Below are 129,436 nucleotides of genomic sequence, written 5' to 3'. Positions count from 1 at the left end.
AAAAAAAAAAAAAAGCAAATGCTTTCATAGATTGAATACTTCCTTCTTAGATAAAACAGGAGTCATCTCTAGATACTTTTTTCTACCTTGTTTTGTTTTTACGAACTGTATGTTCCCAGGATTGCTTCTTACAGTCCTCATTTGTTTTTATAGCTGTGTAGTACTCCACTGTGGGACTCGAGCACAGGGTTTGTGACTTGAATGTTCGACACATTTAATCAAAATAAAAATTTAAGGCATTATACCATGGAGCATGGTCTGTGGAGGTAAAATTGGGGCACCCTTTGAAATTTGCCCTCAGTTTGTCTCTCCCACCTGTTTAAAAGTCCTGCCCTGTTTGTCCAGTTCCAATACCCTTTTCCCTGGGACACTCTATAGCTTGAGCAAATGTCCTATATTTTTCAAACAATTCTCTCAGGCATCTAAATTAAGCCCTTTTTTTTTTTTGGTCCATCCCCTTAAAACCCCGCTCTCTTTGAGGTGGCAATGCATGCTGAGAAGTTCATTTAAAAATAACTCCTGCAAAAGCTTTACCCACCTAATGAGTCACCTCTCCTGGGTGACATGAGGCCTTGACTTCAGGTGCACATATCAGGACATCACTGGTGGCTTTATTAAGCACCGTGTTTTAGTTGACAGTGCTTCAGTATTGCGTATAAAACAAACAAAGCAACTCACAATTGAAATTATCCTGGGATCTTGCTGGACACAAACATCCCGAAGTAACAAATAAACAGTAATAATGGTAAATCATATGTACATAGGGGTGCTGGGGATGGAGGATGTGGCAGCAGTTTTTCTTGCCTTTTAATATTGCGAGGTGTTTGTTTGTTTGTTTGTTTGTTTGCCTTATGTGGGTGACAGAAATACAAATTTTGCCAATACTCTGCCCAGGAGAACCACCATTTCCTAGGATAGTCCTTGCACTGAAAAACAGATGACCTACTGCAGAATAAAGATGAGAGTTTATTCTAGAGACAGAAGAGAAAAGGGAACCAGAATAAAAAGTATAGGCTCGGGGCACCTGGGTGGCTCAGTGGGTTAAGCCGCTGCCTTTGGCTCGGGTCATGGTCTCAGGGTCCTGGGATCGAGTCCCGCGTCGGGCTCTCTGCTCAGCTGGGAGCCTGCTTCCCTCTCTCTCTCTCTGCCTGCCTCTCTGCCTACTTGTGATCTCTGTCAGATAAATAAATAAAATTTAAAAAAAAGTATAGGCTCAAAGTTAAAATGTGAGAAACCTCAATAATTTTGCACACACACACACACGCACGTGCACATGCACGCACACTACTATAACTTATTTCATCAGAACCAGCCACCATCCCCTGGAAGATGCCACTGAAATCCAGAGAGCTGTAGAATGCAATCTGGAAAGGCCTGGGGTGGAGAGTCTGGAGTAACTCTCCTGAGCTGTCCAGATCTCACACTAGAAGGACAAAAGTTAGCAGAATGGGAACAGAGCAGGGCCAGAGCTGCTTGGCCACTGTGGTTGGGTTCTCTGGCATATGCAGACCTTAAAGAGAAATTAGATTAGTTACTATCTACTAACTTACTTTTCTTCAGGAGAGCCCAGATTATTATCTCAGACGGAACCAGTATGAGGAGATTTAACATATCAACGTCCTGAATTTAAAAATCTAAATTTGAGGGTGGGTATCTGGGTGGTTCAGTCAGTTAAGCATCTGTCTTTCTTTCAGGTCACAATCCCAGAGTTCCGGGATTGAGTCCCACATTGGGCTCCTCGCCCCAGAGGGAGTCAGCTTCTCCCTCTGCCTGCCACTCCCCCTGCTTGTGCTCTTTCTCTCTCTGACAAATAAATAAATAAATAAAATCTTTAAAAATACAAATTTGGGCATGATAATTTGCTTTTGCATTATGCAATTTACTACAACATTTATAAAGTCAAAGAATTTAGACCTAGAAATGTCTCAAAAGTTTTGTGCTTTAGGCCTCTAAGCGTTTATACATTCTGTGCAGTTAGCTTAGAATTCCCTATCTTCATATCTTCTCATCCTAATGAACTCCTGCTCATTCCTTAACACCCAGCTCAGTGATACTTCCTCTCTATACTCCCATAACACTTAGTATATATCTCTTATAACAGTATCGTATTGTATTACAATTATTTGTCTATTTCTTGTTTTCTACTATGAGTTCTTTTGGAAGAGGAGCCTGTTCTTTACACCTTAGTGCCTGGCCAAGGACCTGACATAAAAAACATTGCATATTTATTAAGTGATATTAGAGACTAACTTAGGACCAAGTAACCCTCTAAGTGTAAGAAGCTGAAACCCAAAGTTTCTTTAAATTCAGTAATGCAGTAAGTATCTGCTGAGCAACTACCATGCGCCTAGTTGTCTAAGGCCGAATGTCTTCCGTGTATTTTAAATGTGATTCAAAGTATGCTTAATTTCTCTTTGTCCACAGATCAAAAGGTAAATGCTAGGACCTTATAAGTCCTCAGAGAAAGGTTAAATTATATTCAGAATTGGTATACATCAACATACTATATTCTAAGTGAGCATCACCCAGAAACACTGTCTTCAGCCTTAATTGTGTGTGTCTGTGTGTGTGTGTGTGTGTGTGTGTGTGTGTGAGAGAGCGCAAGTTGAATGCCCAATTTAATTTGGGAAACACTGGGTTAAATTAAATTGTTTCTTCCCTAAACTTTCAACATACGTAATAGTGATTAGTTAAATCTCCAAGAACCGCATCTAATTTGTAGTGCTTCACAAATTCTTGCCCAGGAACCACCCCCCTCTGTTGTTGTGCTTATTAATGTACTCCAGAAGTGGTGTTCTGAGAAGCACCTGGACATGTTTTTGGAAAAGTGTTCACCCATACTTAGTGAGGACTTCAAAGGGAAATAGGAACTAGACTCTAAGGGCTGATGATAAAGCTGTAGGGTAGAGGGAGAAGGTATAGCTGGAAGAGAAGGGAAGGTTTGGAGAAGAGGAAATGTCAAGGAGATGGGAGAGCCATGGTGTCTATCTGTGGGGGCAGGAGAGGAAAGAAATTCAGTGGCACAAAGCAGGTGACCAGGTGATTTCATCAAATTTGTGAAACTCACACCGCAGGGAACTGCTGGACAGAATTCGGATTGGTTTTAACAAGGGGTTGTAGCAACGGGGAGCAAAAGTAGATGGAAGCAGAGCCAGGGAACAGGACTGGCTCCCTAATTTGCAAGGCCCAGGGCAAAATGTGGGGCCCTTGTTTTTATTTTAAGAATTTCACGAGGCGGGACGCCTGGGTGGCTCAGTTGGTTGAGCGGCTGCCTTCGGCTCAGGTCATGATCCCAGCGTCCTGGGATCGAGTCCCACATCAGGATCCTTGCTCCGCGGGGAGCCTGCTTCTCCCTCTGATTCTGCCTTCCACTCTGTCTGCCTGTGCTCGCTCTCTCTCTGACAAATAAATAAATAAAATCTTTAAAAAAAAAAAAAGAATTTCATGAGGGGCACCTGGGTGGCTCAGTGGTATACAGTTCCCTCTTCACTTTCTCTGCCTGCCTCTCTGCCTACTTGTGATCTATCTGAAATAGATAAATAAAAAATCCTAAAAAAAAAAAAAAAGAATTTCAGGAAAGAAATTCTATATATACAATGGAATTTTACTCAGCCATCAAAACGAATGAAATCTTGCCATTTGCAATGGCATGGATGGAACTGGGGGATATGATGCTAAGCGAAATAGGTCAGAGAAAGACAAATACTGTATGATTTTACTCATGTGTAAAATTCAAGAAACAAAGGGAAGGAAAAATAAAGTAAGATGAACATCGAGAGGGAAGCAAACTATAAGAGACACTGAACTCTAGGAAACAAACTGAGGGTTGCTAGAGGGGAGGGAGGGCTATGGGGATGGGGTAACTGGGTGATGGGCATTGAGGAGGGGCATGTGGTGCCATGAGAACTGGGTGTTATATGCACTGATGAATCACTACATTCTACCTCTGAGACTAATAAAATAAAAATTAACAGAAAAAAGAGAATTTCATGACATGACAGCCACAGCAGGGAGTTATAAGAGCAGGGCCTGTCTCAGTATGGAACCTATGCAACTGTACAGGTTGCCCAACCACTAAGCTGACCCTGTCTGAGCGTTATCACTAGTCCTGTGACCCTCATTTGAATCCTATGGCTAATGGGGCCCGGAAAAACCAGGTTACACTTGTGTTCTATAGGAGGTAGGTTTCCTTCTCTCCAGATACTCAATTATCCTAGAAACCCTATCTACCAGCCATACTGGGTAAGCTTAACTTTGCTGCAAGATAAATATGTACACATTAAATTTCAGGAACATATTTAATGCAAAAATCCACGCACATCCAAGATATTCCCATATATAGTTCTCACATGACAAACAATATCCCTTTCTCTCATGCCAAGAATAAAGGCAGCCTTGCAGCTGCATAGCAGAAATGTAGAACCTTTGACTTTGTCCCGGGGTTAAATACCAGGATTTAGTTGGTGCTGAGACAGCACTCAGCACCGTGCTGAGTTCTCTCAAAATGCAAAACAAACTCAGGTGGAAAATCTGGGCAAGCAATGTCATTTGCTATTTTGGGAGGTGGGGGAGAGAAAGAAAGTTGTGGAAAGTGTTATAACAAACAGCACAGAGCAGCACACCAAGAGTGTGAAATAAAACAACACCCGCATGCTCTCCTTGTTGACTGGATGGAAGCCATGAAGTTACGTAGAAACCATCCCCGGAGAGCTGGCGTCCTCTCGTGAGCAGCCACTGGCCTCTCAAACAATGGAATGAAAGCATGACTCACCTCGCCCTGTAAGATTAATCTCCAGCTAACCAGAAATCCTACCTCTGCGGTTATTCAAAATGTCCACTGGGGAAACAGTGAACACAAGGGGGTATGAGACCAGACCCCCTAGAGAGCCATGTCACACTGAGGATTTTGGAGCTGAAGAGCTGCCCTTCATCTCCCCCATCCATCTCCTTCACAGCTGCCTTCTACCTGCCTCTCCCTACTTTCTCTGCAGAGAGCTTTGGTTGGCTAAGAGGACAGGCTTGAGTGGAATAAGCCATGGGATGCAGTTAGTGGGAGAGGAGAACGAGTACCAGAGGACCTGGGAGCCAGGGGTGCCACCTACAGAGAGGATGGATGCTATGGACAAACTGAGTTGTAGGCTCTGACCCAGTCGAGTGGGGCATGACTGGGTATTGGGCAAGTATGACTGTTTATTACCCATAATACAGACGATCCCAGACTTAGGATGGTTCACAAATGACTTTTTTTTTTTTTAAGATTTTATTTATTTATTTGACAGAGAGAGATCACAGTAGACAGAGAGGCAGGCAGAGAGAGAGAGAGAAGGGGAAGCAGGCTCCCCGCTGAGCAGAGAGCTGGATGCGGGACTCCATCCCAGGACCCTGAGATCATGACCTGAGCTGAAGGCAGCGGCTTAACCCACTGAGCCACCCAGGTGCCCCCACAAATGACTTTTTTTAAAGACTTAATTCATTTATTTGAGAGAATGCAGAGGGGAGGGGCAGAGGGAGAGGGAGAGGGAGAAGCAGAGTTCCCGCTGAGCAGGGAGGCAGATGTGAGACTCAACCCCAAAACCCTGAGGACATGACCCGAGGCGAAGGCAGAGGTTTAACGTACTGAGCACCCAGGCTCCCCTCAAGGAACGAATTTTTGTTTTCAATTTTACCGTGGTGCAAAAGTGGTACACAGTCTGTAGAAACTGAATTTTGTAGAAATTCTGAATTTTGAACTTAGATCTTTTCCTGGGCTAATGATGGGCAGTAGGGTCCTCTCTCATGACACTGGGCAGTAGCAGCGAGACGCAGCTCCCAGTAGCAACACAGTCACAAGGGTCAACAACCCATATGCTTACCACCATTCCGTACCCAAACAACCATCCTGTGGTTCACTTTCAGTACATTATTCAATACATTTCACGAGATATTCAATACTTGATTATAAAATGGGCTTTGTGTTGGGTAATTTGCCCAACTGTAGGCCGAGAGGGTTCTGAGAGGTTGTAAGGGCTCTGAACATATTTAAGTTGGACTAAGCTATGATGTTGAGTAGGTTACATGTATTAAATGCATTTAAACTTAGGATATTTTCAGTTTATGATGGGTTTTACTGGGACATAACCCCACCACAAGTTGTGGAAGGTCTGCACATGGAAGGACCTGAAGCCCAAAGAGATCAAGAGAATAGGTGGTCATAGTGCAATCAGCTCTAATCCTTGTCTCTCTACGACTCATGCTCTTGCTGCCATATTGAGTTTATCCAGGGTGTGAAGTTCTTGGCTGAGACTTGAACTAGTAGTGAGAAGGAGGGTGGGGAGGGGTGGAGGAGAGTCAGGGGATCCAAAGTTCACCTTCATTATAGAATTACACAGGAAATTGATGTCCACGCTGGGACTAAACTTTGGTCTGTGGGCTCAAGGGTCCAGAACTCTTTACTCTGCTCACCCTGAGAAGGGAGCGAAGGACCAAAGACAAAAACCATCTGTGAGAAGTTAGAGGACACCCAGACACAAACAGCTCCAGGCTTACCAGTTGTGGCAAACATGACACTACAAAAAAACGAGAGAGGAGAAGAGTTGCAGGGTCGAGGTGCTGGGGGAACAAAGGGTTAGAACTGCCGCTTAGAGGCTTTCAAAGCAAGAGCATCAATCATGACCAAGAAAAACGTATTTTTTAGAGAAGCATTGAACTTTCAGTACACGCTGTGTGTACCAGGAACAAGGGGAGCTACAAAAAGTTCGAGGCAGCAGATCCAAAGACATCCCGACACAGCATCTAAGAGCCACACGCGAGGCAGTGGTTGAATTTAGGCAGGGAAGTGAGCATCCTGGAGGAATGGAAGGAGAGAAGGAAAAACAGAAGAAAGGTGTAGACAGTCAAAGTAACATTTAACGTTATGATTTGGAAATTTGACCTTTTCAATAAGGATGGTTAGAGAAGAGACTCAAATGGCAATACATCTTGTAAGCCATATGCCAAGGCTCAGGATCTGAGTACAAAATGTTACATTTCCTTTATACTTAGAAAAAGCAAAAATGAATACATTCCAATGGGGGAAAAAAATCCTAAGCACTACCAAAAGGTTTGACACGACGTCTCACTCACAGCCATCAATACTCCTTGCTCCGTTATTAATAATTTATTTGTAACTGCAGCAAAACATTTTATGGTTCTACAAAAATTATCATGAAGATGCACAGAGCGCACAGATTTTTAAAAATGTGTCCACGTGGGCCATACGATACATACTCTGTGGACCTCTGTTGCCTTGATTCCTCAGTAACCTATTTCAGAACTCAGTTCACCTTTTCAAAATCTGCAGGGATGTTGTATCATTTCACCATCATTTATTTAGCCAACTTAACTATTGTTGGACATTTGGGTTGTTTTGAAGTTTTTGTTGTTACAACGGGAACCAAATACCTGGCATATTTTCACTTTCTAACATAAGGTAAATGTTTGTAAGTGGAACTGCTGAGTCAAGGGGTATGTGTTTTTCCCCCCATTTTTTAAACTTACGATAAAATAGACATAATACAGAATTTACTGTCTTAAAGACTAAATTTATATAGTTCAGTTCAGTAGTATTAAGTACATTCATATTTTCCAGCAACCATCACCATCATCTGTTTCCAGAACTCTTTCCATCTTGCAAAGCTGAAGCTCTTTACCCATCAAAAGGTGACTCTCGTCCATAACACACTGATGTTTGCCAGAGGGAAGGGGGCGAAATGGGTGAGTGGGGAATGGGAGATACAGATTTCCAATACGAAATGAATAGGATGAAAGCCCACCACAGGGAATATAGTCAAAGTTTTTTTTTTTTTTTAAGATTTTATTTATTTATTTGACAGATCACAAGTAGGCAGAGAGAGGGGGGAAGCAGGCTTCCCGCTGAGCAGAGAGCCCGATGTGGAGCTTGATCCCAGGACCCTGGGATTATGACTGGAGCCAAAGGCAGAGGCTTTAACCCACTGAGCCACCCAGGCACCCCTAGTCAAAGTTTTATGATCACATTGCATGGTGACAGATGGGAGCTACGCTTGTGAGCGCAGCATAAAAGAGAGAGAAGCTGAATCACTATGTTGTACACCTGAAACAAGCATAACATTGGGTGTCAACTCTACTTCAGTAAAAGCAACCAACAAACAAAGCGACAACTCTACACCCCCATGCCTCCAGCCCCTAGCAATCACCATTCTACTTTCGCTCTCTATGATTTTGACTATTCTAGGTACCTCATCTAAATGGAATCATACAGCACTTGTCCTTTTGTGCCTGACTTCTTTCACTTAGCATCCTGTCTCCAGGGTTCATCCATGTTGTCCCATATGTCAGAATTTCCTTCATTTCTAGGACTGAATAATATTCCATTGTATGCACAATGGTTTATATTTTTAACATGTTGACATATATTATGAAATTATCTTTTTAATAGGTAGTACCAACCTACACTCCTACCATAGTAAACAGTCCAGCTGTCTCCCTCCTTTATCAATATTGCTTTTTATCAAACCTCTTCAGTTTTCTAGGTGGAAAATGACATCTTATTACTGCTTTCCTTTGCATGTATGAGTGCAGTTGACTTGATTATCTTTTTACAAGTTTACTGACTATTTTGTTTCCTTTGCATTGTTCTGCCTGTTATTGAAATTTTCACCTACTTTTTTCATTTGGGTTGTCTTTTTCTTAGTGATTTTTTTTTAAAAGATTTTATTTATTTGACAGACAAGATCACAAGTAGGCAGAGAGGCAGGCAGAGAGAGAGGAGGAAGCAGGCTCCCTGCTGAGCAGAGAGCCCAATGCGGGACTCGATCCCAGGACCCTGGGATCATGACCTGAGCCGAAGGCAGAGGCTTTAACCCACTGAGCCACCCAGGCGACCCTCTTAGTGATTTTTATGAGCTCTTTATAAATTAAGGAATTAGTCCTTTTAATATCTTATGCTGCAAATATTTGTTTTCAGTTCATCTTTGAAATTTATATATAGATTTTTTTCTTGCTATTTATTTTTTACTTTCTATTATGGAAAAATCAAACATTAAAAAGCAAAGAGAAGAGTATCCCATGTACTCATTACCAAACTTCACCCTCTAAATTATTTTGAAGCAGATCCCAGACATTATCTCATTTCATCACAAGAATTTCAGTATGTATCTCTAAAGATAAAACCTTTTAAAAAGGCACTATAATACTATTTTCACATATATGTGGCTTTTTAACATAAAAACTGATTTCTGGGGATGCCTGGGTGGCTCAGTTGGTTAAGCAGCTGCCTTCGGCTCAGGTCATGATCCCAGCGTTCTGGGATCGAGTCCCACATCGGGCTCCTTGCCCTCCGCAGGGAGCCTGCTTCTCCCTCTGACTCTGCCTTCCAGTCTGTCTGCCTATGCTCGCTCTCGCTCACTCTCTCTCTGACAAATAAATAAATAAAATCTTTAAAAAAAAAAAACTGATTTCTGTGCAAATGCATCAGTCATTTTCCCTTTGACTTCTGGGTTTTGTGTCACGCTAAGTAATGTCTTTATGAAAAAATTATAAATGAACTCATCTATATTTTCTTCTAGCATTTTTTTAAAACTAAAAAACCATTTAGTAAGTTTAAAAGGATTATCCAGGGTGTGCAGAGTCCTAAGGTCTTGGGAAAAGGCAGAGTAGTGGAATAGAGACAAAAGAGGTTGATCCCTTTTCTACCTTTGTCACCCACAAATGATAACATCTGCTTCTCAAAAACACCCTTCCAGACCCAGTTCCAGGGTCCGAGCTAACAACCGGGGACAGAGTCGCCCTCTGGACTCTCAGCCTCTGGGTTCTTTCCTGTTCTTCTTTTTCTTCTTCTCCAAATAGGAGTTTTATTGAAGTATAATTGACATACTAGTAAGTTTACAGTTTAAACGTGTACAATGCAGTGGTTTTTCGTGTTTCCAAAGTTGTGCAACGGTTGTCACTAATTTTAGAGCTTTTTCTTTACCCCCAAAGAAACCTTGTATATATCAGGCATCATTCCCCATTTCCCTGTCTCCCCAACCCCTGGCAAATCAGCAATCTACTTTCTGTCTCTACGGATTCCTAGGACATTTCCTATAAATAGAATCATATAATATGTGGCCTTTTGTATCTGGCTTCTTTATTGCTAGTACCTTTATAGCTCCATTTTAACATTTTATTACTTTCCTTTGGGAATTTACTTTGATGAAAGTAGTGGGGTTATACAGCTTAACTTTTTCCTCAAATAGTCCCAACACTGTTTAAAAGATAATCCATCTTTCCTCTCATGGACTAGAAATGTCACCATTATCATCTACTAAAATCTCATGTGTATTTCAGTCTATTTCTGGATTTTCTATTTCATTGATCTGTTTAAATTTTTTTCTAGAACCCAACTTTTTAATTCTTGTACATTTAAAATGCATTTAAATAACTACTCTAACCACCCTCTTCCCAATATCTTTCTGTTCAGATTTTTTATTTCTGAAGATAAACCCAATGTTGGTTTTTTTTGTTTTCTTTTGTTTTGTTTTAAGTTTAAAATCGTTTTGGGGCACCTGGATGGCTTGGTGGTTTAAGCCTCTGTGTTCAGCTCAGGTCATGATCTCAGGGTCCTGGGATCCAGCCCCACATTGGGCTCTCTGCTCAGTGGGGAGCCTGCTTCCCCCTCTCTCTCCACCTGCCTCTCTGCCTACTTATGATCTCTCTCTCTCTGTGTTAAATAAATAAATAAAATCTTTAAAAAAATAAAAAATAAAATTGTTTTGATATTTTGATTGAGATCACATTGAGTTTAGAGATTAATTTAGCAAAAATTAATACCCCATCTTAGAGATATCACATTGTCTTTACTCGGGTCCTGCCTATTTCTAGTTAAGTTGATCTTCAGGTAAATTGATGGTAGTATTGCTCTTACAAACGAGATCTTTTCTCCCATTGTATTTGCTAACAATGTATCAATTTTGCATATTAATTGTACAAAAGGGAACTGACTACTTTAATAAATCCTTGTATAATTTCTGTTCCAGTTAGCTCTTGCTGCATAACAAAACCACCCCCAAATTTAGTAGCTTCAAATAACAAGCATGTGTCATTTCTCACATCTCTGTGGGCCAGCTGGTTGGTCTTCTGGTCTAGGCCAGCTGAAGTTATCTCTTTAGTCAATTGACACCTTAGCTAGCATGGCTTGTCCAGGATGGCCTCACTGATATGTATTTAGTAGTTGGTGGTGTGTCAGCTGGGGCTGTGGGGTGACTTAGCCTCATGTCTCTCACCATTCAGCAGGCTGATGTGGGCTCCATTCAAGAGTAGTGGTTTCACCAGAGATAAAAATGTAATGATCTGAAGAGGTACATACACCCCAATGTTTATAGTAGAAATGGCCACTATAGTCAAACTATGGAAAGAGCTGAGATGTCCATAGACAGAAGAATGGATAAAGAAGATGTGGTGTATAGATAGATAGATAGATAGATAGATGCACACACAGTGGAATATTACTCAGCCATCAGAAAGGAAGATTACTTACCCTTTACATTGATATGGACCTGGAGGGTATTATGCTGAGTGAAATAAGTGAATCGGGGAAAGACAATTATCATATGGTTTCACTCATATGTGGAATATAAGAAACAATGCAGAGGATCATAGGGAAGGGAGGAAAAACAGAACAGAAAGAAATCAGAGAGGGAGATGAACCATGAGAGATTCTTAACTATAGGAAACAAACTGAGGGTTGCTGGAAGGGGGAAAGGGGATAGGGCAATTGGATGATGGGCATTAAGGAGGGCATGTGATGTGATGAGCATTGGGTGTTATATGCAACTGGTGAATTACCAAACTCTGCATCTGAAACTAATGATGTACTATATGTTCGCTAACTGAATTTAAATTTTTAAAAAAGAATAGTGGTTTTGAATTCCTAAAAATGGTTTAAAAAGAGGGCAAGTTCCATTGCAATGGACTTGCAATATTTTGCAAGTTTCTGCTTGCATCATGTTTACTAATGTCCCATTATCCTAAGTCAATGGTCCAACTCAGATTCAAAGTGTGGAGAAATACACTCCATCTCTGAGAAGAGCTGCAAAATTGTGTGCCCATTCTTGAAATTTTCCAAAACTTTCTAGGATTTCCTTGGCCTAATCTCTTCAGGTTTCTAGTTATTCTTTTTTTTTCTTTTTTTTTTTCTTTTTTTTTCTTTTTAACTAAACTCCATGCCCAATGTGGGGTTTGAACTCACAACCCTGAGATCAAGGGTCAAATGCTCTACTGACTGAGCCAGCCAGGGGCCCCTCTGGTTATTCTTTGTTACCATTTCAAATAATAAATTTTTCTTACCTTAAGTGGTACTTTCCTCAGGGCTCCTGGGTAGCTCAGTCAGTTAGACTCTTGGTTTCAGCTCAGGTCGTGATCTCAGTATCATGAGATGGAGCCACACATCAGGCTCCACACTGAGCTGGAACCTGCTTAAGATGCTCTCTCTCCCTCCCACTCACTTGCTCTCTCTTTCTTTATTAAAGAAAAAAACAAAGGTACTTTACCTCTTAAATTATTTCCTTGCTTAGTTATACTGGTTAGGATTTTCAGAACCTTATTAAGGTATGATATCTTCTTCCTTACTTTGATGGAAATTAAAGTATGATGCCAGATTTTTATGATGGCAAAAAAAAAAAAAATCTAGCTATTCCTAGGATACTAAGATGTTCTGGTTTTTGTTTTGATTTCAGTTAGTTTGTTTAATCAGGAAAGGATGTTCAATTTTGCTAAGTGGCATTTCATCTTGAGATGATTGTATTTTTTTTCCTTTGATCTATTAATATTGAGACATATTGGGGCACCTGGGTGGCTCAATGGGTTAAAGCCTCTGCCTTTGGCTCAGGTCATGATTCCAAGGTCTTGGGATCAAGCCGCGCATCGGGTGCTCTGCTCAGCAGGGACCCTGCTTCCACCTCTCTCTCTCTCTGCCTACTTGTGATATTTGCCAAATAAATAAACAAAATCTTAAAAAAAAACATCGGGACATATTAAAACAAACCCCTATAATAAACCATACTTGCATTTCTAGCACGACACTTGCTTGAAGTGTATTTTTCATTACAGCTGTTGCAGAAAAATTATGTTTCCGTGGATCTGCCTATTCTGGAAATTTCATAAATGGAATCATACAATTTGTGGCTTTTGTGTATGGTTTCTTTCACTTAGCATAATGTTTTCAAGCTTCCATGTATCAGTGCATCATTCTTTTTCATGGCTGAATAATATCTCCCAGATGGGAATTTTACCCCCTTTATGTATGGTATGGATGTATACTTCTGTGTCTTCTACTGAGTGAGTGAGCATATCATCTTCCTCTTTTATTTTGCCTTTCCAGTGAATTGCATTCTAGATATGCCTGTGTTGAAACATCTTTTCATTCCTGGGATAAATCTTGCATGGGCATAGTTATTATTCTGTTAATGAATTGCAAAATTTGACTTACTAGTACTGTTGACTCTTGAACAACAAGGGAATAAAGGTTGGCAAGCCCTGTGCAGTTGAAAATCTGCATATAATTTTTGACTCCCCAAAATTTTAATTAATTACTAATATAGCTTACTGTTAACTGGAAACCTTGCCAATAACCTAAGCAGTCTATTAACACATTGTGAATGTTGTATGTATTATATATTGTATTCCCTCAATAAAGTAAGGTAGAGAAAAGAAAATTTGATTAAGAAAATCATAAGGAGGGACGCCTGGGTGGCTCAGTTGGTTGGACAACTGCCTTCAGCTCAGGTCATGATCCCGGAGTCCCGGGATCGAGTCCCGCATCGGGCTCCCAGCTCCATGGGGAGTCTGCTTCTCTCTCTGACCTTCTCCTTGTTAATGCTCTCTCTCTCTCAAGTAAATAAATAAAATCTTTAAAAAAAAAAAAAGAAAATCATAAGGAAAATAAAATACATTTACTGTACTGTATGTATATTTATTGAAAACAATTCCTGTATAAGTGGACCCATGCAGCTCAAACCCATGTTGGTCAAGGGTCAACTTACTTTATTAGAACCCTGGAATCTTTTTATAAGTGAGCTTAACTTGTGTTTTTAATTTCTTCTGCTTTTTAAATTTGGTTTTGCTTTTTTTTTTATTTGGTTCTAGCATAGGAATAGTTGTAGCAAATATGAAATATTTGTTCCTTGAAAGTTTGTTAGAATCTAAGCATAGAATCACAGGATCTGGCTCCTCTTAGGAAGTGGATCTTTGGCTACCATCTTCTTCTTCTTTTTTTTTTTTTTAAAGATTTTATCTATTTATTTGACAGAGAGAGATCACAAGTAGATGGAGAGGCAGGCAGAGAGAGAGAGGGGGAAGCAGGCTCCCCGCTGAGCAGAGAGCCCGATGTGGGACTCGATCCCAGGACCCTAAGATCATGACCTGAGCCAAAGGCAACGGCTTAACCCACTGAGCCACCCAGGCGCCCCTGGCTACCATCTTCTAAGGTTATTGGCTTACTTGATTTTTTTATATCTTCTTGGTCCCATCTAATACACAAACAGTAAAATTTACAAAACAATTTGGTGACATTTCACAAAGTAACAACCAGGTCAAGAGTTACAGAATTGTCAACATTCCAGAAGTCCCCAAAGTGATTGCTCCTAATCACTACTTTTCTTTTCAAAGATAATTATGTGATAACTATTTTCTTTATAGTTTTATCTCCTAAGCATGGAACCCTAAATAGTAATTTTGTTCCTGTATTTCACTTTATATAAAATGGAATTTTGCCATATATATTCCTGTGGATCTGGCCTCTTTTATTCAACAATATGTTTTTAAGATTCACACAGGTTATTAGGTGCAGCTCTTGTTCTTCTTTTACTTTGCTTAATAGCATTCTATTGTATGAATATACCACTACTTCTATATTCATTCTTCTGTTGATGGACTTTGAGGCCGTTTCCAGTTTGAGAGGATTACAAATAGAGCTGCTATGATCATTCTTGTACATGTCTTGTAGACAATATGTACATGTATTTTTGTTGGGTATATTTCCTATAAACGATATGGGTATTTATAAGTTACATAAGTTATATATAACTTATGTATATATATTATATATATTAAGTTATAGATAACTTCAATTTTATTAGATACTTTCAAGAATTTTCTGAAGTGTCCTACTAATCTACACTCCTCTAGCAGTGTACGAGTGTATTTCTTGTCCATATTCTTACCAACACTTCATAGGATCGGTCTTCTAATTTTAACCATTCTGGTGGGTATATAATGGTGTCTGGTTATGGTTTTTATTTGCATTACCCTGATTATTAGTGATTAAGTATATTTCCATATGTCTATTATCCACTGGATATCCATTTTTTCCCAAAAAAAGTATCTGTTCCAATGTTTTGCCCACTTTTCTTTTGGGTTGGCTGTCATCTTCTTAATGGTTTGTAGAATTTCTGTATGTATTCGATACTTGAACTATCTATCGGTAGGTGATAGGTGTTGCAAATATCTTCTCCATATTCCATTTCTTTTAATGAATTGAAGTTCTTAATACTAACATTACATTTAAATGTTAAATAAATGTCAAATTTATCCATCTTTTTCTCTATGATTAGTTCTTTTGTGTTCTATTTTAAAAAGTCTTTCCACAGGGGCGCCTGGATGGCTCAGTGGGTTAAAGCCTCTGCCTTCGGCTCAGGTCATGATCCCAGGGTCCTGGGATCGAGCCCCGCATCGGGCTCTCTGCTCAGCAGGGAGTCTGCTTCTCCCTCTCTCTCTCTGCCTGTTGCTCTGCCTACTTGTGATCTCTGTCAAATAAATAAATAAAATCTTAAAAAATAAAACAAAACTTTCCACAGTGCCTGGGTGGCACAGTTGGTTGAATGTCTGACTCTCAATTTTGGCTCAGGTCATGATCTCAGGGTTGTGATATCAAGCCCCATGTAGGGCTCTGCATTGAATGTGGAGCCTGCTTAGGATTCTCTCTCCCTCCCTCTCTCCCCCCCAACCACACCCACCACTCTCACACACTAATGCACTCTCTCTCTAAAAAATAATAATAATAATAATAATACTTAATTAATTTTAAAAATCTTTCCTTTTAATGAGATTTTAAATTTTAAAATACTCAAATTTTATCAATCTTTTTCTTTATGGCTAGTACTTAGTAATCTTTTCCTATCTAAAGTCATGAAGGGGGCGCCTGGGTGGCTCAGTGGGTTAAGCCGCTGCCTTCGGCTCAGGTCATGATCTCAGGGTCCTGGGATCGAGTCCCGCATCAGGCTCTCTGCTCAGCAGGGAGCCTGCTTCCTCCTCTCTCTCTCTCTCTGCCTGCCTCTCTGCCTACTTGTGATCTCTCTCTGTCAAATAAATAAAAATCTTTAAAAAAATAAATAAATAAATAAATAAATAAATAAAGTCATGAAGGTTTTGTTTTATATTGCCCTCTAGAAGCTTTATTTTGCCTTTTACATTTTTAAAAAATATTGTACTTATTTATTTATTTGACAAAGAGAGAGAGAGTACAAGCAGGGGAAACAGTGGAGGGAGACGGAGAAGCAGCCTTCCAGCTGAGCAGAGAGCCTCATGTGGGGTTTGATCTCAGGACCCTGAGGCAGACACTTAACTGACTGAGCCACCCAAGCACCCCTTACCTTTTACATTTTTGTCTATAATACCTCTAGAATGAATTTTTTATGTATGGTGTAAGGTAAGGGTCATGCTTCCCCTCATTATTATCCAATTGTCCCAGCACCATGTATTGAAAAGATTACCTTTCTTGACTGCTTTGTGGTGCCTTTTTATTTTTATTTTTTGCAGTGCCTTTTTTTTCATAAATAAAACACCTATATGCACATGAATCTCTTTCCAGATTTATATTCTATTCCACTGGTCAATATGTCCATCCTTGTGCCAAAATTATTTATAGTCCATGTAAATATCCAATAGAGGAAGTCCTCCCACTTTGTTCTTCTCCACCATTGTGTGGGTTATTCTTGGCCCTTTGCATTTCCATTTTATCAAGCTTCAAAGAAGAAAATCTTGGTTATATTTTGTTGGCTAACAAATTAAAAAAAAAAAAAAAAAGCAACAACCCTCTGCTGGCTCTTCTGAGTAATCATTTGAATGCTATTTCTTGGTTTCACGGATGACTCACCAGCCAACATATATACTGTGCCTGCCTTGGGTAAAGTAATTGACCATGTTCAAAAATATCTCTGCTATCAGCTGAATCACTGACCTTCTCAAGATATTTTACCTTAGGAAATTGCCTTCTTCTGAGAGTAATCCTTACAAGGACCTCTGATTTCCTTCCTCTTGATAAACCCAGGAGTAAATGTACTTTCTTTCCAATCTTCCTAAGATAACAAAAAACTTCAGAACTAGAAATAAAAATGAGTAAAAGGTTACAAATTATTTGTGGTCTAAGACTTCACAGGTGCAAAATGTATCTACAGAGTTCTGATTCCAAGTCTGACCTTTCTCAGTCTGGAGACCTGTTTGCTTCCATTCTCCCTTCTTTCCTCCCTCTCCTCTTTCCCCCCTGTCTGTCCTCTTCTTAGCTCCAGTATCTTCTTCAACCCAAGCATTTTCTCTTTCCTCACACGGCTTTCCTTCCAGCTCTCTAAGTCCGTGTGTCTTTGGTTTCATTCTCTATTGACTGAAACACAGATATTCTCTCTTCTTTTTTTTTTTTTTAAAGATTTTATTTATTTATTTGACAGAGATCACAAGTAGGCAGGGAGGCAGGCAGAGAGAGAGGAAGGGAAGCAGCTTCCCGCTGAGCAGAGAGCCCAATGGGGAACTCGATCCCAGGACTCTGGGATCATGACCTGAGCCGAAGGCAGAGGCTTTAACCCGCTGAGCCACCCAGGCGCCCCAGATATTCTCTCTTCTAAGTATTAAAGTCATGTCTGACTTCTCAAGGTCTTCCTAAGTCATTGAACACAAACTACGGAGCTTTTGTGTATCTTACAGCACATACTTGGGGGGTGGAGTTCCTCAGAAAGCGATATGGCAGCCTTGCTAGGTACTTGACAGTTCTGAATCCCATTTTAGACAGAAAGAAAACTGCCTGGAGTTCAAGGACAGAGCTGGAATTATAGTTCAAAGCTTTTGGGTGGCCTGTTAAGGAAGTAACAAACTCACTCGGTGGCTAATGGTATCACAAATCATGCCACAGTTCAGGTGAACTTGTAAAGGAAGCATTAACCACTGCTTTAACCATGTACTTTTTTATGACATGCTTTTCCTTTTTTAACTAAGATAGGACTACTCTGTAAATCTTGAAAATGTAGAAAAAGTGGGCGCCTGGGTTGCTCTGTTGGTTAAGCGTCTGCCTTTGGCTCAGGTTATGATCCCAGGCTCCTGGGATTGAGTCCTGTATCAGGCTCCCTGCTGAGCAAGGAGCCTGCTTGTCTCTCTGCCTGCCATTCCCCTACTTGTGTTATCTCTCTCTCTGATAAATAAATAAATAAAAATCTTAAAAAAAAAAAAAGGTGGGGGGAGGGGCACTTGGGTGGCTCAGTGGGTTAAAGCCTCTGCCTTCAGTTCAGGTCATGATCCCAGGGTCCTGGGATTAAGCCCCACATCAGGCTCTCTGCTCAGCAGGGAGCCTGCTTCCCTTCCTCTCTCTGCCTGCCTCTCTGCCTACCTGTGGTCTCTGTCAAATAAATAAATAAAATATTTTAAAAAATAACAATGGGACGCCTGGGTGGCTCAGTTGGTTAAACAGCTGCCTTCTGCTCGGGTCACGATCCCAGGACTGGGATTGAGTCCCACATCAGGCTCCTTGCTCCGCAGGGAGCTTGCTTCTCCCTCTGACTCTCTGCCTGCCACTCTTTCTGTCTGCGCTTGCTCTCGCTCTCTCTCTCTCTCTGACAAATAAATAAGTAAAATCTTAAAAAAAAAAAAAAAGCTAATGCACTCTTATAAAAAAATAAAAATAAATAAAAAGAATTAAAAAAAAAAGAAAAAATATAGAAAAGTGTAGAAAATTTAAAACCCAGCTGTAATCTTACCTCTGAAATATTATCATTCTTATTATTCGGCATATGTTTCCAGGCTTTTTTAATGCATGGCTGATATTATACAAAATTTTATTTTCTACTTAAAAATATATCAAAAGCAGGTTTCCAAATCTTTAAATTTTTAATATTAAGTGACTGCAAAATATTCCTTTGAATCATAAGGGCAGTTTCCCTTTTATTAGATTGTAACTTGTTTTCAATTTCATCATAATTGTAAATAACATTGATAGGAAAACCTTATTCATGATTCTGAATTTCAGGTTATTTCAATAGGCAAAATACATATCTGATAAAGGACTTATATCCAGAAAATGTAAAGAACTCATACAAGGGGCGCCTGGGTGGCTCAGTGGTTTGGGCTGCTGCCTTCGGCTCGGGTCATGATCTCAGGGTCCTGGGATCGAGCCCCACATCAGGCTCTCTGCTCCGCAGGAAGCCTGCTTCTCTCTCTCTCTCTCTCTCTCTCTGCCTGCCTCTCTGCCTACTTGTGATCTCTGTCTGTCAAATAAATAAATAAAATCTTTAAAAAAAAGAAAAAGAACTCATACAAAATCAATCATAGGAAAACAAACACCCCAATGTTTAAATGGGCAACAAATGTGGACAGTTCACCAAAGAAGTTATATGTACGGCAAATAAGCACACTCTGAAAATACGTTCAACATTATTCATCTGGGAAATATAAATTAAAAGGACAATGAAATAACACTACACATCCACAAAAATGGCTAAAATTTTAAAAACTGACAGTACAAAGCATTGACAATGATATGAAGCAACTGGAAGTTTCATACATTGCTGTTGGGAATGAAAATGATGCACCCTCTTTGGAAAACCATTTATTCATGTTTTACAAGGTTAAACTATACTTGTTATCCAACCCAACAATTCTTTTCCTAGAAATGGAACTTCCCAAGGGGAGTGAAAATGGAACTTCCCAAGGGGAGTGAAAATAAATGTCCACACAAAGACCCATATGTGAATATTCACTTAATTCATAAGTCCAAAGTGAAAACAGTGCAAATATCCATCAACAGGTGAATGCATAAACAAACAACTGTGATGTTTCTGTACAGTGCAGTATCTCTCAGCAACAAAAATGAATGACCAATACATGCAACAATATAGACAAACCTCAAAAGCAATAGGCTGAGAAAAGAAGCCAGACACAAAAAACTACCTACCATTTAATTCCATTTACATGACATCCTAGAAAAGGCAAACTCTGGTGATAGAAAGAAAACTTTCTGGAGGGATGAAACTATTTTATGTCTTGATTATAGTAGTGGTTACATGACTGCATACATTTGTTTAAAATGCATTAAACTATACACTTAAAATGGGTGAAGTTTTTGTTGTATGTAAATTATATCTCGATGAAGCAGATTTTAAAAATAAGGAATGACTCTGAGTTACTTTTTTTTTTTTTTTTTTTTAATTGGGCAGCTGACCTAAAGTGGAACCTGAGAACAGTTGGGGCAATTCAGAAAGGAGTAGAACTTGAGAGCAGTGAATGGTGTCAGGATAATGACTTCTGGTTTTGGAAGTGTTAATGAGGTTGAGTTAATAAGGGCACAGAGAAAGGAAAAAGACCTATAGAAATGAGAAGGAAAAAAATGTGAATTCAGTAAAAAAGGAAAAAAGAGAACATGAAATTGAGAAAAGGAAAGACTTGATTTTTGTATGTGGGCTTTTTTGTGTTGCTTATTTTTTATCTCAATTTATTTTCATTTCTTTATTCTTTATTCTGTTGGTCTTTCCTTTTCCTGAGGTGTGTGTGTTGGGGGGGGGGGGGGTTGCTACACACCAGGTGTTACCATTCTGTGCTTCCAAAGTCTGTCTCCCTCTAAACTGACCACACACATGCATTACTATATACACATACACACGTGTACACATGCACACATACACACACCCCAACAATACAACCAAATGAGAACAGTAGAAGGAAAAAGTAAACCAAGAAAACAAGAAGGTAAAGAAATTTGGCACCTGCCTAACACGCCTTAATAGGGAGGGTTCACTCTTGGTCCTTCAGATTCTATGGAGAAGAGCAATACAAAAAATGTACCGGGCTATTTAAACCAGCTTTCTAGTTTTTTAAACTCTGAGTAAGAAAATAGCTTTAAAGATCCATTGGGACCCGGGCCAAAGACTTTTCCTTTGGGTTTGTGGTAAATAATTGAAGGTTAATAGTGGCTTTTTTCTTTTAGACTGGGGGAGGCAACAACACCATCATGATCCTAATTGAATCCAACTGGGAAACTAGAAAAATGTAACAAATTTGCAATGGTTAAAACATTCTGAGCCTTTTCATCTGTATCCATAAAAGGCAATGAAGCTATATTTTTATTTCCATCCTATGAATGCAGAAGTTGAAATTCAGAAAAGCCAAGGGATCTACCAACTCCCTCACAAAGAAAACCAAAAGACAGATGTTATGGAGCAGGATCTCCAGTCGCATTTTGCAAAGGTCTTTTTTTTTTTTTTTTTTTGGAGAGAGAGAGAGGTTGCGGAGGGGTGGAGAGAATCTGAAGCAGGTTCCATGCCTAATGCCTAGCACAGAGCATGACGCAGAGTTCTATCTCATGACCCTGAGATCATGACCTGGGTTGAAATCAAAAGTCAGATGCTTAACTGACTGAACTACCCAGGCGCCCCAGGCATTTTGTTTTTAGATGTGTCTGGAAGAGGCAGACAGAAGAGCTCCTTGGGCTATTGAGGCCTGAGTTCTGCATGAATTATCAGGTTATCATGTAGATCTATCCATATTTCTGTAGACCACTACCACCATGCAATACAGTAGCTCAGAGAAAGTGAGGGCAGGACTCAAGGGCCCATTCTCTGAGAGAAGTAAAGAACCGAGTGGCCTGGCTTCTGCCCTGAAAACCGACCAGGATACTTCTCATTCCAATTTTACTCCACTTCATACAACACCGCACAGTTAGTGTGCAGGCTGGGCGGGGAACCCAAATTCTGTCTGACTTTAAAGCCTTGCTCTTAGCCGCCATACTCTGTGGCCACCTATTCTTTTCTAATATATATGAGGTAAAAAGGGGGGGAAAAAAAAGGAGAGGAAGGACAGTAGGAGGACACCCCCTACTTCCATTTCATTTGTTTCCATGAAGAACTTCCCAGTCTGCTTTTTAGGAGGGAAGCACTGCTTGTACTCTCTCCTGCCCCTTGGCTCATTCTCCCCAAGGAAGCAGCCATTTACCTGAAGGAGATTGGGGAAAGGTCACTCTTACAGGCAGTGGTATGCAGATAAATGTTTAGCAACTAGCTTTGGGACAGGAATGGAGCCCCGACTTGTAGGACTTGTAGCTTATCCTCCATTGTTTCCACTCCTTCCCTGAAGGCATCACGGGTATCCCCTCTCCTCCTGAGGCAACTAGCTCTTTAAGGAGTTTAGGACTTAAGAGTTTAGCCTTTCTCACGTGCACAGCCCCCCCCCCAAACATTAAAAGAAAGCTTCAGTGGCTTTTGCTTTCTATCCTACAGCCCAGACTTCATCTAACAAAGGAATACAAGGGCCTGGCTGCTTGCCTTGACTAAAAGAAAGGAATATTTTAATATAGAATGAACAAGACCCCGCTTTAGAGAACTTATATTTTCCACTGCTCTGTCTTCCACTAAAGAATGGAGTATAGGAGGCCTTCAATCCTCATCTTTGTCCCAAATGAGGTCCCAGTGACAGCAGTGCCTGGTGGATGACATCTTTCCAAGTTTTTTTAAACATCTGGGCCTAGATTCTGAGCATGTTTCTGACCTGGGCTGAGGTCAGGCTGGATACGTGAGAACATTGTGATTGGCAGCCCCCCTCAAATCCCATAGACTGGGAACATTCTGCTTCCAGGGGGAAGGGAGGATGCTGTGAGAACCAAAGGCACTCGCCGCAGGACTTCAGATATAAATGAGTTGGTAGACTATGAGCCCCTACTCTTGACCATCAAAGCAGGAGGAAGCATAAGAAGACTGGATGCTAGGGCTGAAGTAAAGGCATGTGACTGAGCCCTCTCCCAACACTCGAGCCTTCTCCAGAGCCAGCCTGCTGTCCATACTGTGTCCACTGCTGGGCCCACTGCCACCCCTGTGGGCACAAGCTTTGTTGAATATTAATATTTTATCTCCTGGGACTCAAGCAGAGTTGAAAGGCTGGCTGGGCTACCACTGAACTTCTATGCTGTCCACTTAGTTCATATGCACGGGAGAGGGTTTACACGGGGCCAGATCCCAGAACTGGGAGGGCAACCATGGCTCAGCCTGGGCCCAACCTATAGCCAGGCGTTCATGTGCAGAGGTGCCCGGATCAGTTGGTAGGAAGCTGGGCCTGCTCCAGGCCTAGGCTCAGAACTAGAGCCCTTGGATTTCCCATGGCTTGTTCGCAGCGCCCCCTGGTGGCCTTTTTTTGGTTAATCTTGCGTCTTTGGATCTCTGGTAATGGGTTCCCTGAAATCTAATTCAGGGCCCCTGGGATAACACAGTAAAATCAAGTAATAGATATGAAGGTGCTTTGGAGAGTCAAAAAAAAAAAAAAAAAAAAAAAAGACCATGTAAATGCAATAAAACCCCCCCGTGTCAAGTAAATAAAATCTTTTAAAAATATGCAGTGAACTACTATTATAAAGCCAAGATTGAGAAAAACAGAACTAAATGACTTCCTTTCTTAAAAGATTTTATTTATTTATTTATTTGTTTGTCAGAGAGAGAGAGAACACAAACGGAGAGTGGCAGGCAGAGGGAGAAGCAGGCTCCCCACCAAGCAAGGAACCCTATATGGGATTCGATTCCAGGACCCTGGGATCATGACCCAAGCTGAAAGCAGCCGCTTAACAGACTGAGCCACCCAGGGATCCCCCTAAATGACTTTTTTATCCTCAAAACTTGTCTCATCCTGCATGCCTTTTCGCTCATATTTTGGATGGAAATGAGTAGTAATGGGCTGAATTCCGTCCCCTCAAAATTCACATGTTGAAGTCCTGACCTCTGTATTTGGAGATAGGGGGTGACTAAGTTAAAATGAGGTCATTAGGGTGGGTCGGAGTTCAATATGACAGGTGTCCTTACAAAAAGAGGTAGTCATGACACAGAAACACAGAGGAAAGACCCTGTGGAGACAGAGAGAAGGCAGCCATCTATGAGCCAAAGAGAAAATCTTCAGATGAAATCCACCCTGTCGACGTCTTGATCTCAGACTTTTAGCCTCCGGGACAATAAAGCATAAATTTCTGTTGTTCAAGCGATGTAGTCTGTGGTGCTTGTTAGAGCAACCCTAGCAAGTGGATACACCAGTACCTGAGCCCAGCTATTGTAACTGAATTTTACTGTGCCTAAAACAAGGCTGCCTAAAGTAATTCATGGTCTAGAAGGAGGAGCTAGGCAAAGACAGATGATTGAATGTTACGAGTATTATTAATACTGGTACCATCTGTGGCCCAGATACTTGACCTCTATTGTCTTTAATTCTCACAGCTATCCTAAAATATTGTATAGATTAGAAGGTAAAGGCACAACAAGGATTAAAACTTTCTCAAGGTCACATAGTCATTATAAAGCCAATCATTGAACCTATGTCTGACTCAGAAATCTGTTTTGTCCCCCATTTGTCCCTCTGCCTCTGCACAGAGGACAACAGGAACATGAAAGGAGTGGGAAGGAGGGATGAGAAGGTGGTTGTAGTAGACATCGGTGCTCTACTCTCTTTTCCTGATAACAGTGCTCTCTTTTATTGAAGAAGGGTTGGCCAACAAAAGGAGTACACCCCACCCCCAGGTTAAGAACCAAATCCTGGCCATTTATACCTTTTTCCCTCCAGCCACAGGTCAATGGCTGGGTACTTGTCTACAGCCAAGGTAATCTTAGATTCTCCCATGATTGTTATAAGCTGAACCAGGGGAAGAAGACTTCATTCTCCCCTGGGGTAAACAAAGTATATGTAAGCCTGGAACTCCCCTGACCACATTTTTCCCTTCACAAGAATGAAATCAACTCATAATAAGAAGCCAAAATTCCTGTGTGTGTGTGTGTGTTTGTGTGTGTGTGTGTGTAGACAGAGACAGAGAGAGAGATAACAGAATCATTTAAGTGCTGGATCCAGCCATTCCTGAGGCTGCCTTCATCCAGTCCTTCCTTATATGAGTTAATACATCCCCTTTTATCTGAAGCTAGTTTGTGTTGGGTTTCTGTTCCTCAAAATCAAGAGTCCTGAGAAATATAATACCAGTCAAAATTTTTTTTCATAGATGAAGTGACACAGGAAAGAAGGGGATGTACCAGAAAGACAAGAGCAGAAGAGTAAGAGAGGCTGAGGCGTGTAGTAGCAGCTACGCTCGGAATTACAAGCAGCTCAGTATGGCTAGAGCTAAGACATGTGGGACTGCTAGAGAAGTGGGCAAGAGCTACATTAGCAAAGGCCTGAGTGCCCTGCTAAGATAATTCGGCCTTTACATGAAGTCAGTGAGGAGCTGCCCAAGAGTTTGAAGGAGTGATGTGACATGATCAAACTTGGGTTTGATCATACTTGCTGAAGCAGGTAACTCAGGAGATGAATCTAGAACACAACAGGAGGCAGTTTCAACAGCAGTAGTGCAATTGCTGTTGAATCCAGGTGAGAGATCCTGGTGGAAATGGTGTCCAAATTCTTGGCTTAGCCATTGGCTGGAGGGGAGGACAGGGACAAGAATAATATTTTGGTCATTTCAAGGTTGAAGTGTTTGTGAGACATTTAAGTGGAATTGTTCCAGTCGGTAAATTAAAGGGGGTGTCTGAGTGGAGATTTTTTTTTTAAGATTTTATTTATTTATTTATTTATTTATTTATTTGAGAGAGGGAGGGAGGGAGGGAAGAAGGGAGGGAAGGAACATGAGCAGGGGGAGAGACAGAGGGACAAGGAGACTCCTCACTGAGCAGGGAGCCAGCTGCAGGCTCTATCCCAGGGCCAAACCATCCAGGCTCCCCCTGAGTGGAAATTTAAGAAAAAATTTTTGAGTCATTAATTCAACCATTACTGCCTGCCTACTACTGGCCAGGCACTGTGCTGAGAATAATACAGTCAAATCTCTGCTCCCCCAGGATTACACTCTGGCAAAGACAGAACAGATAATAAACAAGTAAACAAAGAAACAAGGTGACATTAAGAGTCTCTTATGGTTTATCTCCCTCCCGAGCCCATCTTGTTTCATTTATTCTTTTCCAGCCCCCCAACTCCCCCATGTTGCATCACCACTTCCTCATATCAGGGAGATCATATGATAGTTGTCTTTCTCCGATTGACTTATTTTGCTAAGCATAATACCCTCTAGTTCCATCCACGTCGTTGCAAATGGCAAGATTTCATTTCTTTTGATGGCTGCATAATATTCCATTGTATATATATATATATACCACCTCTTCTTTATCCATTCATCTGTTGATGGACATCTAGGTTCTTTCCATAGTTTGGCTATTGTGGACATTGCTGCTATAAACACTCGGGTGCACGTGCCCCTTCGGATCACTACGTTTGTATCTTTAAGGTAAATACCCAGTAGTGCGATTGCTGGGTCGTAAGGGTGCTGGGGGTGGGAGGGTGGGAGAGGGTGGTGGGGTTATGGACAGTGGGGAGGGTATGTGCTATGGTGAGTGCTGTGAAGTGTGTAAACCTGGCGATTCACAGACCTGTACTCCTGGGGCTAATAATACATTATATGTTTACAAAAATTTTTTATTTATTCATTTGATGGAAAGAGATCACAAGTAGGCTGAGAGGCAGGCAGAGAGAGAGCGGAGGAAGCAGGCTCCCTGCTGAGCAGAGAGCCCGATACGGGGCTCGATCCCAGGACCCTGGGATCACGACCCGAGCCGAAGGCAGAGGCTTTAACCCATTGAGCCACCCAGGCGCCCTACAAAATTTTTTTTAATTAAAAAATAAAAAAGAAACAAGGTAAGTGCTTGATAGACAATAAAGCAGCTCCATAAGGTAGAGGCCTCAGAGTAGCGGGCCACTATTAGTTTGGGTGGCTGGCTGGTATACCCTGCTTGTGCTCTCTTTCCCTTACTCTCTCTCACAGATAAATCAATCAGTCAATCTTTTTTTTTTTTTTTTAAACAAAGTTCCATCCGTTTTATGAAGTTGCCTTCTTTGCCAGTCCATGCCCTTGAAGCTAACCATGACAACTCCAAGGCTGGTGCTTGGGAGACGCCCACCAGCGCTCCTTTGTTCTTACCCAAGCGCCTTTCATCCCACATGCACAAAGTCCATCCTGGCATCCACTCTGGCAGGCCCGGTTCACTGATACAGGCAGTGGCTTTTGATCATTTTCCCTGAATCATACCTAAGGGCAACAAAGGCCTCAGTTTACAGAACATCAGCCAAAATTATTTTCTGAGTCAAGAGGTCTTACTTTGAGTTGAAGAAAACATACCTGATGCCTGGTCCTTCTATTTTCCTGGAATTGCCGGGAGCTGCACCTTCTGTTATATCTGTTTTCTCTTTTATTCCATGCATCTGACTAAAACTTAGTTTTTCTTCAAGAACCTTGAAGCCATGTAGCTTTCCACATACACCAGGCCTGTTACCCAAGCCAATTGGCTTTTCTCCAAATGAAAGTGCAACATAAAATTCTGACTATATAGTATAACTTATTTCCTTTTTTTAGGGCCCTTGGTTTGATGGCATAATTTACATTACACTTCAAGGTGTGATTTTTTTAGATGTACAGTTGTGAGTTTTAATAACTGTGTATACCAGTGTATCTACTACCTCAGAAAATATTTTCAATCCTAGTAAAAAGACAACCTAATTTTTAAACAGGCAAAGGACTTGAACAAACATTTCCCCACAAGAGATTAGACAAATGACCAATAAACTCAACATTGTTACTTTTTAGGAAAATGCAAATCAAAACCATTTGAGATGCTACTCCACATACACACATACCACTAGAATAAAAGAAGTGGAAAATAACAAATGTTGGCTAGGATGTGGAGAAAATGGAACCTTTGCACCCTGCTGTTAGGACAACGAAATGTTGCAGCTGCTGTGGAAAACAATTTGGCAGTTCCTCAAAAAGTTAAACAGAAGGGCCCCTGGGTGGCTCAGTGGGTTAAAGTCTCTGCCTTTGGCTCAGGTCGTGATCCCAGGGTCCTGGGATCGAGCCCTGCATTGGGCTCTCTGCTCTGCAGGGAGTCTGCTTCCACCTCTCTCTCTCTGCCTGCCTCTCTGCTTACTTGTGATCTCTGTCTGTCAAATAAATAAAAATAATAAATAAATAAATAAATAATCTTTAAAAAAGTTAAACAGAGAGTTACAACATGGCCTAGCAATTCCACTCCTAGGTCTATACCCAAAAGAACTGAAAACATCTGTCCATACAAAAACTTGCACGTAAATGTTCACAGGAGCATTCACATCAACCACAAAGTGGAAACAATCCCAATGTCCATAATCTGAGGAATGAATAAATAAAATGTGACATATCTATATAATGGAGTATTACTCAGCCATAAAAAGGAACAAAGTTAAAAAAAAGGGGTGGCGGGACGAAGTATTTATTCATACTACGAAATGGGTGATCCTTGAAAACAATATGCTAAACCAAAAAAGCCAGAAGCAATATGCTAAACCAAAAAAGCCACATATCATAATATCAAATTTATATGAAATGCCTACAATAAGCAAATCTATGGAGACAGAACATGAATAAGTGGTTCAACCAGTGGGAAAAGGAAGAAATGGGGGATGACTGCAAATGGGTAAGGGGTCTCTTTTTTAGGGATGATGAAAATGTTCTGGAATTAGATAGTGGCAGTGGCTACATGACCTTGTGGCTATACTAAAAACCATTTAGAGGTGCCTGGCTGGCTCAGTCGGTTAAGTGTCTGCCTCTTGATTTTGGCTTAGATCATGATCTCAGGGTCATGAGACCAAGCCCTGTGTGGAGCTTGGCTAAGGTTTTCTCTCTCCCTTTCCCTCTGCCCCTCCCCCCACCTCCCTAAAAAGAAAAAGAAAACCCCAAAACCCCATTTAATTGTACACTTTACAAACTTATTTATTTGTCAGAGAGAGCGAGCGAGAGCGAGCACAGGCAGACAGAGTGGAAGGCAGAGTCAGAGGGAGAAGCAGGCTCCCTGCGGAGCAAGGAGCCCGATGTGGGACTCAATCCCAGGACGCTGGGATCATGACCTGAGCCAAAGGCAGCTGCTTAACCAACTTAGCCACCCAGGCATCCCCCCTACAAAGGAGATTTTTATGGCATGTGAATTATATATCATTTTAAAAAGGTTAAATTTGGGGGGCACCTTGGTGACTCAGTCAGTTGAGCATCTGACTCTTGATTTCGGCTCAAGTTGTCGTGCTAGGGTTGTGAAATCAAGCCCTGAGTCATGCTCCACACTCAGCACAGAGTCTGCTTAAGATTCTCGCTTTCTCCTTCTGCCCCTCTCCCCACTCTTGCTCTCTCTCTCTCTCTCTGTCTCTCTAAATAAATAAAATCTCTAAAAATAAATAAATAAAAAGTTAATATTTTTGCACTTCAAAAGACATCATTAAAATGCAAATACAATGTAGATTTGGAGAAAATATTTGCAAATCGTATATCTGATAAAGGGCTAGTATCCAGAACACACAAATAACTCCTACAACATAATAAGACAAATAATCCAATAAAAAGTCAAAAGACTTGAGTAGACATTTCATCAGAGACGAAATCCAAATGGCTAACAAGCATACACAGAAATCTTCAACATCATTAATCACTAAGGAAATGAAAGTTAATAAGACAGAAAACCACAGAGGCACCTGGGTGGCTCAGTGGGTAAAGCCGCTGCTCAGGTCATGATCTCAGGGTCCTGGTATCCGGTCCCGCATCGGGCTCTCTGCTCAGCAGGGAGCCGGCTTCCTCCTCTCTCTCTCTCTGCCTGCTTCTCTGCCTACTTGTGATCTCTCTCTGTCAAATAAATAAATAAATAATCTTAAAAAAAAAAAAAAAAGAAAGAAAGAAAAGACAGAGAACCACAGACTCACGAGAATGCCTATGAGCAAAAAGACTGAAAATAAGTACTGGTGAGACTGTAGAGCAATTGGAACCCTCAGACATTCCTAGAGAATATAAAATGAGAGTTACTTGGGAAAAGTTTGGCAGTTCCTTAAGTTAAATATAAATAAAACCTAGCAATTCCACTTCTATGTATGTATCCAAGAGAAATGAAAATACGTGCCCAAAGAAACACTGGTCACAGATATTCACAGCAGTATTGTTCATAATAGCCTCAAATTGGAAACAACTGTCCATCAAGGGATGAATAAACAGTGTGGTTTATCTATACAATAATATAGATCTTAGCAATAAAAAGGAAGAAATTACTGTTCCATGCAACAAATGCATGAACTTCAAAAATATCATGCTAAGGAAAGAAGACAACGTATTGCATGATTCCATTTATATGAAATTTCTACAAAAGGCAGAACCATAGAGACAGAAAGCAAATCAGTGGTTGCCTGAAGTTGATGGCAAGAGTAGGAACCAATCATATGGACAAGAGGGAACTTTTGAGGTTGCTAGAAGTGTTCTACAAGTGGATTATGATGATGATGGCTTCCCAACAGTATAAGTTTACTTCAAAAACAATGAACTGTTAAAAGAACCACCACCACCCTAACAACAACAAAAACAAGGAAATGGACACAGGAAATCTTTGGGATAAAGGTAATATTTTCTTTCTTGGCTTGGATGGTAGATGGTTATTTGGGTGTGTTCATTTGATGATAATCTATTCCCTTATATATGTATTTGTCAAATGTATGATATATTCTTTTTACTGTATACATGTCATTCTTTAAGAAAGTTTAAAATAAAAAATTAACCATTCAGACAGTCTAAGCGATTTATTGATGAAAGAAAAATCAGGGTGAAGTTCAATGTATTGCCAAGGGCTGCTGGGCCTGATTTGTGCTCTCATAAACCACCAAGACTACCCTTTCTACCCATAAATTAGCAGTAACACATTTTCCACCCATGGTATCTATCTATTCTTCTCTCAAGGATTATCTCACTACATTTTTTGGTTTATATCCATACCTGTTCTGAATCCTGTAAGATCAGAGGTGAGGCAGATGCTTCTTACACAGATTTGTTTTTTTATTTTTTAGATATTACTTGTAGACTGTAGAAGGGGCACCTCTTATGTGCACAGCAAGGTGTATTTTTACACATGTATACACTTGGGTAAGCATTACCTTGATAGAGAATATTTCCAACACTCCAGAAGCTTCTTTGTGCCCCTCAGAAGATCCCAGCAAGTGTAAGCACTGGATAGTCAGACCCACCATGCATAACATCCTGACTCCTGTCCTCACAGATTATTTTGCCTGTTTCTGAACTTCATATATGGGTCTAGATATATGTGTGTCTGATGTCTTTCATTCAACATTATGTCTGTGAGACTCATCTGTGCTGCTGTACTGTACCAGTCATTCCCTCGTCTTCCTCATTGTGGGATTCTTTCACTTTTCTTTTTCTTTTCTCTTTTCTTTTTCTTTTTCACTCCTATTGTGGGATTCTTTACCTTTTTAAAAAAGGTTTTATTTATTTATTCATTGGAGAGTGATAGAGAGCGGAGAAGGCACAGAGGGAGAGGGACAAGCAGACTCCATGCTGAGCATAGAGCCCAACATAGGACTCAATCCACCACTCTGAAATCAAGACCTGAGCCAAAATCAAGAGTCAGACGTTTAACCAACTGAGCCACCTAGGCCCCCTCACAATTTACTTCTGATGGACATTACCCTTTTCTAGTTTTTGGCTTCACAAATAAAAGTGTGCATATATTTTGGTGGATATAAGCACTTACTTCTGTTGTCACCTATTGATATTTTACACTGTTTTATTTATTTTATTTTATTCACTAGGTTTTAATAAAGTAAGGTGTGACATCCAGACCCGAGTAGGTCCAGGCATTTGTACTTACAGTTCCTGATCTCTACCATGCAAGGGAAACACCCAAAGGCTATGAATGCTGGTAATTTTGGAAACAGAAAATAATATCCATTTCATGTCTATAGGAGATCTAAACAAGATGGAGCCTGTGAAGACCCCAGCGCAAACTAAAGCGCTGTCATGTCTTTTCCCAGCTAGTATGCACTAGTTTCACTAGTGAGTGAGTCCGGCCTTCTGCTCAACCTTCATAATTACTAATGGTCTTAGAGAACTAAGGAATTCTCAAAGAACTATACACTATTCACAGATTATATAAAGGATCTATTGCAATTAATAGTTTTTTTCTGCAGAGTGATAAGAGGAGAAAGGAGGAGGGACCAAGAAAATAGGTTTTATCATGACTCTGAGGTATTGGTCAGTCCTAGAGAAAATTGTAAAGTAGGTTAGGTGCCTTTAAAGACACCCCCCACCTCCAACCAGGCTTTTCTTTTCTTTGGAATATCTTCTTCCCTGTGAGGCCCTCCTTCCAAAGCCGAGGTCCTGATATTGCCCTGGACTAGGTACCTCATTAAACCTCCTCATCTTAGGTGATACATAAACTCTGAATCTGCCTACAAACCTACAGCACACACCCTTGGTGCACACACCCTTGGTGCTTGGCTTTCTACCAGGTGACAGGCAATCTGAGAAACTTACATCATCTATGTGATCCCTTCTGTCTAGGATGTTTTAGTAGGCGTCATCTAGGAAGAAAACTGCAATTAAAAGGAGCTGTGTTAATGGTAGAAAATCTGGCTGGGGATAAGCTCTCCTGGGAACCACAGGGCTATGTCTCTAGCTAGCTAGGTCAGGCATGGCTCAGCAGGTTCTGCATTTTATTGAAGATGTATGATTTGGAAAGTCCCTTGGTTATTTGGCTTCTGGAGTCCTTTCTCACCATAGGACTCCTCTGTGGGAGGACAGAGCTCATCAATCACATTCCCCAAATGTCAGGCTTCTGCTGTGTGACCCCAGAAGAACCTTGCTTCTCATCTATGTAATAGAAGCAAGGTCTCTACATTTGCTGGATACAAGTGTGAATTGTGGGCCACAGGTCCTCCCTGATGGTTAGAGTCCCCAAGAAAGGCGATTGTTGGGAGGCAAATTGCAGTATAAATGTCACCCCCATCCTCTGACTGTTGCCATTGCACACTTCCTTCTTCTCTTTCTTACAGTCTCTTAAGAGACTCTTGGGGGATGGAATTCACCAGCCAGAAACTAAACTATATTTAACTTTCTCAATTAGATGCTATTTCAGCTATGTTAAACCAGTACTTGAGATGCTAAGCCAGAACTTGAGAGCCCCGGAAAGGGATCCTAGAATCATTCAAGCTCACATTTGTAGAATTATTACTTTCACTTTCGAGAACCTGCCAAACCTTCATTTAACTATAAAGCTTTAGATCTGCTGCCCTCTTTGCCTGAAATTCCCTCTTTTTCAGCAGGCCTATCCAACACACACACAGACACACACACAGAAAGAGGGAGAGAGAGCAAGAGGGCTGAGTGGCTTCTGCTTGTCCCTCAGGACTCAAATTAGACATTATCCCTTTAGTAAAGTTTTCTGATATCCCAAGTCTGAGCTAGCTTCCCTTTCCCCCACACATGTGTACAGTTTTCTAATCATTGATGGATTTTCCAATCTTAACTAATTGGCAATAAATGACCAATAGATATTAGTGTCCCTGAATGAATAAATGAGTTATTATGGCTACTGTTGTACTTGGATTCTCGTTCAGACTAAGAATGAGCCTCCTCCCCAAATAACCAACCAGCCCAGAGAATACTTTTTGAAAATGTAATGCAATTATATTCACTTCACTTCAGAATTTGCTTCATATACTCAAGGCTTGGCCCTAGAGGATTGGAGAGCGGAAAATAGCAATACTGATTACAATCTCAGCCTTCAAGAAGCTTTCCATCTTTTTGAGGATGTCACTAGTGTTGGCCTCCTCCCTACACCACTTCTGATACTCTCCCCTCCCTCACCCCAGCAGTGCCTGCTGACCATTCTCACATAGACTTCTCCCACTGCCCACATTCAAAGGCTCATGGGTGAAAGAGTACATCATGGAACTTCAGAGGTTCAGCCTGACTGAAATAAAGTGCATTCCTGGCGGGGAGGAGCATAGGTGATGGGAAGAGATGAGGCCAGGAGGCTCAGCAGGGGTCAGGTCCTGAAGGACCTCGCGATCATGCAAAGTCATTTATCCTGATGTCAAGGAGCAGCCGTGGGAGGGTTTTGAGCAGAGAAGTAACTTGCTGAGATTTATGTTTTAAAAAGACTCTTCTTGCTGCAGTGTTAAAAATTAACCAGAGGACGGTGAAGCTGGAGGCAGGAAGTCCACTTGGCAATCAATGACATGCTGTCAATCCTGCTGTACTTACACGAGAATCCCTTAGGGAGCCTGAAAGATAAATATCAAGAAGTGGGACCGAGACACCACTTTTTTTCCTTCCAGCTTCCCAGTCATTCTCATGTGCAGCCAGTGCCCAGAACCATGGCAGTGGAGCTACCAGAAGATGTCCAGCAGGGCTGGAGAATAGAGGACCATGGACCAAGGCAGGAGAAACATGCGGGGAGATAGAGCTAAGGGTCCTGTGCCCTGTGGGTTGTGGCCAACCTGGCCCATTTTCTCAGATTCACCCTCAGTTTGCCCAACTGGTTTTTGAATTTAAATCACTTGTGCAGAGGATTTTAGGGCACTGAAACTATTCTGCATGATGCAACAATAGTGGATATATGTCATTAGCCATTTTTCCAAACCCTTAGAATGTACAACCCTCAGAGGGAACCTGAATGTAAACTATGGACTCTGGGTGATATTGCTGTGTCTGTGCAGGTTCATCAGCTGGGACAAATTCACCACTCTGGTTCGGGAATGGTGATAGTAGGGAGGCTGTGCATGAGTGAGGACAGGAAGGAAATGAGAAATCTCTATGCTTTTCTCTCAATTTTCCTGTGAACCTAAAACTGCTCTAAAACGTCGTCGTCTGTTGGGCACCACGTTAAGCGTCAGACTCAATTTCGGCTCAGGTCATGCACTCAGGTTTGGGCGATGGAGCCCTGCTTCGGGCTCCGCACTCAGCAGGGAGTCTAATTGAGATTCTGTCTCTCCCTCTGCGCCTCCCCCTGCTTGCAGGTGCACTCTCTCTAGGATAAATAAATCAATCTTTTAAGAAAGTGAAATCTATTTTAAAAATATGTAAAATTCACACAAAATATCCAAATTTCTGGTTCTCTAAAAAGTTTGAAGATCTGGGCACACTGGGTCTGCATGACCCCAGGGTAACAAACCAAGGCGTGGCTGCCCACTTTAGTTGGCACGCTACAATGTCCCCGCAGTGCCCGCCACTCTGTCACTTTCCACAACTGCAGGTCAGAGTCAATGCTGTGTCATCTCACTCCCCACTAGTTCACTCATTTAACTGTGTAGGGCCTATCAGGACTGGAGCTGAGAAGTTAAGAGCCAGACTCTATTGGGTGGGTAAACTTGGTAAGGATTTTTTTTTTTAAACCTTGGAGCAGTATGAAGCCCTTGAAAGGTCTTTTACAGAGCAATAACATGATCACATCTACAAGGTTCAATGGTCAGTCTGGATCGTTCAAATTCCAAGTACAGGAACTATTGAATGAAGACAAATCAAGATACCTCAGCTTCCCATGCTCTTTTACAGAAAACTTTATTACATTCTTGTAATCAATTTTCAGTAAGAGTGGATAATTTTCACCAGTGATTTGTCCAAAATAATAAGATCAGATTCTCCTATGTACTTCCAGGGTCATTGTAAATCAAAGTAAAAAAATATATATGATAATGCTTTGTAAACTGCCAGGTGATCCATTAATGTAAAGAATTATCATAACTCATTTATTTATCAAACTCATACCCCTTCCTACTGTGTTTGGTCTTTGCTACATCTGGGGATATAAAAATGAATGGGACAATTCCTTGGGGTCTATAGTCTATTGGAACTAGCAGTGATATAAAGAGGTAATCATATGTATATACCCAAAAGAATTAAAAACAAAGATTCGAATATGTACTTCTGTGACAATGTTCAGAGCAGCATTCTGCACAATAAGCAAAAGGTAGAAACAACTCAAGTATTCATAAATAGATGAATGGATGATCAAAATGTTGTCGGTACATACAAAGGAATCTTATTCGGCCAAGAAAAAGAATGAAGTTCTAATACATAGGTAAACCTTGAAAACACGCTAAGTAAGACACAAAAGAACAAACGGTGTATGGTTTGTACTCGTATGAAGCATCTAGAATAGGCATAGAGATAGAAAGGAGGTGAGAAGTTACCAGGGACTGGAGGTGAGTGTGGGACTGGAGACTTATTGCTTAATGAGCACAGAGTTTCCACTTGGGGTGGTAAAAAAATTTTGGAAATAGTAATGATGGTGGTACAATATTGCATATTTAATGTCACTGAATTGCACACTTAAAGTAGTTAAAATGGCAAGTTTGTGTTATATATATTTTAGTACAATAACAAGGAATGAATAAATAAATGAATAAATAAGTCAGAGTTCAACTGAAGACATCAGAAGAACAACAGGGTAGACTTCAAGAGAGTGTAAGAAAAATAATAAAAATAAAAGTAAGAATGAATGAAATAGAAAACAACCAATAAAGTCAAGAAACCAAAACCTGGTTCAGAGGGAGGGGAAGCTGATAAAATAATAAACATAAGCAAATAAAATAGAAATAATTCTACTGTGATAAGTGCTAAAAAGAGATGCAGTATGAAGAAAGTCCGAATTGCAGGGTGAAGTAGGAGAAGGCTACAGAAAGACGAACACTAACTCATGAAAGGAGAATAGAGGTGTTCCAGGGCATGGAACCCAGCTGCGGTTTGTGTGTGTGTGTGTGTGTGTGTGTGTGTGTGTTTATGTCTGCTGGGCAGACAGACTGGTCACCACTGTATTCCCTTCCTAGCCCAGTATTTCAAACCAGGGTGTTTAATAAAAGTTTGCTAAATAATAAATGTCTCCCTGCTATATTCTACAATGTGTCTTTGGCCTGTCCATGGATTTTAAAGTATAACATTTCCTAAAAGTGTCACATTTAAAGTGTAACATTTCCTAAGCCCTTTATCCATCACTTTTGGATCTATGCAATTCCGTGCTATAATCTTTCATGACAAGGCAATGTGATGCTATTCTCTTCAGAGGCTCCTAATCTTTTCTGTGTTTCATCTGAAGTGAGGCCTTCAACACCTAGACCTGAATAGAAAGCTAAAATTGGCAGTGACTGTTGAAAAGAAAACTGAAATTCAAGTCCCAAGTATCTTAAGGATACATATGATGGTGGGATGTGCCTATCTCCTGCCCCAGTTTTTAGGTACCGGTGTTTGCTTTGGGCATTTGAGGTGCCAGGAGAAAGTAATGTTGCTGCATGGGGGCTGCAGTGTGTGGTTGTGCAGGTTGCCCACTGCACAAGAGCTCCTGGCAGAGGTAGGGAGGAGGACTGAAATACAGCCTACTTTCCACTTACCAAGCCGTACACTCTGGGGCTTTGTCCACCCTTATGAAAGCAGCTTTTTTTTTTTTTTTTTAATTTGGCATAGATGTGTCAGTAAGTATGGGCAAATTGTAGCCCTGTTGTCCTTGGCTGTCATGACTAATGAGGCCCTGGTGGAGAGAAGAAGGGTCAATGCCTGAGAGTCTCCATCTGTCCTTCCAAAAGAACTCCCTCGATGCTCTTAAGCTTCTAAGCATCTTTTCCGAAGATCTTTTCAAGACCTTTGGTGGATGACTAACCCATCACTGGCAGTCCACAGATGGAGAATTTTCTTCTGCCAGGAGACCTTCAGAGTTTTGTAAAAAGGCGAAACTAAGCTCGCTCACCCCATGCAGCTTTTGGCTCTATGACTGTGCCGCCTGTCCTGCCACTAGATGGCAGGCTCCCCCAGATACTGGAAGCCGACTTTCCCGAGGACTTTAAACTGGGGAAGCAGGAAGCCGAATGCAGAGCTGCCTGTGCAGAAAGAACTTTAGTTTAATTCTAGCTTTCTTGATAGGTGATTTGGAAATATATTCTCATCCCATCATGCAATTTCATTAAGTTGAATAACAGTTTTACAGCACTCATTAAGAGCTAGTTCTTCTCTTGTTCATCTGATTCTGTTTTAACCGTCAGATGTTTAAATTCAGGAGACACTGTTCAAGCTACAGAGAGCTCAGCTCCCTGAGAACTAGTACTTCTGGAAAATGCTAGAAGGCCTTATTAATAACATAATCAGAGGCGGGGGGAGCCTGGGTGGCACAGTTGGTTAAGTGTTGACTTTGGCTCAGGTCATAATTTCAGGGTCCTGGGATCTGCGATCTACCCACTGTGAGCAAGTTGGGCTCCAAGCTCAGTGGGGGTCTGCTTGTCTCTCTCCCTCATCCTCTATCGCTCCCCCAGCCCATGCTCTCTCTCTCTCTCATATAAATAAATAAAATCTTAAAAAGAAAAACAAACCATAATGGGGTATTTGTTAAATTCTAACTCCAGGCAACCAATAGCCATTAATGATTTTTGACATTATTCTTTTTAGTTTATATTACACTTGAAGGTGCAATTTTTAAGTGTACATTTCAGTGGGTTGTAATAAATGCACACACCCGTGTAACCACCACCCCAATTAGGACACAGAACCTTTCCATCACAATGGAAAGTTCTCTTGTCTGCCTTCAAGTCAATGTGAATGACCTGAAGAAGGCTCAAGACCTGGAGGAGTACAGATAGTGGGGTTGAGCAGAGAGTCTGTGTGACCTGGACGATAACACGCACTCTCAGAGGCTAAATACAACTCATAATTACAGCCTTGTGCTTTTGTGTTTTCCTGGTAAAATCAAGCAACCATTTATTTTTAAGAAAGAAATGACATTAAAAAAAATGAAATGACATTTTAAGTATAGTTCCTTTTACCCAGCATTTTAGTAACATGATTTTCTTCCAAATATGAAAATGCACAAAGTTCTCAAAAATATGTTTAGTCATTGCTTCACGATTTGGTTCTCATGAAGTTCTTTTCCTTTGCCGTTGTTAGGCTGTCACTGAGAAAATGATTAAGTGAGACCATCGCTTTGTTTTGAAAATACTTTTTCCTGAAGAACCAATCAAAGCATTATTCAGTCCAGGAGATGAATTCATTTGTCAGCCAGTATGAAGCTTGCCTTTATTACTCTGCTAGAGAAATGCAGTGACTTCTACCAAAAGATTTATTTATTGTTGACTTCTTACAGAAGCATAATGCACATGCAGAAAAGTGCACAGCTCAATGAATTTGCATTAAACTGAACACACCCATGATCAAGTAACTGACTACCCACTAGAAGGCCTTCTAGTCACTCCAGAGGTAAGCGTTACCTTGACTTCTGAGATCATAGCTGAGGGGCGCGCAGGTGGCTCAGTCCATTTACCTGTCTGCCTTCAGTTCAGGTCATGATCCCGGGGCCCTAGGATTGAGCCCCACTTCGGGCTCCCTGCTCAGCGGGGATTCTGCTTTTTCTTCTTTCTCTGCCACTCATGCTCTCTCACTTGCTCACTCATTCTTTCTCTCAAATGAATAAATAAAATTTTTATAAGAACATAGATTAATCTTTTCAGCTTTTCAACTTTCCATAATAGAATCGCGTATTCGGTGCGGTTTTATGCCTGGCTTCCACCACTCAGTGCTTTATTTGAGAAAGACATGCATATTGTTGAGCTGTAATTTGTTCTTTCTCTTACTGTGCAGTGTTCCCTTGTGTTTCCATTCTACCGTTTATTTCTCCGATGTTCCATACTGATGGACGTGTAAATTGTTTCCAGTTATTGGCTATTACAAATAAGCCTGCTATTAAAATTATTTAAAAATGTCTCTCAATGCACATTACTTACATATTGCTGGGATCTACATTTGTTCAGCTTGAGCTAATGCTGCCATAGTGTTTCCCAGTATGGTTGTACTAATTATACTCCTACTGACAATACATGAAAATGGTAGTGCCTCCATTTTGACAACACTTGATATAACCAGTCTTTTTCATTTTACATATTCTGGTGTGCACAGAGATATCTCCCCAGGGCTTTAATGTGCTCTTCTTGATGACTAAAGTCGAGCACTTTTTTCATGCTATCTATTAGTTATTTGGATATTTTCTTTTACAAAGTGCCCGTTCAAGTGTTTTGCCAATTTTCCGTAAATTTGTTAACATAAATTTTTAAGTGTCTTTCTTTTTAGCTTTCCATTATGAAACTATTTCAGACTTTTGCAAAAATAGTACCAAAAAAACCCCATATTCCCTTCATCTAACTTTCTATTTCCATCTCTTGCTTGACTATAATCCACTTATCAAAATCAAGAAATTAACATTACTCATCGACAGGCCTGATTAAAGTGTTATCAGTTGTCTCTCTAATGTCATTTTCCAGACCAGGATTCAATCCAGAATTACACATGGCCTTTAGTTGCCACGTTGTCTTGGTCTCCATTAATCTGGAATTGTTTTTTAGTCTTGGTCTTTAATGACTTTACCACTTTAGGAGAGTATCGACCAGTTATTTTGTAAAATACTCTGAGTTTGCATTTGTCTAATATTTAGGTTCAATTCAGGATTAAATTCAGGTTTATGCCTCTTTGAAGGAGTGATGTTGTATTCTCAGTGCATGAAGCAGGAGGAACATGATGTCAATATATCTTATCAGTGGTGATGTTAACTTTGATCTCTGGGTTATGCTGGTGTCTGGCAGGTGTCCTCACTTTAAAGTTACTATTTTTCCCTTCATAGTTAGTAAATATCTAGTAAGTACATACTCTGTTTCTTTTGCTCTACAATGGTTTTAATGTATACTATTCACTTACATCTTTTTCTAAAAGCTTTATTGTTTTTCCTTTCATGTGTGGATATACAATCCATCTGCAATTGATTCTCTTTTAGGTAAGTGTCAAGATTTATTATTTTCTTATATCATATCAAATTGATCTAGCACCATGTATGGAAAATCCATCATTTGTTACAAATCAGGTGACTATATGAAGGTCTCTTTCTGCCCTCTTTTGTTATGTTGGTTCATTTGTCTATCTTTTTGTGACTACTATACTGACTTAAGAGCTATATTATCAATTCTTGATATCTTTATATTTCTGTCTTTGATCCTTTTTAAAGATAGACTTGGCTATTTTTGGCCTTTTGCATTTCAGCTTAAATTTTAAAATCCATTTGTCCATTTCCACATATACCCCATAAACCTCTGATAGGGTGATTTGGATTGTGTTGAATCTATAGATATAGATCGTTTTGGAAGCATTACATGTTTATAATACTGAATCTTCAAATTATGAACATAGTACTTACCTCCATTTAATTAGATCTTTATTTCCCTTCATAATGTTTTATTGTTTTTAGTATAGTGGTCTTGCATAGCTTTCACTGATTTATTCCTAAATATTGGATGTTTAACAATTTTTAAACTATGGAACTACACGACAAGAGAATAGCATAGAGCAGTGGTTCTCAGTGGGAGGTGACTTTGCTTCCAGGACAACTTTGGCAGTGACTGGAGACATTTTTGTTTGTCACACTTGAGGTAGCACTGGTGACATATCTTGGGTGAAAGTCAGGGATGCTGTTAAACATCCTGTAATGCCCAGGTCAGTCTCCCACAGTGAAAAATTTTACAGCTGAAATGTCAGTAATACCACTCCCAAGAAACTTCAGTATAGAGTTAAGAATTTCAAAAACAAAAGTTACTTAATATAGTCATTATTTTTTATACAATGTTCAGTGGTTTTCATATGTCATGCACATCATGATCTATAGTGACATTTTCATCACATTAAAAGTTATTCTTTCCGGGCACCTGGGTGGCTCAGTTGGTTAAGCGACTGCCTTCGCCTCAGGTCATGATCCTTGAGTTACAGGATCGAGTCCCACATCGGGCTCCCTGCTTCTCCACTGACCTCTCTCCTCTCATGCTCTCTCTCTCTCTTCCTAAAAAATAAATAAGAAAAATACTTTTTAAAAAAAAGTTATTCTTTCCAACTAGGGTGTGAATAAAGCTTGGCATTTTCAGAATTTTATAAAAAAGGTGCTATAATTGTTGGGAGATAATTCTCCATGGGTTTTGGGTTTTCTGAGCAAAAGACATAGACCATTTTTGTTAAAGGATCTTTGCATAAGAGACAGCATAAAGGAGAGGTTCCCCATAGAGAGTTGGAGATATCTCTCCCTGGAGATATCCCAGGGTAATAAAGCTAGAGACCTTGGCCTTCCTTCCCTGGAGATTGTTTGCTTACATTTAGTGTAATAAAAGATAATCTCTCTCTATGGGGGGATAGGCAGGTTTGTTAGCAGTCTCCTTATAAGATTAGGGGTTTCCTAGGTTCACTGTTCCTCAGCTGTGACACAGATCCACAGTATGCCTGGTATCCACCTCCAGTTGGATGCCCCATGGGACTTGGATGCCCCATGCTGCCTGCTATGCTGTGAGTAATAATGCTGCCTAAATCAGTTGGGGCTTGTTGTCTCTTTACTGGCTGAATCTATAGATTTCATCTCTTGGCTATTGTAAATAGTGCTGCAATGCACATGGGGTGCAAGTATCTTTTCAAATTAGAAAACACAGGTTTTTTTACATGAAAGTCCCTCTTACAAAGCTTTCACAGATTTTTTTTTTTAAATAAGCCTAATACACTGCTGTGACTTGTGATTGGGATGCCCTATTATATAACTTCAGGAATCACTGGATTCTATGATGCCCCAATGAGTTTGTGCCTAAAGCAGCACTAGTTGCCCGGCAGAAAGATGGAGAAGAGGAGATGGGGTACTGCCATTCTTGTTGCAACAAGCCCTGTAGAACTCTTTACCTCTCAAAATCCTGTGTATTTGCAATTTTGATTAAAACAAACATAACTCTGCATTTGCAACGTTGATTAAAATAAAAGCTATATTTTTAAAACTGTGGTAGATGGGCTGAATAAAATGGACATAACCGAAAATGGAATGAATGAACATGTAAGATTAATCCTAAAGAGTCTCTCAAACTTAGAGGTAAAGGATTAAAGCAAAAACAAAACCAAAAAGAAACAAAAACAACCAATGAAAGAGAAGTTAAGTGACATGGAAGATAAGGTCAAAAGTTCCTACAGCATCAAACAAAAATTCCAGACCAAAAGAATGGAGATAATGGAAGAGAGAGAATCTAAAAGAAGAGCACTCTGATTCAGAAGAGTCAAGTCTTTGGAATGAACAGACCTAAGAATGCCAACCAGGACTAGAGAAACAGTTCCTACTCCTAAATGTGTAAAAAGGGGGGAAAACATCTTAAATTTTTCTAGTGAGAAAGACTAGATTACCTACAAAGGAATAAGAATCAGTTTAACATCAGATTTTTCTTTGATACCAATGGATTCTAGGAGACAACAGAGAAATATCTTGAAGGATGGTGTCAAAGTTAGCTTCCTTTAGAGCCCCCAAACATGGCATTCATACACACATACACATATAATACACATATGAGATGGTAGCAAATACTATTGATTGAGGAAAGGAGTGATTGGTTAAAAGTTTTATTACTGAAGGTTGCCTGGGTGGCTCAGTCAGTTAAGCATCTGTCTTCAGCTCAGGTCATGATCCCAGGGTCCCGGGATGAGCCCCATGGTGGGCTCCCTGCTCAGCAGGGAATCTGATTCTCCCTCTCCCTGTGCCCATCCCCCTCCACTCATGCTCTGTTTCTCACTTTCTCTCTTTCAAATAAATAAAATCTTTTAAAAAAAATTTTTTTTTTAAGATTTTATTTATTTATTTGACAGAGAGAAATCACAAGCAGATGGAGAGGCAGGCAGAGAGAGAGAGAGAGGGAAGCAGGCTCCCTGCTGAGCAGAGAGCCCGATGTGGGACTCGATCCCAGGACCCTGAGATCATGACCTGAGCCGAAGGCAGCGGCTTAACCCACTGAGCCACCCAGGCGCCCTAAAAAAGTTTTATTATTGAATTTTAACTTTATATAGCTGTTATCAGAAAAATAGCCAGTACTAATATAGAGTTTACAATGGACCAAGAACTTAAAAATTTACATATATTAAGTCAATTAATCCTTATTACACCTATGAGGTAGGTACTAGCATTATTCCCACTAATAGACGAGAAAACTGAGGCATAGAAACGATCAGTGACTTTCTTTCAGTCTCCAGCTAATAAATGATAGAGCTGAGATTCAAACCCTATTTTTTTTAAAGATATTATTTATTTATTTGAAAGATAGAGATCACAAGCAGGCAGAGAGGCAGGCAGAGGGAGAGGAGGAAGCAGGCTCCCTGCTAAGCAGAGAGCCCGATGTGGGGCTCTATCCCAGGACCCTGGGACCATGACCTGAGCCGAAGGCAGAGGCTTTAACCCATTGAGCCACTCATGCGCCCCAAACCCTATTTTTATTTTGGAATTTAATGAGGATTTTCTTGCAAATAAATATTCCGTTAGTTTTTGTAAATATTCAGTAGGCAATTGAAAAGAAGGTGCTTGGGGTACCTTTTAGATGTTATGTTTTGTTTCTATGTTCCAGGATTTTTTCATAGTTCTATATACTTTTTTATGCTTACTCATCCTTGAATGTTTAAAGTTTTATGTATGCTTTCCATTTGTTCCCAAACAGGATGAGCTAATTCTTCTTGGCTCCCTGCCTGTGTATTTGGATGCTGTTATAATCCTCTTCTCATATCTTAAACTGAAGCATGGTTACCTTCTGGCCGCCTGAAAAGAATGCGGAATGAGCCAGCTGGCAAGGAATGTCACCCCTGCAAGATTTTTTCCCAGTGTTTTACAAAGCCACTGTCCCAAGGGGCCAAAGGTTATTTAGCCTTTGTCCTTGCCTCCTTCCCGGTGAACAGCCAGACTCCATATCCATATCTGAGAGGAGTTTGCCATTCAGAGTAAAAATTCTCCCTTTTTGCCTTAGTCCACTTCAAGAAGCATTGGGAAAGGAGAGTCAGAAGACTGGGCTAACCCCTCACTCTTCTCTGGAAGGGTTCTGGTTGTCTATTGCTCTATAAAATAACCCCAGCAATCATTGACTATTGTCATCTCTCCTGATTCTGGTGAGCCACTGGGCTTAGCCAGGTGGTTCTTATGCGGGGTCTCTCAGCTGGCTTCCAGAGAAGATGAGGGAATCCTCTCAAAGCCTTTTCTATCCACATGTCCGGCAGGCACTGGGAAGTACTTGGGAAGTTCAAACTGCCAGGGTGGGAATAGCAGGGGCTTCTCTGCCTCTCTCTTTAGCCTCCTGGGCTCTGTCCCTGTGCTCTGTGCAGCTTGGTGTCCTCAGGGAAGATCTGCTTGCTTCACACAGCCCTCGAGGCTCCACAGGCATTTTTTCTGAGCAAGAGAACTAGACGGAAGCTGTGTCAGCCTTGAGAGGGGTGCCTGGGTGGCTCAGTGGGTTAAGCCCCTGCCTTTGGCTCAGGTCATGATCCCAGAGCCTGGGATTGAGTCCTGCATTGGGCTTTCTGCTCAGCAGGGAGCCTGCTTCTCCCCAACTCTCTCTGTCTACTTGTGATCTCTGTCAAATAAATAAATAAATAAATAACGTCTTTAAAAAAAATAAAGACTCAGCCTTGAGAGCCACACAATGTGTCACTTTTCTTGGGCCAATACACTCTGTCACAGGAAGTTTGGCACAATTTTGTTGAATTAATAAATGACTGTATACCATCAATAGTAATACTTATTTACACCTACTGTCTGTGACTATCTAACTGATAGAGCTGTTGTGAGGATTTATTGACTAAAACTGTATATCTAAAGTACCTGAAATAGTGACCGGCACATAGTAAGTGCTCATACAGATGTTAGCTATACTCTACAGTTACAGAGAATTAGAGATCAATAACAATAGTGTCCACTGAACAATCTTCCCTGCCATTCAGTTTCGATTGTCTATTCTACTATTCAATAACTTAAAAAAATATATTGGTTTACCTACTTGTTTCAATGGAACATACCATCTGAAAGCTTCCCAAGAAAAGATAGACAGAAGATCAACTTTTTGAAATCTTGCATGGCTGAAAATAACTTTATTTACCCCTATGCTTGACCAATAGCTTGAGTGGCTATGAGAATCTATGCTGGAAATAATTGTCTCTCAGAATTGTAAAGGCATTATTCCTTAGTCTCTCAGTTTGATGTGTTGCTGTGGAGAAATATGATGCCATTCTGGTTCTTGATCCTTTGTATTGTAAGGGTCAATGGCAGGTTGCTCCAAGATGGCTGCTTGGCACAAACATTATTTGGAGTTAAAAGCAATCAAAACCCAGCTGCTTTGAGAAATGCTCTTTACCTCTTCCCCAGCTGCCTGCCTATACTAGGAAGAAAGCTATTAACAGATTTCCTCTTTACTTGAGAGAATTACCTACATAATAGGGCAACTTTTGTTTTCCAAATATCTCCTCTCACCTTCCTGCTAATGGTCTTTCTCCCCTTTGTATCCTCAGACTCCTACCTCTTCTTAGCTCCTGTAAGTGTCATCATGTAGCCTTCCTATCTTTGGAATTCTCATGTCTGTGTGGATTTCCTGTATGTATGCTATTAAATTTGACTTTCTCGTGTTAATCTGTCTCATGTTGATTTGATTCTTAGTCCAGCTCGAAGGACCTTGAAAGGCAGAAGAAATTCTACCCCTCCCCTTCAGTAACGCAACCTCATTTTTCCCTCTGGGTGCTTGTCAGATCTTCTCTGTTTCCCTGGTCTTCTGAAATGTTATCATGATATACCTTGATGAGATTCGGTTTTTGTCCATTGTGCTGGGTTCAATATGCATTTTCAATTTGGAAACTTAACTTGTAAGTGTGGAGGCCGAGAAAAATCAAGGCCATGCCACCTCAGGTTTAGCCTTAGCATCAGTACAGCCATCTCAGACCCCTGTGCCCAAGGGCTGAACTTTCTCCTGCTATACTTTAGTTCTAAGGAACCTCACCCTACTTTAGTTCCAGGAAGCCCCACCCTACTTTAGGAAGCGCCACCCTGCTTTGGTTCCAGAGACCCCCACCCTGCTTTAGTAACAGGAACCCATAAATACCCCTGCCTTAACTAAGCTTGGGGTCCAAGTCCCTACTCCGCTGTGTGGGGTGTACTGGAGCCCAAGCTTAAGCTTGTCGAATAAACTCTCGTGTGATTGCGTTGGTGCTTGGCTCCTGGGTGGTCTTTCGGACGCAAAAACTCGGGCACAACAGTAAGCAGAAAGAATTAGGGGTCTTCAAAAAAAGGCAGACATAAGTTTCTTGACATAAGAAACGTCATTTCAGGCCCCTCCACTACCTTGTGAAAGAATGTTTAAGATCAAGGGGTGCCTGGGCGCCTGGGTGGCTCAGTGGGTTAAAGCCTCTGCCTTCAGCTCAGGTCATGATCCCAGGGTCCTAGGATCGAGCCCTCCTTTGGGCTCTCTGCTCAGCGGGGAGCTTGCTTCCCTGCCTCTCTGCCTATTATGATCTCTGTCTGTCAAAGAAATAAAATTTTTTTTTAAATCTTAAAAAAAAAAAAAAAAGAATGTAAGATCAGTCACTCTTAGGCCAGTAGATGACCTAATCATATCAGGGACAATAAATCAGTGGTAAAACTCCCAGGGCTAATTCAAAAATGAAGACTGGCCTGTTGTAGTTCTCCTTTGCAGGATCTTAAACTTCTTCTTTTTTTTTTTAAAGATTTTATTTATTTATTTGACAGAGAGACACAGTGAGAGAGGGAACACAAAAAGGGAAAGTGGAAGAGGGAGACGTAGGCTTCCCCACTGATGTGGGGCTCAATCCCAGGCCTCTGGGATCATGACCTGAGCTGAAGGCAGCTGCTTAACGACTGAGCCACCCAGGGGTCCCTGGGTATTAAACTTCTTTGAGTGCTCAGATAACAGACCAACTGGAGACAGAAAACTGATGACGCTGACCTTTGCCAGCCAGCTCTTGTGATTTTGACCTGGACTCTCTTATCTTTTTTTTTTTTTTTAATTTAAATTCAATTGGCCAACTTATAGTACATCATTAGCTTCAGATGTTGGACTCTATTGCCTTAAAATGACCTTTACCCCAAATCCCTGCCTAATTCCTCATTGCACAAACCCTTGCAGGAATATGTGTGAGCGCTTAACTTATAACATCCCCCACTGCTCGGGAGACACTACTGTGGGAAATATTCACCCGATGTTCTCTTTTACATGTTACAAGTAAAACCCTTTCTTTTCGTAGATGATGGATTGGTTGTGTCTTTTGTCTCAATACTCACCAAGAGGCAAAGCCGGTTTCAGGTAGCAATATCCTGTAGTTCTAAAAATATATAATTGGATTATTTAATTGATTTCTTCTCTATTTCCCAGATGTCTTGGGCTGGTTTTCAAATACTCTTATCTTTCTCTCCTTTTTGCCTGTTGTCTATACATCCTAGGATATTTCCTTAATTTTGTCTTCTTACCACTGTACTGAGTTTTTCATTTTGGCTATATTTTTTTTTAAGATTTTACTACTTATCAGAGAGAGTAAGAGAGAGAGAACACAAGCAGGGGGAGTGGGAGAGAGAAAAACAGGCTTTCAACTGAGCAGGGAGTCTGATGCAGGGCTCAATCCCAGAATCCCGGGATCATGACCTGAGCCAAAGGCAGACACTTACCCGACTGAGCCACCCAGGTGCCCCCTTGCTATCATATTTTTAATTTACAAGAACTCAGTTTGGTGCTGTGAGTGTTCTTTTTTTTTTAGAGACTCTATTCTGTTTTTATTCTAGTTCTTTTTATTTCTCAAGGGAAATTGATAATCGATTTTTAGAAGTTTTCTTCTCTCTACATACTCTGTTTCTTTGAAGTTTCTTTTTTCCTGTTCTGATTTATGTCAGATCCCCCTCTTAAATTCTGATGACTTTCAGCTATCTGTTCTTAATGAAGAGTGTCAGATTTAGCAAAACTAAACGAAACAGGATACATAGTTAAATTTGAATTTTAGATAAACAATGTTTTGGATCAGTGTATCCCATGCAATATTTAGGACATACTTATGGCATGTAAGTATTCTATATTTTAGTAAAGAATTATTTATTGTTTACCTGGAATTCCATTTAACAAGGTGTCCTCGATTTTATCCAGCACCCCTAAAAGTGAGATCTTAAATGTGACCCGTACGCTATGTGCAGGTGGGTAGGTCTTCACTAGGATAAGTTCACTAAAGGGTTGCTCTAGTTTCATGGAGTACCTGATGGTCTTTGTAGGTCTTTACTCTCCCCAAGGAAGAATATTCCAAACTCCACATTCTGGCTGCCAGTAGTGCAGAAACCACATAAGGAAGAACACTGACCAGCTCAATATTCCTCATACTACGTTTCATATAGATACTCAATTTCAGTGCGATTTCCCTTGCTAAGGGTGGCTGCTGTTTAAATAGAAAACCACAGGCCCAAAATGGCATCACTTAGGATGAGCCTCCAAGTCATTAAACCAAGACTTAATACCTAACCTGACTGCAGTTCTACCAGACCCCCACCCCCAGGAACGTAACCTTTAACCAGTCGTGGAATTTCCTGATTAACACTAGGAAATTTACTGATAGACCTCATCTGTTCCCCTTAGGAGGGCAACCTTCTCTAAAACAATGGATTCTTTGCTAATAATTTCCTTTTTTCCACTCTCTCCCAACCTTTAACAATCTTTCCCTTTCTGTAGCCCTTCTCAGTGCTAGATAGGGCACTGCCTGATTCACGAATCAATTAATAAAGCCAAGGGGATCTTTAAAATGTACTTGGCTGAGTTTTTGTTATTTAACACTGCAAAATTTTTGTTAGTTCCCCCATTCAGGGTGGAGCCCAATTCTCCTTCCCTTGAGTCTGGGCTAGCCTTAGTGATTTGCATGACCTATAGGATGTAAGAAGCCTACTATTTCCTGGATCTCTTGGACCATCCTTTCTGGGAGCCTGAGCCTCCGTGTAGGAAATACGACGACGCCGGAACTGCCATGTGGAGAGAGCATGCTTAGTCAGATGCTCTGGTGGCCAGTGCCAGCCGAGGCCAGCCTCCCAACTCCCCTTGCCATGATACCAAACATGTGAGTGAAGCCTCCAGACTGACCTCCCTCCCTGTCAGCTGAATACCACAAGGTGACCTTTGTTGATGTCATGTGGAACAGAGAATTGCCCAACCCATGAGATCATGAGATACCATAAAGTGGTGGTTGTTTAAAATCCCCCAAGTTTTGAGGTACTTTGGGAAGGAGACTTAAATAACCAGAACAACTTGACTACATCCAGTATGCCCCATTCAGGAGACCCTCTGCTTTATGCCCTCCAGAGATATAGTTTCAATCTTTTGCCAAAGTGGGAGAGGGGTGGTGGCCGCGGTGTGGTCTTGGGGATTCTAGAGACTTAGACAAAATCCGCTGGTTCTATTCTTAAGTCTATAACCACTTTCAGAAGCACCCTGATGTAGCAAGACCTACATAGTCTGAGAAGTTCTGCCATACTATGTCACTTCTTGACCTACTTGACCTGGCTTGATCTACTCTGGGCTCGGGAGTCCCCTTTTCTCAGGTCTGCTAGGTCCATGATCTAGGTCTATCTGCTTTCCACCTTCCAAAATCTCGTTCTTTTTCTTCTCTTATTACCTTGTTCTTGTGAGATTTTTAAAAAATCTGCTCTTGTTTTATTTGAATTTCAAGAGAGGGGAGGCAAAAGCATGTGTTCATTCTGCTATCTTTAAAGGCTCCTTTGAGAAGTGAGTTGGGGAAAATTGGAAGGGAAGATGAACCGTGAGAGATGGGACTCTGAAAAATAATCTGAGGGTTTTGGAGGGGAGGGAGGTGGGAGGTTGGGTGAGCCTGGTGGTGGGTATTACGGAGGGCACGTATTGCATGGAGCACTGGGTGTGGTGCATAAACAATGAATTCTGGAACACTGAAATGAAATTAAAAAAATAAATACAATTTTTTAAAAAAAGGCTCCTTTGAGTCTTTAATTTCAACAATGGTATTAATTTTTTTAATACTCTGTCTTAGATCAGTCTCCCTAGAAGCAGAGACCGAGATGGAGATTCTTGTGTAAGTGCTTAACTTATGTGCTCATTCTTGGGAAACCCTGTACTTGACACGAGCAGGAGAGTGCAAAGAAGCAGCAGAGCACAGATGTAGTTTCTATAGAAATTTAGCTCTAGTCCAAGCCCACAGGAGCTCTAGACTAGGAAGGGTATCACAGATTTACTTCTGACCTTTTGTACCCAGAAAGTTAGCTTTGGACTGTGGCTCTTCAACCCCATGTGAGGGCATTTATAGGAGAAAAGGGCAGTTGTGAGCTAGGTGTACCTGCCTGGCAAAGGTGATCTTGGCAGAGAGCATCAGCTCCATTCTCAAACCTTTTATTTATTTTTAGAGTAGCCTAATTGTTACTTTTTATTTATTATTTTTTTAAGATTTTATTTATTTATTTGACACAGAGAGAGAGAGAGAGAGAGATCACAAGTAGGCAGAGAGGCAGGCAGAGAGGGGTAGGGGAGGAAGCAGGCTTCCTGCTCAGCAGAGAGCCCCCTGTGGGGCTGGATCCCAGGATCCTGAGATCATGACCTGAGCCAAAGGCAGAGGCCCAACCAACTGAGCCATCCAGGCGCCCCAATTGTTACTTTTTAAGGAATGCAGTAGTCTCTCTAATTACTCTACTCTGAGGAAAGGAATGATCCTGTTTCATTCTTTTTCATCCTGATTTTGTTTCCTCTAGATTAGTTCATAAACGGAAGCTGGAAACTTTAAGTTATCAAAGCAGAGAAAAGGGGCAGAACGAGGTCTAGAATCTAAACCACTCTGATTTTAAAAGCCATGTTCTTAGAAGACCATGTCAAAACTCCTCCTTTTGCTAAATCCTCCCGAATTAACGTAACCTCTCTGGCTTTAAGGGTGCAGTAGCCACTTGGATTTTGCTCTATTGGATAGCAAACACACTCCCCCAAGCTACCCTCCCTCTGTTAAATAATATCCGAATTTGCGGGTAGGCTCAAAGGATTCATTCTGCAAGCACCAAACACCTACTATGTGCTGAAACCGATACTAAGCACGAGTGCCAGGACGACCTAGGCTTAGTAGGTGCCTTCAAGAGGCCAGAGTCACTCGGGGAGGCAGAAAGGAGCACATACAACTGGTCTACAGGGCCTGAGCGCCTCTCCCGGGCCCAACCTAGGGGCTAACCACCAGTTCCAAACTCTGGTCATTTACTGGGGGAGAAGATAAAGAGCTGCTCTGCACTCCTATTCCCGAAGGTCTCCTTCCAAAGGAAAGGGAACTCCATTTCCTCAAGGGAGATGGGGAGCTGCTGGGGCCTTTGGGTGGGTATTTGTTTTAATGTGCAAGAGAGAAACAATGTGCCTTGGTGATTTCTCTCCCCACTGCTCTGGCCCAGACGGGGCGAGAGAAAATGCAGTTTCCTCGGGAGGAAGCTGCGATTCGCGGCTGGACTCTGGCCCCAGCGGCCGCAGGGCGGATACTCGCACCTCCGAGAGTGTTGGGGCGCCTGGAGCCGCAGACCCGGAAAGTCCAAGTGCTCGGATTCCGCCGAGGGAGGCGCGGGGCTGGACGGGGCGGGGCAGGCGGTGCTATCCCGGAGGGCGACGAGACCGCAGAGCCTGGACGGCGGGTCCGGTCCCCGGCGGGGCTCGGGCACGTGCCGGGGGCGCAGCCCCAGGCTCAGGGGCAAGGCTGGTCCCCAGCTGGGCGCCAGGCGCTGCGGTCCCGGGCCCAAGCTCCAGGTGCGCTTCGTCCCCACCCCACCCCACCCCACCCGGAGGATTTTCCGGTCCCGTGTGCAGAGGGACAACCAGGAACTCGGACTCAGTCTCCACCCCGAAGTGGGGCGGGTCCGCCCGGGATAAGACCCGCTGCCCGGCCCCTCTAGGGTGTGATCTGACCGGTCGCAGGGGACGAGCGCAGCCGCATTTCGGCTCGAGCGGTAAGGGGGGACCCGGGCCGGGGGTCCTGGGCTCGGGGAAGGGGTCGCAGCACCCTCGGGGGGACAGCCGTGTGCCGCGCCCAGGAGGGGGTGCCGGCCGCCGGTCTGCGGGCGGGGCTTAGGCGGCCAAAGGGTGGAGCGGGCGCCGGCAGCCCCGGCGGGTATCCCCCCGGCACGGTCCAGAAGGAGACCGGTCGGAGACCACAGCGGTTATTTATTGAGTTCCATGTGCCAAGAACTGTGCTGGCTTCAGGTATTAACAAGAAAGGACTGAGTTAGTACTCCTTGCATATGACTCAGTCTAATACCCAAGTTTTCTTTTTACTTCTTTCTTCTCTCCTTTTAAGACACTTACTCAGTTTTCCTAGTTTCTTACCCTTTCCCTCCTCATGTATCTAATGCCCTCAGTAGACTGGCTGGCTGGCGCATGGAAATCTGTTACTCTTTTTTTTTTTAGGATTTTATTTATTTGATACAGAGAGATCACAAGTAGGCAGAGAGGCAGTCGGTGGTGGTGGGGGGGAACAGGCCCCCTGCCGAGCAGAGAGCGATGCAGGGCTTGATCCCAGGACCCCGAGATCATGACCTGAGCCTTAGGCAGACGCTTAACTCTCTGAGCCACCCAGGAGCCCCGGGAATATGTTTTTCTTATGAGATCTATGACTTAAGTCTTCCAGGGGCCGTCTCACTGTTTTGTCTTGGCTTTGACTAGTGGGAGACTATGGGGCCAAAGAGGCTTTTGCTTTTCAACAATCTGGCCCGCTGTAAGTGCTCTCTGGGTGATGCGCGTTTGTGAGCAGCACTGAGTAACCCACACCTTCCATGACACTTCTGCTTTCTCCAGCTGACAGTGGAAAGAATGGATAGGGTCACCCCCTCCAAATTACCCATCCCACCTCCTCCTTACATTGCAGGTAACACTTCTGATTGCCAAACCTTAGCCCTTTCCTTCCCAGGGAATTTTCAGAAGACACAGGTGGAAGAGGAAGCAGGAATGAGATGGGTAATCACAGCCACCCAAAACGGGCTTCCTTCCAGAGCCCAGCCCTATCTGGTCAAGGCCAGATCCCTTAGATTCAGCTCAGGCCAGATTTCTCTTGTTTTGGGGGAAGCACACGCGCACACACACACACAGAGGCACATGACTGTTAGATCAAGGGCATATGCGAATTTCCCTCCTAAATATTTTAATATTTGGCTAGGGATCATTTTTCTCTGGAAGCAAGTTAGAGAGTAACATGCACAGTCAAGTCAAATCACACCAGTTCTCAGCATCTGAAGAATGAGCTCCCTGGTTACCCTCAGACTTACGGCCTTTGGCCCATTTCTTTATGTCTATCCACTTACTTGTTTTCCCCATCCTGATCTTCTGCTTGTCAGGGAAGCCCAGTCGTCTTTAATAATGAGTGCCAGGCACTGCCAGGGAATAACTGAAGCTTCAGAATAAACCAAGGGCCTGGGGTTGGGGGGTGGGTCACTCTTACCTCGATCTTTGAGATTAAGAACAACCAGATATATTTTGGAGTAGAATTCAGAATTTATATGTTTTATTATAAAACAAGAAACTTAAATTTATTTGGGGGCTGTGATTTGGCCCAAACCTAGCCTTTGAGGGTTTGCTCTCACTAGAATTAGGGCTACTGTGGAGGCAGTGGGTGCCACCATGTCCTACCTGGAGGAACTTTGAATAACAGTCATCCTTGGTTCCTCATTTAATTGTTATTTCAACTTGCGGGTTCCTAACCTTGTTTCACAGATGAGGTGGGTGAGGGGACACAAGTTAATGGCCCTCAATTCTTGAGGGACTTGGCATGTGGACCAGAGAATAAACTCACTCCTTGTGGTGTTGGGCAGAGCTGGGTTGGATGGTGCATTCTGCTGGATGTAAGAGTGTGGCTTTTGAAACCCCTTGGCTGGGTGGACTTGGAGATGGAGAGCTTTCTCAACAAGAGGTGTTTAGGTGGGGGCCTTGTAGCCCCTTTTGGATGGGGCTGTTAAGGGTGGAAGGTTAAACTAAGATGACCTCTGAAATCATAGCTTTGTCACTTCAGGGTACATCAGAATTCCTCAGGAAGCTCAACAACATGCATATTCTTAATGCCACTCACCCCTGATTCTCATCCAGTGTGACAGAATTGGGCCCAGGAAAATGCATATTTAATAGGCTCCCTGGATGATTGCGATTCAGATGTTTCTTGGACCTTGCTTTGAGAAACTAAGCTTTAGAAAGACTTATATGAATATATGCATGCTTGATAAATTGAGTAAAGTATTAACGAAAACATGGGGCTTAAAGGAACTTAGGCCTGTCGTTATGCTGTAAATAATATGGTAAAAGCTGACATTATTCCCATTCTCAAGGACAGCTTTTTATTATGCCCTATCACATGAAATTCCCCACATAGTTTTACAATGTTTGACACCCCTAGACCAAATAGAGGGTTTAAACCAAAGAGGCCTTGTTTATTTTTAAAACTTAATTGAACCTGAGATGGATTACTATATTAAGAATAATGTACCTAGGAATTTAGGATTTGTTAGGCCTGTTGCTTGTTTTATTGGGAGTAGCTTGTTAGTGTTCACTTGTGTCTGCACTGGACTAAGAGCTTTTGTTACAGGAACCTAAACCATCACCTTTGAAGAATTGTTTTTAAAGGTTCAAGATGTTTGAGGTCAGTAAATTGCCATATTGTTTCTTGGTCCAGATTGCTAGACAAAGAACCCGAGGGAATGTTCTTAGCAGAATGAACCGCAATCAGCTGGAGAGATAAATTGCAGCTATAGGCCAAACTATAATTTGCTCTAGAAAACACCTTCATCAAACCTCCCCCCCATCATTAATCCTTTAAGGCCTACAGTATGAATGGCCCGACTTCTAACAGAGCTACAGGTCTCAAGAGTGGCCTTTTGTCAGGTCCAGTAGAAAGACCTTCCTGCCCTGTGGATTCATTTCTCTGGGTTAAGGCTCTCGTCCCCCCTGTCCTGCCCCCCTATCAGAGGTAACATTAGATTATTACCAGAAACTAACATAGAAGGGCTGGTTTGTGAGTGGGAACAAGTTCTCCTGATTTATGTGTACTTGAGTCATCTCCCCTTTAGGAAGTCCTTACTAGATACAGCCCTGCTAGTATAATCAGTCCCTGGCATCCTCCCTCTCACGTCTCTCCAGGGAGCATTTAGGAAGGTCTTTTCTGGGTCCTACCTTGCTTCAGCTTCTGCTGTTGATGCTTTTGGATGCTATACAAGAATCCGTTTGACTCAGTACTTCTCATCCTTGTTAGTTACATACCCCTTTGAGAATCTCAGTAAAGCTATGGATTGTCTCTTGAGAAAAAGAAACACATATTTGACATTGTTCGTATAATTTCAAGGGGATGGACATCTGTCCAAACCCAATCATGGTACCTAGCAGGTACGTAGATGGATTTGCTCTGAAATTTGGTGGCTTGTCAAAATTTTAGAATGGATTTGCCTTTGTTCTGGCAATTTGAATTCTGAATTTATCATAAAGATATACTTGGATATGTGTGTAGAGGCTTGTGTACAAGGATATATATACATTGCAGCATTGTTTATAGCAACAGATTGGAAATGAACTAAATATCTGTCACCAAGGGGTGGTTAAATTATGGAACATCCATTCAGTGCAGTATTGTGCAGCTGTTAAAAAATGATGCAGCTTGACAGGAATAGATTTGGATGATATCAAAGAATCTTTTTAAAAAACACTTTTTAAAAAAAATTAAAATATAGGGGCTCCTGGGTGGCTCAGTGGATTAAGCCTCTGTCGTAGGCTCAGGTCATGATCTCAGGGTCCTGGGACCGAGCCCTGCATCGGGCTCTCTGCCCAGCAGGGAGACTGTTTCCCCCTCTCTCTCTGCCTGCTTCTCTGCCTACTTGGGGTTTCTCTCTGTCAAATAAATAAAATATTTTTTTAAGAAAAGTAAAATACAGGATTGCATAGTATGCTACTACTTTTTTTGTAAGAATGATGGAGACTATCGTCTATATGCTTGTTAATGCATTAAATATTTCTGATAGTGTGCATAGGAAAATTATCACAGTGGTTGCCAAAACAAGGTGGGGGGGCAAAGTTCATCCAGATTTATCACTTTATACCATTTATTATTATTTGAATTTTTAAAATCATATTCACATATTATCAATTTTTAAAACATATAGTTACAGATATCACCTACCCATTTGAAGAGAGAGAATGAAGTAGAAATGGAAAATAAATACATATTATCAAATTTTCCAACCTCAAAATTAATACATGATCATATATATATTTTTAATTTTTCTAAAGATTTTATTTATTTGACAGAAATCACAAGTAGGCAGAAAGGCAGAGAGGGGGAGGCAGGCTCCCTGCCGAGCAGAGAGCCCGATAAGGGGCTCGATCCCAGGACCCCAGGATCATGACCCGAGCTGAAGGCAGAGGCTTTAACCCACTGAGCCCCCCAGGCGCCCCTATATTTTCTTATTTGTATGCAAAGAATGATGCTTTGGTCTCCAGTGAGCTATAATAGCAATCGCTCGTTTCTTACACATTTCAATTGGGCTGATTTTTCATTTGGCTACACTCCAGCTAGTTCCAAAAAGAATGTAAGGTGCTATGAACTGCCTGATAGAGAAAGCCCTGAATTTACTTGGTCTGATCAGTTCCATATGTTTTTTTAGCTGCAGAAACAGAGACAGGAGTAGATGGGATAAGTCCCAGCCTGTAGACTAGATAGACTTGCTGGGATAGGGCCCTTGGTCAAAGTCCCAGCAGTGCTATCAGAACTTGGGTACTGAGGGACCTGGCCTTGGCTTCAGAGCTAGACTATGTCTTAGTCTGTGAGGCCCCTGCTTCTTCCTGTTGGAGGGTCCATGTCACAGATACGAATAGCTGATGTTTGCTCGTGTGTCCTAGGAGCCTGGCCCTGTGCCAAACAACTGGCATGTTATTTACTAAATTTTCATCTATAATACGTGGGTGCTCCCATTATCATCCCCATTGAGTAAGTGAGGAAACTGAGGCACAAACGGGTTCAGTAATTTGCTGGAGGTCACATGCTACATGCAAATGGTAGAGTCAGGATTTGAATTTGGCAGTCTGGTTCAACTTCCTGTGCTCTACCACCCTGTTGTCCTACATAGTGCAGTAAGAACAGGGAATCAGGGGCCCCCTGGGTGGCTCAATTAAACATCTGCCTTGGTTCAGGTCATGATCCCAGGGTCCTGGGATTGAGCCCTGTGTCGGGCTCCCTGCTCAGCGAGAAGTCTGCTTCTCCATCTTCCACTCCCCCTGCTTGTGTTCCCTCTCTTGCTGTATCTCTCGTCAAATAAAGAAATAAATAAAATCTTAAAAAAGAATGGGGAATCAGCCTGAAAAGGCAGGGCTGGGAGTTTAAGCTGGCTGTGGGGCTGGACTCTTTCAGAGGGGGAGAGGTAGAAACCTGTGTCCGTACCACTTGTCTGAGATGAACTTGATGCCGACCTGGGTCATTCTAAATATCCAGGGGGGTCCCATGCAGTAAGTGAGTGAGGAGTGTAGCAGATATGAACCAAGACAATGTGCTGCTCTTGATTCCGGGGGCCCAGCCAGGTGGTAGCAAGACTTGGGGCAGCATTTAAAGACAGGGGAGACAGCCCAGCCCTTTGGGGAAGGGGCTTCAGGGGCGAGACAGGATGTCAACAGCTCCTGCCCAATGAATACAGGGCCACCCATCTATCATATAATGTGACAGGCCCTAGAGATTCGAAGGTAGAACACAGACCCTTTCCTTAGGGAGGTAAACAAGCAGATCAATAATTCAAAACTCATAGGACTGTATGATAAATGATTTGGTACACTTTGCACAGACCACAGAACAATAGAGGAGGTGCGCCTAACTCCATCAGGGGCGGGCAGAGAAGGCTTCTTGGGGGTGGGAGAGGAGAGATTTATGTACAGTCACAGGGATGACAAAGGAAGGCTGTTATTCACTGGAAGTATGGCCTGTTGATGAGAGCAGGGCTAGTTCCAGATGGGAGAGTGGGAGGACTCTCAGAAATGAAGGTCATTCTGTAGGCCTGTCGGGGACAGGACCAACCAGTCTTGGGGGACAGGTCCTGGAGGGTCCACAGTCGGAACTACTGTCCCCTATGGAGATCCTCATTTTCCTTTGTATCTGTTCTGCTGCTTAGTACATTTCTCTAATGCATGTTTTGTTTTAATAAAATGGAAGTGCTGGGTACCAGGAAGGAAATCCAGGCAGAGACTGAGCCTTGGAGAAACAAGACTCCCTATTTCCCTGTCCTACACATGGCCAACCGTTCAAGGTTCGGCATGGACACAGTCTTCTTCTCCATTTGACTTAATCTGAGTGAGGGGCCTCTCCACTATGGATACTCCTCTTTCCCTGTCATTCTCCCATCACAGGAATGTTCACGCCTTACTGTGTCTGATATCCAGCCTGGGCCACCCCCTCAGCTCTGAGCTGAGCTCCTCTGAGGGCAGGAACTACACAGCCCCCGTCCCCTGGCCTAGCACAGAGGGCGTGTGTCACTGTGTGTGCTGAATGAATGTATGATTTCCCATGGCCTAGAAAATTGAGTCCAGTGTCCAAGCTCAACCTGTCACAAAATGACCCATTTGTGAAAATCACCTTTCCAGAATTTTGTCTCCCACCACTCTCTTCCGGGTTTAAGTCTCCAGCCCCACTCCAAATGAAGTGTTTTCCAAATCATAGCTGAAGCTTCATTTTTACTGTTCTCTCTCTGCCAGCAAAACCTTTCACTCTTGAAATCTGTCATTGGAAGCCTAAGTCAAATGAGAACATTTGACTAGGGGTGGGGCAGGGTGGGGACGGGCTCAGTCTCCTGTCTCCCACCTTGCAACTCTTGACAATAGTTAGCACCTGCTGCTTTGTCTTTGGATCGGCTGTTTGTCTTACTAGCTTACAAAGCTCTTTGGTAGTAAGATACTGTTTCCTCCATCTTTGTTTCTGTCACAGTGCCTGGTACCCGATGAGGCAAAATCAATATTTAAGGAAGGACTATGAGTAGGTCTGTACACCTGGTGAGCCGCAGTTTTGGAACTGGGGTCTCATCCAGGGACCACCTGTGTGAGAACCAGGGCCCGGAACAGGATGTGAGGGGGATCACCTGGGGTGCTTACTGAAAATGGGTTCAATAAGGTCTTTGGGCCCTATCCGAGATTTACTGATTCATGTTCTTGAGTACAGCATCCCTAAAAGCTGTATGTCTAAACACTCCTCAGGTGCTTTTGCTGCACACTAAAATTTGAGAACTTTTTCTAGGTATCGTGTTAGGTGTCTTACAGTCTATATTACAATTAGGATCCTTTTGAAGCATAGCTCCAGACATGGTGTCCTGATATCATCCAAGGCTAGAAGAAAGAAGGAAGGCTAATCTCTGTCTTTTTAATCTGGCAGAAGTCTTTCTCTGAAGCCTCTTAGTAGGCTTCTTCTTATTTCTCCTTGGCCTGAAGTGGGTCCTCTGGCCACTTGAAAACCATTTGTTGCTATTGGAATGGGGTTGCCTTGGACCAATCATTATTTCTTCCTGGGATGAGTACTACGTCCCTGGTTTTCCAAACCATGAAGACTCAGTGAAAGTTCTCTTAATGAGGAAAGAAGGTATGATGGGGGTTGACATATTAGTGATCTTCTCAGAAATGCTGCACAATAGTCACTACTATGTCACTTATATGTCAGCATAGAGTAGCTGTGTTAGGTGGAGTTAAATCTGGAGGGCAGAGCAGAGACTGGAATTTGGCTTATGTTCTGGATTCCCAGCCTCCTCTGTCCAGCTTGGAATGATCTCCATTACAGCCTCTTCTAGCATGTGGGAAGAGAATTGAATTCAGAATGTCACAGAAATCATAAAATAACAGGTCAGGTTTGCCCGGAGAAATGCATGTTTGCAGTGAATGGTTTCAAGAACTCCATGTAAATAATCTCTGACAAACACATTTCCTGACTCATATTTATACAAATACTTTAAAAAGTGTTAATTATGACTCTTCCCATTAATATAGTTTTTTCTGTTTTTTACCCCCATTCCCTTATACTCACTTGATGTATGATCAGGAATGGGAATCTACACTTAGGAATGACCATGGAGCATTTTGAGGACCTTTTTGAGCATCAGTAGTTAGAATCTAGAATCATTACTGTAGAGCAGTAGTTCTCAAATTTGAGAATGCATCAGAATCACCTGCCTAGTTGGCTTGATGGGTTAAGCCTCTGACCTGCTCAGGTCATGGTCTCAGGGTCCTGGGATTGACCCCCACATTGGGCTCTCTGCCTGCCTCTCTGCCTACTTGTGATCTCTGTCAAATAAATAAAATCTTGAAAAAAAAAAAAAAACCACCTGGTGGGCTTCTTACAAACCAAATTGCCAGACCCTACCCTCAGAGTTTTGTAGGTGTGGTGTTGGGCCCAAGAAAGTGCACTTTTAACAAGTTCCCAGTTTCTGATGATATTGGTCTGGAAACCACACTTTCATAAACACTGAACTGTGTGAACTTCTTTTAGGTTGAAATACTGGTCTATTATTTATTGAAAAGATAAACATAATTGTGGACTTGGCATATTCTACTCTTTCCAGGTTCTTTTGAGCTCCTTATTATAGCTGCCCTGGGGCCTCCCAGAGGAGGAGACTGGATTCCTTTTCTGTGTTTTGGTGAATCTGTGGAAGGCTTATTCCTTGGAACTGAGAGGGTGACACCCACACACCCTCCCTCTGGGCCAGGCATGGTTGTAAAATAACTGAGACACACAAGTTGAAATCAGATACGGTTCCACATATGACATACCTACTAGCCAAATTCAGAGACAAGAAGTAGAATGATGGTTAGCAGGGACTGAAGTAAGGGAGAAATGGGGAGATATTATTGAATGGATACAGAGTTTCTGTTTGGGATGATGGGAGAGTTCTGGAAATGGGTAGTGGGGATGGTTGCATGACATGGTGAATGTAATTAATACCACTGAAATGGGGTGCATGGGTAGCTAAGTGAGTTGAATATCCAACTCTTCGTTTTGGCTCTGGTCATGGTCTCAGGGTCTCGGGGTCATGGGATCAAGCCCCACATTGGGCTCCCTGCTTAACAGGGAGTCTGCTTTTCTCCCTCTGTCTCCACCCCTCCCATTCATGCTCTCTCTCTTCAATAAATAAATAAATCTTAAAAAAAAAAAGAACACTGAATTATACACTTAAAACTGGTTAAAATGGTAAACTTTGTTATGTTTATTTTATCACAATTTGAAAAAAGTCTTGCTTTCTTTACTATTCTGTCTCCCAGTAGTGTGCTGGAGCGTCCTATTAGCCTATTAGAAGTGATTGTTAGGGGACCTAGGTGGCTCAGTGGATTAAGCATCTGCCTTTGGCTCAGGTCATGATCCCAGGGTCCTAGGATTGAGCCCCACATCGGGCTCTCTGCTCAGCGGGGAGCCTGCTTCCTCCCCTCTCTCTCTGCCTGCTTCTCTGCCTGCTTGTGATCTCTCTTTCTCTGTCAAATAAATAAATATTTTTTTTTAAGAAAGTTTTTATTACAGACATTTCCCAACTTATTTCAGAGACTAAGACTATGGTTTGCTGCACTAAATTTTGTTGCAGATAACAGGTGCTTGTGTTACACATGTGTAGATTTGCTTTTGGATGAGATAACAGGGTGTTAGTTGACAGTTGCAGATTCATGAGTGAGTGGCTATCCTGGCTGCAACCAGGAACCCAGAGTAGAGCAAATGGGCAGCCTGGGAAGAGTAAGGGATCACCAGCATCAGTAATTCATAGGGTCCTTTATTCCTGGTATGACTGGTAGAGCCTTCTCTCAGTGCTAGACCTTGCTGGCAGTTCTCAGTACTGCCAGCAGACTGGTACTGCTCACAGAAGGCTGTTTTCTGCTCAGCGTTTGGGTTCTGTCACCCTTTTGGAATTAAGTTCTTAAAACATTGTATTTGTTTCTGAATAAATAATATTTGATAAACTGTTTAAAAAAAATACACCCAAGTGAGAGAATAGTAAAATGGACCTCTGTGTTTATTCATCACCCAGCTCAACAGTTACCAATATTTCACCAAAAAAGAGACTTTCCAACTATTTAAGTAATAAGAGGGAGGAATACAAAGGAAAAGATGGCCAGATATGATTGAAAGTTTTTCTCCCAAAATTTGGCTTTATTGAGTTAAAAGGATAGTATTAAATTGGTAAAATACTTAATAATACATTTTAGACATAAAATATTAAATTTTATAACATGGGAATAATTTCTGTAAGTTTTAGTAAAGCACCAAGATGCTAAAAATAGGTGACTTATCTAAAATAGAAACAGGTAATACACAAAGAACGGGAGTTGAAAAAAGGGAGTCCGTGTTCCTACTACTGATTTAAAAAAGCAAGTTAAATCAATAATAAGATTTAGTATTATACTCAAATATTATGTTATAAAGTAATAAAGCAAGCAAGTTTATGGCTAGCTGGGGTTTGGATGTCCTTGTAAATTTGGAGGACAACTGGAAATATACATAAGTATCAGATATCACAAGAAATACATCAAAAAGAAGAATAAAATATCTTGCAAAGCTAAATATAAATATTGTAGCTATGGTTTTAAAACCTGAACAATCAATAGTAGGGACATTGAATAAATTACAAGATATCAATATAATGGAAGAGTATAATTTTAGTACAGTGACCCATATGGTGATTGTGTGAAGTATGAAAAATTAAGAGGAAAGAGTAGAACACGATATCATATACATACTGTGATTACAATTAAAATATTGGCACAAATAGAAATAATAATAGATGGTAAGTTTACATTGTTTTAAAATGTCCTTCTCAGTGCTGAAAGTTGATGAAATAATTTACAAAATAAAAGGAAAGGGAAATAGGGGATTGCTTAAGGCCTCACAGACTCTACAGTTCTCTGAAAGTTAGTCTTTTCCATTCATTGTCAATGGAAAGATCCATAATTTTCAGCATTGCAATGGAAAATTTTACTTCTGTCTGTATTCTGGTGGGTTTATGAAACAAGTTTATCAGCTCACCCAGGCAATTTAATAACAGCTGGAGGGGAGGAGAGGTTAATAGTAACAGGTAAAATTGCCACTAACTGCCTTATATTGTTACCCACTATAAATTCCTGAGGTTGCTAAAACAGAAATAAAAGTTAATCAATAAACCAAATAATAAATTTTACTATATGTTATATTAAATTCTCATTTAATTTAAATTTACCAGATTTAAACTTCTGTTGCTATATTCTGTTGCTAAAACAGAAATAAAATTATAATAAATAAAGCAGATAAATTTTCTGTCATGTACATTTATTATCTTTACTATTCAAAAATAAGAAAGGTTTTTTTTTTTTTTTTTTTTTTAAGATTTATTTATTTGACAGAGAGAAATCACAAGTAGACAGAGAGGCAGCCAGAGAGAGAGAGAGAGAAGCAGGCTCCCTGCTGAGCAGAGAGCCCGATGCGGGACTCGATCCCGGGACCCTGGGATCATGACCTGAGCCGAAGGCAGCGGCTTAACCCACTGAGCCACCCAGGCGCCCAGAAAGGTTATTTTTAAAAAGCTAGCCAGTGTTTTCTGTTTTATCCTTCCTGTGATATTTCCTAAGGTGGTAATACTAAATTTTTTATGATCTCTGCAGATAGTCTCCATTTCTTTTAAAAGGATTCCTGGCTGGAGGATTCTATTTTTTATGAAAACAAAAAACCCCACAAAAACACTTTAGTTGAAACCAAACAATAGTGAAAAGAAAGATATTTAGATATGAGTTGGTGAGCCCTCTTAAATACATATGTATGTTTTACAAATCTAAAATGTCTTGCCTCTTGATTAAATAAAGGGAGGGAAAGAATTGATCATAGAAAATTTACCTGGGCCTGATATGCTGAGTACAAAATAGTTAAGCCAAACTCTTTAGTTTCACAGGATTTCTTGATGTTATTACACTAGTCATTTCCCCCTTCCTATTAATTAATTACTTAAAGATTTTATTTATCTATTTAGGAAAGAGGGAGCACCAGTGCGGGGAGGGACAGAGGGAGAAGGACAAGCAGACTCCCCACTGGGTAGGTGGCTTGACCCAAGCCTCCATCCCAGGATCCTGAGATCATGACCTGAGCCTAAGGCAGACCCTTAACTGAGTGAGCCACCCGGGGCCCCTCCCGCCAATTTAGATAAGTATTATTTTGCCAAATAGTGAGGGTGCCCCTTAGTTCCCTGAGCTTTCTTTTGAATAATTACACCGATTATTTCCAGGAATAGGCCATCCCTTTAAATATTCTGAGGCCTAATTCCTTTTCTCTTCTTCTCTATAGCATTTTGTCCTAGGCCACATTTTGTGTTTTTCTTTCTATTTTTTTAACACATGGGGAAATGAAAGCACTAAGATGAGCAAGGTTTTTTTTTGTGTGTGGTATTTAAAAGTAATCATCTGGTCATTCACGTGAAGTGTTTAGAACAGTATGTGACACATAGTACAATAAGCATTCAGCAATAGCTGTAATCATTTTTATTAAACAAGGCCAAGTGTGTAGAGCAGTGGTATGCAGTAGAAGGGCAGAGCAAGGCACAAACATAGGTCTGAATTATCTAGTAGTCACATTTTATTTTTATTTTTTATATTTTTAAAGATTTTATTTATTTATTTGACAGAGATCACAAATAGGTAGAGAGGCAGACAGAGAGAGAGAGGGGAAGGAAGTAGACTCCTTGCCGAGCAGAAAGCCCGATACGGGACTTGATCCCAGGACCCTGATACCATGACCTGAGCCAAAGGCAGTGGTTCAACCCACTGAGCCACCCAGGCACCCCTAGTAGTCACATTTTAAAAAGTTAAAAGAGACAGGTTAAATGAGATTTAATAATATGGATTATTTTACATTTTACCCAGTAGATCTAAAGTATTATCATTTCAGTGTCTAGTCAATAGAAAAAAATATTGGGATGTTTTACAGTCTTCTTTTCATACTATACTAAGTCCTAACAGTCTCGTGTGAATATTATATACTGACAGAACATCTGAATCTGAATGCTAAATTTCCATCAGAAATATTTGGTCTGTATTTAGATTTCATATAATTTAATTTTCATGTAGATTCATATACCCAAATCATTTTAAACATATTTAGAACTTTTCCAGTATCTGAATGGAATGCCAAAAAATAATTTTCCTTTTAATATTTGCATCCACATTGGAAAAAATGGCTCATCTCTTTTAGAATCCATGATTTGACTTTGAAACTAAAAGCGTAACACTTTTTTTTTTAATTAACATATGTATTATTAGCCCCAGGGGTACAGGTCTGTGCATCACCAGGTTTACACACTTCACAGCACTCCCCATAGCACATACCCTCCCCAATGTCCATAATCCAACCACCCTCTCCCTACCCTACTCCCCCCGGCAGCCCTCAGTTTGTTCTGTGGGATTAAGAGTCTCTTATGGTTTGTCTCCCTCCCGATCCCATCTTGTTTCACTTATTCTTTTCCTACTCCCCAAACCCCCCACGTTGCATCTCCACTTCCTCATATCAGGGAGATAATATGATAGTCATCTTTCTCCAATTGACTTATTTCACTAAGCATAATACTCTGTAGTTCCATCCACATTGTTGCAAATGGCAAGATTTCATTTCTTTTGATGGCTGCATAGTATTCCATTGTATGTGTGAGAGAGTGTGTGTGTGTGTGTGTATCACATCTTCTTTATCCATTCATCTATTGATGGACATCTAGGTTCTTTACATATTTTGGCTATTATGGACACTGCTGCTATAAACATTCGGGTGCACGTGTCCCTTCGGATTACTACATTTGTATCTTTAGGGTAAATACCCAGTAGTGCAATTGCTGGGTTATAGGGTAGCTCTATTTTCAACTTTTTGAGGAACCTCCATGCTGTTTTCCAGAGTGGTTGCACCAGCTTGCATTCCCACCAACAGTGTAGGAGGGTTCCCCTTTCTCTCCATCCTCACCAGCATCTGTCATTTCCGGACTTGTTAATTTTAGCCATTCTGACTGGTGTGAGGTGGTATCTCATTATGGTTTTTATTTGTATTTCCCTGATGCCGAGTGATGTGGAGCACTTTTTCATGTGTCTGTTGGCCATCTGGATGTCTTCTTTGCAGAAATGTCTGTTCATGTCCTCTGCCCATTTCTTGATTGGATTATTTGTTCTTTGGGCATTGAGTTTGGTAAGTTCTTTATAGATTTTGGATACTAGCCCTTTATCTGATATGTTGTTTGCAAATATCTTCTCCCATTTTGTCAGTTGTCTTTTGGTTTTGTTAACTGTTTCCTTTGCTGTGCAAAAGGTTTTGATCTTGATGAAGTCCCAGTAGTTCATTTTTGCCCTTGCTTCCCTTGCCTTTGGCAATGTTCCTAGGAAGAAGTTGCTGCAGTTGAGGTTGAAGAGATTGCTGCCTGTGTTCTCCTCAAGGATTTTGATGGATTCCTGTCTCACTTTGAGGTCCTTCATTTATTTTGAGTCTATTTTCATGTGTGGTATAAGGAAATGGTCCGGTTTCATTTTTCTGCATGTGGCTGTCCAATTTTCCCAGCACCATTTGTTGAAGAGACTGTCTTTATTCCATTGGACATTATTTCCTGAAAAGTGTAACACTTTTAAAACTGCTTTTGTTGGGGAGCCTAGGTGGCCCAGTGGGTTAAGTGTCTGCGTTCAGCTCATGTCATGATCCCAGGGTTCTGGGATAAACCCCCAAACCTCCCTGTGCAGGGAGCCCACTTCTCCCTCTCCTGCCTGCTGCACTCCCAGCTTATGCTCTCTTTCTCTGTCTCTCTTTCTACCAGTTCAGTCTCCTTTTTTCTTTACTGCGCAGCTCATCATGCCCCTGCCTCTCCACTCAATTCCACCTCCCTCACATGCCTTGGTTTTAAATTTTAAAATGTGTCTATACTTTTTTTTTTTTAAGATTTTATTTATTTATTTATTTACTTGAGAGAGAGACAGTGAGAGAGAGCATGAACGAGGAGAAGGTCAGAGAGAGAAGCAGACTCCCCATGGAGCTGGGAGCCCGATGCGGGACTCGATCCCGGGACTCCAGGATCATGACCTGAGCCGAAGGCAGTCGTCCAACCAACTGAGCCACCCAGGCGTCCCTTTTTTTTTTTTTTTTTTTTTTTTGTCGTCATTAGTTCATGTCTTTTATTAACCCACATACAGTTACTTGTCTTTAGGTTTCTTGAAGCAATAGGTCAGACATTTGCCACAATTATGTCTGTCAAAGTAGCTAGCCATAAACACTTCAGCGCCATATTCATCCAAAGGGCGCTCCTGAGGAGCGCAACGATTTTGCCATTCTTCTCCACCTTACAAGACGGCCAGCTTAACCTTCTTCCTCTTATGCTTATTCTTCTTGGGAGTGCTTTAAGGCTTCTTCCATTTCTTAGTACCACCAGGAAGTCTCAACACAGTTCCTTCAGAATGTTGTAGTCAGGGGTGCCTTGGTGGCTCAGTCGTTAAACCTTCAGCTCAGGTCATGATCCCAGGGTCCTGGGCTCGAGCCCCACATGGGGCTCCCTGCTGAATGGGGAGCCTGCTTCTCCCTTGCCCTCTAACCCCTACTTGTCCTTCAGCTCTTGCTGTCTCTCTGTCAAATAAATAAATAAAATCTTAAAAAAAAAAAAAGAGGATGTTGTAGCAGACAGAGTACGTTCCAGTTACTTGCCCGCGAAGATCAGTCTCTGGTAATCAGGAGGAATCCCTTCCTTATCCTGGATCTTGGCCTTTACATTTTCTATTGTAGTTAAGGTTTCAGCCTTGAGAATGATGGTCTTCTCCATAAGGGCTTTCACAAAACTCTGTACCTTGGCAGCTGTTCCACCTGAGGTTGAGGAAAAGGAAGAGAAGGGGCAGACCTGGGGACACAGGAGAGGGTGTCGGGTAGGCTGCTGGCCGGAGAGGTGCCAAAGAGCACACACTCCCATACTTATTAAGAATAATTTAAACCTTTTTATAAGATTTTATTTATTTATTTCACAGAGAGAGAGCACAAGCAAGGAGAGCAGCAGGCAGAGGGAGAGGGAGATGCAGACTCCCCATGGAGCAGGGAGCCTGCTACAGGGTTCAGTCCAGGACCCTGGGATCATGACATGAGCCAAAGGCAGATGCCCAACTGACTGAGCCACCCAGGTGCCCCTAGAAGAATTTAAATGTAATTATAAATTATAATTTACATAAATAGCACTGTGGTGCTGTCTAAAAAACATTGAAATAAGCACATGAAAAAAATTACATCAGTGCAAAGAAAAATATTCAGAGTGAGCATATCTGTTGACACCAACTAGATGGGTGGTGAGATTAGGTGTAACACTAGAAAAGATGCAGCATGCCTGATGTGTGTACTCCGTGCGGGGGGGTTAAAGTGAAAGACAGCCTGACTAAAATATAAAAGTTGTGTGCTGGGGCACCTGGGTGGCTCAGTGGGTTAAGGCCTCTGCCTTCAGCTCAGGTCATGATCCCAGGGTCCTGGGATCGAGTCCCACATCGGGCTCTCTGCTCAGCAGGGAGCCTGCTTCCTCCTCTCTCTCTGCCTGCCTCTCTGTCTACCTGTGATCTCTGTCAAATAAATAAATAAAACTCTTTAAAAAAAAAAAAAAAAAGTTGTGTGCTAGGAGGGCGCCTGGGTGGCTCAGTGGGTTAAAGCCTCTGCCTTCGGCTCAGATCATGATCCCAGAGTCCTGGGATCAAGCTCCGCATTGGGCTCTCTGCTTAGCAGGGAGCCTGCTTCCTCCTCTCTCTCTGTCTGCCTCTCTGCCTACTTGTGATCTCTGTCTGTCAAATAAATAAATCTTAAAAAAAAAAAAGTTGTGTGCTATGGAAAGACATTTATACTGCATCAGTTTTAAAATTTAAATTTAATTAAAATCAAAATTTAAAATTTAGTTTCTCAGCGGCACTGGCTAAATTTCAGTTGCTCAGTAACCACACGTGGCCTCATGGCTACGGCATTGTATTGGGCAGGTACAGAAGCTGTGACTTTCAAAAGACAGGAGGCCCCCACTCGGGGCACCTATTTGTGTTGGCATCAGGTGCCAAAGTTGTTGGTACGGTGCCTGGTCCAGTTCCCAGTTTCTGGCTCATTTTCTCTTTGTTCCTCTCTGCTTCTCTGAGGTGGCATCTTTTCCTGCTCCCAATGCTGGTTCTCTGAGCTATATAGATGTAATATGTATTTATTATAATTCTAAATTATAAACATGTTATAATTTTATAGAATTATATTAATTATAGTAATATATAGTATTAATATATAATGTTAATATTATACTAATTTTAAGTAATATTAATATTTGTTAATAAATTAATATACCAGCATTGATTAATATAATAACTTAATAATAATATATATAGTTTATATATAATATATAAAATGTAAATACCTAAAATATGCTTCCCAGCATGCATTTCTGCCAAGGCTCTTTTCACTGGTCACCTTTTCCTGCATCCTTTCTGCCACCATAGTGTCCTTCCCAACACCTCTCTGCTGGTTTGGGAGCGAGTAGGGCCAGTAGTGGATCCACTTCACAGCTCCTCAACTCAAATGGGTGGACTGGGATGAGGTTTTCTGGGTGGATCCCCTTAACAGACAGAGCTGATAGGGAGGTATCACCCATCTCCCCACACACTTTCACTCTCCATCTGTCTTAAAGTAGTTTCAGTTCCTCTCAGTTGCTGATAAAATCTCATGTCAGTACTAGTCGTTGGTTTTGTCATGAGCTCCTTCTTGTGCCTCCCCATGCCTCCATCAGGTTTTTCATGAAAAATTGAGAGAAAAAAAGAAAAGAAAAATGAGGTGGTATCCATATCTAAGAAAAGTAAATAAAGAAGGACAAGTAAATTCTTAAAAAAAAAAAATTGAGAGAGGCTGCATCAGAAACAGCAAGTTCCCTATGTGAACCAGAAATCCACTGTGGTAGAATTTTAACGGTTCTGTTTTTGTGTTCTGACAGAGTCAACTTGAGTGCTGGCAAGATTTGGAACTAGAACCTGGCCTTGCCTTGTTGAGGGAGTGGCTGCTCCAGGGGGAGGGGGGAGATGCCCACACAGCTAGAACTTGCATATTTGCCAGGCCTGGGAGGTGGCAGGAGAAAATGTGACATTTCAGAGAGCAGTGTTTATTTTCTCCTCACTTCCAGATCTCCAAGGTTGAGCCCGTGTAAATCTAGGAAGGAAAACTCAGCTGCTTTTCCTGTTCATCTGGGAAGAGAGTTTGTTTTCTTCCTTCCTGGGCAAACAGAAGTGGTGGTGTCGAGGGGCGCGTGAGTGGCTCAGTCAGTTAAGCAGCCGGCTCTGAATTTCCAGTCAGGTCCTGATCTCAGGGGCCTGGGATGGGGCTGTGTCAGGCTCCACGCTCAGCTGGGAGTCTGCTGGACATTCTCTCGGTCTCTGCCCTCCCCCACCCCATCCCCCCACGCGCATGTTTGCACACAGGCTCTCTCTCTTTTTCTGTCTCTCAAATAAATAAAACTTACAAAATAAAAGAAGCAGAAGAATTGGTGATGTTGATAAGGAAAGGCGTGGGCTGCGTAATTCCTGTTTTTCTACCTGCAAGTAAGTAAATAAAACTAGCTGGAGGACAGGGGGCCCAGCTGCATGTTTGGTTTCTCACTGACTCACTGGAGATCCTTTCCTTCCTGGGCTTCAGTTTCTCACTCAGATCCAGGCTGTCTGTTCCCTTCCTGCATCACAAGGATTTTGTAAAGAAAGATGGAGTACATTTTACTTTCTCTGGGAAGGTGTAGAAGAGAAAAACTAGATGCTAGAGTCAGGGTTCTTTTTTCTAGTGAGGTGCTTCTCTTGCCTTATCCCTAAGATTCGGGCTTGCGGACGCAAGAGAAGATGTCAAGACCTTGGAATCTGGGTCTTGGGACATGGCAGCCTGTAGTTTGTGATTCATAAGGAGAGGCTGAGGGGATCTAAGTGTAAACGAGCATGTGAAAAATACGGTGCTGGAACAAACTAGAATTGGAGATCAGTGGAGTAGCTTGTTACCAGTTACTTGGAGTTTCTGCATTAGATTCTCATGTGTCTGGAATAGTTTACTTACTTCTGAAGAAGGAACGCGGAATAAAGTGACCTTTCACATTTCCTTGAGGGGCTCTGATTGTAATGGGTCAGTAAACATGATGTAACCTGTGGCAAAGCCTAACCATGAGATACAGATTTTATCTTTAAATCATTGTTAGACTGAGGAGAAGTGATTTTACCCATGATGCTGTGCAAAAGCTATGTGGAATTTTGGATTCACTGAGTTGGGTTTTCCCTTAAAAGAAGATATCGATTGAGACTCTTAATCTCAGAAAACAAACTGAGGGTTACCGAGGGAAGGGGGATAGGAAGAGGGTGGTTGAGTTATGGACGTTGGGTAGGGTATGTCCTATGGTGAGTGCTGTGAAGTGTGTAAACCTGGCAATTCACAGACCTGTACCCCTGGGGCTAATAATACATTATATGTTAATAAAAAATATAAAAAGTTTGGGGTGTCTGGGTGGCTCAGTGGGTTAAAGCCTCTGCCTTTGACTCAGGTCATGATCCCAGGGTCCTGGGATCAAGCCCCGCATTGGGCTCTCTGCTCAGCAGGGAGCCTGCTTCCTTCCTTCCTTCCTTCCTTCCTCTCTCTCTGCCTGCCTCTCTGCTTACTTGTGATCTCTGTCAAAAAATAAATAAAATCCTTAAAAAAATTCTTTAAAAAATTTTTAAAAATTAAAATTAAAATAATTAAATAAATTACTTAAGGCAAAAAAGAGTAGATATTGCTCAATGAGGATAATAATGTGCTTCCCCTAAGAGGCCACTATCAACCTACAAAGCTGAGACCTTGACCTCTTAAGCTATATAGATGTGTATTATTTTATTGAGGTATAATTTACATTCAATAAAATGCACAGATCTACGTGGTTAGTTTGGTGAGTTTTTTTTTTTTTAAGGAGTTCATGTTTAAAAAATATTATATAACATTGTGCTGAAATACATCTAGGATAAAATTTACCGTCTTAACCATTTTTTAGTGTATAGTTGAGCGGCTTCAAGCACATTGACAGTGTTGTGCAACCATCACCACCGTCTAATCCCAGAACTCTCTCCATTCTGTAAAACTGAAGCTCTGTACCTGCTAAACTAGAATTTCTTACTCCTCCCTTCTCCCATGCCCTGGCACTGCCATTCCACTTCCTGTGTCCTGAATTTGACTTCTCGGAGTGGAATTGTGCAGTATTTGTGACTTTTTTCTCTTAGCACAGTGTCCTTAAGGTTCATCCACGTTGTAGCACATGTCAGCATTCCCTACTCTCTAAGGCTGAATGATACTCCATTTTATGTGTGTATGTACCAGATCCTGTTTATCTATCCATCTGTCTATCGACACATGGGTTGTACATGGTTCCACCTTTCGGCTCTTGTGACTAATACTGTTGTGAGTGTGGGTGTACAAGTATCTCCCCAAGTCCTGGCTTTCAGTTCTTTTGAAAGAATGAATTTGTATCCTAGAATATATATATATACCCAGAAGTGGAATTGCTGGATCATATAGTAATTATTCAATTTTTAATTTTTTGAGGAACTGCTGTACTGATTTTCATAGTGGCTGTACAGTTTTACATTCCTACCAGCAGTACTCAAGCATTCCACTTTCTCCACATCTTCCCTGACACCTTTTATTTTCTGTGTGTGTATAGGAGCCATCCTAATGGGTGTGAGGCGAGTTGCATAAGTTTTGACGAATGCATGTAAGTCGGTACTACTATCCCAATCAAGATTCAAGATGCGGAACATTTCTTTCACCACCCAAAGTTCCTTCTCTCAAGCTCCTCTATATCCTCTCTGCCTCATCACCACCTCCAAACCCTGGAAAGTGGGGGCTCAGGTTGGAAATCCTGTGAGCACCCGGGAAGGTACTGTCTTAACATTCAGGCAGCTGTGAGGACAATGATCTTTTTACAATTAACTAATTCAAATTCAATTAACTATGGGGCACCTGGGTAGCTCAGTCCGTAACCGTCTGCCTTTGGCTCAGGTCATGATCCCAGGGTCCTGGGATCTAGCCCCACATCAGGCTCCCTGCTCAGCAGGAAGCCTGCTTCTCCCTCTCTCACTCCCCAGCTGTGTTCCTCTTCTTGCCTTCTCTTTCTCTGTCAAATAAATAAACAAATCTTAAAAAAATTTTAAATCTTAAAAAATTTCAGAGGTAGAGTTCAGTGACTCCTCATTCTTATGTAACACCCAGGGCTCATTATATCACATGCCCTCCTTAATGGCCATCAGCCAGTTACCCCATTGCTCCAACCACTGCCCCTCCAGCAACCCTCAGTTTGTTTCCTATGATTAAGAGTCTCTTATTTGTCACCCTCTCTGATTTTGTCTTTTATTTTTTCCTCTCTTCCCCTATGGTCCTCTGTTTTGTTTCTTAAATTCCACATATGAGCGAGATCATATGATAATTGTCTTTCACTGATTGACTTATTTTGCTTAGTGTCATACCCTCTAGTTCCCTCCACATTGTTGCACATGATCAGATTTCATTCTTTTTGATGGCTGAGTCATGTTCCATTGGAGATACATACCACATCTTCTTTATCCATCCATCTGTTGATGGGCATCTGGGCTCTCTCCATAGTTTGGCTGTTGTGGACATTGCGGCTATAAACATTGGGATGCAGGTGCCCCTTTGGATCACTGCATCTGTATCTTTGGGGTAAATACCTAGTAGTGTGAGGACAATGATCTTGTCAGAGTACAGACCCACACAGGCTTGGTGGCCAAAAGAACCAGATGGGAAATCCGGTTTGACATGTTGGTAGATGTGAAAGCCTGAACTCTGTGCCCCACAGATGTTTTTAGTACAAGTAGAGTTGGTAACTCACGCCTTGAATAGCTCACTGAACAGGTAATGCTAGAATATGTAGATGTGGCAGACGAAGGTTATCTGGAGAGAATAGTAATAAAAAGAATAGTGAGCGTTTGTTGAGTACATAATGTGTGCCCTCTTCTGAGTACTTCATATAATGCAATAACTGGTTTAATCTTTGCAACCATCCATAAAGTAGCTGTTGTTATTAATTCCGTGTTACCAATGAGGAGACTGAAGTACAGAGAAAGAATAACTTGTCCCCAGTCATACGGCTAAAAGTGTGTGTCAGAGAGTTCTAAACCCAAGTTTAGAAGTTAGTTGGGCTCCAGTCTCTGGCCATGTGGTTATGGAGGAAGGATGACATGGTCTTTACGGGAGGAATTCCCGCCATCGTGTGAAATGGCCACTAGACCATGAGTTGGCTGCACCACAGTCAGGCTTGGACCTTCGTGTAAGTGATTCTCATCAAAAAAATGGTGTGGATTCTCCCATCCAGTGGGAGCCTGTGCTGCCCGTGATGCCAGCATCTGCCGTACCTCAGGTCAGACAAGGGAATGCAACACGTTATTACCATGCACATGACCTAGAGGGCAGACCCACCACTTTCCTATAGACAGGCATTCCATCTGCAGCATGAAGGGGTGGGCTGGGAATTCCCTGAAATCCTCTCTACCCTGATAGTCCTACACTGGCAGAAATGAGCTCCTTCTGGAGACAAGTGTCCCCACCCCCACATTTCTACTCCTGCTTTCTTGGGGGCACTTACATCTGAACCTTGGAATTATTGTCTCACCTGTGCTTTGCTGGATGTTTTGAACTGAAATTGGGGAAAAACAAACTCTGGAAGATCAAAAGAATACTTTTAAGTCTAGACAGTCACTGCCATAGCACAGAACATAAGCAACGGCCATCTAGGGCTTGAGAAAACCTGTCACAGTTGTGCCAAACCCTTTGAATGAAAGCCCGTAATGTTCTTGATTCATAGCATAAGCCAGGCGAGCTATTTCTGGCATTCCTTCTTTCTCCCTCTTTCGGTATACACTGGATAGTTTTGTTTTGTTTTGTTTTAAAATTTTTTTAAATTTATTTGACAGAGAGAGAGATCACAAGTAGGCAGAGAGGCAGGCAGAAAGATCGGGGGGGGGGGAGGGGAGGAAGGCTCCCTGCTGAGCAGAGAGTCCGATGTGGGGCTCGATCCCAGGATCCTGGGATCATGACCTGAGCTGAAGGCAGAGGCTAGACCCACTGAGCCACCCAGGTGCCCCTACACTGGATAGTCTTAATATTGCTGGCATCAAGATACATACAACCAAAGGGGGGAGGGATTGTTTCTAACCTCCTTTGATATTCGATTCAGACTGCCCCAGGAGCATCAGTCAGTCTCTGAAGCAGGCTGCACTTTTGGGCACTTTTGTATTATGGTTGGATCAGCCATGACCCCCATGCCCGACCCCCATGTTCTATCCCCACCATAGTCAGCACAGGATGCTGGATCTTGATACGGGGGTGGGCGGGGAGGATGGGCACAGAATGTGCCTGGATGGGATCCTTGTGTCTCTCCCTGGGGACGGCACTACTCTGACCATGTGTCTATTTCAGAAAACGTTATCACAGAGCTGGGTTGCATTATTTTTGCACCGGAAAGGCAGGACGGCCGAAGTAGAGCAGGGGAAGTGGGTTGGAAATGGGCTTTCTCTCCATGGGGTGCCTGGGTGGCTTAGTTGGTTGGGCACCCGGCTCTTGGTTTTGGCTCAGGTTGTGATCTCATGGGTGATGGGATTGGTCCCGATGGGGCCCCACATGGCGGGGGGGGGGGGGGCTCCCTGCTGACGGGGAGTCTACTTGAAAAATTCTCTCTCCCTCTACCCACCCCAACCCCTCACAGGCTCGTGCTCTTTCTCTCAAATAAATGAATCTTTAAAAAAAGAAAAAGGAAATGGGCTTTCTCTTCAAACAGCCAGTAGTCTTGTATTCAACACTTTGGGTTGGAAGCTGTCTGCCAAAGTGTAGCCAGTTTCTGCCTGATAAGTCTGGGAGAGGAACATTTTTGTCGTGGTTTTGTTTTGTTTGATTTTGTTTTGCACCCAGCTCGTTAAAGAGTCAAAGAACAAGAATGCATCTAGCTCAGCAAAAATGTGACAGTTTACAGTATTTATTCCATTTTTACTCTGAGAGCTCCTAGTGGTGTCACCTGCCTGTATACACAGGGACACATATATGCATTTCCCCTGGTATAATATAAAGATCTCTAGAGTCAGACAGACATGTAAGAAAACTGCTCCTGCCACCTCCTCCTGGAGTGACCTTGGATACTATGTTTAACTTTTCTAAACTTATGTTATCAGACCTCATTCACTGGACAGTGGAAGGGCAAATGATACCAGATGGATGAAAGCACCCAGGCGCTCAGTACAATAAGTGGTTAACAAATATTTACCCACAAATTAAGTTTCTATAGCTCCAGTGTACAGAGCAAGGAATGCAAGGCTAGCTTTCCTGATGTTGAGCTACCCAGCGGTGGCAGAACCTGCCCCATGGAGGATGAGCCCACAACCAGAGGAGGATGACTAAAGGCTGGAGGGGATCATTTGGGAAGGTTTGGTAGAGGGTCCTTGCAATGAGAAGCAAGTTCAACAGACTTATCTCTAGCAGCCTCCAAGATTTCTATTTCTTTTTCTTTTCTTTCCTTTTTTAAAAAATATTTTATCTATTTGTCAGAGAGAGAACACAAGCAGGGGGAGTGGCAAGCAGAGGGAGAAGCAGGTTCCCCACTGAGCAGGGAGCCTGATGTAGGACTCGATTCCAGGACTATGAGATTATGACCTCAGCTGAAGGCAGACACTTAACCAAGAAAGCTAGAAAGCTATGCAGGCATCCCCAAGAGTTTTTTTTTTTTTTAAGATTTTATTTGTTTATTTGACACAGATCACAAGTAGGCAGAGAGGCAGGCAGAGAGAGAGGGAGGAAAGCAGGCTCCCCGCAGAGCAGAGAGCCTGATACAGGGCTTGATCCCAGGACCCTGAGATCATGACCTGAGCCGAAGGCAGAGGCTTAACCCGCTGAGCCACCCAGGTGCCCCCACAAGAATTCTGTTTTAAATGATAGACTACTCTTTCTTTTTTAAGATTTTATTTATTTATTTATTTGACAGAGAGAGAATGAGAGAGAGAGAGAGGGAACAGAAGCGGGGGGAGTGGGAGAGGGAGAAGCAGGCTTCCCGCTGAGCAGGAAGCCCGATGTGGGGCTCAAACCCAGGACCCTGCGATTATGAACTGAGTCAAAGGCAGATACTTAACAACTGAGCCACTCAGGTGCCCCAGTGATAGACTACTCTTGAACAAATAGAGCATAGCGGATATTCTCTGGATGAAGGGTAGATAGGTGGAAATTAAGATATAAATAAATAAAATGGTACCTGGCCTGGGGCGGGCATTCCGATCATGTTGAATGACTAAATGTACAAATGTGCATGAAACGTCAGTGAAACTGTCCTGTCAGTCCCATGATTGTGAACAATAACCAGCATGCCCATTACATTAGCTTCTTGTTTCCATGGTCACTGTCCTGAGAGGAGGGGAATCCAGACAGTTTGTTTGCGGTTAACAGGCAGAAGAGTTAAACAAAACAAAACACTGCTACCAACAAAAGGTCAGCCAATGAGAATGCCACCTCCTGTCCACGTGTGGTACTGGGAGTTGCTCAGATAACAAGGAAGGGCATCACTTGGGAAAACCCGAAGCACTGTTCTGTGCACCTGCATACAGTGCCCAGAGAAACCAGGGAGGGTAGCTACACATTTAAAAGCTTATCACAATATGCTTTGAGTGTGCCCTACTCAAAGCTTGTGCCCGGGGAACTGAGGTATCATGTGAAGTACAGAGACGTCTAACAAGGCAGGCGTTGAACTGAGAGTACAGGACCCAGTCCCTTGCTCAGTAAGCATTTAGACCACCTCAGCTGTCTTCTAATTTTTCTAATCTTATCTCAGAGAATTCACCATAGTCAGCTTTCATTATTATATCATCCCACTGGTTTGCAAAGTGGAGGTGGTAGTTGTGACTCCAAACGTTATTGGGTAGATTAATTAAGATAATGTAGAGGAGTACTTAATAAATGTACCTTCCCTCCTTCCCCCTGCCTTTTGGACAAAGGAATCCTTTGACTAGAGAAAAAAAACTTTGGCATGATGTGGCAATGACAGAGGAGTGGGGATGGTTTAAATTGTATGTAAAACGGGTGTTTTAAAATTAGTTGTGGATTGGGGCACCTGGGTGGCTCAGTGGGTTAAAGCCTCTGCCTTCAGCTCAGGTCCTGGGATTGAGCCCTGCATTGGGCTCTCTGCTCAGCAGGGAGCCTGCTTCTCTCTCTCTCTCTGCCTGCCTCTCTGCCTACTTGTGATCTCTGTCTGTCAAATAAATAAATAAAATCTTTTAAATAAATAAATAAAATTAGTTGTGGATTGAAATTATGATTGTCCCCCACCCTGCTGTGAATAAGTGGCTAAAATCTGGACAGAACACTGTTAATCAGTTGTTTGTCAGGTGCCGTGCTGGAATACGTTCTTCCCTGAGATTCTTAGCAGTCAGGTTTCCAAATTTGTCCGCCTTCCTTTGGCTGACATACTTTGTCTTGGATTAATGTTCAAAAATGCTTACTTCTCCAGACGCAAACCCCATCATGGCAACAGAACTTCCTTTACTTTTTGAAGGATCTAAGCTCCAAGGAAAAAAGGGTTGCATTCATTTTCCTATTTCGTAGACAGTTTTGAAAGCCGTCAGTGCTTAGGCGGGGTGGGGCACACCCTCCTGAAGTCCACAGGCTGGAAGTTTAAATTTGTCGTCCCGTGGGATGTAAAATGAAACCCTGTACCAAAGTAGGATGGTGAGTGACTCACTCACATGTGATCTTCTGGGGAAGAGAGGGATTCAGTAAGAATGTGCCACGAGGACTGCAAAGCCCTTCCTAATGAACATTCTGGTTGCCCCTCCTGGACCTGGGTCAGTGTCATGATTCTGGATGGAGGTGGCCGAGTTGTGGTGGGGTCTCAAGGGGGGCATCCAGTACTTGGGGTGAATTCAGCGTGGTGCCACATGCAGCAGGACCCGAGAAATTGCATTCATCAGCACACTAAAACGGGGTTCAGCTCTCAAGGATGGGTTCACATCTACAGGCTCACCGCACACATGCCCTCAAATGCAAACACTCACATGCTGATAATATCTTTATTACATTGAGAAATATACGGGATGCCTGGGTGGCTCGGTGGGTTAAGCATCTGCCTTCGGCTGTGGTCATGATCCAGAGTCCTGGGATCAAGTCCCACATGGGGCTCCCTGCTTGGCAGGGAGCTTGCTTCTCTCTCCTTCTGCCTCTCCCCATCCCCACTTGTGCTCTCTGTCTCAAATAAACAAATAAAATTTTAAAGAAAAGAAAAAAGAAATGTAATTGTTACTGAGACAAAAATCCTTGTGCTCCGGACTTTGAAGACAGGTCCACGTGGGAAGCCAAACTCTAGTCCAAGTGTTGCTTGGCAATCACAGAATCAGAACAAAAGGGTATTAGATAGATAACACAGCTGTGGGAAGTATCTGATCCTGGACCATTTTCTCTAGGGCCAAGACACCCTTTCCGTAGGACTGGGCTTTGATGAATATTTCAAAGTAACGATCTCTGACAATTTTGTGTGGAGCTTGGACACCATCTTTCTTTCAATATGCTAATAGTTTCAACAAAGTGGCCTTAGGTCAGGAGCCGTTCTTTCTTATTGAAATTGAATTTGCATATCTTTGTTTTGATGGTTATTTGCTGATTTTACTAGTCTAATGCGCAGGAAATGATCTAATTTGCCTGCTTTCCAAATTCTGGCTTAGTGGGGAGGAATCCACCGCACTCCATATCTGGCCTCCTGAAATATCACACGAAATAGGATTTCCTGGTTCCTTGTGTCTGCCATAAGGACATAAGGAACTTCCTGCATGAGGGCATTTCTAGCAGTGTTACAATAGGGCAGTTTGTGGAATGATGTCAAAATGACCCTCTTGTACACCAAGCAGAAAATGATACGGATCTGTTCTCGACGTATCTAATTTTTTTCTTTCTGACTCCATCATAAATTACTTCTGCAGAATTTTGTAATCTGAAGTGAAATAAGTTGAACTTATTTAGCATGCCCTAAAGATCTGCTCTTGGGGTCCATCTCTTATGTTGCGTTCCCAGCTTTCTTCCAGTCGCTCTAAAACAATGGCTTAACATTTTCAGGAGCCCTAGTATGGGCCCTGCTTGTAGAGCTCAGATATATAAAGAAGCTGCCATCCCCCATCACCCCCCACAGACTGCAGAACCATATGGGCCCTCCAGTCTTCATCTTCCCGTCTTGAAGAGCCCCTGATGCTTTTAAGGTCATCTGAGCCATGCCCAAGCCTGAGTGGGTCTCCCTTTTTCCTAAAACTGGGGCACAGTTGCTAATTAGTTTGCCCCACCTGTGAGCAGCCAAGAAGCTTTGGAAACCCTAACACAAAGTCTGAGTCATTATGAACCTGGTGATATTGTTCAGTTTATGGGCTTGTAGGCTGGCCTTCAGAGAGGAAGAATGAATGGATCCAGGAAGCTGAGACAGAAAAGGGTTCCTCTCAAGAGTCCTTGGCTCTTCAGGCTGGAAGAGAATGTGGAAGGACTTTAGAGTTTGAGCTTCCAGAAGAAGGGCGTGGCATTCTTTGGGAGCCGCTCATTTGGGGAAGTTAAGAAGAGGCAATTCTGGGAGGTGGCAATTCTGTGGCAATTCTGGGGGGTGAGAATTCTACCACTGAACCACCAGTGCCTTCCGGTGACAGTTCTGTTCCAGGGGGCGGTCCACAGGATTCCTTCCCCTCCTTCCCACTCCCCACCCATCCTTGCTCCTTACTAGGCACCAGACACTGGGCCCGTAAGCATGAGCTTGGGTTAACTTTACATGTATTAACTGGTATCTGATGAAAGAATCGAGGGGTACTGTTTCCTGCCTTCATTTCTATAATCCACTGAGAAACTTGTTTTGTGCTAGTAAATAACAAATACACAACAGCTGTCTCTATATAAACGGACTTCAGCTGAGTGCTGTCCAAGTTTCAAAATAGATTGTCTGGCTGAAAGCACCCTGTGTTCAAGTATGATACATTTTTTTCCCTTTAGTAAATTATTTCTAGCTCTTTGAATGACGACTCTCAGTATTTCCAGAAGATTTTGCTCAAGCGTTTTTTTCCCACTTCTTGATGTGGTCAGGAGGATTGGAAGAATTTATATTAAAGGCTGGGTTTTGAGGGAGATGTTACCCTTCCCTGCCTCCTTACTTGTTGTTGTCATCTACAGCACTGCCCCCTTATCTGTGGGGTATATGTTCCGAGAGCCCCCAACAGATGCCTGAAACTGCAGGTAGAATGGAACCCTATTTATACTGTTTTTTCCTACACATACATACCTATGATGAAGTTTAATTTATAAATTAGGCACAGTAAGAGATTAACAACAAGAACTAATAATACAATAATTCTAATGATACAATAAAACTTACATGAATGTGGTCTCTCTCTCAAAATATCTTTTTTTCCCAAGATTTTATTTATTTTTTGACAGAGAGAGGGAACACAAGCAGGGGGAGTGGGAGAGGGAGAAGCAGGCTCCCCGCTGAGCAGGGAGCCCGATGCAGGGCTCGATCCCAGGACCCTGAGATCATGACCTGAGCTGAAGGCAGACGCTTAATAGCTGAGCCACCCAGGCATCCCTCTCTCTCAAAATAACCTTACTGTACTGTAGTTAACCCCCCCTTTTTAAAAAAGATTTTATTTATTTACTCAAGAGAGAACAAGTGAGAGAGAACACAAACAGGGGTAGAGGCAGAGGGAGAGGAAGAAGCAGGGTCCCCGCTGAGCAAGGAGCCTGATGTGGGACTTGATCCCAGGACCCTAGGATCATGACCTGAGCTGAAGGCAGATTCTTAACCAACTGAGCCACCCAGGCATCCCTGTAGTTACCCTTCTTCTTGGGATGATGTGGCATGATGAAATGCTGTGTGATGAGATGAAGTTAGGTGAATGATGTAGGTGTTGTGAGGTTGTGTTAGGCTACCACTGACCTGATTTCAGAAGGAGAATCGCCTGCTTCTGGATTGCAATTGATGAAAACCACAGATAAGGAAGGATTTCTGTATTCCAAAACTGTATAGAAACAAAGGGAGGGCCCTTGCTCCTTAAAGGTGGGTCTGCTAGGTGGTCCACCAATTGGCAGAAACTCAATCTAACTCACATATAAATTATTCTTAATGAGAGATATTGGCACATTTTGATCATTTATATGATGTGAAACAGGGCTTCCAAACAAAGTCGTGGCTAAGTCTCAAAGAGCCCTGCTCTTAGCTTCCCCTAGCACATTCTGAGCAAATGAGACATACCCCTTCCTGCTTCCACGGATAGTCTTGACCCTACTCCAACCCCATCTCATGCCACTCTGGCCCTTGTTCATGATGTGGTTGTTCATTCCTCAAACACAGTAAATTCATCACTGCCTCAGGGCCTTTGCTTTAGCTGTTCCTTCTCCCTTCAGTAGTTCTCCTCCAGCACTGAAGAGCTAGCCTCTTCTCATTCAGTTCTTAGCTCAGATGTCTTCTCCTTGCCACCCTGTCCAGGCTAGCTCCGTCCCAGTGACCTGATCACCTCATCTTCCAACACAGGATTCAACAAATTCCTTCTGTGAAGGGCCAGACATTAAGTATTTTCAGCTCTGTGAGTCATGTAGTCTGTCCCAACCATTCAAGTTCTGCTGTTGGAGCACAAAAACAGCGATAGATAATATGTAAACAAATGGGTATAACCAAGCTCCAAGGAGTGTTTATTTATGAACACTGAAATTTGAATTTTATATAATGTTCATGTTCATGAAATAATGTTCTTTTGACTTTTTGCCAATCACTGAGAATGTAAAAAGCATTCTTAACTTGTAGGCCATACAAAAAAAAAAGGATTTGGCCATGAGCTGTAGAATGCTGATTCCTGTTCCATAGCATTGTCCTTTCATATTTTTACCTTACTCATCCCGAAATCATCTTATTTATTGATTTATTTGTTGTCTGCCTTTCCTAGTGGACTGTAAGCTCCTTGAAGTCCTGTTCTCTGTCTTACTCACTCTATTATCTCTGTCGACTCGAACAGTGCCGGGAATATAGAAGTACCTTATGAGTATCGGGTGATTGAGTGAATAAATCCCTACAGTCCGTGAGCTACTAAATCTAGCAAAGAATTCCTTCCAGATGTTTCCTATGTATTTCCTATTCCAGGGACCACACCCCACCTAGGTCTCTGCCTCTGCCTGTCCCTCAAGCCTTCCTGACCCCCTGTTTCTCACTCCTTTCTGTTCTGTGCAATAGTGTCCTGTGGAAGGGAGTGTGTCTTTTGTTATATCATTTCTCTGCAAAAATCAAAACCTTCCCAGTATTTTCTCATTATCTGCAGCATCAAGTCACACTCCTCAGCTGGGCATACAAGGCCTTGCTTATAAGTTCCGTACCTGCTTTTCCAACCTTACCTCTGAGCCTTCCCTGAAATGAGCCCTCTGCCCTGGCAGCGTCGTCTCCTCATTGTCCCCGAGGCCACTGCTCATTCCCCACCCTTGCTCAGGCTGTGCCCCAGAACAAGTTGGCATTTCCCTCAGGAAAGGATTGACCCCCTATGTGGTTATAAGGCAAGTCTGCAGTGGGTGATGGGAGAAAAGGAAGAATGGAGCTGAGCCTCAGGACAGCTGGGAGATGGAATGAATGTGAGCAGACTGACTCAGTTGGTAATAAGTGGAGAGGATTTCGTAATTCTTAGGTATAATTGAAAAGTGCTGCTTGGTAGGGTGGCCTTGGCCAGTGATTTTCAAATGACTGTGCAAACAAATTTGGGGGGATTCTTGTTAAAATGCAGACTCTGGCAGTAGGTCTGGGGTGGGGGGCCCGAGACTGCTCCCAGGGATGCCCATGCTTCTGGTTCCAGGATGATTCTTTTGAGTATCAAGGAGCTAACAAATTGCTTAGGAAAACAGCCTTTTCTGTAGGACTCCAATATGGAAACAGGAAGTCAGTTGGCCTGTCCCTCAGAGGCCTGCCTGTCAATCATGAGGCCAAGAGTCTTGGCCCAGAGTCAAGGCTTCCTTGCATTCTGAATGACTGAGTACATGTGCGATGATCGAGCATCCTTGCTGAAGAGAATGGAGGACAAAGCTGAGTGTGTAAGCCTGCACTTTGAGGGAAGAAGCACTTGTGCATCCCGAGTTGGTGGCAGTGGGAGTGGAGTGGGTCATCCGCAAGTGACAAGTCTTATGCTGGCTGGCTACTGGCCACCCGCACACACATGCATACACACCCACGCATGGACACGCACACATGCATGTGCACACACACGCAGAGCACGGGCTGGGTAGCCTTCCTTTTCCATAACAGAGTTGCATTATCTTTCTCTCCAAGAAGGCACTTCTGTTCCACTAGAGCTTACTGTTCAGAATCCAGGTTTGCCTTGACTACAAGCAGTGTACTGCATCCTAGCAAACAATAGGAGCCATTTCCACAATGTGTATCTCCAAACAGAAGAGCAGGTGGGAAAGTATTCTGTTGGAGTAATAAACTTGGCTTGCTTGGCCAGTTTCTCTTTAATTATTAACCCGGCCTTTGTATCTTTGGCCAATCAATAGCTGGCCTTTCCAGGACAGTGGGTGTCATTTCCTAATTGTTTAACTTCTACAAACTACAAGTTATCTTGATTAATGATTTTAATGATGCATCTCTCATCACAGTAATTCCCCCTCTGCTTTTATCACAGAGGAACTTCTGCTCCTGTGACTGAACTCTGATCTTGATAGAGAGTCCCGGCCATGGTAAGTTGGGGAGTGCCTCGCCCTACCTGGTGTCAGCCACGGACAGGTACAGGATGTGTATTCAGGACTGTTGACTTTACGGAGGGTTGTTTGCTTAATAGAGGGGAGAGAGGAGGAAATGAAAAGGCAGTTGTGTTGGTTTTTTTGTGTTTTTTTCCCCAGGCCATTTTCATTTCTTTCAGGGATGGTGAGTAACCTGACCCTGAAAATTAATTCAACAAGAGACTCATTGGAGTCCTTCTAACATCCAGAAGTCCCGCAGGTCCTACCATTGGGAAATCAGTGCCATCCACATTTTGGTATAACATCATTGGAGGCTTATCAAGAAGGGTGTTTGCTGGCCATATGGGCTTGTCATCTGCCTCCTGTTTTCGGCTGTGACTGGACTCCTCAGAGCTTGATTATCTCATCTTTGGGACAGGCAGGGAATTGGATACCTTTGGGAGTTCCATGAAGTTCAGTGTTGAGGTGGAAGCTGAGCCTCTTAGCTACAAATAGGCTGTACCTGAGGCTGGCCATCTGCTCCCCTTCTCCCACCCAAATAACCTATCTGAACTGACAGGTGATTCTGATCCCTGGTCTTCTTGGAAGGAATAATAGAAATACAATCTTATACCTGGAAAGGAACTGAGATCTTCCAGCTCTAAATGGCCTCCTCTAGGAAGATGGAGGTATAAACTATCTTGAACAAATAGTAATATACTCTTAACATTGTCTTACATTAGACATTCTAGAATTTTCTTTATCATCCTTGACAGTCAAAACGTTACTCATATCTGCTCTAAATCTCCATGCTTTACTTTAATATTAATTTCTTCTTGATTCTCCCTAGACACGGAGAACATTTATATAGTGTCCCAGCTTTGTGTCAGATGTAGTACTTGGCTCTGGGGACTCAAAATCATTGGGACTGTCTTCCTGTCTGCAACAAGCTCATAGGCCTCTCACATATGAAACCTATAACCTGGTGACCCTTTGCTGTGCTCTCCATTCAAGGAAAATTACCTCAGTAGCTCTCATCTTTGCTCCTAGTACCTGTTTTTCCATCACCACTGTTACTTATTGGACAGATAAAGGACATTTTTAAAGGGAAAGAAAAAAATAAAATAATCACAATATTGTAATTCTCAATTGCTTTCCATCATTTTATTTTAGACCCTACTCACATGTATAATGATTTTTAAATAGTAATAATAGGGACGCCTGGGTGGCTCATTTGGTTAAGCTACTGCCTTCAGCTCAGGTCATGATCCCAGCGTCCTGGGATCGAGTCCCACATCAGGCTCCTTGCTCAGCAGGGAGCCTGCTTCTCCCTCTGCCTGCCATTCTGTCTGCCTGTGCTCGCTCTCTCCCCTCTCTCCCTCTGATAAATAAAATCTTTTAAATAAATAAATAAATAAATAGTAGTAATAAAAGCGTAAAAAACTGTTATATATTCACTCTAATCTTGGCTTTGCTAACATGTTTATATTATATTTTGTGCCATATTAAAAACATTTATTCTAGATGGTGGAGTTCTGGGTGTTTCAATTTTCTTCTTTTTTTTTTCAAATTTTCCAAATCTCTACAATGACCATATGATACATTTCTAAAATGAAAACATGTTTTGGGTGCCTGGATGGCTCAGCTGGTTAAGCAGCTGCCTTGCCTCAGGTCATAATCCTGGAGTCCCTGGATTGGGTTCCGCATCAGGCTCCCTGCTCGGCGGGTAGTCTGTTTCTCCCTCTGACCCTCCCCTCTCCCATCCTCTCTCTCTCAAATAAATAAAATCTCCAAAAAAAAGTTTTAAAGGCTATTGTATTCAAGTACTTACCGTATTTTTAAAAAATAGATGTGTTTTTTTTTTTTTTTAAGATTTTATTTATTTGACAGGCAGAGATCACAAGTAGGCAGAGAGGCAGGCAGAGAGAGAGGAGGAAGCAGGCTCCCTGCTGAACAGAGAGCCCGATGCAGGGCTCGATCCCAGGACCCTGGGATCATGACCTGAGCTTTAACCTGGGCGCATGACCTGGGCTTTAACCCACTGAGCCACCCAGGCGCCCCTAAAAATAGATGTTTAATTTATATATAGTGAAATGCACCACTCTTAAGGTTACTGGTAGAGGAGTTTTGACAAACCTATGGGCCATGTGACCTACTCCTTTTTCAAGATAGAACATTTCCTCACTCCAGGAAGTTCCTTTATGCCTCTCCCAGGTCAGTCCTCTACCTGCTACCCACTCCACCTCAGAAATACAACCACTGTTCTGATTGTCATTACCATAGATTAGTTTGCCTGTTCTAGAACATCCTATCAGTGGGACCATAGAGTATGTTCTCTTGTGTGTCTGGCTTTTTTTTTTACTGAGCGTTATATTTTTGGCAATCTGTCCATGTTGCTATGAGTTTCAGCAGTTTGTTCTTCAGGCTTTTTGTAATTGCTGATGAGTATTTGTTGGAGAATGTCATCAAAAAAGATGTGACCACTGACTGACCGGTTACCTGGACCTGGGCCATCGGAGGCTCCTCATCCCCACCCCTGTCTTTGGAACACGAGTTCTGCTTACCTTTCCTGCTCCAGAGTCTGGTCCCTCTGAGATGATGATGTGGGGTTGAAGAGAGCAGCATGGTGTATGTGCCTGAGCCCATTTAGGGCATCTTTATATACTTTTAAGATTTTGAGGTTGAGTCCAGTGATCAGTTTGTCTTGCTGCTGCTCAAGACAAGCCTGGTATGTGAGTTCCCTTTGCCACTATTATAATTGCCACCTACCGACGTGGGGCAGCCTGTCTCTCTTCAATCTCCCTGTGCCCTCCGCCTACTGGGGTCGGCTTCACATGATGCCAGGAAAGCTCCCAAGGGGGTTGTGAACCTACAGTATTCCATTGTATCATATTCCAACTTTTGATATTTACTATCTTCCTGATTATTCTGATAATGGAATAATACTTCATCACTAGCGATATAATGCCTTTGTCTAGTCATTCATTTTTGTTATTCTTTCCTACGTCCTCCCTGTTCCCTTTGCCTGCTGCCATAAGAAGCCTTCCTGGGACACAATCCCCCGCCTTCCCAGAACAGAGAATGGTACATTATACCCTGGAATTTGATCAATACGGTTACCATAGCACTACCAGGAACAAGGTTCCTGAGCTTATCTTTTTCCTGGAAGGAAGAATCACGAGAATGTAACTGATAAGCTGAAACATCTTTGTATATCTCTCCATCGATTGGTCTTGTTAGATATTAATTCTAATCCCATAATAGCATCCCTCAGCAATGCAGTTTGTGTTAAAGTTGAATGCAGTGTCTGGGCATCGACCAAAATTTTGCAGTAAAGCTCCAAAAGAACCTTGTGAAACATTTCCCTCAGAAAGCTGTCTCATAGTGTGAGTTAGGCCATGTGGGAATTTTGACAGCAGGTCACCAGTTTGCTTATTATGACTGATGCGTAGTACAAGAATGAAAGAAGCTATATTAATGTCCTAGGGCTGCCATAACAAAGTCCCACAAACTGGGTGGCTTAAAATAATAGAAATTTGTTGTCTCACTCTTCTGGAGGCCAGAAATCCAAAATCGAGGTGTTGGCAGGGTCAGGATCTCTCTGCAACCTGTAGGTGGTTCCTTGTTGCCTCTTCCTGGCTTCTGGGGGTTTGCTGGCAGTCTTAGGCTTAACTACAATCTCTGCCTTCAGCATCATGTTGTGTTCTCCCTGTGTGTCTGTGTCTGCACGTGTTGTCTTATTAGGATGACCTCATCTTAATGTGATTAATTACATCTTTAATGACCCTATTTCCAAAAAAAGGATACATTCTGAAGTCCTGGGGGCTAGGACTTCAACATATCTCTTGGGGGGTTACAGTCCAACCTGTGACAGTACCCAAGGAAGGTACTGTCATGGAATTCTACTTTTCTCTGTCAAGTGCATAGAAGGTCATGACTAAGTGCTAGATGCTGGCAGTATCTAGGAGGTGAAGGCCTGGGCTTGTGTCTGACAAGGCCCATACTCTCTGTGCCTGAGGCCTTTGGATGGTCTTGATGTGGGCCACAGTGAGCGAAGTCTCTTCCTAGAGAGCTTCCCTAAAGGCATAAAAATTCTCTGATGGTTTAGTTGGTCCATATTATATTCTTGCATGAAATTAAATCATCAGAGAGCCTTCAATCTATTCTACTTTGCTTTTGCCACCTGTACAAATGCTCTGTTCTGGATTTTGCTTTGGCATTACCCCATAAGCTTTCACTAGGAGATATTATCAGAAATAGATACAAGAATCTTCACTCTTACATTTATTGTGGAGATCTTGTTGAAGTCATAGTTAATGATTATGATGATGATGATGATAGCTACTGAGTTTGGATTTTTGTGTTGGAGTTTACTGTTTGCTGGATTTTGTGCTAAATGCTTTGTTACATTAATCTGCTTTGTTATTCCAAGTCTGTGAGTTGATATCATTATTCTTCTTGTACAGGTGAGAAAAATGCAACTCCCCCTATTGACAGCCCAGCTAGAAAGGGTTGAAGCCAAGATTCAAAGCTGCGTCTATCCCACTCCCAATATCCATGTTCCCCCTACTAAGCTTTACTACCCCGCACTGTAGCCTGCTGTGTCTCCTTCACAGAGACCCACAGATGAAATTTCCCTCAGTAGTAGAATTCCCTTTACAGTGTTGGTGACCCCAAGAGTCATGTAGAGGAGATGGAACTCGTTCCATGAATATTAGATTTTACTGGATCGTGGGCACAAGTCTATGGGTACATTTCAACCAAGGCTTATATAAGATATAAAACCATTCTCACATTGCAACAATTCATATAATCTCCCTGTTCTGTTTCCTCCCATCACTGTAATATCCTAGCACCGTTTGCCAAAAAGGACATTATCAGAAAAGTCAGAAGAAACAGACCTACTATGTGACCTGAGACCTAAATTTACCTTATCCTCAGCTTGTGAACCCTAGCATTGTGAAAGTACATAGCACCAGCTATGAACAGAGGAAGGTATCCAGCTTGGTCTGAACCCCATTGACCTTCTGATGCCAAGAAGTCATTTAGATCCTTCCCCATGTACAACCTTGGCCAATCAAATGCACACCACAATGGCAGACACCTGACAAATTAACTAAGGGAAAGGAGATGAGGTGGAACAGTTCTAGTGACTAATTAGGTCATTTTTAAGGACAAAAAAAACAGGGATGCTTGGGTGCTCAGTCGGTTAAGCCGATGCCTTCAGCTTGGGTCATGATTCCAGGGTCCTGGGATTGAGTCCCACATTGGGCTCCTTGCTTGGCAGGTAGCCTGCTTCTCTCTCTCTCTGCCTCTGCCTGTTTACACACTCTCATTCTCTTTCTCTCTCTCTCTGATAAATAAATAAAATCTTTAAAAAAAAGACAAGAAAATAGAATTCAGAATATCAAAACATGGGTGACTGAAGGGCTATAATAATGCTCAGTGTCAGATACAGAGAGGAAGATATATTTAAAATCAAAGCTAGCGAGGCACCTGGGTGGCTCAATTGGTTGGGCATCTGCCTTCGGCTCGGGTCATGATCCCAGGGTCCTGGGATGGAGTCCTGCCTTGGGCTCTCGGCTTGGCAGGGAGCCTGCTTCTCCCTCTCCCTATGTGCCTCCTCCAGCTTGTTCTTTCTCTGTCACTCATTCTGTGTCTCCCAAATGAATAAATAAAATCTTTTTTAAAAAAACAACCCAAAGCTATTTTGATTCTATCTCTACGGCTAAATGAGGGAGCCCAGAAAGCTCTAGTAATGCAGATTGTCTCTCTGTAAACTCAGTACAAAGAAAAGCAAGGCATTTCTTGGGCAACTGGTCTCTTTTCCTCTTACAGTGAATCTCAGTACTGTTTACAATTCCCTCTTCAGCTTCCAGGCAGAGAAACCTGTGGCTTCCTGCTAAAACTGTACAGACCCTTACGGTCTAAATTTTGGTTTCCTTCCTACCCCCTAGCTTTACCTTAGTATTCTGTGTTTTATGCCCTGTCACTGAATTTCCCCATCTACTTATTTATATGTTTATTTATTTTTTTCAAGAATTTATTCTTAAAATTGACAGCCAGAGATCACAGATAGGCAGAGAGAGAGGAAGAAGCAGGCTCCCCGCTGAGCAGAGAGCCCAACGTGGGGCTTGATCCCAGGACCCTGAGATGGTGCCTGAGCCAAAGGCAGAGGCTTTAACCCACTGAGCCACCCAGGTGCCCCTGTTTATTTATTTTTAAAGGTTTTTTTTTTTTTAAGATTTTTTTTTATTTATTTGATAGAGATCACAGGCAGAAAGGAAGGCAGAGAGAGAGGGAGAAGCTTAGCAGAGAGCCCGTTGTGGGGCTCAATCCCAGGACCCTGAGATCATGACCTGAGCCGAAGGCAGAGGCTTAACCCCCTGAGCCATCCAGGTGCCCCTATTTTTAAAGGTTTATTTTTTTACTTATTTGGGAGAGAGTGAGAGCAGGATAGGGGCAAAGGGCGAGGGATAGAGAATTCTTAAGTAGACCTGGAGCCCGACATGGGGTTCAGTCCCAGAACCCTGAGATCATGACTTGAGCTGAAATCCAGAGCAGGCTGCCTAACTGACTGAGCCACACAGGCACCCCTATTATTTATTTATTTATTTATTTATTTATTTAGATTTTATTTATTTGAGAGAGAGCAAAGCAGGAGAGATCACAGAGGAATAGGGAGAAGCAGACTCACCACTTAACAGGGATCCCGATGCGGGACTTGATCCCAGGACCCTGAGATCATAACCTGAGCCGAAGGCAGATGCTTGACTGACTGAGCCACCCAGGCACCCGATTTTTTTATATTGCATTGTCTTTATTTCTCTACACTACTTCCCACAACATAAATCATGTATTAATAAATCAGTAAATATATTCAGAATATTCAGGGCACCTTGATCTTAATCAGCAAATTATCTCTAAATCATAATCCAACTGAAGTTGTCCCTACTGGTCACTGGCCTATGTTTTGCTTCCTGTTGTTTTTAATTTTTTGATTTTTATTTTGACAGGATCAGGTTCACTCATTTTAATTTTTATTTATTATTTTCTTAAATTCCAGTGTTGTTAACACACAGTGTTACATTAGTTTCAGGTGTACAGTATAGTGATTCAACAACTCTTTACATTAATCGGTGCTTACCATAATAAGTACTCTTGATCCCCATTACCTGTTTCCTACATCCCTACCCTCTCCCCTTTGGTAACCATCAGTTTGTTCTCTGTAGTTAAGAGTCTGTTTTTCTGTTTGTATTTATTTATTTATTAATTTATTTGTCAGAGAGAGAGAGAGTTTCTTTGTTCATTTGTTTTATTTCTTAAATTCCACATATGAGTGAATTATGGTATTTGTATTTCTCTGACTGACTTATTCCATATAGCATAATACTCTCTAGATCTATCTATGTTGCTGCAAATAGCCAGATTTAATTCTTTTTAAAATTTTTTAATGTATTATTTATTTATTTTTAAAGCTTATTTATTTCAGAGAGAGAGCGAGAGATTGAACATGAGCAGGGGAGAGAAGCAGAGGAAAAGGAAAAAGCAGACTCCTGCTGAGCAGGGAGCCGGCTGTGGGACTTGATCCCAGGACCCTGGGTCATGATCTCATCTGAAGGCAGATGCTTAACCAACTGAGCCACGCAGGTGTCCCTCATTCTTTTTTTATGGCTGAATAATATTCCATCATATTATATCTACCACAACTTCTTTATCTGTTCATCTACATGGTTGGACATTTTGGCTGATTCTATATTTGGGCTATTGTGAATGATGCTACAGTAAATATAGGGGTGCATGTATCCTTTTGAGTTAGTGTTTTTGCTTTCTTTGGAATACCCAGTAGTGGAATTACTGAGTCATATGATAGTTCTATTTTTACTGTTTTGAAGAACCTCCATACTGTCCTCCACAGCAGCTGCATCAGTTTGCTTTCCTACCAGCAGCAGTGAGGGTTCCTTTTTCTCCACATCCTCGCCAACCCATGTTGTTTCTTGTATTCTTGATTTTAGCCATCATGACAGGTGTGAGGTGATATCTTACTGTGGTTTTGATTTGCATTTCCCTAATGATGAGTGATGTTGAGCATCTTCTTGTGTCCATCCATACAGATGGCTTCTTAGAAAAATGTCTGTTCACGTCTTCTGCCCATTTTTAATTAGAATATTTGTTTTTTTGATGTCGAGTTGTATAAATGTTATGAGCATGCGATAAAGGCACACACACAAGTTGTGTCTTTCCACAGTGTCAGCTTTATTCAATCATAAACCAAAGTTAAATCCCAATGATAGAGCAGGTTCAGGATTCCAAACTCAGTGACAATTCATGTGTGATTAAACTTGGCTTCTTCTATAGCAGAGCAGGACAGAAGACAAGCCATACAACAAACAAGTTAACAGAAGGGTGTAGGAAGTTAAGCAACCAGACATGAAGTCAGTCTGTGGGTGCACAGTTGAGCTAAGGCCTCGGTCTGGTCCAGGTCAGCACTCGGCACTCACTGCTTCTGATATTCAAGCGGTGAAGGATCTCGGTTCTGTTTGGAGGTCCATGGGGAGAGCCTTCGGCAGCAGTTACCTTTTTTAAGTGTTCAGACATAGAGGAGTCATGTCTGAAGAATCTGACGTACAGTTGCCAAAATCCTTCCCTTTTTAAAGGGATTTAATCAGTTTTGGGGCTCTGCAGACCTCCTTTGGTTCTGCTGCTTATCAGTTCTGGAGAGTCAGCTGACATTGGTCCTGCTGATACTTTGTAGCTTCAGTACCTTGACCGCTTGTATCATTGCTTGACATGAGAGACTCCATTTTTATCTCTACAATAGATTATGTATGGATTCTGGACCTTAACCCCTTATCGAATATATCATTTGGAAATATTTTCTCCCATTCAGTGGGTTGTCTCTTTGTGTTTTTTGTTTGTTTGTTTAAAGGTTTTATTTATTTATTTGACAGACAGAGATCATGAATAGGCAGAGAGGCAGGCAGAGAGAGGGAGGGGGAAGCAGGCTCCTTGCTGAGCAGAGAGCCTGATGCAGGGCTTGATCCCAGGACCCTGGGATCATGACCTGAGCCGAAGGCAGAGGCTTTAACCCACTGAGTCACCCAGGCGCCCCGTCTTTGTTTTGTTGGCAGTTTCCTTCACTCTGCAAAAACTTTTCATTTTGGCGTAGTCCCAGGAGTTTAATTTTGCTTTTGTTTCCCTTCCCTTTTAAGACCTATCTAGAAAAATGTTTCTACCTCTGATGTCAAAGAGATTATGTTTTCATTCTAGGAATTTTATGGTTTCAGGTCTCACATTTAGGTCTTTAGTCCATTTGGAGTTTATTTTTGTGTATGGTGTAAGAAAGTCGCTCAGTTTCATTCTTTTGATTGTTAGCTGGATAGTTTTCCCAACACCATTTGTTGAAGAGACTTTCCCCCATTGTATATTCATGCATTCTTTCTTGAAGATCAATTAACTGTAAAATCATGGGTTTATTTTTGGGTTCTCTCTTCTGTTCCATTGGTCTATGTGTCTGTTTTTGTGCCAGTACCATATTGTTTTGATTACTACAGCTTATAGTATATCTTGAAATCTGATGGTGATACCTCCAGTTTTATTCTTTTTTTCAAGATTGATTTGGCTATTCGGGATCTATTGTGGTTCCATCCAAATTCTACCGTTATTTTTTCTAGTTCTGGTATCTTGATAGCGATTACATTAAATCTGGGTAAATTTTTAAAATTTGGGTAGTGTGAACATTTTAACAATATTTGTTCTCCCAATCCATGAACATGGAATACCTCTCCATTTGTTTGTGTCATCTTCAGTTTCTTTTATCAGTGTTTTATAGTTCTCAGAGTACAGGTCTTTCACCTCACGTTCACTAACTTCAAATCCCTTGTACACATCAGAGTACCTATTTAAGACATTTGATCATTTCTAGTGATGCCGGTCATCATCTCTATTGTCTAGGGTGGCTCTCTCCTCCTTATGACTTCCATTTTCCCCTCTGCCTACTCAGTCAGGTTTTAGTTTCCTTCATTCCACTATAAAAGTTCTTGTCAGGGTCACCAGAAACCTCGTTGCCAAATCTGACCATCCCTTCTGTGTCCACCTCTTCCACTACCTTTGGCAGCCACTGATGCCTCCCTGCTTCCTTAGCCTCTGGACAACATGCTATCCTGTTTTTCTTTTTACTTTAAGGACCAATCTTTCCTCCTTCCTTCCTTTCATTCTTCCTTCCTTCTTTAAAGACTTTATTTTTTGAGAGAGAGAGAGAACACAAGCAGGGGGAGGGGATGTGAGAGAGGGAAAGCAGTCTTCCCACTGAGCAGGGAGCCTGATGTGGGGTTTGATCCCAGGATTCTGGGATCATGACCTGAGCCAAAGGCAGACACTTAACCAGCTAAGCCACCCAGGCACCCCAAGGACTGATCTTTCTTGATCATCCTTTCTAGACTCTCTTCTGCTTGACCTCTACTACTAGAGAGACCCAGGCTTGTCCTACGACCCCTGTTCTTAAACTACTTTCTCCCTATGTCATTTCATCCAATACCACCCACGTGGTGATGTGTCTTGACTTGATTTCTACTTATATTTTATAATCAGCTGTCCTTTTGACAACTCCACTTGAGTGTTTAGTGGACATCCCAAGCTTAACATTTTGAAAATAGAACTTCTAAATCCCACTCCCCACTGCCCCTGTGGCCCTGATGCCAAAACTGGTAATTCTCTAGATTTCCCCATCTAGGTAAATAACATCACTCTGCACTTGGCTGCTCAGGGGAGAGATCCAGAGTTACACTTGATTCTTTTCTTTCCTTACCTCCCATATCTGTCCGTTAGTAAGTTCTGTTGCCTTTGTTCCAAAACATGTGCTGTGTCTGCCTGTTTCTTTCTGTTTCACGTCACCCTTGTCTAATATCATATGCATGGGGCTTGCCCCAGATTATCAACTGGTCTCTGCCTCTCCCTTCAGCAGCTTGAGAGATCTTTTTTTTTTTTTTTTTTTTAAGATTTTACCTATTTATTTGACAGAGAGATCACAAGTAGGCAGAGAGGCAGAGACAGAGAGAGGAGGGAAGCAGGCACCCCGCTGAGCAGAAAGCCCTATCTGGGGCTCGATCCCAGGACCCTCAGATCGTGACCTGAGACGGAGGCAGAGGCCTAACCCACTGAGCCACCCAAGTGCCCCGGAGAGATCTTTTTAACACGTAAATCAGCTCAAGCCCTTCATCCCCTTGCTTAAACTGCCAGTGGCTTGCTCTTTCTTTTTTTTTTTTTAATTTTTAAAATTTATTTTCAGCATGACAGTATTCATTGTTTTTGCACCACACCCATTGCTCCATGCAATCCGTGCCCTTTCCAATACCCACCACCTGGTTCCCCCAACCTCCCACCCCCCACCCCTTCAAGATCCTCAGATTGTTTTTCAGAGTCCATGGTCTTTCATGGTTCACCTCCCCTTCCAATTTCCCTCAACTCCCTTCTCCTCTCCATCTCCCCTTGTCCTCCATGCTATTTATTACGCTCCACAAATAAGTGAAACCATATGATAATTGCCAGTGGCTTTCGATTGCACTTAGGACAGACTCTAAACTCCTTACCTCAGTGAGGGCTGCCTTGTTCTGGCCCCAGCCCACCTCTCTGATTGTCTTTTTTCCTTTTTCCTTTTTGAAACTTTTATTATGGAAAAGTATAAATATGTCGGAAAGTAGACTGAGTATTAAAAAGAATTAAAAAGTATTAAAAAGAATTAAGACTGTGTGCTTACCAATAATTATTAACTCATTGTTTCTTCTTTATCTCCACTTAATTCCCACAACTTGTGTTACTTTGTAGCAAATTCCAGACACCTTATCCTCTCATCTGCAAACCATTTCAATCTATATAAGATTAAAACTCTTAAAAATAAAAGATAAGCACAGTACCATTATCATACCTAAAAATGTTAATGCTGGTTCCTTAATGTCATCAAATATCAAGTCAGTGTTCAGATTTCCAGTTGTCTCATAACTTACTTTTCTAGTGTTGGTTTAGGATTTAAATTATGATTATTGATATGCCTTTTTAATCTCTTTTAAGCTATTATTCCCCCCACCCCCCTCCATCTCTCTCTTTTCTTATTCTCTTTGCAACTGATTTCTTTTTTTTTTTTTTTTTTAAGATTTTATTTATTTATTTGACAGACAGAGATCACACGTAGGCAGAGAGGCAGGCGGAGAGAGAGGAGGGAGCAGGCTTCCCGCTAAGCAGAGAGCCCGATGCGGGTCTCGATCCCAGGACCCTGGGATCATGGCCCGAGCTGAAAGCAGAGGTTTAACCCACTGAGCCACCCAGGCGCCCCTGCAACTGATTTCTTAATGAACCTAGATCATTCATCAAGTAGTGCTTCTCACAGTCTGGAATTTGCTGATTACAACCCTATGGCTGTAGGTTGACATTTCCCTCTCCTATTTTCTGTACATTGGTATTCGGCTCTAGGGGCTTGATTGGATTTGGGATTGATTAGTTCCTTTCTCGGGGAGGGGTGGTGGCAGGGAACAAGATTATGGCACAGGTGGTAATGGAACTTAGCTTATCACTGTCCCCCTTTCCCACACCAACTTGGGCCACTCTGGCTTCTGTCCTGCTCCTGGAATACACGCTAGGTCCAGCCTCCGGCCCTTGCCTTGGCTGTTTCCTCTGCCTGTGACACCACTACCACCACCACCACCCCCGTACCCCACGGCCCCCTATCTTTTCATGGCCAGCTGCTTCATGTCATTCAGATGTCAGCGTAAATATCACTGTCAGAGCAGCCCTTCTGGGACCTCTCTGTCTGCTCCTTAGCACTTTCCACCACTGGACACCAAGTGTGTCTTCATTTGTTGGCCTGTTTAGGTCTGCCTGCTCCTGAACTAGAGCATCAGCTTCGTGGGAGTGAGAGTCTCCTCTCTCATGCTCACTGCTATATCCCCAGCAGCTAGAATAGTGTCTGTCCTATGGTAGGTGTTGAAGGAGGTGATGGCGCTCGGTCACATCTTTCTCTGTGTGCTCAGGCAGCCAAAGGAGGCACCGTTAAAGCTGCTTCGGCATTCAATGCCACTGAAGATGCCCAGACCCTGAGGAAGGCCATGAAGGGGCTTGGTAAGTGTCCCACTGGAGGGGAACATGCCCTTCTATGTTGTGCATCACAGAGTCACATAGGGTGCTGTGTCCCCTGGCAAAAAATGAGTAGGTCTCTAAGACAAGACAGTGGGAACAAGTTGGCTTTTAAGACAGATTAGGTGGGAGGGCATTCCTTACTCATTTTTCTTACAGAATTAACATTTAATTCACTCATTCTGGATTTCTCCCATTTTAATCTGTTTTGCATGAGAACATTACCAATCTATATGTAAAACTCCAGAAATGTATCTGTTTTCCAGGTAGTGCTGTATGTGTGTGGTACAAAGCCCTTTCACAAATATTATTTAAATGGGTGTGTACACAGTAGCCCAGCATTGTAGTGAAAGCAGCGATTGCTCTTGATATTTTCAGCCCATTTCATGGATGTGAAGTGAAGTCACATAATAAGTGGAACTGAGTCCTGAGTCACACTTGGCAGGCAAAGGCCTCCAGTGGGCATAGTCACACTGGCGTACTCTGACCACTCTTGCCTGGGTGGACATTTAGCCAGAGAAGTGTCCTTGGTTCATAGCTGCTGTTAATAATCCCCTTGCATTTTGGTTAAAAACATTGGATCATGAAGCCATATTTCTCAGTTTTTTTCCCCCCCAAAGAGCTCATTTTACTTAGGCCCAATGTTACTACCAACAAATACGACAAGAACAATAACAGCAGCTTATTTTACTGCTGTGAAGTTGTGATTCCGGGAGGTTAGCTAACTTGCCCAATGTCGCAGAGCTAGTAGGTTTTAGAGTCAGGATTCTAGGTGATTCCAGGGGGCCAAACCCAAACAGTGTGACTCCAGAGCTAGAGTTTAAGTCCCCATGCTGTCCTGCTGCCCACCTCTGAATGGAACATTGTTCTGAATCAATAGTCCTTCTCCTCATTTTTCCCTTTTTCATAAATAAGATGGAAAGTGTGCTTGGCCCACTTGTTGTCATTTTCTCCTACTTCTTTGGTATATAGCAAGAATACTGAAATTCAGAATGTGGACCGCATGGCATTCAGAAGTCTCAAAATAAAAGTCAGGAGACATTTGACAACCAATTCTTGTCAGTTTCTGCTGTGTGGGGACTAATGTAAAGCAGACAGTTCATGGGTGCTAGATGGGTAAGGCGTACACAGAAATAACTGCGATAGTGTGGTAATAGCTATCAGAATATGACAGTGATAGAAGGGGCACAAATGAGATCCCATTAGATTCAGAGAGGAGATCCCATTTTATTTGGGGGCATCAGGCAAAACTTCTCTGTGGATGTAGAATTTGAGATGGACTTTTGCAAGGTAAGCTGTTTCAATAGAGATAAGAGAGAATGTATTTCAGGTGAATGGAACAGTATGAGCAAAGGCATGGCTGTGAGCATTGTCCCACTTTCCAGGTTAGCTGAGGCTTAGGGGAGTCAGAGTAAATACATGGAAAGGTGCCTTGCAGCAGGAGATATTTAGAAAGCAGGAGTTGACTGCTACCAAAGGGAGGTCCTGGGGTTGCCCAGGTTGCCCCCGAGGAGGCCACCTGTAGAGTCATAGGCATGGGGCGATGGCCCAAAGGCATTGGCCAGGAAACAGTGCCACAATCATGGCACTCTGGGGGTGGCTAGAGGGACATATAAACCAGGAGACTGGGAATGAAAGAGGTCAGGAGAAAGGAATGCAGTACAGTTGGATCAAGTACAATAATTGAAGAGTTAGGTCTGTGAATTTGGCTGCCTGATACCGTTTCCTGTGGATATTTACAACAATGAATGGGATATTGTAGAAAGTCTCAAATGCTAGAATGCTCTACTTGTAGTGAATCCAGCAGATGGTGTGGGGCAGGGGGGCTCTGTGTATTCCTGAGCAGGGGAGGGGCCCTCTGAGAGTTTTTCTTTTTAGGAAAATGAATCTGGCAAGACTTGGGAAACACCAATTAGGAGATAAGAATATGAGTTAACAGATGTTACATGTGTCTAAGCCCCTAAAATCCTGGATTATAGTAGAAGTGGTAGGAATCAAAGAGGGTACCGATGCAAAAAAGATTTTTAGAATTAGACTTTATATGCCTTGGCAGGAAAGTTGAATGTGGAGGATGAGAGAAGGTTAAAAAAAAAAAAAGGCTATTTTGAGGGCTCAAACCTGACTGACTGACTGAAAGAAAGATGGTGCCTTTTATAGAAACGGATAAGTGTAAGCCAGAGTGGGATCCTCCCCCGCCCCCGAGAGTTCTGAAGAAGAACAGGAAGGTTGCATATAGACGCCTCTTTCTTTTTTTTTTCTTTTTCTTTTTTTTTTTTAGGAGAGCAGAAAGTAGGTCCCTAAGATACGTAAACAAAGTTCTATAGCTTCCTCTTTACATCTCACACTTTTCTGGCTTTCTAATCTTACAAAGAATAACTATGGTAAATCTAGATTTTTTTCATTTCTCCTGAAATATCCCAATAGAATCTCTTGTGTAGTCACCTCACAATTCCCCCTACAGGTTAAACAGTAAGGAAGCAGAAAACTCACCAAACATACACAAACCTCCAGCTGTTAACCATGACAAGGGACCAATTTTGAAAAAAATCAGAGTAAAGCCCTCCTGGTAAAAGTTGCTGCAAGAAACAGGCAAACAAAATTTCAGATGTTTAGGGGTGCCTGGGTGGCTCAGTGGGTTAAGCCTCTGCCTTCAACTCAGGTCATTATCCCAGGACCCTGGGATCGAACCCCACATTGGGCTCTCTGCTCAGCAGGGAGCCTGCTTCCTCCTCTCTCTCTCTCTGCCTGCCTCTCTGCCTACTTGTGATCTCTCTCTGTGTGTCAAATAAACAAATAAAATCTTTTTAAAAAATTTAGGATGTTTAAAATGTGGAATTCTCGTAAAGTTCTGGTAGGCTGTTGCCCAGTGGGAATTTGTCAGCAGTTATCAAAAGGGAACTGCTTGAGGTCAGGTCAGGGAACTGCTTGGAAATGAGAAACACATATACGGATCCCCAAGCATAGTGCATGCAGTGAACAGCCCATTAAAACCCGGCAAGTGCCAAGTGAAATGGGTGAAGACGATCGAGTACATTAGTGATGAACGCTCAGCGAGGTACAGAATTGTTGAATCACTATATTGTACACCTGAAACTAATACATACAGTTTGCTAATTATATTGAAATTAAGGGGAAAAAAACCCTGCAGAGTGCTGAGTGAATTAAGAGTCCAAATTTGAAACTATCTAGTTTTCAAAACTCAAAGGAAATGATCACAAGATTAAAAATGAGGAGAGGAGCGCCTGGGTGACTCATTTGGTTAGGTATCTGTCTGCCTTTGGCTCAGGTCATGATCTCAGTGTCCTGGGATTGAGCCCCGCATTGGGCTCTCTGCGAAGCAGGGAGTCTGCTTCTCCCTTTTCCTCCTCTGTCACTCTTGCTCTCTCTCTTTCTCTCAGATAAATAAAATCTGACAGACAGAAATCACAAGTAGGCAGAGAGGCACGCAGAGAGAGAGGAAGAAGCAGGCTCCCTGCTGAGCATAGACCCCCCCCCGCCCCCGCCCCCTGGACGATTTTAAAATAAAATCTTTTTTAAAAAAGTCTGGGAGAGAAAAGCAAAAAACATAGAAGATATAGGAGAACCAAAAGACATGAAAAGAATTGCAGAAAGGGGATGAAGCACAATCCCAGTCAGCGTTGTGCTAAGGAATTCACTTCCTTGTTTTATTGAACACTTGCAGCCGCCCTGTGAAGGAAAGTGCTGTGATCACTCACATTTGTGAATTAGGAAGCTGATGCTCAGAGAAGTTAGCTTTTTTGTTCAGTGGTAAACAGTTGGTTAAAAGAGAGGCTAAGACTCAAACCTAATGTCTGGTTCCTGAAAAAATAGACAAGCCTACTGAACAAGGACCTTTTTTCTTTTTTTTAAGATCTTATTTATATATTTGTTGGGGTGGAGGGGACCATGAGTGCGAGGAGGGGCAGAGGGAGAAGCAGGCTCCCCACTGAGCTAAGAGCCCAATGTGGAACTTGATCCCAGGATCCTGGGATCATGACCTGAGCCAAAGGTAAACGCTTAACCGACTGAGCCACTGAGGCATCCCAGGACCTCTTTTCTTAAAAAGGTCTCTGTATGCGTTTGGGTAACGCTAGTGTCGCTGGGGGAACCTGTTTTCTCACTCCTCTCTCATCACCTCACTCACTGTCCCCACTCTCCACCAGGCACCGACGAAGATGCCATCATCAGCGTCCTCGCCTACCGCAACACAGCCCAGCGCCAGGAAATCAGGACGGCCTACAAGAGCACCATCGGCAGGGTAGGACGGAGCCTCTCTGACTCTCGGGGCTGACGAAGAACATGTCATGGAGCAGGGAGGAGGGAGCAGTCTCTTCCCCAGCTAGATTACTGAAGTGGCCCTAGGTTTTCAAAAGCGCATCCTTGCCCTTGTTGAAAGATGTTCTTGGGGGGGGGGGGGGGGGGGGGGATTAGATTCAGCATGTTCCGTCCACTTGGTGGCGCTCTTGGTGTCGTCCCATCCAGCTCCTTGCTGGGACTTGGTCCCTCTGTGGACTCCGCCTCCACCCTCGCTGCTTCCCTGATCCTGGTCAGGCTGCCTTTTAGGCAGTATTTATATCTAGTTTGTTCTAAAGGTGCTCTCCTAGGATTTAGAGTCTATTCCAACGCCTCCACATAAACCCATTTGTCACAAATATTCATCCCTTTGGTAATCCTCAGTTGAGGGACACCCTCTGAAATCCTAGAATGGGGCCAGTGTGCTTGGGAACATGTATATATTTCCTTAGCTTACGCATTCAGAGGGTGGTCGCTTACCCCTTGTGGTCTGAATCGTGCACCCCTCAGGGACCCTCTTTCAAACTACTTTCTCAACCACCCAGTTAACCAGAGCCTCCCACCCAGCCTTTCCTCCTCACTGAAAACCTAGCTGTGTGATTCGCAAGAATCTTTTCATTGAGAGAACATCATTGATGAGTGTTTTAGGTCCTGGAGTACAGTCACTCTGATAAATTGATAAGTGTTTCTACTCAGGAGACCTTACTCCGACTGCCTCTGCTGCTCGAAGGCTGGCACTGAAGTACAAGCTGGGACAGAGCTGGCTCGGCGATCCCCTCGGGCGCCTGCGTGCGAGCTTGGGCTGGAACCCCAGTGGGGAATGGGATTCTTCATAGCTCAGACGGTCTTATGGGCATTTGAAGCACTTCTCTGACCCAAAGACATTTAATGAGCACAAATTGGTGTGAACACATATGTGATGTGTGACCTGGAATAGTCAGCCTCAGAATGAAGCTGATCTGGTCGCAGTTTGTTAAGATGCCCAGCATTAAAGGATTAAGCTCTAATTTGTTTGTTCCTTCCTAGAATGTGTGTGGATTTGACATAAAAATATACACAAGAGATTGAAATACAGGGGCTGTGCAGTCAGGTGTGTGAGCATCAGAGATCTGACTTGAACCATATCTCAGCTTCTTTATTTTGGTTGAACTTAAGTGGTTTCTTATTCTGATCTGTTCTAGGAGAGGATGTGAATAAACATTTTTAGAATTTTAGAATTACATTTCTTTTTAGGAATTGAGTCTTAAGAAATAATCGTGGATGATCACAAAGATACAGCTAAATGCATGTATACATAATGGTACAGAAATAGAAACGGGACCGATGAAAGAATTTATATTCCATCTACATAAAGAAATTTTAGCAGCCGTTAAAAATGTCACAGGTGATTATAAACTTGGAAATGTATTCAAAGTACATGGCTGAGTGAATACATTTAAGTCAGTGTATACAAACTTTTTGATCTCAAGACCCTTTTACACTCTTTTTTTTTTTAATGTGTTATTTTTTTATTTGACAGAGAGGGAGAGATCACAAGTAGGCAGAGAGGCAGGTAGAGAGGGAGGGGAAGCAAGCTCCCTGCTGAGCAGAGAGCCCGATGTAGGGCTCCATCCCAGGACCCTGAGATCATGACCTGAGCTGAAGGCAGAGGCTTAACCCACTAAACCACCCAGGGGCTCCCCTCTTTTACACTCTTAACGTACTGAGGACTTTTTTGTTCTTGTGGATTATATCTATTGAGATTTGCCATATTAGAAATTAAAACTGAGGCATCTAAAAATACATAAGTTAACTTATTTAAAAAACAAAATATATTACATGTTAATATAAGTAAGACTTTTATGAAAAATAGCTGTATATTCCAAGACAAAAACATGTAGCAAGAAAATTGGCATTGTTCCACATTTTGCAAAGTTCTTAAATGCCTGGCTTAATGGAGGATTGTCAGATTCTCTGTTTCTGCATTGTTTGTAGTGATGCGTGGTTCTGGTTGAAGTATAGGAAGAAAATCCGTTCTTGTACAGATACAGAGTTGGAAAGAGGGCATTTATTTTTTTTTTTTTAAAGATTTTATTTATTTATTTGACAGAGAGAGATCACAAGTAGGCAGAAAGGCAGGCAGAGAGAGAGAGAGAGGAGGAAGCAGGCTTCCTGCTGAGCAAAGAGCCCGATGTGGGACTCGATCCCAGGACCCTGAGATCATGACCTGAGCCGAAGGCAGCGGCTTAACCCACTGAGCCACCCAGGCGCCCCGGAAAGAGGGCATTTAAAAAGCCTTTTAACAAGGGGCGCCTGGGTGGCTCAGTGGGTTAAAGCCTCTGCCTTCAGCTCAGGTCATGATCCCATGGTCCTGGGATCCATGGTCCTGGGATCGAGCCCTGCATCTGGCTCTCTGCTCCGCAGGGAGCCTGCTTCCCTGCTTCCTCCTCTCTCTCTCTGCCTACTTGTGATCTTTGTCTGTCAAATAAATAAATAAAATCTTGTTTAAAAATTTATTTATTTATTTATTTGACAGAGAGAGAGAGATCACAAGTAGGCAGGGAGGCAGGCAGAGAGAGAGGAGGAAGCAGGCTCCCTGCAGAGCAGAGAGCCCGATGCGAGGCTTGATCCCAGGACCCTGAGATCATGACCTGAGCCGAAGGCAGAGGCTTAACCCACTGAGCCACCCAGGCGCCCCAATAAATAAAATCTTTAAAAATAAATAAATAAAAGCCTTTTAACATAATTGTGGAAGTGTAGATGTGTCCAGTAGCCGTTGCAATACTCCACTGTACAACTGTGAGAGAATGACAGCGAAAAGGCAGATACTGGCTTCCTGTTACCGTGAAGTGAGCTCCGCTCTTGCAGGCCCCACAGAGGGGTCTGGAGACCCCAGGCATCCTGGGCCCACGCTTTGAGAGTGGCTGGTTTAAGTTAGCATGGTGGTTACACAGAGCCCCCTGCTTGCTTTGCAGGACCTGGTAGACGACCTGAAGTCAGAACTGAGTGGCAACTTCGAGCGGGTGATCGTGGGAATGATGATGCCCACCGTGCTGTACGACGTGCAGGAACTGCGAAGGGCCATGAAGGTATGTGTCCCTCCTGTCCTGCAGCCGCTGACCAGCTTCCCCAAGAAAGTGACAAAAGCCTTGTGAGAGTGGGGAGGGTGAGGCACAGGAGAGAGATTCCCCTCCTTGAGGACAATGAGAAAATGTGACATTACCTTACGGCAGTTGTCACTTAAGAGCTGTTTTCGACAAAGTGATGCAGCCGATCATTTGCTCTTTCCTGGGGCTCCCTAGGGAGTGGTGATAGTTGTGTCTGTAGTGCAGCTCTAGGAACTTTGTCGTGTTAGCTGCTTCTGCGGTATGAAACTTTATGGCCAATGCATTGGGGCCTCTGGGTCTGCTGGAGGCTCCGAACTGTCAGAAAAGGTTCTTGGCCTCCCTCGGTGCTGGGCCCACTGTGCCCTAGTCCTGGGTCTGCCAGTTTTGAATGGCCAGCTATGAAATTCCAATACAGTTGCCCTCCCTAACCATGTCCGTATAAACAGCCTCATGGAAGGTTCCAGGAAAGCAAAGAGGTTAACAGTCTTTGCCAGCAGATTCTGCCCTTCAAAGGAAAAGTACAGAAGTCAAGGAGAGATTAATCCCCAGAGGGTAGACACTGTCCATAATCTGGCACAATAACAACAGCCTATAAATATTTGTTATTACTAGAAACAACTACGGTAAACACTTTGGAATTTGGGCAGGACAATCAAAAATGAGCAAATCCTGAATTGCTAGAACCTGGTGGGTTGTCTTAATTCTCTGCGGATTCCTAGGTATATATGCCTCCATGTCTGGGATCCAGCGTTGTGAACTGGCTCCTAACTGCCTCTCCTCTGGGTTTCGTGTGCAGGGAGCTGGCACGGATGAGGGCTGCCTGATTGAGATCCTGGCCTCCCGGACACCCGAGGAGATTCGACGCATAAACCAGACCTACCAGCTTCGTATGTAGTGTCCTTCGTGGCCCCCGAGGTTTCACTGTGATTTGAGAAGTAAACTAGCAGCAGGTCATTACCTGCTGGCCAAACTCTCCTCGTACAGTGATGCTGACCATGAGGGACCCTTGGTTCCAGGCATATCCCTGTCTAGGGAGATGAGAGTCTCTTGGCTTCTCCAGACTTTTCTGGTGAAGATGCCACTCCACGGAAGCCACCCAGTGTAGCGTTTTACGACCTGGGAAGTTGGAAGGTTGCTCCTTATTACCAAGCAGAGAATCAAATGTGTTTGTGCAAAAGTGGTGGGACAGCTGAATCTTAGCATCCCAGGGAACAGCTTGGAGGGGCTGTCTAGCCCAACTTCCTCCCTCCAGACGGGACTCTATGCCCTCCAGCCATCTCAGTAAGATGGACATCTCCTGCCCTCTTAAAAATCTCCAGAGGGTAGTGCTTTATGAAGAGCCGTTAATATATGCCTTTTTGTCCTAAGGCGATTTTAAAAATGCACAAAGGTTTAGCCTACAGTTCTTATTTGATCTTGTTCATATAGCTAAAAATGTCCAGCAACGGCAGATTGGCTAAGCAAACTGCGGTATACCCACACAGTGGAGTGATAGGTAGTCCCCAAATTGTCTGTGGAAGGCTATTAGTAAATTTCATGAAATTCATTATGGTGGAGTTTTGTAGGTGTGTTTTTTTTTCCCTCCTTCATTTTACTTATTTGTTTTTCCCTAAGTTTCCCATAGCGAATATGCACTGCTCTGGTAGAAAGAAAACAAAACAGTAAGAGTTTTTTGGTAAGATTTCAGAGCAGGAGATGCTAGACCTTGGGAGCTTGGCCCAAGCACTGAGATCCCCACGTCTGCTGAATGTAGGTTTTCTAACCCCGAGAGGCTGTGAAGAGTTAGAGGATCTCTGGGGTAACTCTCGAAGGAGCACCCAGGCAGAGAAGGCACGTGCTGGAAATTTGGGCCTGACGGTCCCCTGATGGTCCCCAGACATAGTTTCAGAAACTCTGCTCCATTTTCCTTTCAACCGTCCCCCTTCTTTGTGTCACTGGGAACCATGGTGAGAACAGAGTCCTGACAGTAGGAACCTAGAGGGAGGGTTACAGCCGTAGTCTTCCTCGACCTCCCATGTTAAGGAACAGAAACAGCTTTGCTTCCTCCATAATGACAACCTAAACTTAACCTTGACCATCTTATCAGAGTTCAGTTTTGGCAGAAGTGTGTGCAGGGTGAAAACCGTCATGAGGAGCTGCTTTAGCAAGCTGGCTAATCCTGTGTGGGGTTGGGGGTGCAGAGGGCCCTGGAGCAGGACACAGGGCTGGGCAGGACTCTGTTCTCATGCAGCTCATTCTGTTCTCTTTGCAGAATACGGGCGGAGCCTTGAAGATGACATTCGCTCTGACACTTCGTTCATGTTCCAGAGGGTGCTGGTGTCTCTGTCCGCTGTGAGTTGCTCCCTTTGTGAGCTGCTTCTGACAGGGGTTCAGTTCTGCTGGAGAGCTCACCCTGGATCCTCTTTTCCAGACTTTCCCATCCTTTCGTCCTCCCAAACGGGAACATTGCCCAGGTGTTGCTGTTGGGCCTGTCGTTTGTTTTCATCTTTCTTTTAGAGACTCTGGGTAGTCATGCATGCCCAGTTATTTAAATGTATATATCCCAGTACCTAATACATGCCAGATATCCTTACTGCTCAGTGCATTGAGACAGCTTCTAGGCTTTACGAGTTCATATTGTCATAAAGGAATATATCAGGTATACAGGTTGCCGTAATAAAGTCAGGAAGAGTACACATGGAGAGGAATAGAGTTAAAGGAAGGTTCAAGGACAGAGTCTGGTCGCAGAAACAGAGAAGAACCTTTGTGACAGAGGTGCCTGTTCGCAGAGGACCTGGGGGCTTGCTGGGGTGTAGGTGGGGGCATCACAGGCAAGAACAGCCAGAGAAAGGCAAGGAGGCAGGAAACACAGGGTGTGGGGTGTGTTCAGGGAACAAATGACTGAGCAATTGGCAGTAATTCTAGGAGCCAGGTGGAAGGATGAACTGGAATCCCTTGTTGGGAGAGCACTAGGGAGCCACTGAAGGTTTGGGAACACGGGAGTGAATTGCATTTTCAGAAGAGTAACATAAATCGTGATGTGTAAGGTCAGCTGAACTGGAAGCTGGGAGGTCTGGTAGGAAGTTACTTCACTATTCCAGATGAGAAATAAAGCAGGACTGGGTCAGTGTGGGAGCAGGGGCGTCAGCAAATAGCAAATGCGTACATGAGATATTTCACGTGACTTCCCAATTTTGTCTTTATCCCAACCTCCTTCCTGAGTGTAAGACTCTGATTTCTCACTGCTTTTTAAGGTGCTTCCTCAAATCGGGCCTCCTAACCTAAACCTGAACTCCATTCCCTCCCCCCGCCCCAAACCAGCTCACCTTCCTGACCTGCCTGTCCAACAAAGTCGGACCCTGGGAATCATCTCTAACCCCACCTGTCCCCTGTCTCTGATAGTTTAAAATGCCAGCCTGCTTTTCTTACTTCCTACCCATTTTTTCTTTGCCTGCCAGATTTAGCATTCTGCCAAGCCATGCCTAGACCATAGAATATTGAGACAGCCTGACAGATAAAAAAAGGCTCACAAACCGGAGGAAAGTTGCCTGTTTTGTGGCTGGTTAGCATTCCTCCAGGCCTTTACCCCGCCCTCCCCGGAACCCGGTGTCAGTGAGGGTTGGGGCATTTTCACCTGCTCCTTAAGCCCCACTACAGGCTTCGCTTCTGTTCTAATTCTCTTCCATTCCCAGCCCCTGTTTGGCAGAACTGATCAATGGAGATGAGTCAGTTAGGAAGGCTTTGGTCAGCCAGGAAGACACAGGAGTGGTAGGACGAGGCACAGGGAAGGAAATAGGGGAGGAGACAGCAGGAGAGGGGGCGGTCAGCAGGTGGGTCGTCCTTCCCCCTTCTTCCGGCAGAGACACCCACACAGCATGCAGGAACTGCTGGCTCTCTGGTTGGTAATGCTATCTATGCACAGATTAGGGCCATAGGAATAATGGAGGTGCATTCAGAGGACATCTGTTATCCCTCCCTAGGCTGGAACTGGGACCCCTGTTGGCATTCCGTCTACCCTACCATGTCCTTGGGTTCCAGCCGTTCTGTCTTGACAGTGCCCCTCCCCCCACCCAATCTTCATGGATACTGTCTCATTCTCTTTGGTTTTCTCAGGGTGGCAGGGACGAAGGAAATTACCTGGATGATGCTCTCATGAGACAGGATGCTCAGGTCAGTAGAACTGCAGTTTCTCTCTTTTTTCTTTTGCCGGTAAGGCCTTATTTGGTGGACCCCCTCTTACATTTCAGTGTATATTGTTGGACAAGCTGGGATATGTTCTCTGGGGTGGGGGTGGGGGGAGAAATTCCCACAGATGACCTTTTTATTTTTTTTTTTTAAGATTTCATTTATTTGAGTGAGAGAGAGCATGAGCAGGGAGAGCAGCAGAGGGAGTCGGGGAGGGAGAAACAGACTCCCCACAGAGCAAGTAGCCGGACGCAGGGCTCTATCTCAGGATACCAGGATCATGACCTGAGCCAAAGGCAGACCCTTAATTGACTGACCCACCCAGGCCCCCCAGATGACCTTTAATAGCAGAAATTTCTTGCAGAAATATACCTGGGGCTTGGGGTGATGCAGGGCATCATTATATAATATCCCTGGGTTCTTGACATTGGGACCATGGTATGGCCACCCCAGAGAACCATGGAATGTCTTCCGAATCACTTGGAGGTGAAGGGACCTGCCTGTGCTTTATTTACCTTGCATTTTTACTTTCCCAGAGAGAACATTTGATAGAACCTGTATAAAACAGCTTGGCACAGTGTGTACCCTATTGGGCAAATCCCAAGAGACGGATGTTTCCCTAGTATCAGCCCACTGATGGCTGTCCTGGGACCAACCCCCGATTTACTGTGGCCAGATAACACTAATTACAATAGCTAATAAAAAACAGGGCCTTGCCAGGTACCAAACACTGTTGAGAGCTGTTGACCTAAAGTATGAATCCTGCAATAACCCTACGACCCAAGTACTGCTATCCGCTTTTTATGGACGAGGGAATTGAGGCTTACAGAAGTCCAGTTCCTTGCTTAAGTTCACATGGCAGAACTAGGATATGAACCTGGGCAATTTGGATCTAGACCCTGTACTCTTAATCAATACACAACCACAGGGAAGGGTTGGTCCCATTAGGTATGTGAGGTATGAACCCTAGGGCTTCTGTGGGAAAGAACCTGTTGCTTTCACAAGAAGGGAGAGGGGTAAAAATGTCATAAGAGTTCTCAGGACACAGAGAGGCCCATTCCACACTGGAGAAATAGGAAATTGCCTTTAATCCAGAAGCTTTGAGGAAGGAGGTGCTGCTGGAACTCCTGGATGCTTATGTGAATTTCAGCTACCTCAAAGACAGCATTTTTGGATATGTTGGAGGGCGACTTCATAGCCCAGGTGAATACCCACCATCATTTGCTGGTGGGTCTCCTAGGTGCCAGGCATTGCATTAACTACCTCATGCTTTTTCCTTATAACACATCGGTGAAGTAGATACTATTACTTCTTATGCTTTAGAGATTAAGAAACCGATGCAAATACAGGAAAATACAAATCAAAACCACAATGACATACCACCTCACATCAGTCAGAATGGCTAAAATTAACAAGTCAGGAAATGTCAGATATTGGTGAGGATGCGGAGAAAGGGGAACCCTCCTACACTGTTGGTGGGAATGCAAGTTGGTGCAACCACTCTGGAAAACAGCATGGAGATTCCTCAAAAAGTTGAAAATAGAGCTACCCTATGACCCAGCAATCGCACTACTGGGTATTTACCCTAAAGATACGAATGTAGTGATCTGAAGGGGCACATGCACCCGAATGTTTATAACAACAATGTCCACAGTAGCCAAACTATGGAAAGAACCTAGATGTCCATCAACAGATGAATGGATATAAAGAAGAGGTGATATATATACACAATGGAATACTATGCAGCCATCAAAAGAAATGAACTCTTGCCTTTTGCAATGACATGGAGGGAACTAGAGGGTATTATGCTGAGTGAAATAAGTCAATCAGAGAAAAACAATTATCATATGATTTTCCTTATAGGAAGAATGTGAGAGGTAACGTGGGGGACTCAGGAGGTAGGGAAGGAAAAAATGAAACAAGATGGGATCGGGAGGGAGACATACCATTAGAGACTCTTAATCTCACAAAATAAACTGAGGGTTGGGGGGGGCGGGGAGGGTGGTTGGGTTATGGACGTTGGGGAGGGTATGTGCTATGGTGAGTGCTGTGAAGTGTGTAAACCTGGAGATTCACAGACCTGTACCCCTGGGGCTAATAATACATTATATGTTAATAAAGATTAAAAATTAAAACAAAAAAAGAAACCGATGAAAAGGCATAATAACTTGTCCCAGATCACATAGCTGGTGGAATTGGGCTCTTGGAATCCAGGTCTGTCTGATTTTTTAAAACCATGCAATTCCATGAACAAATGTTTTGTGGGTGGGGTTGTCCAAGGAGCAGTTCCCCTTGGGAGTGATCAGGATGAAAAGGGGTTTCCAAATAAGTTTGGTCTGGGGAAGTTGGACAGAGGGAGCAGAGCTCAGAGAAGGTTTTTCTGAATCCTTTCAAGTCTTACCAAGAGGTGAGGGATTTAAGAACAACTGCTGCTGAGATTTCAGCTCTTCTAAGGATAAAACAGGAGGAAAACCTTGTCAGTCTTTGCTCTGTGACTTGTCTCAGCAGCAAGGGGAGTGTTTGCAAACACTGGGGGCTACGGCTTGATTCTGACGGAGGAAAGTAAAGGAGTTTGAGATGAGAAGAATGACCAGGGCAGTTGGAATTAGGTAATGGTTATGTATCGAAAGTAGAAATCTTAAAATACAGAGGCTGTTATCCAACAAATCCAATTGTATCTGTCTTTGGGATGAAACTTGCACCAAAGGACCTAATCAGGAGCCCTCTGAATTCCCACTTTAGAAAGAAACCTGTGATATATTAAAACTACATTAAAAATGCCCTTGAGGGCTTTGGCTAGGTGGCACATTTTGATTCCCTTCTTCTGAAAAGAAAAAAATAACAGCAAATATAAAAAAAAAGGGGGGGGGGATCTGCAGCAACATTGGAAACTATGGAGGAGGGCCATTAAAATGCCAGATGGGCAGTGAACCTGGGCCAATGACTCCAGAAGGACATTTCTGCCCCCAGAAAAGGGGCTGACCCCCTCCCCACCCCCACAATCCCAAGCTGGGGAAGCAGGCACAGTGGCTTCATGCAAACAGGAAGACGTTCCTCAAGGAACTCCTGTGTCTCGGCTGCCCTTGTGGAAGAGGTACTGGAGCTCCTGCTTGAAATCCATCCAAATAGAACATGAGGAATTCCAGGAAGACTCCACTCACCTTGTTCTGGAGGAAAAAACCACATCCAGATAGGCTGCTCGTCTTTTAAGAATGAAAAGCCACAAATGCCTCAGCCCAAACACCATGTGGCCCACGAAGACACAGAAGCAGGAAGGGAGGCAGACAGGGCCACACTGTAAGGAAGAGACAGATTTCAGATTGAAAGAAAAACAGATTTCAATTAAACAACAGCTAAAAAATAAAAAGCGAGAAAACAACAGATGAGCATGGAGCCAAATGAAGAGCCAGACGAGATAAATAGAGTGAGAGGAACTCACGAGAAATGGTCTTCGATGGAAATCTGAATTTTGCAGTTTATTACTTGACAGCTTACATGAAGCCTTTGTGTCCTCCGAGCTTTAAAATTCCATGGTTCGGGACGCCTGGGTGGCTCAGTTGGTTAAGCAGCTGCCTTCGGCTCAGGTCATGATCCCAGCGTTCTGGGATCAAGTCCCACATCGGGGTTCCTTTCTCAGCAGGGAGCCTGCTTCTCCCTCTGCCTCTGCCTGCCGTTCTGTCTGCCTGTGCACGCTCTCTCCCCCTCTCTCTCTCTGATAAATAAATAAAATCTTTAAAAAAATAAAATTAAATAAATAAATAAATAAATAAAATTCCATGGTTCTGTGAATGGACTCTAAAGCAGGGAGGAAATGAGACAAAGAAGCGAAGAATGAGGAGATAGATGGAGGTGAGCCCACAGGGAGTAATAAGATGTGTCAAATAAGGGCATTTTGAGAAATTTAACAAACCAGCTGCAGATTCTAGATAAACAGTAGAGCCTTAAAGACATCTGTTTTAACAGCATGCACGTAACATAAAATTTGCTGTCTTCACCACTTTTCAGTGTACAGGTCGGTAGTGTTAACTCTGTGCACATTCTTGTGCGGCCCATCTCCAGAACTTTCTCACCTTGCAGAACTGAAACTCTGTACCCATTAAACAACTCCTCATTTCTCCTCTCCCCCCCAGCCGTTGACAACCACAGTTCAGCTTCCTGTTTCTAGAGTTTGATCTCTCTAGACGCCTCATAATAAGTTAATCAAAGTATTTGTGTTATGTAACTGGCTTATTTCGCTTAGCATACTGTCCTCAAGGTTCGCCCATGGTGCAGCATGTGTCAGAATTCCAGCCCTTTGTCAGGCTGCACAGAATTCCGTGGCACGCGTTCACCCACATTTTGCTTCTCCATTCATATGTCAGTGGACAGTTTGGGTTGTTTCTACCTTTTGGCCCTTGTGAATACTGCTGCTATGAACACGTGCACAGGTAACTCTATACGATCTGGTCTCCGTTCTTTTGGCTGTATACTCAGGAGTAGTGTCATTAGATCCTATGGTAGTTCTATTTTTAACTTTTCCAGGAACAGCCCTACTGTTTCCGGTAGTAGCTCATCATTCTCCATTCTCATCAACTGCACAGTGTTCCAGTTTCTCTACATCCTCGCCAACACTTGCTGTTTCGTTTTGAAATAGTAGTGAGGTGATATGAGTAATAGTTTTGATTTGTCAATCACAGAGTTAAAGCAACCAGAATTTCTTATACTCCTACCCGTTTGGAATAAGCGGTTACAGAAAAAAAGGACTATAAGCAGTTACTTTTAAATCTTTAAAAAAAAAAAAAAAAGATAGAACCACTTAGCCCTATACTGGGAGCTGCTGGTGCTTGCTCTGACTCTCCCATTAGTCTTTTTTCGGGGGTTGGGGGCTGGAAGGGTCAGAGGGAAAGAGAGAATCTTTTTTTTTTTTTTTTTTTTTTTTTTTAATTTTTTATTTTTTATAAACATATATTTTTATCCCCAGGGGTACAGGTCTGTGAATCACCAGGTTTACACACTTCACAGCACTCACCAAATCACATACCCTCCCCAATGTCCATAATACCACCCCCTTCTCCCAAACCCCCTCCCCCCGGCAACCCTCAGTTTGTTGTGAGATTAAGAGTCACTTATGGTTTGTCTCCCTCCCAATCCCATCTTGTTTCATTTATTCTTCTACCCACTTAAGAAAGAGAGAATCTTAAGCATGCTCCACGCCCAGCATAGAGCTGAGGCCAGGCTCAGTTTCAAGACCCTGAGATCATGACCTGAGCTGAAATTAGGAATCAGATGCTTAACCGACTGGGCCATCCAGGCACCCCATGGTCCCATTACTTTTATACCTAAGGAAAAATCTTGAGTCATCGCTACTAACCACAAGCAGCACTTCCCCACCCATCACCAGCAAAATAAAACAAAGCCAGCTCAGCTCTTTGATGTTCCGGAAATATTTGCATGTTTCCTGGCACCTTCTCTGTGATGGTTTTAAGCTTTTGCTTTGTTTGGCTTCAGGACCTGTATGAGGCTGGAGAGAAGAAATGGGGGACAGATGAGGTGAAATTTCTAACTGTTCTCTGTTCCCGGAACCGAAATCATCTGTTGCATGGTAAGGCGCTTGCCTCATCTTCAAAGAAACTGAAAGATGATGAAAATTGTATTGTCCATAATTAATTGAGAATTCTCCCCCTTTATTTGTACAAAGAACAGATTGTACTGAATTGTCTTAGATGTTTTACTTGGAAATGCATGAGTGAAACAATGTGCATGAAGGCCAATTTCTTTTTTTTTTTTTTTTTTTTAAGATTTATTTATTTATTTATTTGACACAGAGAGATCACAAGTAGGCAGAGAGGCAGGCAGAGAGAGAGAGGAGGAAGCAGGCTCCCTGCTGAGCAGAGAGCCCGATGCGGGACTCGATCCCAGGACCCTGAGATCATGACCTGAGCTGAAGGCAGCGGCCTAACCCACTGAGCCACCCAGGCGCCCTCTTTTTTCTTTTTTTAAAGATTCCATTTATTTATTTGAGAGGGAGAGAGAAGACAAATGAGGGGGAGGAGCAGGGGGAAAGGCAGAGGAAAGAGACAGAGAGAAGCAGACCCCCCACTGAGCAGGGATTCCCAGTACTTGATCATGACCTGAGCTGAAGGCAGACCCTTAACCCACTGAACTCCCCAGATGCCTGCTAAAAGATTAATTATGAAAAATTACCAGATACACAACACATTCTTAGAAGTTTGGCATTTCTGGGGCACCTGGGGGGCTCACTGGGTTAAAGCCTCTGCCTTTGGCTCAGGTCATGATCCCACAGTCCTGGGATTGAGCCCCACATCAGGCTCTCTGCTCAGCAGGGAGCCTGCTTCCCCTCCTCTCTCTGCCTGCCTCCCTGCCTACTTGTGATCTCTGTCTATCAAATAAAGAAAAATATATATATTAAAAAAAAGAAGTTTGGCATTTCTATTTGTAGGAAACCAACCTTCACGGGTCAGTCCTTTTTCTAAAGCAGCCCCATTTAATTTTAATTACATACAAAGAAATCTTCAGTACATCAGTGAGCAATAAAATAAAGTTGTTGGTTGACATTTATTCCTAGTTAATATCCAAGTTGAAAGCTAATAGAAGTGATTTCTTTAGGGAGTATGTTGCATAAAATAAATAGTGGATAATTTCAAATTTTATTTCCTATGTGTAATGTTCCTAATTTGCTTCTGATAATGCTTAGTCTTTGTAATGTGCTTTTAACTTCTATGGGGGAAAAATTGTAGCGCATTTGTCGTCAGGTTTATTTTCTTCTTGTAAACAGCAATAAGGGTTTAATAAGATATTTCATCTTGTATGTAAGCTCTTTAGGTCTTTGTGTTGCATCATAATTTTATAAACCCACCATGCCTTATAATCACACACAATTTACCAAACCCATGGGAAATTTTGGAAGAATAAGTTTGGTAAATTGAAGACATAAAGTAATTGAAAATTACAGCACATTTGGAAGTTGTAGCTACTTCAGATATTCCACAGTGACTAAAAATAGGTGATCACACCTGTTAATAAATGTCATGGGCTACCGTCAAATGCACCACCTTCTGACTCAGCTCCCTATTTCTTTGGCCTTCCCTTCCTTGCCAGATGACTTATTACATAAATCTCCCCCTGGTGGTATTTTCCAAGAACTACAGGTCCTCAAAACATGCAAATACCTAACCATTTTCACTTCTAGGCACAAGTCAGTTGTCGGGACGTTGTAAAATATCTACTTATACACCGCTGGAAGAAAATCTAAGTACTATTTGTATAAATAAAACTTCATAATTTTCTTAGCAACCAACAATAATAGTGAGGATTCAAATAACTAGGGTTTTATTTGTTATCTTCTAGTACAGTGCTAAGAATATTAAAGATTTTTCTTTTTTATTTGACAGGGAGAGAGAACAAGCACAAACAAGGGGGAGCAGCAGGCAGAGGGAGAAGCAGGCTCCCCACTGAGCAGGAAGCCTGAATGTGGGGCTCAATCCCAAGACTCTGGGATCATGACCTGAGCCAAAGGCAGAGACTTAATGAACTGAGCCATCCAGGGACCCCCAGTGCTAAGCATATTATAAGCATTGTTTGTCGCAACATCTCATTGGAGCAGCCAGTATCTATACCATTTCACAGAGAAGAAAACTGAGGCTTAGAAAATGTATCAATTAGATCTTTTGATTCTAAGCAGTAGATGCAGACTCCCAACTTCAGTAAGAAGAAGAAATAATACAGAATGGGACAAGAAGGAAAATGGAAAATATTGGTGACTCATTGAATTGAAGGGAGACCTGAACATTTCCAGGAAGTACAGAAATCAAGGCAGATCTAGGGATCTTAGTGGAAGGGAGTCACATATTTAATTAATTAATTAATTGATTGATTTATTATTTATTTATTTATTTAAGATTTTATTTATTTGACAGAGAGAGAGAAATCACACGTAGGCAGAGAGGCAGGCAGAGAGAGAGAGGGGAGGAAGCAGGCTCCCTGCGGAGCAGAGAGCCCCACGCGGGGCTCAATCCCAGGACCCTGGGATCATGACCTGAGCCGAAGGCAGAGGCTTTAACCCACTGAGCCATCCAGGTGCCCCCACATATTTTATTTGTAAGGCAGAGTTTCCAAAGTCTGGTCTTCATTGAAAATGCTGGTTCTTGAACCCCTACTTCAGATTGGCTGACTCTGATTCCCTGAAAGTGACATCCAGGAAGTTTCACAGGTTTCCCAGGTGATTCTTACATTGGCTAAGGTGAAAGATGACGCACTGCTTTTGACCTTCCCCAGGAGGGTGAGACTGGTTCTGGTCCAGTGAACTTTCCACTCACTTCGTAGAGCTTATGGTCTGTGTTGAGAGGCAGGGTGTCCCTGGATTGACAGCCCTGTGAGAATCACCCTGATGGGGCCTGGGACGGCACCCCCAAAGAATTAATGTTAAGAAGATAAAACAAGGGGCACCTGGATGGCTCAGTGGGTTAAAGCCTCTGCCTTCGGCTCAGGTCGTGGTCTCAGGGTCCTGGGATCGAGCCCCGAATCAGGCTCTCTGCTCAGCGGGGAACCTGCTTCCTCTCTCTCTCTCTCTGCCTGCCTCTCTGCCTATTTGTGATCTCTGTCTGCCAAAAAAAAAAAAAGTTTATCACATTAAAAAATACTTGGCAAGGGCGCCTGGGTGGCTCAGTGGGTTGAGCCGCTGCCTTCGGCTCAGGTCATGATCTCAGGGTCCTGGGATCGAGTCCCGCATCGGGCTCTCTGCTCAGCAGGGAGCCTGCTTCCTCCTCTCTCTCTGCCTGCCTCTCTGCCTACTTGTGTTCTGTCAAATAAATAAAAATTAAAAAAATCTTTTAAAAAAAAAAATACTTGGCAAAAAGTAAAAAAAAAATTATGTTACAGTCTATTAAAAGATGCAACTGTTCGTTACCAAATGTGATTCAACAGTTAAAAGGGTTAAATTGCTCTAGTTTTGATGAGCCAAAAGGAAGACGAACATGCAGGGGATTGCCAAGGCCAAAATTACAGAAAGACATGGTCTGCTTATTAAAGGGAACAATGAGAAAAGAAAGCAAATCTCTCCAGACATTATCACTATTATATGTGTGAGAAAGTGAGGTCCCAAATAAGGGAAAGGGCTTGCCTGATACCCTCCAAGAGACACAATATTCCTTTGTCCATTCCACTTGCCATATGCCTCCCGGTTCTCACTAACATTGATAATTAATTGCCTCCTGATATATGCCAAAGAATAAAGAGCGAGCTCTAGAAAGATGCTTATTCTCTCCATAAATTTTAGTTCCCTGTATTCTTTTTTTTATTATTTATAATTCCACTCTATTACTGTTTGTAGTGTTTGATGAATACAAAAGGATATCTCAGAAGGATATTGAGCAGAGTATTAAGTCTGAAACATCTGGTAGTTTTGAAGATGCTCTTCTGGCCATAGGTAAGCTGGTCATGGGGTGGGGAGCAGAGAAACAAACGTTTATAGACTTTCCTTCTTACCAGTTTGTTGTCATGGAGATACAGTTTTTTGGTTTCAGGGATTAAAAAAAAAAAAAGTTGAAATCACCCATAATAAGATCCAGAATTTTAAACAAGAAGTATTACATGTGTTCTGATTGTTACTCTGTTATATAGTTTTCTATATTTTATATCCTCTGTGCCTTTATATCTCAGTATACTGGAAAGATAACCCTATAGTAGCTGCATTTTTCAAGTCTATGAATGATTAGAACTAATAAGAGTTTCAGAATAGTAATCATTTTTAAACTGTATGCTGCCTTTTGCTTTAATTGCCTTTATTATTTCTCCAATTAATTACTTTATTAATTATTTTTCCATGGCCTGTGTTAATAAGACATTGTTTGGCTAAAATTTTTCCGACAAAGCAATGGGGAGATATTAATTTCATACCTTGTAGAAACAGAAGGAACAACTGTCATTTTTTTCTCATAGATTTTATTTGTAATTTTGCTATTTCCTTTTTTAATCTCTTAACAGTAAAGTGCATGAGGAACAAATCTGCATATTTTGCTGAAAGGCTTTATAAATCTATGAAGGTAAATGGCCTTATTTTTAGCATCTGAATGACTTCAGCATGTCTTGTGTCTACCTTCATGTTTACTTATGTTTCCTACACAAATTAACCAAAAGCCTGAGATACTCAGTTCATCAAATACTTCACTGAGTGCCTGTTAATAGAAATACTAGGTAATAATTATTGAGTACTTATAACATGATCACTATTCCTATGCTGTATACACGTGGATTAATTTTATGCCTATCGCAGCTGTGTGGGGCAGGTACTATTATTAACCCCCATTTTACAGATGAGAAAACTGAGACATAGGGAGGTGCGCAGTTTGCCCAGGGTCCTCAGTGACAACGCAACAGAGCAGGGATACACACACTGGCAGTCTGGCTCAGAGCCCAGGCTCCTAACCGTGCCGTATCCTCTATGCGGACACCCTTGCTGGGAACCATGGGAGGTGCAGGAGAGATCAAAAGGTAGGAAGGGGAAGGCAGGTATGGGCAGAACACGGATAAGAACAAAATAGAAGGTAAGACGGTAGTTGAGGACCCAAATGTATAGGAATACAGAGAGACTATTTTTTCCCCATATTTGTTGAGGAGGTGAGGATCAGAAAAGACTAGGGTAAAGAAGTTGGTATCTGTGAGCAGGACCTTCAAGGAAGTTTTACATGAGGGGCTTCCATACAGGAGGAAGGGTGCTGAGGCTGGGGAGGGAAGGGGGACATTCAGGGGGAGGGATCGTGGCAGGCAGGGCAAGGCAGCTGGCTGGGAATGCAGACTATGTCTCTAGTGGCAGGGAGGGGTCTCCTCTGGTCAGAACACAGAACGTTGGAAAGCCTTGAACACTGGTGAGGAGCGGCGTTCCACACGCTTTCTAAGGTTGTGGTAGGACATCACCAGGATGAGCCACGCAGAGATTTGCCTTGATAAGCTAACAAAGAAGACCGTCTGGAAACCAGCATGGATCTTGTTTTCTTCCTTAGGGCTTGGGCACCGATGATGACACCCTGATCAGAGTTATGGTTTCCCGAGCGGAGATTGATATGATGGACATTCGGGAAAACTTTAAGAGGCTCTATGGAAAGTCTCTGTATTCCTTCATCAAGGTAGGTCACAGGAGCCCGGCCTCGGGCCAGGGGAAGGCTCTGAGGAAAGAATGGGGGTCCAGCCCGGGCATTCAGACACTTCTTAGCCACTCCCTGGCAGATAGCCTCCCCTTTAAAGATGGTACTGCGATTCAGGTATTTCCAGTTTTTCCCCTTTCACACAGATGTTTAAATCCCGGCCAGGCTAAAAGCTGGAAATGTTTGCCTTCTAAATATAGTAATTATTTCATGTTGACTCCAGACAGAGAAAGAGTATATTTTAATGAATACTTTCAACAATGCAGTTTCCCTGTCTACCTGCTTACGGTGAAAGGGACACAACGAAATCAGTCATCCAAAACTCTCTCCTGGGCCAGCTGAGGTCTGCTGAAAATATGGGAAAGCATGTTACCCTGGATTGCTGCCTTTCTTTACCCAATGGCAGCAGACTTCCAGGAGTCAGGACCTGGCCTAGGGGTGATGAGAAATGACTCACATCCCTTAAAACCCCTCATTACTGGGATTTTGCTTCCTGAGGAAGCCAGAAGGGCCTTAGGAATATGAAACCAAGAACACACTTCCCTAGAAGCTGATGTTGCCTGCACAGTAAACTTCAAATCAGGATTTGATCTGTGAATTAAATATTCTGAATCCCACCCATAGCCTGCAGAGTATAATTATGAGGTGGTCTGAGCTGCTGAGTTTGTTACTATGTATACAGGCATTTAGGAACTTGTTTCTATTTCTGGACCAATTATGAGGTAACTTTAGTTTGCAGAGCTGAAATATAGCTAGCTGTAGGTAAAATACTTCTAAGATTCAAGGATGACTATAGGGGAAGTTAAGAGAAAATAATATTTATACTATATAATATAGAATTAATATCCCTTTATGAAGAGCTGCTGCAAATCACAAAGAAAAGGGAGAAAAATCCGAAAAGAAAACAGGCACTTACTTCATGAAAGATGAAACACTAATGGACAATAAACGTATAGAATGTTTAATACCAATAATGTACAGTGAATGTCAAGTGAAAACAAATCACCATCTTTCACTTCATACCTTAACAAAGTTTAAACAGATCATAGCCAGCATTGAGAAGGGCTTGAGGGGCCACCTGGGTGGCTCAGTGGGTTAAAGCCTCTGCCTTTGGCTCAGGTCATGATCCCAGGGTCCTGGGATTGAGCCCCGCATTGGGCTTTTTGCTCAGCAGGGAGCCTGCATCCTCCTCTCTCTGTCTGCGTCTCTGCCTACTTATGATCTCTGCCTGTCAAATAAATAAATAAAATATTTTAAAAAATAAAATAAAAAAGAGAAGGGCTTGAGGAAAATTCACCATGTCTTATGGAGGGACTATAAGGTGGTCTAACCTTTCTGGGAAGCAAGTTGGCAATAAATGTTTGTTGTTTTTGTTTTAAAGATTTATTTGTTTATTTGAGAGAGAAAGCATGGGTGCATGAGTCGGGGCAGGGGGTAGGTAGCTGATTTGCAGCAGCTCTTCATAAAGGAGAGAGAGAGAAGCACACTCCCTGCTGAGCTCAGATCCTGATGGAGCATTTAATCTCAGGACCCCAAGATCATGACCTGAACCAAAATCAAGAGTCAGACCCTTAAATGACAGAGCCTCCAAGGTGCCCTGGCAATAAATGTTAAAAACAAAACAAAAACTATACCTCTTACTTAGCTATTACATGTTTAGGAATTTCGTTAGAGAAAATAACAGAATAAAAGTAGAATAAACAGAATAACAGAATAAAAGTACATGAATCCAGAAGCCAGGAGAAGATATTTGCAATATTTAGTAAGAGTTTACTATCCAGAATATATAAAGTGTTCCTACTACTCAACGAAAAAACAACCCAATTTAAAAATGACAAAGGAGGGCGCCTGGATGGCTCAGTGGGTTAAAGCCTCTGCCTTCGGCTCAGGTCATGAGCTCAGGGTCCCAGGATTGAGCCCCACATTGAGCTATCGGCTCAGTGGGGAGCCCGCTTCCTTCTCTCTCTCTGCCTGCCTCTCTGCCTACTTGTAAATTCTGTCTGTCAAATAAATAAATAAAATCTTTAAAAAAAAAATGATAAAGGAACTGAATAGACATTTCTCCAAGGAAGATAAACAAATGGCCAATAAGCACATGAAAAGATGCCCGACATCATTAATCATTAGGGAAATGCAAATCAAAACCACAATGAAATACCTATTAGGATGACTATAATTTTAAAAAACAAGAACAGAAAATAACAAGTGTTGGAGAGGATTTGGAGAAACTATAACCTTTGTGCATTGCTGGTGTGGATGTAAAATGGTGTAGACACTGTGAAAAACAGTTTGGCACTTCCTCAAAGAGTTAAACATAAAAAATACAGTTAAACCTAGAATTACCAAATGACCCAGCAATTCTGCTCCCTCCTATATACTCAAAAGAAATGAAAACAGAGACTCTAACAGATACTTCTACACCAGTGTAAACATTATTTATAAGAGCAGAAGGCGGCAACAACCTAAGTATCCAGCAGCAGATGAATGGATACAAAATGAGGTATATACATTCATAAAAAGGAATGAAGTTTCTGATACATGGATGAACCTTCAGAACATGCTAAGTGGAATAAACCAGACAAAAGAGGACAAATACTGTATGATTCTGTGTACTTACACGAAATATTTAGAAAAGGTAAATTCGGAGAGACAGAAAGTAGATTAAAGGTTGCCAGGGGTGGGGGGGATAGGAAATGGAGGGTTACTGGTTAGTGGTTACAGAATTGGGGAAATGAAAAGATTTTGGAAATAGACAGTGATGATGGTTATACAACAATGTGATGTAATTAGTGTTACTGAATTACACACTTTAAGTGGTTAAAATGGCAAAATTTATGATATACATATTTTAACATAATAAAAAAGACATGAACAAATCTGAATAAAATCATTTCACAAAATGTGAAAAAAGTCAATAAATATTTTATTTTATCATAGTATTATTTATATTTATATTACCTTATGTTTATATATGTATTTTTAATATTTTTTTAATTTATTTGACAGAGAGAGATCACAAGTAGGCAGAGGCAGGCAGAAAGACGGGGGAAACAGGCTCCCCATTGAGCAGAGAGCCTGAAGTGGGGCTCAATCCCAGGACCCTGAGATCAAGACCTGAGCTGATGGCAGAGGCTCAACCCACTGAGCCACCCAGATGCCCCTGTTGTTTATATTTGTATAAATTATATGGCATATACTTATGGTACATAATTTATTATGTATTATTATTTTTGTTAACTAATAGGGGATGACTCAATTATTGAAAATTTATACAAGATAGTACTATAAAGTCACTAAAATGACGGGGTACAAAAATATTGACTGGCTCGGACAACATCACTATAAATATATTTACATTATATGTATATATATGTGTACACACACAACACTGGAAAAAATTAAAAATAAAGAATACATTGGGAGTGCCTGGGGGACTCAGTCATTGAGCATCTGCCTTCAGCTCAGGTCATGGTCCTGGGTTGGGCTCCCTGCTCAGCAGGAAGTCCGCTCTCCCTCTCCCCCCCTTCCCCCCTCCCCCACTTGTGTTCTCTTTCACTGTGATTCTGTCAGGTAAGTAAAAAAAATCTTAAAAAAAAAAAAAGAAAAAAAAAGAATACATTGTCCATTTAATAACAGGTGTGAGAAGATACATAAAGATACAGAACAGATACATAAAATACATCAGTAATAGAAAAAATGACAGGGATGCCTGGGTGGCTCAGTGGGTTAAGCATCTGCCTTGGGTTCAGATCATGATGGCAGCGTCCTAGGATCCCATCCTGAGTTAGGGTCTTTGCTCATCAGGGAGCCTGCTTCTGCCTCTCCCTCTACCTGCTACTCCCCCCGCTTGTGCGCCCTTTCTCTCCCATTCCCTCCAACAAATAAATAAATACAGTCTTAAAAAAAGAAAATGACAGAAGTAAGACAAAAATGTGAGTTATAAATAAGCACTCAGATTATATAAAAATGTAAAATCCTAGTCTGTGCTGTTTATAAGGAACAACTAAACCACAGTGACAACCAGCTTAAAGTAAAGGCAGATAATATTTGACAATATAGAAAAGAAAGCAGGGATTATACTATCAGGAAAAAGAAGAATTTAAGGAGAAAAAGCATTAAATAGGAAAAAATGGATGACTTTATATTAAGATAGGCAACTGTTCACAACAACAATTAAATTGTCATGAAACTTTAGGTGTCAAACAAGTATTGCATTCAAATCTATAAATAAGAAATTTGAAGCTCCAAAAGAAGATATTGATGTCAATAGTATGCCAGATAGTGTTTAACACATCCTTATTCTTTGGCAGATTGATGAGGCAAAGCATAAAGAAGAATATATTAAGATTTATTTCAATAGATTTATATATCAACTTTGAATCCTATAGACAGAGATTCCCTCTTTTATTTATTTTTTTTAAGATTTTATTTATTTGAGAGGGAGAGAGCACACAAGTTTAACTGACAGAGCCACCCAGATACCCCATCTTCCTTTCTTCTCCTCCCCCTCCTCCTCCTTCCTTCTTCAGATATATTTACTTATTTTTTTAAAAGATTTTATTTATTTATTTGACAGACAAGAGATCACAGAGAGGCAGGCAGAGAGAGAGAGGAGGAAGCAGGCTCCCTGCGGAGCAGAGAGCCCGATGTGGGGCTCAATCCCAGGACCCTGGGATCATGACCCGAGCCGAAGGCAGAGGCTTTAACCCACTGAGCCATCCAGGTGCCCCATATTTACTTATTTTAGAGAGAGAGTGCAAGAGGGAGAGGGAGAAAGACTCTCACGCTGACTCCCGCTGCGCACAGAGCCCAGGATTGGGCTCAGTTTTACAACTGTGAGATCATGAGCTGAGCGGAAACTGAGAGACCCTTAACTATCCTACCCAACCAGCCACCTCGAGATTCCCTCTTTTCTAGTGCCCATGAAGCACAAACAAGAATTGATCTATCAATTAGAGCATAAAAAATTTTATGTACAAATTAGGACACCTTTCTGGAAGTCTATGTTCCAACACATATTGAAAGGCTTAAGAGAATACGTGACCATGAATGTGGTAATATCCATTTTATGAAAATTTATCTTGACTAGATCATCAAGAAATGCACAAAAATTTAATCATGATTGCTCATTGCCGCAGTATTTACAGTAGTGAAAAACTGGAAACAGCAAATACCTAACAATGGGGGAGGGTGACCAAATTATTTTATCTGTATAGGATGGAATTCCTTTTAACTATTAAAGAATAATGTTGTAGAAGAATATTTAATAAAATAGAGAAATAGTCTGCATTATGTAAAAAAAAAGCAGAATACAGAACACTATAGGCCCGTCACACAGGAACCTATATACATGGAAAAAGTCCTGAAGGATATGCACACACCAAATTGTTAAGAATAGTAATCTCTGGACGGTGGAATTCGGATTTTTGTGTTCTTCTTTTTGGTCTTTTTAAAACTTTAAAAAATATTTTATTTATTTATTTATTTATTTGACAGAGAGCGAGCACAAATAGGGAGAGCAACAGGCAAAGGGAGAGGGAAAAGCGGGTTCCTTGCTGAGCAGGGAGCCCAGTGCAGGGCTCAATCCCAGGACCCTGGGATCATAACCTGAGCTGAAGACAGAAGCTTAACCAGCTGAGCCGCCCAGGCACCCCTTCTTTTAGGTCTTTATTCTTTACATTGAACATGTATTAATTTTGCAATGAAATATTTTTTTAAAATATTTTTTGAAGATTTTATTTATTTGACAGAGATCACAAGTAGGCAGGGGGGGGGGGAGGCAGGCTCCCTGCTGAGCCCAATTCAGGGCTCAATCCCAGGACCCTGAGATCATGACCTGAGCCAAAGGCAGAGGCTCAACCCACTGAGCCACCCAGATGCCCCACAAATGCTGTTTTTTAAAAAACACCTCTCTGAGAAAAAGCCAGACAAGACTGAAAAAGTTAACACAGATGACTCTGAGCTGTGTATTCCCTGTATCTGACTGTACCTTTGCTTTGCTTGCCCCCAGGGAGACACATCTGGAGACTACAGGAAGGTACTGCTCATTCTCTGTGGAGGAGATGATTAAAATAAAATCCAAGGATAGGAGGAGTCCCAGCACTTTGGATTTCTTCTTTTAAGTTCATTTTTCTACACTGCTATTAGCATTATCTCAGAATGCTTATTTCCAATTAAAACGCCTACAGATGCTTCCTAGGATATAGACTGACTATATTACTATTCATCTATAATTACTCATTATGATGCTTTAAAGCTATACTTGCATTTCAAAGCTTATAAAACCTAAAAGGAGATTTAAAATTAAAAATAAAAATGTATTCCATGGTTTTTAAACAGATATCTTCCTCATCTGTATTTCTTAGAAATTGGAATGTATTAAATTTATTTCATGGTTTTGGTGAAAAACTGTTAAAGTGGAAGACTGAAAGATTGTCTTAAAATCAAAGTATTTTCAAATACTTTGTATTTGAAAGGCCAGTAATTTCTTGACTAGTTTTAGCCTTTAATTGGCTAAATTAAGCCTTTAATTACTAAGGCTAGCAATTTCTACTAGTAATTTCTTGATTTGAAATTGTTAGCATCTAGCTCATAAGAATATCCATCCAATTTGCTATTTTACATGGTCATACTTTGAAGACATCCAATACTCTCCTTTGTTTAGATTTTTATCTGCACTGTTAGTTGATCTCTGCGAAAGTTTGGATGGGAGACTTCCTTCCTCACATCTTATATTAAGATTATTTACTCTCTCCAGGTTGAAGTATACCAAAATCAGCCACTTGTCTGAACAAATTAAATTCTTAGTGTGGTTATACAGATCATGTTTGTGTGGTTAGCAAATATAAATGCTGAACATTCCACAATATCATGGTTAATATCTTAATCAAGCTGGAAGATGAATGGAAAAAAAATTAAGTGTCCAGCTAGGTACTATTTTGGTGATGGGTGTAATATTCTGAATTTACTTTCACTTAAAGGAATTTTTTTGTGCTAAAAATAATTTTTAAAGTATTTTTCAATATTGTTGATTTGTACTAATTTACATTTGCATTGTGCCTTTCAACTCTAGAATTATTCTGAAGTTGTACTTGATTTTATTCCAAAGTTCAGTTGTATACAACATGGAAAAATAATTTTAATAAAACCTGTTATCTTTAAAATGAGGTATATTCTTTCTCTGACTTTTCCAACTATCTTTAAAAACACTTGTCACTTAGTTTCTATTAGAAACTACAAATTAAGAAAAAACAATATATTTAGTCTTATGTACACTTATTGCTATAAAACTAATGTTCACATATACCAAACACTACTTAATGGTATAAAATAATGTATTTTCTCTCCAGAAATGAGTGATGCTCTCTGTTCTACTAAATAGAACATTTTTATTTAGTAAGAATAATTGTCTTCTTTGTTCATTCTATAGTATCTATTGTATTTTGATGGATGAAATATAAAGATATTTTTTCAATTTGTTTCTACTGCCCATTATAAATGCTTGAGTTACTGGTGAAGGCTACTTGTATGACTGCTTAGTCATTCTGATTAATTATAGGAAACAGTACTTCTGCTTTGAAACCTACCTAGAAAAGTATGGAATCTCCAACTTTATTTTCTTTGGAAGCATTACAAATTTTTGGTAGTTTTATCTTTAAATTATATATATAACTTAGCCAAAATTTTCATACAAATTGCATTTGTTGCCTGGAAGCAGGATAAGGCCACCTTGGAAAAATGGTGGTTTATTGTCAGAAACCAGCATGATTCTGGAATATTATTATGAGGCAACTTTTTCTCTCCCATTGTTCATTTATTCATGGGCCTATCTCCTGGCTTTAGATGGAAATTGAGTCAGAGGATAGAGCTGGGACTTTTCTGGCCACTCTTAGGTTTTAAAAAGTCCTACTGTGCAGTCCCTTAAGGTCATTTTAGTAATTAATATGTCTAGTCAAAATTTCAAACTTGATTTACAGTCGAGGCTTCTTCCTTTGTTTAGCTCTGGCCTGTTG

The 129,436-nt window shown here is 42.2% G+C and overlaps 1 protein-coding gene across 6 annotated transcripts; it reads left to right on the top strand.

Annotated features, from left to right (window-relative positions):
• Positions 1 to 52,729: 52,729 nt before the first annotated feature.
• Positions 52,730 to 128,590, top strand: ANXA4 (annexin A4). Of its 6 annotated transcripts, XM_059405927.1 has the most exons (14): positions 52,733 to 52,880; positions 67,279 to 67,362; positions 85,582 to 85,636; positions 98,641 to 98,728; positions 102,907 to 103,001; positions 105,991 to 106,104; positions 106,919 to 107,009; positions 108,374 to 108,453; positions 110,215 to 110,271; positions 115,774 to 115,867; positions 119,615 to 119,710; positions 120,268 to 120,326; positions 121,284 to 121,406; positions 127,435 to 128,590. In XM_059405927.1, the coding sequence occupies exons 3-14, from the start codon at positions 85,634 to 85,636 to the stop codon at positions 127,492 to 127,494; spliced, it is 960 nt and encodes a 319-aa protein (XP_059261910.1). In that variant the 5' UTR covers positions 52,733 to 52,880; positions 67,279 to 67,362; positions 85,582 to 85,633; the 3' UTR covers positions 127,495 to 128,590. The 6 variants fall into 6 exon arrangements, with proteins under 6 accessions (XP_059261913.1, XP_059261912.1, XP_059261910.1 ...); XM_059405930.1 differs by lacking the exon at positions 98,641 to 98,728 and having other exon boundaries at positions 52,730 to 52,880; XM_059405926.1 differs by lacking the exon at positions 67,279 to 67,362 and having other exon boundaries at positions 52,735 to 52,880.
• Positions 128,591 to 129,436: the final 846 nt, after the last annotated feature.

Source organism: Mustela nigripes, chromosome 7 (genome assembly GCF_022355385.1).
Source record: "Mustela nigripes isolate SB6536 chromosome 7, MUSNIG.SB6536, whole genome shotgun sequence".
In the NCBI taxonomy this organism is placed as follows: domain Eukaryota; kingdom Metazoa; phylum Chordata; class Mammalia; order Carnivora; family Mustelidae; genus Mustela; species Mustela nigripes.
Note: the sequence above shows the minus strand (reverse complement) of the source record. Positions and strands in the feature narration are given on the sequence as shown.

Coding starts and splice junctions, on each gene's coding strand:
- ANXA4 (XM_059405927.1), top strand. Junction 107,010..108,373: donor AAACCAGACCTACCAGCTTC/GTATGTAGTGTC, acceptor TTCTCTTTGCAG/AATACGGGCGGAGCCTTGAA. Junction 110,272..115,773: donor TCATGAGACAGGATGCTCAG/GTCAGTAGAACT, acceptor GTTTGGCTTCAG/GACCTGTATGAGGCTGGAGA.